Consider the following 128,049-nt stretch of genomic DNA (forward strand, 5'->3'; position numbering starts at 1 on the left):
GCCTGCTCCCGGTGTTAAAAATCTCAGACCCAAAAACGTTTTCCCTGCCATGGGCATAATCGTTTATGCAATATCCGTATGGCGATTATGACATAAGTGCATAGATTGTAGAGGTACCGTAGCTTTGAACTATTAGTCAATAACCCTAATTTTCACCCATTTTTGGAAAAAAAATCACAAGACACTTAAATAAGCCGATATAATTGATTGGTGTGTAAAATTATAATTCTGATGATTATAAAAGAACAGTAAAGCCACATTAATTTCTGTTTCGCCAGTTTGCAACTACTTGAAAAAAGTCCTATTTTATTAATTCTATTGCCATAGATTTATTTATTTATTAGATAGATAGATAGATAGATAGATAGATAGATAGATAGATAGATAGATAGATAGATAGTTAGTTAGTTAGTTAGTTAGTTAGTTAGTTAGATAGTAGATTTATAGGCTGCCCAATCCCGGAGGACTCTGCGTGGCTTACAAAGCAAAAAGAAGAGTAATTAATAAAAAAGAAAAGAAAACAATTTAAAACATCACATAAGCACTCAATCTGATGGGGGCTGGACCTCAACAATGAGGTCAACAGCCCCAGGCCTGCCGGAATAGCCAGGTTTTAACAGCTTTTCTGAAGGCTATGAGAGTGGGTGAGGTCCGGATCTCTGGGGGTAGTTCATTCCAAAGGGTCGGGGCAGCCACAGAGAAGGCCCTCCTCCGGGGAGCCGCCAGCCGACATTGTCTGGCTGACGGCATCTGAAGGAGGTCCACCCTGTGGGATCTCACCGGCCGTCGGAAGGTATATGGCAGTAGGCGGTCTCGCAGGTATGCTGGCCCTAAGCCATGTAGGGTTTTAAAGGTAATGACCAACACCTTGAATTGCGTCCGGAGACCAATAGGAAGCCAGTGCAGCTCGCGGAGGATAGGTGTAACATGGGTGTATCTTGGTACACCTAATATCACTCGCGCGGCTGATCTCCCAAAAGCATAAAAATAATATAAATCTCGCTGCCGTTTGTGTGCCTGTAAGCATTTCTTTTTTCTATGGGGGTGCTTGTGTTCAAGAACAATTTCATTCTTCTCTCCTTCAACCCTCCCTTTGCCAGCCTTGGTTATAAACCTGATTTAGCAGTATTCAGATTCATTCTGTAACTCCATTTTACAAATTTTACAGCATTGGGGGAAGACAGTTTAAATATCCTGTTAGCTTTTGGGAAGATCTCATGCACGCGTGTATTTTTTTTAAAAAAACTCTTAAATCCAGTTAGGCAAATAATTCATCTCCAAACTGGTGGTGTCAGAACTAGTCTGGACAAATGGTAACTTTCCATTTACATGGGGCTGCCCCTAAAAAGTGTTTGGAGACTACAATTAGTCCAGAATGTAGCCGCGCGAGCGATACTGGGTGTACCAAGGTACACCCACATTACACCTATCCTCCGCGAGCTGCACTGGCTCCCTATTGGTCTCCGAGCACGATTCAAGGTGTTGGTTATTACCTTTAAAGCCCTACATGGCTTAGGACCTGGATATCTGTGAGACCGTCTTCTGCCGCATACCTCCCAATGGCCGATAAGATCACACAGGATGGGCCTTCTCCAGGTGCCGTCAGCCAGACAATGTCGGCTGGCGGCTCCCCAGGGGAGGGCCTTCTCTGTAGCCGCTCCGACCCTATGGAATGAACTACCCCTACAGATCCGGACCCTCCCCACTCTCTCGGCCTTCCGAAAGGCTATCAAAACCTGGCTATTCCGGCAGGCCTGGGGCTGTTGACCTCTTGACCGAGGTCCAGCCCCGATTAGACTGGGTGCATGATGTGCTTTCTTTTAATCTGTTTTTCTCCGTTTGTTTTTAACTTTTCACTTTTAAATTTTTCTTTGGGATTGGGCGGCCTATAAATTTATTAAATCAAATCAAATCAAATTTCTGAAGTATACCAGGATGGGGTTACAAATCTTATACAACGTGCAGAGTCCTCCACAGGATGCGATGCTTTTCAAAATGATACAAACCTTCATCCCTTTTCTACGTGTTTTCATCATCTTTCTTCTCTGGGCCAATTCCCTGCAGATGAATCTGCTTTTAGGTGCTCCTAAATATCGTTGTGGAAACTCTACCGGAACCTCGCTCCTGATTTGTCAGAAGTCCCAATTTGAGAACCATAATCGATCAAGTTGGAGACTAAGATTGTTTCAATTCCAAGCATGGCAGCAATGAAGTTTAAACCTTGCATCCTTAGCAGAGAAGTTTTTTTTTCCCCCCTGTGAATAGTTTGTACGGCCCAAGAGACAGACAGACAAAGAGCATCTTTGAGTTAGTATTGAATCCTGGTGATTGTCCTGTAGTTTTCACCGTAAGGTTTCAAAAGGCTTTTTCCCCCTTGCCTCCTTCCTGGGGGCTTGAGAGAGTCTCTCCCCAAGGTCACCAGCTGATCTAAAATATACTTTTTTTCTTTTCCATTTTCACAACATATAATCACATGTATACTATTACATAGCCAATATCCTCTTGTATTAAGTAGTAATTACATCAGTTCCTCTTGCCCTCAACGCCCAGAAAGATAAAAACCCATTATTGGCTCTTCTGCTCTCCATACACCTCTTTCTTCTACCTCTCTCCTACCTCCTTTCTTCCCTCCATCATCCTTTCCTACACTACTTCCCCTTCCTTTCTCATTCTCCTCTCTACATTCCACTCCTCCTTATCCTCCTCATCTTCCCCCCTTACCCTCTCTCCTATCCCTCTCTTCCCATCTTTCTTCTCTCCTCTGCTTCCCACTCTTCTACCTCCTTTCTTCCCTCCATCATCCTTTTCTACTCTACTTCCCCTTCCTTTCTCCTTCTCCTTCTCTCTCTACATTCCACTCCTCCTTATCCTCCTCATCTTCCCCCCTTACCCTCTCTCCTATCCCTCCCTTCCTATCTTTCTTCTCCCCTCTGTTTCCCACTCTTCCTCTCTCCTATCCCTCTCTTCCCATCTTTCTTCTCTCCTCTGTTTCCCACTCTTCCTCTCATTCACTTGGTGTATTTCAGCTTCTGAGCAAACTCCATTCTATGTTGATGGTATTTATGCTTCCATATCAATATACTTAACATATCTTAGTTTTAAAGAAAAAAATAAGAGAAGACAGTATACATGTGCAATCATATTACATTAAAATCTAACACCCCTCGTCAAGCCTAATATACATCCCTCCCTCCCCCCCCAACCCCCCTCCCCAGCCTTCCCTCCCCCCCGACTTCCCAGAACCCCTACACGGTATAAATCTTTAACAAAAACCGTCTAAAATACATTTGAAAAAAGAATAGAAAATTGATAACATCTTTAAATTGAGCTTAGCTCCTCCTTGCTGTCTCCTCACCAGCTGATCTAGAACTCATGGTCGAGACTAAAAGGACTAGAACCTATTACTAGGGACACAGAAAAACAATCCCTCAACACTGTCAAACTATTCGCTAAGTATTCACTGCTATTGCTATTAGTCTTCTCATTGTTCCTATCACCCATCTCCTCCCACTTATGACTGTAACATGTTGCTTGTATCCTTATGATTTATATTGATATTGTTTCCTGATTGCTTATTTGTACTCTATGACTATCATTAAGTGTTGTACCTTATGATTCCTGACAAATGTATCTCTTCTTTTTATGTCCACTGAGAGCATCTGCACCAAAGACAAATTCCTTGTGTGTCCAATCACACTTGGCCAATACAGAATTTTATTCTGTTCTGTTCTGTTCTATCTTGAGAATATGCTGAAGCTGATGGAATAGTTTCGTAATACATTTTGATGACTTTAGATAATACTGATAACTGAAGTGGCTCCCTGACTTACTTTTAAATAGCACATAAAAATAAGGGACATGTAAGAAATAAATCCAAGCTGGCAGGAATAGCCAACACTCCAGAAGACATAAGGCTTAAGATACAGAAGGATCTTGACAAACTTGAACATTGGGCACTATCTAATAAAACGAAATTCAATGGTGAAAAGACTAAGGTTCTACATTTAGGCAAGAAAAACGAAATACAGTATAGGTGGTACCTTGCTCAATAGCAGTAACTGGGAGAGGGATCTTGGAGTCCTAGTGGACAACCATTTAAATAGGAGCCAGCCGTGTGCAGCAGCTGCCAAAAAAGCCAACACAGTTCTAGGTTGCATAAACAGAGGGATTGAATCAAGATCACGTGAAGTGTTAATACCACTTTATAATGCCTTGGTAAGGCCACACTTGGAATACTGTGTTCAGTTTTGGTCGCCACAATGTGGAAAAGATGTGAAGACTCTGGAACGAGTGCAGAGAAGAGCAACAAAGAGGATTAGGGGCCTGGAGGCTAAAACATATGAAGAACGGTTGCAGGAACTGGGTATGTCTAGTTTAATGAAAAGAAGGACTAGGGGAGACATGATAGCAGTCTTCCAATATCTCAGAGGCTGCCCCAAAGAAGAGGGAGCCAAGCTATTCTCCAAGGCACCTGAGGGTAGAACAAGAAGCAATGGGTGGAAACTAATCAAGGAGAGAAGCAACTTAGAACTGAGGAGGAATTCTCTGACAGTTAGAACAATTAATCAGTGGAACAGCTTGCCTCCAGAAGTTGTGAATGCCCCAACACTGGAAGTCTTTAAGACAAGAAGGCAGGGGGTTGGACTAGAAGACCTCCAAGGTCCCTTCCAACTCTGCTATTGTATTGTATTAAATCTGAAATACCCCCACTCAGTAGCATATTAACCCAAAGACCTAAATTATGTACTATAAATGTCCCTATTAAGTAGTGTTGGAAGAAATGTCCTTCTGAGTTCGGCTCCAAGTGGGGGAAAAGACACTGGAGACATGGAGGCTGCTTGGAAAGATGATTTAATGATGGACAGGAGCACATGGCTTGAGCCCTGAACAGAAAAGGTGATCACATGCTTCAATGTTGGTGGAGAAGAAGAGAAGGGCTGAAGGAGGGGCTTGCTAGGCTTTTTATACCCTGTTCAGTCCCACCTCTCTGTTTCCTGTTCCTGTGTAAGAAATGCATTCTGACTAGTTGTCAGACTCCCATGGGGCCATGCAGGGGGCTACTCTCTAGGCTGTGTTTTGAATCCAGGTATAGATGAGTTCTCAGATGCCATGTGGAGAGTTGAGTAATATCCCTTCTCCCTGCAGCTGCAGTGGAGAAGTCTTTATTATGTAAAGTGGGCTAGCCTGGCTTTCTCAATGGCCTATTGACAAAGTGTGGATGGGCAGGAAGCTACAGGCAACTATTCTGCCTTTTAAAACACGTTTCTTTCTTTTCACATCCAGAGAAATATTCTGCCTTTTCAATATTTCCTAGGATATTTCATTTTTTTCTGGGAGAGGGCTGGGTGGTAACTTCCCACAGTAGAAAGCCAGCTGAGTGTCTTGGGGCAGTCACTTTCAGTCCTAGGAAGGAGGCAGTGGCAAAACCACTTGGGAAAAACCTTGCCAAGAAAACTTCAGGGAATTGTCCAGGCCAGGCCTGGCAATAGCAATAGCAGTTAAGACTTATATACCGCTTCATAGGGCTTTGAGCCCTCTCTAAGCGGTTTACAGAGTCAGCATATCGCCCCCAACAACAATCCGGGTCCTCATTTTACCCACCTCGGAAGGATGGAAGGCTGAGTCAACCTTTGAGCTGGTGAGATTTGAATAGCCGAACTGCAGAACTGCAGTCAGCTGAAGTAGCCTGCAATGCTGCATTTAACCACTGCCACACCTCGGCGGCCCGCGGGCCAGACGCATGATGTGTAGGCCACACCCATCCTGGCTCCGCAAAGGAGAAATGTCCTGATACCTCACGTGACACCATTGAGTTTGGCAATCTCCAAGAATTGGAGAGGGGTAAAAAATCCATGTGAAAGTTCTATGCCCCCAAAATTATAATAAAAGGGTATTTTGAAAGATACGGGGAATTACAATCAATTTCAGTGATTCTACTTGTGAATTTGTCATAAGTAGTTTAAGAACTAGAACAACTAGCACTCTTGCAATTAATTTCCACTCATTTGCACTAAATTGAAACTCTTAGCATATCCACACAGGAGAGAGACATGTTTTTGCCCCAAATAATTCAGTTAATGAATAGAGGCAATAGGCTAATATTTTCTTTCAGCATCCATATTCTTCAGCCCTCCAGCCACAAGAGAGCTGATTGTAAGCCATTATTATTATTATCAATGTCATATTCTTCCACTTCCTTACCCTTCACTTGATTCAAGTAACCCATTAAGGCAGGATTTGCATTGCATATTAAGTCAAAATGTTTGCTTCCTTGTAACTTAACGTGTTGCCTGATTTTAACCTCCAGAGTTTATAAATCATGGTTTATAGTTTAATACGAACTCAGCCACTATGATTTATTCCTGTAAACGATTGTTAAATGCTGTATAATACATGATGGCTTAAGATATGCTATAATCGGTGGTTCCACCACAAAACCGCGGACGACAAAATCGCGGTCGACGAAAGCGCGTATGTGACGTCATCACAGCGCGACGGAAAAGATCGAAAAATGTAAAAATAAAGCGAAAACCTTACCGTAACCCCCCCAAACCTAACCCTAAACCTAACCCTAAACCTAACCCTTAACCTAACCCTAAACCTAACCCTAAACCTAACCCTAAACCTAACCCTAAACCTAACCCTTAACCTAACCCTAAACCTAACCCTAAACCTAACCCTTAACCTAACCCTAAACCTAACCCTAAACGTAACCCTTAACCTAACGAAAAATCTAACGCTAACCCTTAACCTAACGCTAAACGTAACCCTAACGCTCTAAACCTAACCCTAACCCTCAACCTAACCCTAACCCTAACCCTAACCCTTAACCTAATGTGAATCGGCTTGCTGTAATTTAATTTTTATTTCAATTTTTCTATCTTTTTCGTCGATTTCGTCGACCGCGCTTTTGTGGAACGCGGTTTTGACGGGTCACATAATCGGTAAAGGAAACAGTATTTTCTTATTTATTTCATGCATGTGAACAGAGATATTTTGCCTTCATGCATGCATTTATTTTTCCTTCCCCACAACAAACTTCCTCTTAGAACCTGCCAAAAACAGAATTTAAGGGAGCTAAACAATCTCGGCTGTGTTTGCGTGCTTAATTTTTAAGTCTTTCGTCATTGTTCTGGGGAATACAGGAAGTATTTTGCTGCCCAACAAAATTGCTAATGAAACTTTAACAAAGCCGAGTGACTTTTCCAAAGCCGGCCAAGCTATTTAATCATTGATCCTGGTGGTCCCTCTAGAGGTAGGGAAAGGTTTCAGCTTTTCAATATGAATGTATGTATGTATGTATGTTGCCTTTTGCTACATTTGAGTTGCATTTGTGCTGCTAAATAAATAAAGGGAGACTAGTATAGATCTATTTCAAGCTATTTAGCTCTCATCAGCTAGCCGTACCCTGGGTTCAAATCCCAGTAAGGGTACGGCTAGCTGATGAGAGCTAAATAGCTTGAAATAGATCTATACTAGTCTCCCTTTATTTATTTAGCAGCACAAATGCAACACACACACACACACACACACACACACACACACACATGTAGGCGAGGTGGCGCAGTGGTTAAATGCAGCACTGCAGGCTACTTCAGCTGACTGCAGTTCAGCGGTTCTAATCTCACCGGCTCAGGGTTGACTCAGCCTTCCATCCTTAGAATTTCCATTAGCCATTTTGCTACGAAATTTAATAGTACAATTTCAGGATGTTTTTTCTAGCCTTATTGAAAGAATGAGAAATAAGCTGCAAGCATTGAAATGAAATACCCCACTTCTGCAAATTCTCTGCACCCACAGAAGGGCATGCATTTTTAAGCTTTTTTTTAATGTGCCAGAGTAAATGGTTGTCCAGAAACAAATTAATGTGACAAGCTGAATGTCTACAAAAATCTAAAAAACAGGTTTGGGGATAATGCCGCCGTGCTAAGTGTGCATTTGTAGTATTCATCACTACATATCTGTTCATTTTTCTTAATTGCTTTTAAGTCGTAATTCATGACAGAAACATGTCAAGGATCAGGGAAATCAGGAGATTCGGGCAGTTCAAATCAGCATAAAGATTTATTTACAAGCTTAAGCTGTCTACAAAACCTGAGCTACTAACAGTCAAGAGAAATGGACGGGAATAAGAGGTGGGTGGACTTTTGCGGTTCCACCACAAAACCGCGGTAGAATAAAGCGCGCTCGACGAAAGCGCGTACGTGACGTCATCACAGCGCGACGAAAACATCGCGCTGTGAGCGGTAAATTTAAAATTAAAGCGAAAACCTTACCCTAACCCCCCCCAAACCCAAACCTAAACCTAACCCTTAACCTAACCCTAAACCTAACCCTAAACCTAACCCTTAACGTAACGCTAAACCTAACCCTAACCCTTAACCTAACCCTAAACCTAACCCTAACGCTTAACGTAACCCTAAACCTAACGCTAACCCTTAACCTAACCCTAACCCTTACCTTTATGTGAATCGGCTTGCTTTAATTTTATTTTAATTTTAATTTCATTTATTTTTAATTTTTTTCGTCGCGCTGCTGATGACGTCACGTACGCGCTTTAATCGGGCGCGCTTTAGTCTACCGCGGTTTTGACGGGTCACGGACTTTTGCAGGCGCACGGGAATTTGTGACTTATGACTCATTTGACACACACACATGTTATAATAATTTTCACATCGGGTTTTGGGAGGACAAAATTGTCTTATTTCTTTTGAAACGTCACCATTGGAAAGAGTCTCATGTTTAGAATCAGAAGTCTCCATCTGAAAATTTTAAGGTGGCAGCGGGAAGAATATAAAGCTGCGGGAGAGAGGTTCCTAGTACTTAAGAATAATTTGATTCTACGGCAAGTTTGTCTTTGTTTTTCAGATGGGCGCCAGCTGCTAAAAATGTTGTGATGCTCTTCCAATGCCCCTGGGTACTTTTCTTAAAGTTCATGGGCCTCTGCCAGTGTTCAAGTGTGGTTAACAGTGCTCATATTCTTATGGCAACAATGAGAAGATTACCTCAGATGATGCTTTTGATAGCTCTGTAGCTAGCAGCAATTTTCACCAAGATCTCCAACTTCTTCACCATGGAGCAGCTCCGCTGGGTTCTTGTGGAAGATCTGGAGTCAGGAGATCCATGAAGTCATGGGGGGGAAAAAGAGATATTACAGATAGATTCCAATCTACACATTGGGGGTTTAGTGAAGAGAAGTCTACTTCTGCAAAACAAGTTGAATAGAAAAGGCGATTGCTACTGCCTTGTTAGGCTTAATCTCCACCCTTCTCTTCCGATGTAGGTCAAAAACTGTTCAACTAGACAGAGACACAGCAGAATCTTCTTACCCAGATCATTTAAATAAACTTGCAGAACCAGACTGAGTTGTACTGAAAGGGGGAGCTCAGAAGGACCTTGATAGCATGTATACTCAAAGAACTGTTAAGAAGAGTTCATTTCATCCAAAATCTGCCTTGCACCAATCTCTAGCTCAGTTTTGAACCATTCCACATTGCACAGCAATTCATCATCGGCTAGGTTCATATGACACATGGAGCAACACATTAGCCAATTATCTTAAGAGTAATATGTGATGCGCTCCAAACAAACATGGTTAGATTATGGCTCCGCGTGTCATAAAAAATTGAGAAAACTGGATCAGTAAGTTGCGTCTTGCTCCTGTTGTGTTTAAATGGGACAAATAGACACACCCATCATTTTGGATGTGATGACTTGTACATATATCCAGAGGAATATCACAACCTCAAGATACGATAGGCTGGGAAAGAAATCATTTCTGCAATAACGATTTACTGAAAACTAAATTGTCTGAGGTTGCCAGTCATTAATAAATAGGAGTTTGTGCATTCAAAATAGCAATATAGATGTTAACAAAAACATGTTTGGCAATATTAATATTAAGGTACAATCAAATGTTCAGTTTTTGCTTTTGCAAGCTCTAAGAATCTGTTGAAATGGTCCTTTCAGGATCAAAACTTTGAATTTATAGTCTCTGATACGGCAAACTGTTCTCTCCCCACTTCTCCGCTCGTTAAACAGACGGCAGGCAAACAACTTAAAAGGAACTCTCTTTATCAGTTCTCGGCTCAGACTGGCTGCGAGCCTAAAAATAACATAAATAAAGTCTCTGACGAGATAACAGAATACTAAACAAAAACTCTTACAACGCAATGCACTTCTCCAAGTGTAGCCTTGAATCAGGGTTACAGAAAACAAAGCACTTCTCCAAGTGTATCTTACATAAACCACGACTGATGATCAATGTTGAACGAACCAAGGAACGTTGACTCCTGCAACTAGGGCGTGGCACCATCCATGCTTTTATCCCCAGAATATGCCCCTAATGAGCTGCATAATTAATCTTGCATCCGGAAAAGACTCACAGAAGACTGCTGCTGAGTCACAACAGCAAACCTATACAAGAAAAGATGAAATTCTCAAGAACAAAGCATCATACCACTAATATTTTTGGTACTCAAGGAGAATCCCAACAGATATAGTACAACCTAACCAATAAAGAAATTTCTTTGGCACGGGGAACATTGTTATGACATAAGACCAAAAAACTGTTACTATCCTGTATTCATATATTTGGATCATAATTAAAGCTACTATATTTCTGGACTGCACAGTAATTGCCATTCTTTTCCCTAGGTGAAAATCAAACCGAAGATGTGAAAAATAACATATTTTGGATGTGTCTTGTATTTTTCTGTCGTTTTATATAAATTCATCAGCAATAATTGCAATACATAAATTTCACAAAAATCAGGAAATGTTTAGAAACACTGAAATATATTTTAAATGCCTATTTCTACTTTTCAGGTCTATATTGGGTCTATAAGAGCCGAGGTGGCGCAGTGGTTAGGGTGCAGTACTGCAGGCCACTTCAGCTGACTGTTATCTGCAGCTCAGCGGTTCTAATCTCACCGGCTCAGGGTTGACTCAGCCTTCCATCCTTCCGAGGTGGGTGAAATGAGGACCCAGACTGTGGGGGCGATATGCTGACTCTGTAAACTGCTTAGAGAGGGCTGAAAGCCATATGAAGCGGTATATAAGTCTAACTGCTATTGCTATGATAGGCGTTCCTTCCCATTCCTTAGACCAGGGGTGTCCAAACTTGGGAACTTTAAGACTTGTGGACTTCATTCATTGGAATTCCATGCTGGCTGGGGAATTCTGGGAGTTGAAGTCCACAAGTCTTAAAGTTCCCAACTTTGAACACCCCTGCCTTAGACCATTTGCTAAGGACAGCTTAGCAAACCTCCCCTGTTTCTGTAATTCAGAGTTTCTCAACCTTGGCAACCATAAGACATGTGGGTTTCAGCTCCAAAAATTCCCCAGCCAGCATGTAAGCAACTGCTGTAAGCAGACATCACTTTAAAAGAAAATATGTTCCACCCATTCACACCCATAGATGTTTTTATATCCTCTGCGAATACACAAACTTTTGAGATGGCATGCTGACAAGATCTCTCTTTTTCTGTAATGTGAGAATATGCGGAGATTCTTAAAAACTGTAGCACAGATAGTATTGCAGCTACTCAAATCTCTCATCCCCGGTCCAATTTAGCTTTAAGAACTTTATTAGCCGTCCCTCTTCTTAAAGTGCATCGTATTAATTTGGAGGGTGGTAAAATAAGCCGGGTTTGACCACATTTTTAAAGATAGCTTAAGTAAGTGGGCTCAGCTGCCTTTAGTTTCAAACTTCTAGCGTTAAAAGAAAATTATTCTGAAGCAGTTTGGCCCTGTTGAAAGACGAAGGCAGAATCAATGCAAGTTACGTGGCTCAGTTGATTTGCAAAATGAAGACTGACCTGCAAGAAACTCCAGAGAAATTGGATCATACTCTTGTCAAAATAATTGCTGGCAGGAAGATTAATTTCAGGGCCAAAAGCAGGATGAATCATTTTGATAAGTGCTGGAGTATATTCCTTTCCTAGGCACCACCATTCCAGTGAAAAATCAGCCCCTCCCAACCACAGCTGTTGGCTGTTTTAAACAAATACAAAACCTTCAATGACGTGCTTAAAATAACACGACTTTATTTCTTAATTTTGTTTTTTGCAACCCGAAAGATACGAGCTACCACATATGAACTACATCACTCTACATAAGCACTTATTCTGGTAGTAAAGAGATAGGATTTAATATATCTGAATGCTGCCATTTGTTGGTTAGGTAGATTTTTGAAGCCCAGATAATAGCAATATAGCAATAGCAGTAGACTTATATACCGCTTCATAGGCCTTTCAGGCCTCTCTAAGCGGTTTACAGAGAGTCAGCATATTGCCCCCAACAATCTGGGTCCTCATTTTACCCACCTCGGAAGGATGGAAGAGGCTGAGTCAACCCTGAGCCGGTGAGATTTGAACCGCTGACCTGCTGATCTAGCAGTAGCCTGCAGTGCTGCATTTAACCACTGCGCCACCTTGGCTCTAGAACTTTCTAAAGTGGCCCTAGAACTTTCCAATGATGTGATACGTTGCTGAAGATTCTTGGACCTATCTTTCATAGCACGGAAAAACATCAGGAAAGGCTGATCCTGCATACACAGATCTTATTCATTGGAATTTATATATACTGTATATGAAAATACGTATATCCAAAACTTCCAACTTTACAAAACTGAATGAACGGATCAGAATACCACACAGGTGTATTTGAACAGGCCAGGATGGGAAGAATCACGACCTACTAACCTATGCTAAAAAATCTCCTCGACCATCCCTATGAGCAAAGCATGAAAGATCCATCTGTTTGCATCATCTGGGGGAAAAAAACGTGCAAACCAATTATTTCCACCCCAATTCCCGTTTTATTCATAGTTTGCTTATGGCCTGAATTGCCAAAGACAGTCACATTTAATTGAGAAACCCCACTTTAGTAAAGAAGGCTTATCCAAGTAGCATGGACAGTTATCTTTTAGAGTAAAAGCCCATTAAGGCAGATTTTGCAATCTTCAGAAAACTCTTGCTATATATACAGGCCCGGCGTTATGTTATAGCAGAGACAGATAGATGCTTATCTCCAGGAGAAAGTCCCATTCCATTCCACCGGATTCACTCTCAATAGATACGCATCAAATTGAATCCCAATTATCCTTATTGCACGGCGCGGTCTTTAAAAAAAAACTGTTTTTATTGGGCAATGCACCCTGCTTTCCGACTGTAATTAAATACCGCAAAATAAATACGTCTTGCATAGGTTATGTCTGGTCTAGAGGGAAGCTCTTGTCGAAGATTAAAGGCTCCACAATGAAGCCCATCTTGGGGTGTGTGTGTGTGTGAGAGAGAGAGAGAGAGAGAGGTGTGTGTGTGTGTGTGAGAGAGGGAGGGAGGGAGGGAGGGAGGGAGGGAGAGAGAGAGAGAGAGAGAGAGAGAGAGAGAGAGAGACAGAGAGAGAGAGAGAGAGATAGATAGATAGATAGATAGATAGATAGATAGATAGATAGATAGATAGATAGATAGATAGATAGATAGATAGATCCGGTTACTTTAACTATCCCCGCGTCTCTCGGACTCCCGATCCCTGCCTCTTACACGGGCAAGGCTCAAAAGAGAAGTACTTTGGAAACTTTCCCAAAACTTTTAAGGCGAGGGAGAAGTGAATGGGTGGAACATATTTTCTTTCAAAGTGATGTCTGTGGAAGCATTGCTTATAGCAGTTGCTTACAATGCTGGCTGGGGAAATTTTTGGAGTTGAAACCCACATCTCTTATGGTTGCCAAGGTTGAGAAATTCTCTGACTTACAGAAACAGGGGGAGGTTTGCTAAGCTGCCCTTAGCAAATGGTTCAGTGTTTCTCAACCTTGGCCACTTGAAGACGTCCGGACTTCAACTCCCAGAATTCCCCAGCCAGCGAATGCTGGCTGGGGAATTCTGGGAGTTGAAGTCTGGACGTCTTCAAGTGGCCAAGGTTGAGAAACACTGCTCTTAAGGCAAAGGGTGTTCGAAGTTGGGAACTTTTAAGACTTGTGGACTTCAACTCCCAGAATTCCCCAGCCAGCATTGTAAGCAACTGCTGTAAGCAATGCTTCCACAGGCATTCGCTGGCTGGGGAATTCTGGGAGTTGAAGTCCGGACATCTTCAAGTTGCCAAGGTTGAGAAACACTGCTCTTAAGGCAAAGGGTGTTCAAAGTTGGGAACTTTTAAGACTTGTGGACTTCAACTCCCAGAATTCCCCAGCCAGCATTGTAAGCAACTGCTGTAAGCAATGCTTCCAGCATTCGCTGGCTGGGGAATTCTGGGAGTTGAAGTCCGGACGTCTTCAAGTGGCCAAGGTTGAGAAACACTGCTCTTAAGGCAAGGGTGTTCGAAGTTGGGAACTTTTAAGACTTGTGGACTTCAACTCCCAGAATTCCCCAGCCAGCATTGTAAGCAACTGCTGTAAGCCATGCTTCCAGCATTCGCTGGCTGGGGAATCCTGGGAGTTGAAGTCCGGACGTCTTCAAGTGGCCAAGGTTGAGAAACACTGCTCTTAAGGCAAGGGTGTTCGAAGTTGGGAACTTTTAAGACTTGTGGACTTCAACTCCCAGAATTCCCCAGCCAGCATTGTAAGCAACTGCTGTAAGCCATGCTTCCAGCATTCGCTGGCTGGGGAATCCTGGGAGTTGAAGTCCGGACGTCTTCAAGTGGCCAAGGTTGAGAAACACTGCTCTTAAGGCAAGGGTGTTCAAAGTTGGGAACTTTTAAGACTTGTGGACTTCAACTCCCAGAATTCCCCAGCCAGCATTGTAAGCAACTGCTGTCAGCAATGCTTCCAGCATTCGCTGGCTGGGGAATTCTGGGAGTTGAAGTCTGGACCTCTTCAAGTTGCCAAAGTTGAGAATCACTGCTCTAAGGCAAAGGGTGTTCAAAGTTGGGAACTTTTAAGACTTGTGGACTTCAACTCCCAGAATTCCCCAGCCAGCATTGTAAGCAACTGCTGTAAGCAATGCTTCCAGCATTCGCTGGCTGGGGAATCCTGGGATTTGAAGTCCGGACGTCTTCAAGTTGCCAAGGTTGAGAAACACTGCTCTTAAGGCAAAGGGTGTTCAAAGTTGGGAACTTTTAAGACTTGTGGACTTCAACTCCCAGAATTCCCCAACTGCTGTAAGCAATGCTTCCAGCATTCGCTGGCTGGGGAATCCTGGGATTTGAAGTCCGGACGTCTTCAAGTTGCCCAAGGTTGAGAAACACTGCTCTTAAGGCAAAGGGTGTTCAAAGTTGGGAACTTTAAGACTTGTGGACTTCAACTCCCAGAATTCCCCAGCCAATGAATGAAATATCCACAAGTCTTAAAAAGTTCCCAAAGTTTGTCCATTCAAAGCTACACCGTGTCCTGGTCCCTTTTTTTTTAGCCTCCTTTCGCAACACACACACACACACAATCCACAAAGCCCCCTTGCACAAAACCCGACCACGTGGCGCCACCCCGCCCGCTCTCTCTCTCTCTCTTTTTCCCGGAGCGGCTACGGCAACTCAACGGGTCCAAAACTAGGGAGAAAAAAAAAAAAGGTGGCGGGGGTGGCAAGACGAAGCGGTGGGCGGGGGATGGGGGGGTGGTGGGAGGGCCCTCCGCGGACGCCGCGCGCCGATTGGAAGGGGCGGCCGGGGCGGAGCTTCCCGGCGGGAGGGGATTGGCGGAGGCGCGGCCGCGTGCGCCTGGCTCCCCGTCTTTTGTATATACGGGCTCGGCTCGCCTCTTGTTTTAACAATGGGCCGGCGGGGCCGCGGCTGCAGCGGCGGACGGGGCTGGTAAGGCGGACGCTTCCTCGGGACGATGCCGCGCTTAAGCCAGCCGTCCGGGGAGAGGCTGGAAGAAGCGGGTCTCCCGTCCGGGCGGCTGTGAAGCTCCGAAACTCCTGCAGGTGAGCCTCGACGACGCAGCGGGGGGAAGAGGGGAGAAGTTGCCCGTCCGGGGTAGCCGAGGGAGGGGAGGAAGGGAAGCGTGCCCGGCCCCTTTGTTCGTCGGGGGAGAAGTTGGAAGTTGTTGGCGGGACAGGCTGGACGGGGCGGAGGAGGCAGAGAGCCGCCCCTTCTTCCCCCTCTCTCCCTCCTCCGTTGGCTGGGCGAGATCCGGAGTCTGCTGTCCCCGGAGAGACCCTGGGGTGGGTGCGGGGGAGGATCGGGCTCCTGCTCCCCGACGCCGCCTCTTGCAAAGAAGGAGCACGGAGCGGGGATCAGCTGGGGCGCAACCCCGGCCAGCCACCCCCTCCTCCTCCCTGGAGGGGAAGGTCTGGGGCTTCCTGGACTGAGCGAGGCTGCTTTGCCCGTCGATGAGTTCAGAACCGCTTTTTTGCCCCCCCCCCCAGGCTCTCCGGCTCTGATCCCCCCCCCCCCCGTCGCCCGGCCGCCCCACCCCGTCCCATGGAGCTGGAGGGGCAGTGGTGGAAAGGACAGCTGGCTGCAGACATCCACCAAGCTCTTCGCTACAAGGTAAGTCGGAGGGGGCTTCAACGCCCCGATCTTTGGAAGAGGCAGATACGGGGGGGGGGAAAGGGGAGGGGGCTCCGGGTTCAGGTTTTTGCTTTGGGGGATGTTCTCTCTGCCCTCCTCCTCCTCCCTTGGAAGCCAAGAAGGTCTGGGGGTCTTGGTCAGCTGTGGGAAGGAAGGAAGGAAGGAAGGAAGGAAGGAAGGAAGGAAGGAAGGAAGGAAGGAAGGAAAGAGAAGGAAGGAGAGAGAGAGAGACAGAGAGAAAGAAGAAAGAAAGAAGGAAGGAAAGAGAGAGAGAAAGAAGGAAGAAAGAGAGAAGGAAGGAAGAAAGAAAGGGAAGGAAGGAAGGAAACAGAGAGAGAGAAGGAAGGAAGGGAAAGAAAGAAAGAAGAGAGAGAAAGAAAGGGAGGGAGAAGGAAAGAAGGAAAGAAAGGAAGGAAGAAAGAGGGAGGGAGGGAGGAGGAAAGAAGGAAGGAAGGAAAGAAAAGGAAAGGAAAGAGGGAAAGGAAGGAGGAAGGAAGAAAGACAGACAGAAAGAAAGAAAGAAAGAAGAAAGACACACCCCCAAACTCTCTGGCTACTCACCCAGCTTTTGAATTTGTTCAGTCCCCCCCCCCCCCCTTCTGAATCTTTTAATTCAGTGTTTCTCAACCTTGGCCAGCTTGAAGTCCCATGGACTTCAACTCCCAGAATTCCCCAGCCAGCTAAGCTGGCTGGGGGATTCTGGGAGTTGAAGTCCACGGGACTTCAAGTTGGCCAAGGTTGAGAAACACTGTTTTAATTAGTCTTTGCACTCACAATTGGGGAAACTGAGGCCGGAGGAGTGGTGAGATTCAAAGAATTGAACCACCGCTTCTCTGCCCTAATGATTTCTTCCAACAAACCAGCTCGCCAAACCGCTCAGAAAGTGAACAGCCGGTTCTCCCCCCCAAAGTGGTGAGAACTGGCTGAATCTCACCACTGGAGAAGCTTCTGGGTTCCAGTCTCCATTCTCCAGTAGGTTTGGCTTCTGGAGATCCATCCAGGCCCTGGAATTGATGCCGCTGAAACTCCCCGGGACTTGAGGGCATTGAGAGATTGCTTGTAGGTTTCAGTCAAGGAGAAGAAAACTGGCTGTGATCCCGTAAGCGTTTTTTGTGTAGGATCCGGCCAGGCAATGCCCTGAAGTTAATAGATCTTCTCCGTCAGCAGCCAAACCCACTGATTTCAACCGTGGAAATGTGTAGTTTTGTGGGTGCCAAATTTCCTTTCTCTCCTCTCATCCAGTCCTCTCTGCTCCTTGCCCTAAAGTGGAGATACGGAGATTGGGGTTTGGGAGCATAAGAACAGTTAGCCGATTCTGCTTTGGGGCCTCCTGAAGTTTTGATTTTCAGTGAGAACCAAACTAAAAAGATCCCCTTTATTGCTCCAAGGTTCAGGGGGGCATAATAAAATGAAATGGTTCTCCCAAGTTCCAGGATGTTTGTGGCTGAGAATCAAATGGCATTGTAAATTTAATAAATTATTACTGAAACACCTTTTCCAAAACCTGTAGGAGAAAAGTTAAAAGCCCTGTTATCGTATGTGAATTGTAATTTAGTTTTTTTATACATCCCATAAGAATGTTCTTAATTATTTATCAACCTCCTTAAAATACATTAAAGCTATTAACATAGAAACCTAATTACATATATCAGTCTTTTTCAATTTCACAAAAATTGTCTTTCCCATAAACTCTTCCTGATTTTTAACCCTCAGTTTATATCGACATTAATTTGAAATAATATAAATTTGGAATATTTACGTTTTCAATATTTAGATTTTGTTTCCTTTGAAGGAATTATTCTGAAATAGTTAAAGGAAGTCCAATCCCAGGGAACCCTAAACATTTCCATAGATTTCTATAGACTGTATTATATGGGACTAATTGTCCTTATTAGAAGTGGAAAGATGCTGACTGGGATCCAAACAACCACACAATGAATTGTGAAAACCTTTGTGGAATAGAATAGAATCATTATTTTAGCCAATGACCAGTCCATAAAACACTTGGATACTTAAATGTCATGTTCCGGCATTCAAGTTCATTCAGATCCTTCTGCTCTCATCTGATTATTATTTTGTTTTCTAATCTAAAGCCAGTCAACAAGTAATCTTAATCACCAAGTAACCCATCTAGGTGTTGGAGAGGGAAGGTAGCTTATTTCCAAATCCTGCTGTGTCTCCCATCTGTCTATTGCAAATGCTTCTCTGCCACTTCCAAGTGGCTTAACAGCATAATGCAGAATGAATTACAATAAATCAACATTTATCAGCCGCTGTCATCATACTGCCAGTGCAAGTTTGAGATACTTATAATAATACCAAACGCCATAAAAATCACAACCTAAACAACCTTCTTTATTTGAAACATTTTGGTCAGGCAGGAAAAATATTTCTGGTCAGTATCCCTGAAGTTTTCTAGGTTGAGTGACAGTCCCAGATTGGGTTTCCTGGACATAGTTTCCGGAGGCCACGGCTTAGCAACCTTAAAAAAAAAATGATGGCAATGCCATAGATGTTGGGTTACAGGAACAACTGTCGGAGAACAGTTGAAGGGACCTCAGCAGCTGATTTCTGCTCTGCATCTTAGTTGGAAATTTCTGGTTTTATTTAGGCAGTGAACATGCAGAGTTAGATTCAAAAGATCAGCTGAAATAACATTCATTGCTCTGCGGATGTCTCTAAAAAATGCTCAGCCCTGAAGAATCTATGGAAGTTTGACATAGTTTTTATTTCCCCCCTTTAGGAAATACTAGGCTCAGGAGCAAACACTGCATCAAATTATCATAGCTTGTCTCTTCCTGCGTTGCATTGATCCAGTTAATTAGGGTTTATTCGATGAACCACAATCAAGTGATTTACAGCAATGTGTTTTACCAGGCAGCCATTTTTGTCTTGTCTTATAAATCAGTGCCCTCCCCCCCAATCTTTTGGGCATCAGGGACCGGTTCCACGAAGAGAGGTTTTTCTGCAGACCAGAGTGGGGATGTGGTTTCCCCCCCACGGATGGGCCCAGAGTCCCTAGGGAGTGGGCGGCATACAAATCTTATTAAAGTTAAATTTAAAGTTTAAAAGTTTGCTTTTTTACGTGGCCCAGTTTCTGGCGGGCTGTGGGTCATTAGGGGCCCCCTGTTATAAATGTTTGATTATCAGTTTCTGGAGAGACTTCGGGGTTTTTTTTAAAGGCTCCTAGTGGATATTCACCAGGTGCAGCTTCTTGTCACTATACTGTAATAATAAAGAAAGGTGCATTGGTTAGGTTCTTTCTTTGAACATAATTTAGAGCACGCATGATAGAATCGCTGAGTATAATGTACTGATTCAGCTCTGTTACTCGTGTAAAATGCTTGAGACTTTGATAATTCTTTGAAATGTGGTGTTGTCTGATCATTAACATGCTGCAGTAATTATCTCTCTAGTATAAAAAGGCTTTTCATCCATGTGGATTTTAGTTCCCATCGAGGAAGGGAACATATTCAGGTTTTGCCTTGATTATAAGCTTGTGTAACTCAGAATGAAATCTTCCCAAACTCAGTGGAAGAAAATTGTCCAGTAAACTTAAACCTGTAACTTTTTACCTCTTTATAATCTTTTTATTTATGATCATATTTTCGGAATCTGTGAGCTGGTGCTTAGCTGTAACATGGTTATAATTTGGTGATGTTTAATATGTTAGCTTGGAGATTGTGTGGTTTGTAAATCATGATTTGTGGCTTAACAGGCAGAGACATTACTTAGCGTCAAAAGCCAGGACTTAACAAATCATGATTTAATTTACTGTATGGAGGCAGTTAATTAAAAAAAACCACAAGCTTTTGCTATTCGACCACTCCACCTCCTCGGCTGTGTTTGTATCACAAACTTAATTACCCCCCCAATGTGCAGATATGTAGTGGCTTTAAAGTTCAGTAGGTTATTGAAAAACAAGTTAATTCCCTTTACGAATTAAATCGTGGTACAGAAATGGACAATATAAATGTCAGTCCTTTTTAAATTAAACCAATGTATATTCCTGAAATTTTTAGCAAAAGTTGTTTGTGACCTGTCCATAAGTATTTACTTTTCTGCTATCCCATTAAGTTGGAAGGTTTGGTTGATCTCCTCATACCTCAAACAATATTCCTCTTAAGTAACTTAATGTGCAACTCTGACCTGAGAAATTTAGTTCCACCCTTCTGTATTGTGGTTTGTTAAATTGATAGGATTATTTGAACAGGTAGAATGTCCTGATTTCTTTATTTGTAGAGTTGTCTTTTCTTCGTTTTCTTATCTCTTATTTATTATTTTCCTACAGGTAGAATGTTCTGATTTTTTTTATTTGTAGAGTTATCTTTTCTTCGTTTTCTTATCTCTTATTTATTATTTTCCTACAGGTAGAAGGTTCTGGTTTTTTTTTATTTGTAGAGTTATCTTTTGTTCGTTTTCTTATCTCTTATCATTATTATTATTTTTCCTTCAGATCCATGACACTGGTTTGAGCAGTTATTTATTTCAGTTGGTTGAATAAGCTGTGGCTGTTGCTGAGGTTCATATATAAAATATTAAGCCATATGATTTGCAAACTATATTGGATGGGTTTTGGTCCAAGGATGCTTAACAGATCCAAAAGCTGGGTTTGCTTCTCAAATGCGTGTTGTCTGAACCATGAATGCTTTCAGCTTGATGTCTGCATATCTGGTGATTCCCAAGTGAAGTTACAAGGGGTTTTCATTAAGCTGCTTTCATGGAATTGTACCAGGAGTCCAGAAAATGTTAGAAGAGAATATTTCTCTACCTCAGGATTGAACTGTGGGGTCCTTGGTACATTTGATGATGTTATGAGTTTGGTAATAAAATATTTGCAAAAAATTTTTTTGCAATTTTTGATTGCAAAAATATTTGCAATCAAAATCAGAAAGCACCGAGGACACCACAGTGTTATTCTCCTTTTCCAACTCTATCTTGTTTGCTCGATATTTTTTGGGGTCTATCATAGAAGAACAACAAATTAAGACCCCAAATTGCCCAAAATATCTTATTATTAATGACATCGGCAGCTAATATGCTGCATCACTCAGAATCTTCCTTTGGCTTATGGCAGTGGTTCCCAAACTTGGCAACTTTAAGACTTGTGGACTTCAACTCCCAGAATTCTCCAGCCAGCTCTGAGACATAAAAACAGTGAGAACTAGAATCTTGACAGCTTTTTAAAAGATACTTCTTAGGATTTGGCAGACGTGTTACTTTCATTGTTCTGTACGTAACATATTCTGCTGTAGGGTAGTGTATTTCAAACTTTAAAATGTGTAGACTTTAAATCTCAGAATTCCCCCCCATGCAGTTGAGGAATTCTGGGAGTTGAGTTTCAGGGATCTTAATGTTGCCAAGTTTGAAAAATATTGCTCTAGGGCAGTGTTTTTCAACCTTTTTTGTGCAAAGGCACACTTTTTTCATGAAAAAAATTACGAGGCACACCACCATTAGAAAATGTTAAAAAATTTTAACTCTGTGCCTATATTGACTATATATAAAGTAATTTTCCCACGGCACACCTTACACTATGTCACGGCACACTAGTGTGCTGCGGCACAGTGGTTGAAAAACACTGCTCTAGGGCAGTGGTTCCCAAAGTTGGCAACTTTAAGACTTGTGGACTTCAACTCCCAGAATTCTCCAGCCAGCTGCTGGCTGGAGAATTCTGGGAGTTGAAGTCCACAAGTCTTAAAGTTGCCAACTTTGGGAACCACTGGCTTATTGTGATTGTAGCAATACCCAGTGTTCATCTTGGGCCTTTTCTGGATTAATGACCCACTGATATGTGATACCTGATGGCATTGATTATTGGTAGTTCCAATATACTTCCCGTCTAACAGATATGCCTCTGAAGTATGAATTGCCTTCAAGTCAAGCAACACTCAGAGAAGGTTCACGGTTTCAATTACTGCTACTGTATGATTCACGTTAAACTGCTCCATCCTGTTTTACCAACTGTTAAGTGGAACTTAAAGTATGTGACTTTTTTCATTGCAGGGAAATAGTGTGAATAAATATAAGAGCAGAAAGGCCCTTGGTAGACTGTCTGACAAGGTAGAATAGATAGAAGCGTCTATCCCTTTCTATGCCTAATAAATTGCTTATGTTCTGGAATCATTAACAGAGGATGTAAGTTGTCTTATACCCAGTTTTATACCCATAAAACTGAACTTCAAGGTATTGAATTGAACTAAATTTATTGCATTTATATGCCGCCCTTTTCCCCCCCCGAAGGGGACTCAGGGCAGCTCACAATCCAAGTCAGGGAAGGGGGTACAGACAAGGGATTAAAAAAGACGAACAGAACAATACACAACTTAAAAACACACAACAACCATACCATTCGAGAAGGGGGGGGCAAAAGCTCTTTAGCCCCAGGCCTGTCGGAACAGCCAGGTTTTAAGGGCTTTGCGGAAGGTCTGGAGGGGGGTGAGGGTTCGAATCTCCACGGGGAGGTAGTTTGAGATGGTCGTGATGGAGAAAGCAGAAAATGTTTACTATCACCAATTTCACTAATATTAGATGTAGACTTAGAATAACTTTATATAAATAACACGGTGGCTCAGCGGCTAAGACGCTGAGCTTGTCGATCAGAAAGGACAGCAGTTCGGCGGTTCGAATCCCTAGTGCCACGTAACGGAATGAGGTCCTGTTATTTGTCCAGCTTCTGCCAACCTAGCATTTCGAAAGCACGTAAAAAAATGCAAGTAGAAAAATAGGAACCACCTTTGGTGGGAGGTAACAGCAATGTGTGCGCCTTTGACGTTTAATCATGCCGGCCACATGACCACAGATAGAATAGTCCATTCCCCACCCCTTGGCATCACAGTTCCAGTCCAATCATAATTCTCCCAAGTGTCAGGTGTGAGATAACTTCAAAAGGCATCACGAAGATGGAATGTCGGTGCCGTTAGTCCTGGCGGGAACACCCACGCATTCGTAGTCCCATCAGTCGGTGAACTCCAGAACCTTCCTCCAGCACAATGAGTAACCCCTCCCAAATACCATGCCCTCCCTCCCCGTTTCATGGCAGCCGAAGCAATAACGAAGCAGAGGCTGACAGACGTCTTCGGACAGTGCTAGCTCTTCGGCTTAGCAACGGAGATGAGCACCGCCCATTAGTGTCGGGAACGACTAGCACATATGTCCAAGGGGAACCTTTACCTCTAATGTTTTTGTCACATTGGAATGTACACTAATCAGCATACATTAAAATGATTAAATTAAAATTGATGTGATGTATTAAGCTGCGGTGTGATTTCTTTGGTGTTGAGATCATGAGATAGGTGAGTTCAGCTACTGTGATTTTTCAATAGATTTCTTGCTAGCATTCTTTGTGAATCAGGCCAGACTTGGTGCAAGGGGTGAATTTAGGATTTATGGGGTGGAAAATCAGGCATCAGAAGATTAATCTGCCTTCTGTCTTTTTCTTCTGTAGCAATGTTTCCCAACTGTGGCACCTTTTAAGATGTGCGGACTTCAACTCCCATAATTCCCCAGCCAGCCATGCCACACATTTTAAAGTCCACACATCTTAAAAGTTGTCATAGCAGAGCCGAGGTGGCGCAGTGGTTAAATGCAGCACTGCAGGCTACTTCAGCTGACTGCAGTTCTGCAGTTCGGCTGTTCAAATCCCACCAGGCTCAGGGTTGACTCAGCCTTCCATCCTTCCGAGGTGGGTAAAATGAGGACCCGGATTGTTGGGGGCAATATGCTGACTCTCTGTAAACCGCTTAGAGAGGGCTGAAAGCCCTATGAAGCGGTATATAAGTCTAACTGCTATTGCTATTCTTTTGTTTCCGGTTAGCTCTGATTGGCCTTTGGAAGGGGAAAGGCTGGTATTGATATTATCTTCCCAGGTTGGACTAATAACCGGGCAGAGGGAGACATTTTAAAGAATTTGCTTGTGTTTTTTTCTTTCGAGATCTTTTTTAAAGTTGAAAAATGTGCTTCTCAGTATATTCAGTTCTATCGCAAATTCAGTTCTATCGTAAATGAAAACAGATTATTAGCAATGAGGTTGTATTATCCAAGCTCACGGGTTTAGCATTGATAGAAAAAGAAATGAATGTGCTTTATGCAAGCAAAGAAAAAATAATGTATACAGCAAACGAGAGACATCAAAGACAACTAGGTAGACCAAACCAGAATATCAACTCCACAACAAGACTGAAACTATAGTTTATTGAGATACACTATAATAATGACATCTTGCAAAAACTGATTGTCCTTCAACTCCCTCCTTCCTTGTATCCCAGTTAATCAGCGTTGTTTGTTTAGCTCTCTTTGAATATTATCTTGCTTCCCGGGACTCAACGAATGTTTTAGTCCTCATTCCCAGGATAATAATATTTTTGTAAAAAAATCCCCCCCCCCCAAGGACTAGAACTTCCGAAACTTTAATAAATTTCAGAAAAAATATAAAAATACCAAAAAAGCAAAATCAAAAGTGAAGATCACTTCACTTATCCTCAATACAACTATTGGGCATTTATTTCTCAGACAATATTTCAAATTTAGTAACAGCTAGCAATGTCTTCTAGTTAATTGTATGCTTTCTTCAAGGAATTTTCTCCTTGGGGTGTCAAACTGAATTTCATTGAGGGCCACATCAGGCTTGTGTTTGACCGGGGGGGGGGCGAGTGGGCATGGCTGGGGGGGGGCATGGGCAGCTTGGCATCCTGCAGCCCTCTCTGCCAGTGAAAATGGAGCCCGGGATGGCCCAAGCTCTGACTTCACTGGCAGAGACACCGCCGGAAGGTCCTCCACTGTTTCCAGGCCAGCCCCGTGGGCAGGGCCGGATTTCCCTATGGGCTAACTAGGCTTCCGCCTAGGGCCTCAAGATCAAGAGGGGCCTACATTCAAATTGTTAGCAAAATTAAAATTACACTATTCTAAAAACAGTGAACACTAAAACACTGAACCGAAAATAAGGAGAAATTCTACGCAGATGACTAAGAAACAAACATAAAAATGTATTGGTTAAGATCGTTCCAGCGCCGCGGCAGTTGGGGAGCCCGCCCACGTTCCCGGCACCGGCGGTCGGGCGAGAGGCGCGGCCGCTCCCAGTAGCCGCCCCGTCGATGCGGAGCCCACCAGCGGCCAGGCAGGTGAGGGCGAGGGGGCCGAGCCAGGCAGCTGAGCGCAGCAGGGGAGGCGGCTGGCCTCGCTGCCTTTGCCGCAGAGCAGAGCCGCCCTCCGTCGGGAGGCCAGCTCTATATATTGATATATATTGATATATATCACAGTAATGATGTATTTTATTGTCTCTTGTGTAATTTACAAACTTAAAAATGGGAGGTGAAAGGGCCTCATAAGTGGAACAGCCTAGGGCCTCTTTTCATCTAAATCCGGCCCTGACTGTGGGCCAGATCTAAGCACCCCGTAGGATGGATGCGGCTCGCGAGCCTTGAGTTTGATACCCCTGGGTTAGAGTGTCTTGGTTTAGATCGTATAGATCTGAATCTATATCTGATCAGATCAATGCCATTCTACATTTCACCATTTTGCTGTAGCTCAGTGGGGGACTGAGATATGTAGATATGATTACCCTGTACTTAATGTCTCCATCCCCTTCTCTGCCCCACGATGGAAGTGCCACAACGATTTCAGTTGCCTACCCCACGTGGTTATTGCTTGTGTGGTAAAAACAATAGTTTAAGGGAAACTCGACGCTGAGCAACTATGCCCAAAGATGAATGCCAAAATCCTTATCTTCCTGCAATTTTTTTTTCAACTGTTTTGTGGATTTAATGCACCTGTTGTTCATAAGATTGAAGGAGGGATTGCAGTGCAAATTCTGGGAATGAGAGCTATACAATTCTTTGTGTCCTTTTTTAAAAATATAAGGGAGGACGATTCTTAGGAACCCGAATTCCAACATGATCTTAAAACTGCTCGGGGATCTGTTGTGGTGTAGAAGAGCCAAGGTGGCGCAGTGGTTAGGGGTGCAGTACTGCAGGCCACTTCAGCTGACTGCTATCCGCAGTTCAGCGGTTCTAATCTCACCGGCTCAAGGTTGACTCAGCCTTCCATCCTTCCGAGGTGGGTGAAATGAGGAACCAGACTGTGGGGGCGATAGGCTGACTCTGTACACCGCTTAGAGAGGGCTGAAAGCCCTATGAAGCGGTATATAAGTCTAACTGCTATTGCTATTGCTATGTGGCTCAGGGTTGACTCAGCCTTCTGTCCTTCCGAGGTGGGTGAAATGAGGAACCAGACTGTGGGGGCGATAGGCTGACTCTGTACACCGCTTAGAGAGGGCTGAAAGCCCTATGAAGCGGTATATAAGTCTAACTGCTATTGCTATTGCTATGTGGCTCAGGGTTGACTCAGCCTTCTGTCCTTCCGAGGTGGGTGAAATGAGGAACCAGACTGTGGGGGCGATAGGCTGACTCTGTACACCGCTTAGAGAGGGCTGAAAGCCCTATGAAGCGGTATATAAGTCTAACTGCTATTGCTATTGCTATGTGGCTCAGGGTTGACTCAGCCTTCTGTCCTTCCGAGGTGGGTGAAATGAGGACCCAGACTGTGGGGGCGATAGGCTGACTCTGTACACCGCTTAGAGAGGGCTGAAAGCCCTATGAAGTGGTATATAAGTCTAACTGCTATTGCTATTGCTAGAGCCTGTTCGTCAGTTGTCCTGAATGCTTTTGACAGGCTAGTTGCGGAATATATTTGAAGGTTTTCGACACGGTTTGTGTGTGTTTTGTTTCTCTGTTTTTGTATTGCGCTGTCTCTTTTGAAGTTTGCAATGGATGTGAGACGCCCAGTGTCACTTATGTAAGACGGGCAGCTATGCAGACTGAGTGAAGGATAGACGTGTAATTTGGATGTCATTGTTCTCGATGCCAATTTCTCCACAGCAGTTTTTAAAATATCTCAATTGGGCAGGGGATTGATTAGAAGACTTCCAAGGTTTCTTCTAGCCTTATATTAAATGCTCCATTTATGTGAACTGAGCTTCTTGGTGCTACATGCTACTAGATGGCCATATCTGAGTTCGTTACACTTTTTTTTCTTTTTATGAATTACAGTTCATTACAATAATTGCAATTATGGCTGCTTAGCAGTGCCAAGATGCCCTTTACCCAAAAAAAGGCAATTTTTTTTTGCAGTGGCCAGGCACATATGTAGAATTAGATCTCAGAGAATTTTCTGGATCAGACAGAAAAATTCTCGATTATAACAGCAAAATCAATCCTGACACATTGAACACTAAGAAATAAACCATGCTTTGAATGGATGGTCCAAGCAGCATCACGAAGCATTCTTAAGAAACCGTAATCAAAATATTGTTGGTTGATGCAAAAAGTTATAGTGATTTGTAAATTTTATATCATTTATAAACGCTTTGGGAAGGATTCAGAAATGTAGATTACTGAATCCTATTGAAAATTATTGCTAGCTGCTTTTTCCTACAATGAAAAATGAATAATGATTAGTTAACTAATTTTTATATTTCAAAATTCCTTGGCATTAAATATAACACTGCAGTAGTATTATAAAAACATACGTGCAGACGTCTAAACAGAAATGCCTTTCTAATTTGTAAATCACGTATCTCAAGCAAGTGGCTCTTGCCTCTATCAGTAATGTTCAGCATTCAGGGTATTACCTAGTTTGAATATATTGTGTGTAAATTCTGAGTGTTCACTTCCTTAGTGCTACTCAGAGGAAGTGTTCAAAAACTTTGTTTACATTTTTAGTTCAAAGGTTTTAACGTTACATCTTGGACCTTAACTGTATAATATTATAATTTGGGGAAACGAATCAAATTGCATTATAAAACTAAACTCAGATTACCCATAGTTTGCCCATGGTGTGACTGTATCCAATAAATTGACTTTAAATTTAAACATAAACTCCATTTCAATATGAGGTGGGCAGCAATTAAATTTAATAAATAGATTAAAAATAAATAAGGAAAAGGAAGGCTCATGAACTTAGTGATCATTTACAATTTAATTTGTTATTTATTAAACATGAAACTCGCTTAGCACTGCATTTGAATAAGATTATGGTGCTGAAATTACTGATAGATACAATGCTAGGGGGAAATATTTAATGAAAATACAACCAGATACCAACTCCTTCCATTTGCAACTGGCTCTTGCCTGTATCACTAATGTTCAGAATTCAGGGTATTATCTAGTTCAGTGTTTCTCAACCTTGGTGACTTTAAGTCTTGTGGACTTCAACTCCCAGAATTCCCCAGCCAGCGTGCTGGGGAATTCTGGGAGTTGAAGTCCACAAGACTTAAAGTCGCCAAGGTTGAGAAACACTGACCTAGTTTGCATATATTGTGTGTAAATTCTGAGAATTGACTTCACTGTTACTCTCTCCGTAGGAGCTGAAGCTGCCCTCTTACAAAGGCCAGTCTCCCCAGCTCAATCTGAGAAGGTATTTTGCAGACTTGATTGCCATTGTGAGCAACCGGTTCCGACTCTGTCCCGCTGCCCGACACCTGGCCGTTTACCTGTTGGACCTCTTCATGGATCGTTACGACATCTCCATTCAACAGCTGCACGTGGTGGCGCTATCCTGCCTGCTTTTAGCAAGTAAGTTCAAAGCAAGAAGCTCAGCAGGTAGAAAGAGCCGAGGTGGCGCAGTGGTTAGGGTGCGGTACTGCAGGCCGCTTCAGCTGACTGCTATCTGCGGTTCGGCGGTTCAAATCTCACCGGCTCAAGGTTGAACTCAGCCTTCCATCCTTCCGAGGTGGGTAAAATGAGGACCCAGACTGTGGGGGCGATATGCTGACTCTGTAAACCGCTTAGAGAGGGGTGTAAAACATTGTGAAGCGGTATATAAGTCGTAACTGCTAACTAGCTAGCTAACTGCTAACTAAAAGCCGCCTGCACCAAGCTGGAAGCAAAACGGGGGCCAGGGGAGGGGCTCATGTGCGTGGATGGGGGCGCATGCGTGCATTCATGTGCATTTTGGGCATTCGTCACTGATCTATAGTAACTGAACCTTCTTCAGGGAGGGAAATCTCCTTTCACAACATACAGGTTTTTTTTAATAAAATTCTTCCTTGTGTTCTTAATGGTCTGTCGCCCCTTTTTATGCCCGCCAGGTAAATTTGAAGACAAGGAAGACAGTGTGCCTAAACTTGAACAGCTGAACAGCTTGGGGTGCATGACCAACATGAGCCTGGTCCTAACCAAGCAGAATTTGCTGCACATGGAGCTGCTCCTGCTAGAAACTTTCCAGTGGAACCTCTGCCTGCCCACAGCGGCTCATTTCATAGACTACTATCTCTCGATCGCCGTTCACGAATCCGACCTGCATGACGGATGGCCGATGGTCTGCTTGGAAAAGACCAAATTGTACATGGCCAAATACGCCGACTACTTCCTGGAAGTATCCCTGCAAGGTGCATTGTTTCTTTTTTTATGGTTTTATTCAAACTCCCCGTGGTTACTTCGTGACCCGTCAAAACCGCGGTAGACTAAAGTGCACCCGATTAAAGCGCATACGTGACGTCATCAGCAGCGCGACAAATACGACCGCGGAGAAAAAAGGGCGCTTTTAAAAGCGCTTTTAAAGCAAGCTGATTCACATAAAGGTAAGGGTTAGGGTTAGGTTAAGGGTTAGCGTTAGGTTTAGGGTTAGGTTAAGGGTTAGGTTTAGGGTTAGGTTAAGGCTTAGGTTTAGGGTTAGGTTTGGGGGGGTTAGGTTTAGATTTACGCGTTAATTTTAAGTTTACCGCTCACAGCGTGCTGTTTTCATCGTGCTGTGATGACGTCACGTACGCGCTTTCGTCGAGCGCGCTTTAGTCTACCGCAGTTTTGTGGTGGAACCGGTTACTTAGCTGCGAGAGGAGGAGGAGGAGGAGGAGGAGGGAGTGGGGTGGCCTCTGTGTAACTTAATCCTAATCCTCTGTCTCTCCAGATCATGCCTTCTTAAATTATGCCCCTTCGCTAGTGGCGGCTGCGTGCGTTGCTTCCTCAAGGATTATCTTGCGTCTTTCCCCAACGTGGCCAGTGCGTCTCCATCGCCTGACGGCATACTCCTGGGATTTTTTGTTGCCATGCATTGAACGACTATTGGTGTAAGTATTCGGAACCGGTTTTCCTCCCTTAATAGGGTAATACAGACAGTCCACAGTTTTACAGCTACGGTTAATGACCATTAATGAGCTGTGGTGGCGCAGTGGTTGGAATGCAGTACTGCGGGATACGCCTGCTGCCTGCCAGCAATTCGGCAGTTCGAATCTCACCAGGCTCAGGGCTGACTCAGCCTTCCATCCTTCCGAGGTGGGTAAAATGAGGAGCCAGATTGTTGGGGGCAATAGGCTGACTAATGCATTCACTGGCTGGGGAATTCTGGGAGTTGAAGTCCAGACATCTTCAAGTTGCCAAGGTTGAGAAACACTGCCTTAGTTGTTCTTCTCTGCACTTCTTCCAAAGTTTCAGCATAGTTTTTGTAATGTGGTGACCAAAACTGGATGCAGTATTCTAGGCGTGGCCTTACTAAGATTTTATTACTTTGGATGGATGAGGTTTTATTTCTTGTAGCAGAAATGCTTACATCGAATCAAGAAGAACTATTGGCCCATTCCCATCAAGCATGAATGAAAAAAATGTTCCTTGTTGTAGCATAATTCTTTGTGTAGGTGTGGGTCACCCATGGCCCAGTTCATAACAGGGCATGCAGAGCCACGCTGAACCACACAGGAGAAAACAAACTCCTAAAACTCCATAACATCCTGATAGTTCATAACATAACATCCTGAGATGTGCCCTACCAATGACGCCCAGGATTTGACCATATATAGACAGAACTTCCCTGAGCAGTAGATTAGAAATTGTACTTTTACAGGCTGTTTTTAACCACATGCTGATTGCTCCTCCTGCCTTTGTCCTATCTCAATAAAAGGGGCTCTCAGACCCCCAATCTGGGTCGCTCCATCCCGAGAAAGATCGTGTCCTGTCTTTTCTCCACATTGGCCTCATGGACGACCCACGGGAACATTACAGTTCCTCTCCTTGTACATGGTTTTGGATGAACTATAGATTTCACCCAGTGTGGTCAAACAGAAAATAATCTTTTTTTTTTCTTCATTTTAATATTCTAGGGCCCATGATAATGATGTCAAAGAAGCCAACAAACAAAAGGGACAGCATAGCTCTCAACCACCCCGTAACGCTTTATTCCAAACAACCGGCCAACCCACACCGCAGCACATACCCCATTATATTCAAGCGCATCAGACGTCTCTGCCCTACCTTCAACCAGCAACGCAACAAAACTGCCAGCCAATTATGCCAAGCGGTCGTACCTCAGCCTACCCAATGCAGACTTGCCCAGCTGGTTTACAAGGTGGCGCTCAGGCTCAAAGCCACATGCAGGTTTCGGAAATGCCGCTAGCCGTCCCGATAGAGGTGAAGCCGTGTTTAAACGTCTCCTACAATCGGACCTATCAGATTGCGGGATGTTACCCTTGTATTACTCCATGCTTTGAGAGGTGACATCGGTGCGGCCAGTGTTAAATCAATAATAAAGAGGAGAATTTGGGGTCCTCCTAAAACCTGGGAAGTGGCTGGAAGAGAAACACCATATTTTTCTCCCAAAGGTAGCTCGGTTGCAGAAGCTGCAAGTACAAGAATGTGCCTGCTTGCAGAATAATGGAGGAAGATGGAAAAAAATATATATTTCTGCCACACTGTAGTTCTACAGGCTGAACTTAAAACATGTTGAGAGACACCTGTCCTGTCTGCAGGTTTTGTCTTCCTGAAAAGATGAAAGATTATACGTGATCTTGATGACGCTTAGCCCTGTGCAGTATTGAGTAAGAGACCGAACCGTGAAAATCCACTAAGTGCCGTTGCTTTCCAGAAGATGGAGAGGCCTTCTTCGTCTTAATGAGCAGCTCAATTCTTTCGAGATGACCCACGGATGAGAACTTGTATTTCGGTGGCCTTGGATTAATGTTCTTCAATCTTCTGCTTCAAGTATTCTTGCCTTCGCTGAAGCTAGGTAGAGATAAATTATCATTACCAACTCAGGGAATAATCAAAAATGACTGTGATACAGGATATATATATCATTTAAATGGTTACCTCGGGTTCTGTTCTCAGGGTAATTGTATTAGCAGATACCAAAGGGAGTCGAGATGTGGATCCAAGTACTCCCTTCACCTAAATGTGCTTTGCAATGAGACGGGGGGGGAAATAGGCAGGTTGTATTTAAATGAAGCCAGTACTATACCATAAAAAAATGGAGTTTTATTTGCAGTTTATTATGCAGCCAACTATTTGTGTCCAAAAGGTTTTGGTGTTTTGTTTTTTTTCCCTTCATTGTATTGATTTCTGGCTTCCAGGTACAATTGAAATGCTTACAAGAAATAAAGCCTTATTTATGTTGGCCAGAGAGCAGAATGAGAAATGGAAGTTCTCGGACTCTTACAGCACAACTGTATTTCCATATTTCTATTTCTTTGGCCACATCAGCTGCAATTCAGGTATTTTTATAATGTGAGCTAAGCAGTCGTAATAAGGGTGCTACATAATGATTATCAGAAGTGTCTTTAAGTCCTTAAGATTCTATCCTTACCCAAACTAGAATTATTTGAATTAATAGGCAGTAAAGAATTTTTGAGTTTCTTCTTGCCCAGCATTTAAGATTGAGGAGTGACTAATTTGATATACTTTTCTCCAGTGGTCTGCCATCCAAGTATTTAGAGATGACTGAGAATGGAGGTGATAAATGGATGGAGAACCTGAAGATAGACAGACCTTCCCCTAATGAAAAAGAGATCATCCTAAATAGTTTTCATTTAAAGAAAAATGGCCTTAAAATGGCTCTCTTTGAGCTGATCGTGCTATGAGAAGATATTCTTTAATTTGGAGGAGAAGCTATCCTCCGTAGTAATTATTTTATGCCATAATGTGTTTTGTGTGTGTGTGTGTCTCCTTATAAAAATGAGGAATTTTGAGGGAAAGAAGAAAAGCTTTCTGAAAACATTTTATATACTGGGGAAATGCTACTTCCTTCCTAAGCATATTTTATTATTACTGTATTTGCATGTCTGAGGGGGGGGGGAATGGATTAGGTAACAGAATTGAGTGTCTGAGGTATCTTCTTACATGATGTCATTTCTCACAATTTCACTTTATGTGGGGATGAAGGACTGCAAAATACATCAGAAAAGGAATGATACTGATCTCAAATTGCAATACTGCTCATACAACTCTCCATACTTTTAAACTACCTCAATACTATGTTGAATGTACAATTTTGTGGAGACCCATGACTTGAAATAACAAGCACATTGTTCCTAAAATTCTTATGCGTCCTTCAATGTCAGTCCTCCATAAATGAGACAGCAGAGCAGACATCTGAAAATTATCTTTCAGGCCCTTTACACTCAAAACATCAGTTAATAATTAACACTGGAATTGCGGTGGGAGAGTTAATTTGTCTAGTCAAACCAGCAAAACTCACCTAAAACAAATGATCTTATTTAAGATATTTAAGTAATTAGACTTCTTGCTAAAAAAAAAAAATTGATCCTCTATAAGTTTTCTAGATTTGTGGCTCACTACTTTTTTAATTTATTATTTAGCCTTTTGAGTTTGTTGTTATAGATTAATATTGGCAATAGAATATGCACTGTGCGACATTTCCTATTTTCTTATACGTATTTGACTCACCTCCACTTAATCGACACACGGCTGAAAATTGCTACTGCAGGAATTAAAATGTGTGTCGTCAAGAAAGAACTACACATTGGGGAAAAAACGAGTGCCATGCACTCTTTTAAAGAATAAAGTTAGTTTTGCGTAACTTGTGTGTGTGCTTTGAATAAAGTTACATTCATAATGAGAGTGATACTGTAACGCATTCCAAGTTTATTTTTGACTAATACAACAGGCATGAAAGAAAACAGGAAAAGTATTTTTTTTAAGTATTTATTAAAAATCTGAACTTTCTTACTTCATTACTAACCTTGTCTGGGAAAGACAACAGAAAGAAAGAATGGAAAATGATTACTACTGTGAACAATGCTGAATCCATGTATACATTCTGCTGGAATATGGAAAAATGGTTTATTTTAATTATGTCAGGCAATACTATTTGCACAGTTACATGCAAGAAGTCACAGAAAACCCATCCCTCTTTTTGAGCAAAGTCCATATCGCGTTGTGCACAGATAACATTACACAACAGAAAGCAATATGACGCCTCATCTTCAAAAATCAGTTCCGTAGTTGGTGCATTCTACCTTAGAATTTAATTTAATTCTAATTAAATCTATAGATAAATTTCAGATAGTACATATCTGAAAAGAAATCATTCGGGTATGAAAATTATGTGCTTCATCTATGCTCCAGCACTGTTCAAGGCACCACTTTCAAAGGATTTGTTTAGCTCTGAGAAGTAGGTTCAGTAATGTTGGCATTGGATCATTTGGGATTAAAAATCTAGATACAAGGAAGATATTTTAACCATCAGCTATTATTGGCCAGCCAATCAAAGGAGAGTGCTAACATTTTACAGTTAATACACTCTATTTAGCAGCCTACATTTAGGTATACTGGTTTAAAAACTACATAAATCCCATAATCCCTTGCAGGGTGGAGTCTGGGCAACTGAATGTAGCTAGCAGAGTGTTTAATGGCTGGATGCCCTTCCTGTTGCCAATGCAGAGTTTTTTTCCAGCAGATATATTCTCATTGTGCCCAGAAAGAAAAAAAATCTGCCTCCACATAGGATCAAACTCACAACCTCCTGATTGTGAGGCAAGAGCTCCACCTCTAGGGCACTGTACCACCCTGTTTAAAAACTACATAAATTGTATTTTTAAAATATCTCAATTGGGCCGGGGATTGATTAGAAGACTTCCAAGGTTTCTTCTAGCCTTATATTAAATGCTCCATTTATGTGAATTGAACTTCTTGGTACTACATGCTACTAGATGGCCATATCTGAGTTCGTTACACTATTTTTTCCTTTTTATGAATTACAGTTCATTACAATAATTGCAATTATGCTGCTTAGCAGTGCCAAGATGCCCTTTACCAAAAAAAAAGGCAATTTTTCTGCAGTGGCCAGGCACAGATGTAGAATTAGATCTAAGATTATTCAATTATTAGATTATTGAATCCTATTGAAAATGATTGTTAGTTGCTTTTTTCTACAATGAAAAATGAATAATGATTAGTTAACTAATTTTTATATTTCAAAATTCCTTGGCATTAAATATAACACTGCAATAGTATTATAAAAATATACGTGCAGACGTCTAAACAGAAATTCAATTCAATACCTTTCTAATTTCTAAATCACGTATCTCAAGCAAGTGGCTCTTGCCTCTATCAGTAATGTTCAGCATTCAGGGTATTACCTAGTTTGAATATATTGTGTGTAAATTCTGAGCGTTCACTTCCTTAGTGCTACTCAGAGGAAGTGTTCAAAAACTTTGTTTACATTTTTAGTTCAAAGGTTTTAACATTACATCTTGGACCTTAACTGTATAATATTATAATTTGGGAAAACAAATCAAATTGCATTATAAAACTAAACTCAGATTACCCATAGTTTGCCCATGGTGTGACTGTATCCAATAAATTGACTTTAAATTTAAACATAAACTCCATTTCAATATGAGATGGGCACCAAATAAATTTAATAAATAGATTAAAAATAAATGAGGAAAAGGAATGCTCATGAACTTAGTGATCATTTACAATTTAATTTGTTATTTATTAAACATGAAACTCGCTTAGCACTGCATTTGAATAAGATTATGGTGCTGAAATTACTGATAGATACAATGCTAGGGGAATATTTAATGAAAATACAACTAGTTACCAACTCCTTCCATTTACGCTCTGATCTCCACTAATATAATAAGAACACCATGACATACACTATCAATTGTCTGTGTTATACATACTTCATGAATGTGATACCCCTTTTATACGATGTATCTATTTTAATATTATAAAGCTTAAGCTGAAAAACCTGTTATCAAGCATTTTACAGAGCCAATATAGTATACCTCTGTAATCAAACTATGACTTACTGTGTCCATCAAACCTAAAATCGCATTCCTGAAACTGGGACTTGTAAAGAAATTTTTGTCATTGATTTAAAATGTTTGGCTTTCAGAAATCTAAAATTGCCATTTAGCATCAAATGGTGATTAAACAGTCACAAACAAAAGAGAATATCAAATGTTGGGACATTTGATGCAACAGATTTCATTGTATTCTTACAAAGATAAACCTTAGGTTACATCCTATTTCCATAGCCAAACCTGATGAACTTTCATAAGACATTTTTCTTAAACGGCTGGCTGAGCCCATATATAGGAGATTATCTACGTGGATACGTGTGACGCCACAGATGTGATGTTTTTCAGGTTTTATAGTTTGTGTGTTATTATTTTTGAACTTGTTCTTTGTTGCCCAGAATTGTATAACAAGGGAGCAGCCGGAAGACTGAAAGTTTGTGAAGGCATTTGTACTCTCCTATAATGAAATGGGTCCCAAGTTTGTTTGGATCCAGACGTTAAGCAGAGTTGGGCCCAGTGAATAGTTGGGTGAAGGCCAGGGGGAAATACAAGGCTATAGGATGGGAATTGAAGAATTATTCTAGAATACAGTAATGGCAAATTTTTATACACTGTTCCCCAAATCACTACACGAATGTTTTACAAAAAGAATTTACAAAAAGACATAAAACTTTTAGATGTTTAAACTCCAGATAAATTTTAGTAGATTTTGTTTCCACAGAAGCAAAAATAAAATAAATCTATTACTTTAGAAGAATGAAAGAATCAAACAGCAAATAGGGTTTTCTTTTTTTTAAAAAAAAATGTTTTTGACTAGTTTCTTATCTACAACAAAACAATTCAAAAACCACAAATACCAATTTCACAGATGCACTGAGTAATTCCTGAAGAGGTTTGTCAGTTACTGCTACTTACTGATGACAAACCAAAGATACTAAGTAAATCCAAACAGATAAAATCTTATTTGGATAAGGATGAACATACACAGCAAGAGCGAATTCTGTACAGGGAATTTCTGAAGAATGAATTCCTGTCTGATAAACCGCCTCAGTTATTGATGGGATATCTAGGTATGGCATCTGTAAAGGAAATCCTGTAACCTACCAAAAAGAAAAAGAATTTTAAATACATGTTTAAACAGCATCAAATCTAAATAGTTACGTAAAAAAGCTCAAACAACACGCGATGAATGCAGGGTGAAGAGGAAAAAAGAGGGCTCACAGAACCTGTCACCAGCTGTCTGGGATCCTTTTTAACTCCATATTTGAAAGAAATCAAAGAACTGGTGAAAGCATCTTGTCTCTTTGATGAGGCCTGGTAATGTCAGAACCCTCCAATAATGCTTGAAAGTAAGCTTATAGAAGCTGGGAATCATATCTATCCTGGATATTAGAGGGTTATAAGAATGAGATCTGAAAGGACTTAATGAACTTTGGCTATAAATCATGTAAGAATTAGAAAGGGATGAAAGATGTAGCAGACTGGTCCAAAAATTACAGGAAAGTATAAAGTCATCAAAGTTCTAGAGATTGAGGACAGGACATCATTCACTGTCTTTCTTTGGTTCCATGAAATAACACGAGTGTTTAACTTGCATATCTTGTTTAAAATATTTTAATTTGTCTGTCTTCTTGCTCAAAAGTTGTAAAAGAACAGTGTTTTTAAAAAAATACATTATATCTAATATTATATATCTTATATATAAGATATATTACTACACACAAAAGATTGTTTGAAGGATTCAGCTGGAAATACATCTGGAGTAAGTAGACTGTTTGGCTTTGCAGGAGTTGCCAAGTCGATTGTTTTTCTGCTGGTTTCAGGATATCTTTTAATCCCTGATTCCAAAAGTAGGAATCAGTCAATGAAACAGAAGATGATGATGATGGGACAAGGATGTGTCCTGGCACAAGAGTTGGGAACCCAAACAATGGCCAAGAACCAAAGTTATCTGCATTATGGGATGATTAGAAGGCATGGAAAAAATATTCAGGGCAAATACGCTGAATCACCCAGGTGAGCAGAAAATTCCTGAGAAGCGAGTGATCCAGAGTAGAAGAAACTGATCCTCTTAGGCTTCCCAAATTCAACTTCATTTGCAATGTTTATATTTTTTTCATCAAGTAGGTTGATAAGTGTTATTCCGTTTTGGGAAGATTATGAGCAACTATGGGGTTTACGTTCATGATTGAATTGCCGGGAGCAATCACCACACCTGGGTCTGAGAAACAGATGCCCATAGGCATTGAGAGATAGTGGAATGCAAGCATTAATTCTAGGACTAGATAATAAGGTGTGTGTGATGTGCTATCATTTGATCAATATATTAAAAAAAAACTCAGAAGCTATTTGCAAATATCTGTGGAGATTCTCAGTCATCCAGGTCACTGTGGTCTCAGAGGTATTTTTTTCAAAAGGCAATGAGACTGTTTTTTTTCCTTGAGGAAGAAAAAACATTAGGCTTCTCATCCAAGAATTTTCATCAATTCTGATACCCCCTCCCCATCAGAATTGATGAAGCTTCTTGGATGAGAAGCAAAACATTTTATTCTTCCTCAAGGGGAAAAAAAAACAGTCCAGTTGCCTTTTGAAAAAGCAGCTTTAAGACGGCTATTTGCAAATAGCACTTTGTGCTGAACAGAGTAATTGAGGGGACTCACAATGTTTAACATTGCAAATGGTTCTAAATAGCTGATATGATGGATAGGAATAGGAAAAGACTAAATGCATCTATGCTGAAATGACTGGTCTAAACAGCTCTCTATTATAGCCAAAGAAGTATTGACGGTGAGTAAAACATACGGAAAATCCTTTCATTAAAATCCCTAATGCCTTAAAATGCAATATTGGCCTTAACCCTCTGTTTTCTCACAAGGAAATACTCAGAATATAATTTATGTAGAACAGACTTGGTTTGAGTACATGCTTATTCAGAGGTTTGGAGACTTCAGAATGCAGGGTAGATAAGGCTGGAGGTTGGCAAAGAAGATACCGGGAGGAACATTGAACTCTTTATTGAATGACCAATTTGACATTAGTGGTGTTGGAACCGGCATTAATGAAACAAACGGACACATTGCTACTAGAACTAAATAATAGCATTTATTGTACAACTCACACTCTGAAACTGCAGATGAATCTGAAATTCTTGATATCATGGCAGAGACTAGTGTCACAGAAGATATATGAAAGTAGAATGTTTGTAGTTGAACCTCATGGAAAAAATGCTATAAGCTACGATACTGATCATATATGTACGTAATGTTATTTCACAGTGTAATACTTTTTTGCAAGGAGTAATAAAATTTTATATCCATGGAGCAAGAAGGCCTCTGAGACTAATCATCATAGCACCTGTCTCCCCCAATAAGATAGTTGGATGCAATAGGACAGTGGTTCCCAAACTTGGCAACTTTAAGACTTGTGGACTTCAACTCCCAGAATTCTCCAGCCAGCAGAGTTCTGGGAACCACCGCAATAGGAGGCTGGCAATGATATCAATGTCCTAACAAGGCAGTGGGATGACTCCTAAAGAGAACAGGGCTGAGAAAAGATTGGAGAAATTACTGGCTAATCGTTCGATAAACTGACTATCTCAGAAACATAATTGCGTTAACTTTTGTTTGTATAGTATAACTAATTGGATGAAGGAGATATCAGTTTATTAGACCCAAGAGCTGATTATGATGTAAATAGAATGAAAAGGGATCCTACTTCCTATGGAGCAAGAGGAATCTAGTTATTAATACAAAATGATACTGTTCCCCCTCTTTTGGGGAAATGTCTTCCTTTACAAGTGTTTCAAGGAACAAAGAAATGATAATTGGTTTCCCTTTATGTTACTGGGATAGTGAGATGGTTTAATAAGGATTCTGCCATATCAACCTTTTATGATTGAAAGACTGTGGAAAGTAACAGTTGTTTTCAAGCAGCTGAACTTGAGACAACTGGCATCACCTGAAATAATATTAAATAACTAAGACATAGTTGAAAAGAGAGTAGCTTCTTATAAAACTAGAGTGGAACAAATTATTTTTTTCATGACTCTTTTATCAAACACTAGCAGCCTAGACAAATTTCCAGCTAAGTGTTCCTCTTTCATATATGAAACCATTGGATAAGAATAATTTTATGCCATGTTTTTCTAAAAGGGTTGCTATCATACCCAGGGCAAATTCACCAGGGACAAAGAAAATAGTGAAGGGAGTTGATGATAGAAGAAAAGAACTGATAGTGACAATCATCTACATTAAATTATTATTCTAATGGCCTGGAAGGGGGGGTAAATTCGAAAATTGCTTAGAATTAAACCAGCATATCTATTGTAAGTCTGTAAGTTCATGCTTTCTACCACTACTATTCATACAGGGATAGATAGAGAATACTGTCAAACACAGGAACCATACTTTTGTGTTAAGTTGTGCCATGCCTTGAAGTGATTAACCAGTGTTCATATTGCTACTCTTTGGGTAACAAAATACTCTAAGGAATAGCCTGAAGCTTATCCTTCCTCAAGCTTTCTCAATAAAAAAAGTTATGAAGGCACCTACCCAAGGACTTCATATGGATAATTATATATTTTTATGGCTCTGTCTTATTCTTGTCTCACTGTTCTGGTTTATCTTATATAGTAATTTGGTATCTGGTTTTACCTCTCACATCTTCTGTTTCTTTGGCCTCATTATCCCAACTAAGAATCTCGGAGCTCAGTTAGTAATCAATTTTTGTTAATGACTGACCACTAACAACCAGGATCCAAATTCTACTTATATTGTGCAAGCAAAATGTGCTTCCATGTGTATAAAGCAAACAATATTTTTTTTCCAAGGGTAGCCCTTCATATCTTATGAAACGTTGTTCGGCAGATGCCCTCTCCCCAAATGAGTGGTTCAGTAACAGTAACAAAACACTAACCCAGTAATGCTCTTGAAAAGCCTCCAAATAACTTTCTTCTTTTTCTTTGGTTATATGTCCGTTTCTAAGCTCAAGCTTAGGAAGAATTTGTCTTAAAACACTAGTACACTGTCGATGCCATCGAGTTGGAAGATGAGATCGCCATTCCATTATTTTATTTTTTAATGTTTTTTCAATTCTGTTTTTCAAAAAAAACAAACCAAGAGGATGTTTATCATCATTATAGTTACTATACTGTTAATTTACCCACTAGTTTAAAAAAAACTCAAATACTGTTTTGTGTGAAGAGTCTTTATGATCATGAAACTTTTAAATTACTTTGTGTCCATTTCCTGATGTAATCATGTTTTGAACACAGTATACAATTTGGGAAGGATGTTAATTTTGTTAAGAAAAATTATAGAGCTAGAACAGCTACAGAACAAACTGGGATAGTGAAACACACTGAATGGTGAAAAAAAAAATACTGAAAAGGAAATGTTGCTAATACTGTATGCATCGTTTCTCAAATAGCACTGTTAACTGCTGCAATTAATAAAAACAAAAGGGTGAAAATTAAACTTATTCTAAGTTTTTTTATGACCAGCAGATAGAAAGCAGAAAGAAACCAGTATTGGGAGATGGTAAGCAACTGTAATGCAATAAAACATGGATGTACAATAGTTCTGCTTGGTGAGACATAGACTTCACAATTTCAGAGAAGTAGACTTAATGCTAAGTGCCTTTAAACACTGATTATTACTTTTAAGTGCCTTCACTTTTTTGTTAACCATCTTGTCCATGAAGCTTGAGGAATGTTGGGGATAGAAAGTGCAATCTAAAAAGAGTATGGATTCCTTTTGGAATTTGCAATGGGAGGAAGATCATCTTACTTTAGTAGTATATATCTTTATTATGGTCAAAGATCAGCGATAGACATTACTTTATACAGTTGATCATCTTACTTAAAAAAAAAAAACTTTTGTAGCAGCATGATGGCTGTCCATCTTCCTCTAACTCTGTAACAAGCATAAATGTTCGCCACATGATAAACAGAATCAGAAAACCCTGCAGGAATGTCCAATCTTGGCAACTTTAAGACTGTGGACTTCAATTCCCAGAGTTCTTTAGCCAGGTATGCTGGCTGGAAAATCCTGGGAGTTGATGTCCTCAGGTTTTAAAGTTGCCAGGGTTAGAGCCACCTGAGCAGTATTGGCAAATGAATTGAAAACATGAGATGCAGAGTGTAATGGATTTTAAAATATCTATCATCTATGAACTCTAATGGACTCAAACATATACGATACAATAGCAGAGTTGGAAGGGACCTTGGAGGTCTTCTAGTCCAGCCCCCTGCCTAGGCAGGAAACCCTACACCGTTTCAGACAGATGGCTATCCAACATCTTCTTAAAGACTTCCAGTGTTGGGGCATTCACAACTTCTGGAGGCAATTTCTGTTCCACTGATTAATTGTTCTAACTGTCAGGAAATTCCTCCTCAGTTCTAAGTTGCTTCTCTTCTTGATTAATTTCCACCCATTGCTTCTTGTTCTGCCCTCAGGTGCCTTGGAGAATATTTTGACTCCCTCTTCTTTGTGGCAACCCCTGAGATATTGGAAGACTGCTATCATGTTACCCTTAGTTCTTCTTTTCATTAAATTAGAGATATTCAGTTCCTGCAACCGTTCTTCCTATGTTTTAATCATGTTTTTACATTTTTAAATTTGATTATTTTTAACATTTTTGAGATTGCCTAAAATTGCAAAATGGTTGCGTATTCGATTAAAACATCCATTACATAATTTGGTGCATTAGCAGCATAAAAATCTCCCAGATCATTATTATATTAGAGGCTGTTTTGGATGATTCTAAGATTATTTTTTTTATATAAATAATGAAAGAGTGTCACTATGGTTGACACTATTTGCAAGAATAAATACATAATTTGACACTTTTCCTAAAGAATAATAACGGATATCCAACCCAATAGCAATTGGTTCCAAAACATTTTTTTTAAATGATAAAAAATAATATATAGTTTGACAGAGTCCCTCAACTTTATAAATGTTATTAATTAAAGTAATTACCTATTTTGTAATTCATCTACCAAACTTCCATCCGTTGCAACATAAAATATTTTTTCTGGCTGAAACAGAACAAAAAGGCAATTGCACAAACACAAGATAACCAGGATTTTGACAGAAATTCTAAGGAAAGGATTTTTTAATTCTGAAAAATGTATGTTTGGAAGATGCCATTCTTGTATTTGGTAACATCACAGATACACACTTGTCCCATTACCTAAAACTCTCACAACTTCTGCTTTACTCTGAATGCTGCTAAGTCTTCATATTCCTTTTACCTTACTATCTCTTCCCTCACATATAGAAAGGAAATTAGAATTTTATTCAGTTCTTCACTGCCAAGGTTTAGGTTCCTGACAGGCTGATTTATTTATTATTTATTCATTAAATTTAAATGTTGCCCATTTCACAGTCAAGTGACTCTGGGCTGATTACAACATCAAAGTAATATAAAGTATTTAAGCATTAAAATATTTAAAATATGACTATTAAATGACTATGTTCTGATGCTGTGATTTAGGCACAAACATGCCATATCCTAACATTCCATTCATTCTCCCAGTAGGTGGAGATATCATCCAGCCCCACCCTGTGAGTGTTGTTTAGACCAGTGTTTTTCAACCACTGTGCCGTGGCACACTAGTGTGCCGTGACATAGTGTAAGGTGTGCCGTGGGAAAAACACTTTATATATAGTCAATATAGGCACAGAGTTAAATTTTTTTAACATTTTCTAATGGTGGTGTGCCTCGTGATTTTTTTCATGAAAAAAGTGTGCCTTTGCACAAAAAAGGTTGAAAAACACTGGTTTAGACTAATTTTGTGTTTTGCATTGACAAGGAGAGATCACATAAATTATCAGAGATTTGACACTGCTATATTTATTTAGTATATTTACTATACTATATTTAGTATATTTTTTTTATACTAAAATGTTTCTTACCTGCACAGTTTGTGTTTTTGAATTCTGGAAATTGTATGGAAGTAATTGTTTCCAAAAGCTTTCCTTTGAAATGTCAAAACTGGTGCACATTGGTGAATTGTTTTGTTGAATGTTAAACCAGACCTATAAAATGTTATTTTAAAAATGACTTACAAAATATATTTATATATTTTATATTTTTATAAAACTAACTGTATCTAAAAACATAAGTTTAATATGTTAAATCATTATTTTAAAATAATAGAACATTTTTTATTTGCCACATTTTTAATTTGTAAGAAATTACCAAGAAAGTTGTAATTTGAGTTGAATTTTTATCAGAGGTCTAAAATATAAATGTCTTATTCCTCCTACATTAATTTATATTCATTATACTGTGTTTCACTTATACAGTAAATTTATTCCTTCACAAGGTACAAACCACTTGGTGTTATATCATTCAATCGTTTTCCTTGCACATAAATGTAGTTGTAATGTATAATTTAAACATATACATTTTACTAATATCAGCAAAATATGTAGAAATAAAATAGGAAAAAAATATTTCAGTTTAACGGCATCATATTCAGAGTCACTTACTTGTTTTTTTAAAAAGAATACTAACGTTCAAATTTTAGCTATATTCAAAAATAGTTTTTATTTGCTCAAGAATATTACTAATTCTTCCCATGTACACAAGTATTGTTTATTTTTGAGTCCTCTATGAGTTTCCTATGCTAAGACATTAAAACAAATGTCATATAAAATAGATAATTAAAATGTGTGCTTCTTGTTCAATCTCTTTCTTCTGAATAAAAGTAACTATAATTTTCGATGACATACAACAAAATGATTAATCCTTTCCTCCCCATTTCCTCATGTAAAATTTGTTTGAGAAATTTTTGTTTGTAGTAATATCAGTTCAGGAGGTTTGGCATTAGAGAACAGTGCTGGGGAAATTTCTTAATTCACTTCTAATTGGGACCTTCTAAAAGAAAATGTACACGTTTGCCATGTTTTAGAAGAATTTACTTTATAATATTTGTTCAATGTAACCAAGTTTGACTTCTAACAATAGAAGGCTGGATCTCTAGCCAATGATGTGATGGAAAAATGGTTTTCTGATTCTCAGATTTTCATTACATGTACTGTTCATTCCATGTTGTACTTTATATATACATTTCATCATAGAGCGATAACAAAGCTTTTAAGATTGCAAAATACAGAAAGCTTTTAACTTTTATCTTTTTCTAAATTTAATTATTTTTTGTGACAACCAAAAAAAAACCAATTACTTCAGCTACAAATCTTCACACTTGCTAAAAGCTTAGATAAATGAAACTCTTCCAGCTAAAGCAAGAGAGCATAGAAACAACTGAACGTGTTTGGAGGTTGAATGGAGAGAGCTGTCCAAGAAATTTTTAATTAGAAACAATGGGATAGCAGTCTGTTTGCTTACATTTTTTAAAATTACAGAGATATCAGAAATGTTCAATATAACTCATCTCTCCCCCCCCCCCGTCACATTAATTATAATACTATAATCATGGAATGTCCAACTACTTGGATAAATTAGGATTGTATATACATTATCAACCCATTTTGTTATAAATACTTACATTTTCCCAGCTGATTAAGCAATCAACACTCTGTAGGGGGCAAAATGCATCAAACTGCTTATAGCAGTGGCCGCTCAGGGGATTCCACAGAAAATATTCTCCATTTTCTTGTGTTGCAACATAAGCTACTTTCCCCTGTTAGCAAAATGTTTGTTCATTCCAAATACAAAATAAATAATTTTATACTTAATTATATTTTCTAATTAATGAATCATTCATGTAGCATAGTTTTGGGGGAAAAAACCATCCTTATGTACATTAATATAAATATCTGATTTAAGTTTTAGAATGAGAACACTGACATATGTAAGGCAGAAATAGGAACACCCATAGCTCTCCAAATATTAATTTCAACACACAACAAACTAACTATCATAGTGCAGTTTCATTTCCTGTTTCCCATCTTTAGCCATTCTAGTTCAAGATTATTGTATGTAATTATTTCTCTTTGCTATTGAAATAGGAAGTATAAGAAATAATTTGTTCTGAAATAAATCCTTAATATTTATGATAGAGTTGTCTTAAATATGAAATTAAATAAAAAAAAATCAACTGAACATGCAAATCAGTGTAAATTGAAATTGTGTTGGTACAATACGCATGCAAGTAATTGTTCCATCAACTATTTTGGACAAATTATTTTTTAAAACTGCAGCAAATATGTAATTGCTATTCAACTTCCCAAATGCATTCTTTTTTTTCTATGCAACTGTTTCCAGTACAACATTTCTGTGCACTGTTTCTTTTTATTATAGTGTGATATTATTACATATTAGAATATAAAATACAAATGATAACAGTGGGGAAATGGGAAGGGCGAAAAGGAGGAATAAAGAGGTGTAGGATAAATAGATAAAAAGAAGAAAAGTTAACTTTTCAGCACAGTAATATCATTATAGCCTCATAATATCAATAATTATGAACATAATATCATTATAGTCTCAACTTTTTACTTTGCCTACTCAGTATATATTACTAGCCATTTCTATAACAAAGAAAATTTGTCTGATCAGTAAATCCCAATCATGCTAGTGACAGAAAATGATGTTGACATGGCCCAATACTGCGAGACTGTCATTTAATTTTAATTCTATTCATTCTACATACTTTTTACAGGTGCTATATTTCTTTGAGTTATTTTATACCCATTTTACTTGCGTAGTGTCGAATGTTAAAGAAAGGTAGAGGTTCCCCTGTACAGCCATGTCCAACTCTAAGAGGTGGTGCTCACTTCCATTTCTTAGCTAATGGAGACAGTATTGTCCGAGGGCATTTCCATGGATATATGGCCAACATGACTAAATGCCGAGGCATACAGAACACTGTTACCTTCCCACCAAAGTGTTACCTATTAATCTATTTGCATTTGCCTGCTTTCGAACTGCTAGGTAGGCAGGAGCTGGGGCAAGTCACGGAGGCTCACCCCATCGTGCAGCACTGTATCTATAATTTGAAGATACTTCTGACATGAATAAAGTAAGAGTAAATCCCAAAGTCAAAATTTCATTTTCCTGCACCTCAAGCATAAAATCCTTTAATGGTTTCCAGATGGAAACAAAGTCGAATGTATTCTTCTCTTTGATTAAAGTGGTTAATTTGGTGATCTCCACAAGTTCCATCAGTTTCTCTAATCATTCTTCCATTGTGGAAGTTAATTAATTAATTAGGTTTAGGTTTAGGTTAAGTTTATTTATAGGCCGCCCTTTTCCCTGAGGGGACTCAGGGCGGCTTACAACTTATATAGGAAGGGGAAACATACAAAGACATATAGGACAATACATAATTAAAAGAGTAGAGCAACATTCATTCAGCATTCGGGCGGGGATGGAATATAATCTTTAACCCCAGGCCTGACGGGATAGCCAGGTCTTGAGGGCTGTGCGGAAGGTCTGGAGGGTGGTGAGGGTACGAATCTCCACGGAGATCCAAAGGGTCGGAGCTGCTACTGAAAAGGCTCTCCTCCGCGTAGTTGCCAGTCGACACTGACTGGCAGATGGAACTCGGAGGAGGCCCAATCTATGCGATCTAATGGGTCGTGAGGAGGTAATTGGCAGGAGGCGGTCTCTCAAGTACCTAGATCCACTACCATGAATTAATTTCCATTTTGGCTTTGTGCACTATCCCTGAGCAAGAAGCACTGCATATTCACATACGCTAGTGAATACTAATGAACACTGTGACATCAAGACCAATTCAGTTTGAAAAGAAACTCATCAAAGCATTTTTAAAAGCACCCATGGCTTAAGTTGCTTGATTTAATATATGGGCTAATGCTTTTCTTCATATAAGAATCTCAATCTGCTTTACAATTTCACTCATTGTGTAGTTTAGAGTATCCGAGAAGCATAGTTTTAATTATTTTGCTAATTCCAAAGTTATTTTGCTCTTACTTCTAACACAGATGTTCCTAATAATACCCAGGCTTTTTTCCCAATGTACAGAAGATAATTACACAGAAGCACTGCGTGTTCTTCTTTATTACCAACACCCAATTCGATGCAATGCTAGAAACAAAAAGGAAAAAAAAGTAAGTTCATCTTCATACATAATAACAGTATAATGTCACTGTGAATAGCAGAGTGTTATTATCATGAAGTTTAGAAGCAGCAAGATATTTCAGGTAGTCATACATTATTCAAAAAGTAAAAAAAAAAAATTATACCCCTACAGCCCCGTTCCATGTTAATTGTTTCTTCCATATTTCAAGATTCAGAAGCTGAAAGGAGTTTAAAATAGGTATATAATAAGCATTTGCTGAGATCATATCAGGAGGAGCTGAAGTTGTTTAATTAATTATCAGCAACGAATGAATCTTCCCCCCCCATTAATTATTCTAACACCTACTTAGCAACCTGGTAAAGAAGACGCTATAAAATATGGTCAAGCAATGATATCATACAGGTATCGACCATAGTGTTAAAACAGTGTGAAAATAATGATTTATAACTGATCTTCACAGTTATGACCATGATTATAACAACCAATGTTCTTGTGCCCATGTCATCAAAGTTCAGGCGTTTAGCAGGTGACAGGAATTTACAATTGTTACAGCTTCCCAGGGTAACATGGCCACCATTTATATGTACTTAAATAGAAAGCAATCTCCCAGTCTATTAATGAACTGACGAGCAGCATTTGAAAAAGTTCCCTAAATAAAGTGCAGATAAGTATCATATGGGTAACGTCTGCTCAGCTTCATTAGAGAGAGGATGAGTTCTTGATATCCTCAATACATTATGGAAGGGAGGGGGGAAGGTGAAGGCATGTCAGACTCACAACAAGTATAGCAATAAAACCCTGCATCCCAGGCATTTAATCCCATCACTTGGAAGTTACTAAAACAGAATTTACAAAATCAGTAAATTGTTATTATTATTATTTGTTACATTTACGCCTTTTATGCAGTTCATGAAGTGAGAGACTCTGAGCAGCTTGCCTCTGTTGATTGCTTGCAGACAAACAATAAATAATATATGCACAAACATCAGGATTACTGCAAAATACTGATATAGAATATCAATATATGTGAATACTTCATGTTTAAATTCTAGGCTTTTTCTAGAATTGGATCTGACTTCCTCTTGTTGTTCAACATATTGCATATTGAGTGCTTTCCCCAATCTGGTGTTAGATGGAGATTACTCTTTCCAATATTTACCCAAATTCATTATTTATGAACATTACTAAAACGCTGGTGAATAATTTAAGCGTGGAGAAAAGAACTCAAGGGAGAAGGCTTTGAATTGCATCTAATATGCAAAAAAAATATGATAATAAAGCAGTTAGATTGGCATGTGAATTCATCTGGAGGACTGTCAAAAGTAAGGAAATCTTTGGTCTGTAGGCTACCAGGAAGACATGGAGTCCTTAATCCTAAACTATCTTTATCTGATAAATTGATTCCCCACCCCCCACCCCCAAATTCACTACTGATCTCCAATCTCTATTCTTAGGAATAATGAAGAATATTGAACAGGATATTACATATACTTGATATGAAATAACTCCTGCAACAAATATGTGATGTCTGTGCTATTTAAAGATAGCATTCTTTCCAGAAATACCTTGAAGAAAAGTTGGAAACACTTTGAAGACACCAAATTTAAACTATCCTTTTGGTTGCTAAGCACCCCTTGATCTATTCCTGAACACCCTCACTGATGCATCGATTATTTATAAATCTATACTGGGAGGTGGCTGGCATTATGCCTGTTATTTTTCATATTATACAATATTTTCAGTGAGGAAGACACTGTGCCTTTATTGGAAAATTCCATTTTGCTGCTGCTTAAATTGTGTCCTTTGCAAGATTGTAAGTGCATAAGTGCTTTATTTTTGAAAGAATCTATATCCTGGTCATTTACAAAGGATGTCTTTAAAAAATCTAACAAAGAAAGAAATTAAGATTTTGAACTAAAAGCCATATCCAGAACAAACTGGATATATTTGAACTAGCATCAGCCACCAAAGCAGAATAATGACTCATTTATTATCCATTGTCAAAACTAAGTGTGATCAAAGGCCTTTCTTTGCATAGATCTCCGGTCAAGATTAACAAAGTTCTTCCTATTATGGAAGAAATAGCACTATTGAGAAAACCTTGGATGAGAAGTGAAAAATCTTCAAGGAAAAACAAAGTCCAGTTGCCTTTTGAAAAAGCACTTTTGAGATATTGAGAAAATCCTAATAACCACAACAGAAACCTCATATTCCTTTCTAACAATAGCCTCTCTTTCATTTGAATTCTTCAAATTCTTTTATGACAACCTTATTTTTGAATACAATATTGAAAATGGTATAATACTGATATAATTGTTTCCCAACAATTATGGGAAAGAGCTTCCCAACTGAATTTTGTATAAGAAGAAATAATATTCCCTTTTGGTTAAATTAAAACAGAAAAAAAAACTCACTTACAACGGAATAAATTGTAATTTTTACTTTCAAAGAGCAAAGAATCAGATTTGACTATTCAAAAGGCAAGGGATGTTTTTAGAAAGATATAAAGAAGAATTGGAGGAAACAGAAACAAATCATAGAAAGAATTTCACTGCAGTCATAACAGATGCAATGGGTATTGGAAAAAGATGATACTGAAATAGGTACTACAGAGAGAGAGATACCATATTAACAGGTAAGGTTTCCATTCAAATATTTTGATAATAATATTATTATAAATATTTGTATTTATGCAGATATTATATAATAATATTATTCTAATTTTTATTCGGGGCATAGTCCAATGGAGAAAATATATGAATATCTTTGAAAATAACAATTACCCTGGATTACAGAAGAACAAAGGCAAATGATGAATGGACCTATAATGCTAATTAATTTTTCAAAAGCAATTAAAAAGAGTAAACCTGGAAAGCTGCTTGGATCAGATGATCTGTCAAGTTTGTGTTATAAGTACTTTGAGGATGAATTTTTACAACATTTGCAAAAGGAAGGAAAGGGTGAAAAGAGGGGAAAGATGCCAGAGACTTGGAAAGAGCTAATATAACAGTTAAACCTAAAAAGGGACAAGATCGGTTTTTTACGATGATTTAAGTTGAAGATTGAAAATGATTTTGCAAGATTTTATTCATGAGGATCAATTTGAGTTTTTACCAGTTGCAAGATAATGTTAAAACCAGGTTGGACATTTTGAAATATTTGAATGTACTTAACTGAAAAACAAGAAAAAACAGGAATAGATGGATGGAAGAATTACTTCAAGCAATTGATTAAAATTCCATCTCTGTTCTAAAATGAATACTTGATAAGAATTTTGTGCTGGGAAGAAAACTATTCAGAGAATGACAAAGCAATTGCTAGAAATATAGTACCGGTATTTTGTAATCTATGAGGAAGTAATTTGAAGCCTTGTTTTTAATTATAATTTTTCTAATCTAATAAGGTTTGGCGTAGAAGAACTTTAATATGCTCCCTATAATGATGTGTGAAGTCCAGATGATTATCTTTGCTATATTTCCAGAAACTTCTACCCTCTCTGGGGAGGGATGTCGGCTCTCTGCTATTAAGACTTAGCAGCAGAGAAAAGAAAGAAATAATATTTTGATGTCAGATGGGAAAAATGCCCTGGCATTGGGAGGACTTGGTTCCATAGCCAATTATTTTTTTTCCACTCTTCTGAGTTTGGATGGATTCTTCCTCATCTGAGAACCTTCTGGGCTTTCTTGCTCCTCAGCACTAGATACAGTGCACACAAAGCTTTAAAGAACTTGTTCTGCATCAAAAGAGAAGAATGGTTTTAAGGATAAAAAGCATGCTAACAAGATAGAGGTAAGTGGTAACTGTATGAAACATGAGAAGAAAAGCTAGTGAGCTATGGGTGATATATCCTATCTCAGAGTAAGACAGAAACAAATCTGGAAACAGAGTGGTCTTTATTAGGGTGTCAGATTCTACTTCTTTTTGTATTATTGCATATCAGAGTAAGTGAGAACAATTTCTAAGAATATCTTCCCCTCTGCAAAAAACACATTCCTGGATTTTATCATTCAAGTTAACTATTTTTTGTAAACTGATAAAGCAGCATGACATTTACATCTTTCACTAGATCCCAAGTACCACATCAGTCTTTTTTCTTTCTTTTCCTAGGTCCACTCTTGGATCAAACTGATTTTTTGATAATTCAACTCTATAACTTAGAGTTAAATTCAGAATAGAACAGACAATATTACAATTAACAAAATAGCAACAAAATCAAAAATTATTTGCCAGTCTATATGAAAAATAACATATTATTAAAATCTCATTAAACAATTATGAGACATAGTGGCAGCAAATTAATCAGTTTTAATTTTTAATATGGTAAATATTCATAAATATAATATATATAAACAAAAAGTCTTTTGGGGTCCTCCATAATTTTTAAAAGTGTGAAGAGGTCCTAAGTGAAAAAAGTACAAGAACAACACATTTATATCTCACCTCCATATAAATACTTCAGAGACTATCATTGCAAATTACATAAAAATAAAACCATTTTTAAAAAGTCAGCAGAGCAGTATTACTATGAAATTTGGCATTACCTCTGATGTCATCCACACATCAACATCATTATTTTCATCCACTGTATCTGCTATACAAGGAATTAAAGATACGAATCTTGATATAAGGTCCTAGAAAATAAATAAGGTGAAATCCAGTCAGCAGGAAATCAAATCAGTAAATCTGTCTGATTTGTTTTATTTGGAATTACAGTATCCATTAATTATTTAGTCATTGTATTATACTTTTTATATTTATTAAGAAATGTAAAGAAAAAGTTCTAATTGGAATTCCAGAAAAATCTAGAGAGAAATGATAATTTGAAATGCCTCAAAGCCATATTTAATTAAATCAGAAAGTTTTTATTTAATAATAAATCATACTCACAGAAGTTGAATTGGGATCTTTTGGATACATATCTAGCAATAATTGTGGTGGATTCAAAGGGCTAATGTATTTAGTTACTAAAATATTCCTTCCCTGATTGTTAAAAACTGAGGTCATTATTCTTCTCTTTGGAAACACTGCTTTCCATGTTTGCTTAAAAATATATGCTCTTTGCAATGGTGTTTCTGCTTCATGATCTGCAAACTAAAGACATATTCAGAATTGTCTCAACTTACAACCACTTAACCATATGAAGTTATGATGAACCTTCCTTCATTTCAAAGTTACAACGGCCATACACACCCTCATGGCCACATGGTTAAATTTTGTGTGCTTGGCGTGGCTCACTTTACAGCCGTTTGCAGCATCTCAATATTTTTCGTCAGTTTTCTGGCATTCCAGCCAAAAAAATGCCCATTGGGTAAAATAAATCTGCTTAACAACCAGTGTTTGCTAAATGACTGCCATAAAAATGTAAAAAAAATCAGGCCCTGTCACGTATGCTTCAACATACAACCAACATGCCATATGACCATAATTTGGGGTTTAATTATGGTCATAAGTTGAGGAGTATTTATAATTGGAAAAAATATTTTGAAAATATCTTGTATATCAAACGAGATAATTACAAATGCCTACCGTATCCAGATCTAAATTATTTTCAGCAGAGGATAACTGAGGTTCAATAGTGGCAAAGATGGTTAAAAAGCTATATTCTTTCAGGTTCTGCCCAAAACATTCTTCTTTAGGGGGTACATATGTCTTACTCCAAGTATATCCAAGTACAACAGGTGGCATATCTATCTGAAATGTTCCACAGATCTGAGAACACATACATTTTAAAAATACATATAATAAAGTCATAGTAAACATCTGATGGGATGGCTGTGTTACAGGGATTATACTGACATGTTTAAAACCATATTTCTTGTTTTTCATTACCTTAGATTGTTCAAGCAGAGCAGAGAAAGGAAACACAATTGATCCAAGCCAGTTTTTTCTTATGTAAGAATGACCACTGCAACTATTTGGGCAGGCATCCTAGTTAAATATATAACTTGGATTAATATTTTGTATTTAGATGAATGCATGTATCTATGTGCAAGAGAGAGAATGCAAGATAGCATATGTGCATTTTAAAAATACAGTATCCCCAATTGCAACTTTCGAATTGTTTTCAAAAGTAGTCCCATATATAATATTAAAATAATCTAACTGGAAGTGACAAGAGTGAATCATATTGGCCAAGTCAGTATGCTCCATTAATAGTTAGTTGGTTAACTAATCGAAGTGGAAGAAATACATCAAGAACATAATGAAGTGGAGCATTCTGAACAGTGTTTATGCATAACATCCTCTTTTCTTAAACAATATAATAAGAAATATAACAATTATATTCGGGACTTAATGATAACTTTCAATTTGTTAATCAAAATAAAAAAAACCTATTGATTCTGATTTCTTACACTTATTTACAAATCAGTATGATTCCTTATTTAAAAGTTTATTCTTTTTTCAAATACACAATTTACCTCATGCTTTTCAATCACAAATTCATCAAAAATGCTAATATTTATGTTGTCTTTTATTTTAGATAGACCTAAAAAGGTATAATCATGTGCTGGAGAGCTGAAACAAAAAACAAATATTTGAAATGAGACCCAAAAAAGTTCTATTTTTTCTACTTTAAACATATACAAATCAAAAATATTGTTAAAATATTCACGATTAAACAGTAATACTATTTAAACTATATACTGCGCTGTACAAACTCTAAATCTTCTGTACAATCGCTTACATATGTTTCCATTTGAAACTCTGAAATCACTTCTAGATTTAGAAAATATTAAGTCTCATACATAAACATTTAATGGACTATTCATATCTGTTAATTTCGAGTCTATCATTTGTGTGAATTTCCATAATTTGCATAATTATAAAATTGACTAAATGGCATTATTTGCAATCAAATTTCAGTTTAATAAAGATAATCTTGAATCAATGATCTACTGTTTTAATTGACTCTCAGTTTAAGCATATAGCGGAATTACATAATGAGGAAAATGGTAAACTGATGCCAATAATACAAGTTTAGATTTAGATTACATCAAATATAATGGACATACTGTTCCCTGAATAATCTGTTAAAGTGAATTTTTTCTGTTTTCCTGTTTTCTTTATACAGCAAACCCCCTCAAAACATTCAGGTAATAAATAAGAAATCATTGTTTTGGGTCATGTTTCACTATATGCAGATAATGTACAACTAAAGTCCAATGCAATGTCTAAGACAGTGTTTCTCAACCTTGGCAACTTGAAGATGTCTGGACTTCAACTCCCAGAATTCCCCATTCGCTGGTTGGGGAATTCTGGGAGTTGAAGTCCAGACATCTTCAAGTTGCCAAGGTTGAGAAACACTGGTCTAAGAAAATGGAACCAATTGCAGTGGGAGAAGTATTTGGACACAGAGGAGACATGGAATTTTTACTGAGTAAATGCCACATTCATCTTACTAAAACAAGTTTTATTAAAGTTGAAATGTTAACTCACTTAAAATCAACTTGAATTTCTTCGTTCCAGCATGGATGAGAGCCATCTGCAGTGCTAGTCTGATAAACTGTTTTCTGAAATGTAACTTCTACAAAAGGATGAACGGTCACCTAAAACGGAGCAAATGTTTTACCTTATTAAAATGGAAAGGAAGAGCAGTTAGCAAAGTTACATAACCTCTTTCTCTTCTCACTGTGGACAGTACAAAAAGCAGTTATTACTTAAACACAGTACTATTCTGTTTCTACTTATGCTAAAACAATTTGCAAAATACGGTAAGGTATAGAAATAATGGAAAGTGCTGCTTCCAGTGTTCTTTCCAATCTCTTAAACAGAGTCACTCACAGTGTAACTGGGAGGGAGAATGAAGCAGTTAACCAACATTTCAAGTCACTGCCTCTTATATCAGAGAATGCACTGGGCGGGAGGGGGTGTTCTTCATAACCCTGGATCTGATCTGCCCATTTTCAAACTCAAGATTTCTTTTGCTTTCTCTCCCCACCATACACACACACACACACACTTCAATCCAGTTCTGTTTTCAGATAAATATTGTCCTAATGGAGAGACAAGTTGTAAAAATTCTTGAGCCCCTTTCCCTAACTTTAATAATGCAATGGGTTAGTCTAGATGACAAGCTAATACTGTTCATATTCTTCTCATAAGAATAACTCCTTGAGGGGAGGGCGAAACTCAAAGAGTGCCTGGCCCAAAGTCACCCATTTGGTCTTGATGCCTAAGGGAGGGTGTGTTAGATATTCCCTCCCGCTGACAGACTGCAAGAGGTTTCCACCAAGGTCCTCTGTTCCGGCAGGAACAGAGGTTGAATCTCATTGGCTGAGAGGTCTGACAGATCCCTTTAAAAGGGGATGCTGTCCGACCATACCCCAGCCGGATGTTTATTTGACTTGCAATAAGGAGCTGTTGTTGCTTAGCCTTTTGTGCCTCTTTTACCCGATGTAACACTGGCGACAAAGATGGGATCGGAAGACGATTAGGCAAACAAAGAGAGCAAAGCCTTGCAAGTACATCCAGCCCGGAGCATTCCGTGAGGCATTGAGCTAGACATCGCTGAACACCCAGAGAGAACCAGAATGGCCATGCACGCCCCACCAACTCCGTACAATCCAGCTACTGTACACTGGGAATCGTACATGCTACGATTCGAGTGTTTCCTGGAAGCGAACGACCTCACGGGCATCCCAGGAGCCCGGAAAAAGAACTTATTCTTAGGGTACTGCGGCTGCGAAGTATTCGAGATGGCGAAAAATCTTTCAGAACCGACCCCTCTGCAAGCCGTATCCTGGTCTGCGCTACAACAAACGCTGAAGACCCACTACGCGCCGCAGCCATCTAAATACGTTCGCAGGTACCAGTTCAATATATGGAACCAGAAAGAGATAAAATAGAAAAGTTTAAGCGTAAAAACTCCATACAAGTGATTCTGACACCCAAACCTGAGTAAATATTATAGCCACATGTTTTTATATAGAAAATAAAATAAGAATAAAAGTTCACCCTGGTCTTGCTGTAAAAACACTGTTACATTATCCATGTTAAAATACATCTTTAAAAGTTCCCTAAAGCTTTCATTAAAATCTTAATATTTAATCCAGGTCCAAACTTCACATTTTATAACCACAAATTTTATTTTCTTCTACAGTCTTTTACATTTTGCATTTCCTTAAGACACGTAAAGGAATTAACGTCACATCTTCTGGTGAGATGGCATTAATAAAAACTATCCAGTTAAGGATATTGCTTTATGTTCCTTGATGTTATATTTTTGCTGGCTGTTTCCAAAACCCACACCTCCATAATGAAAACATTAAAATCCATCTATTGAATTACATGCACATTAGCAAACTAATCCAAGAGTCTGAAAACAGAAAAGGGTTAGGATAAAATAAAGGGTCTTTATTTATTCAAAGTAATATTTTAAATCAACTGGCTGTTTTGCCAAGTGTCAAAGTTTATTCAAAGTAATATTTTAAATCAACTGGCTGTTTTGCCAAGTGTCAAAGTGTCAAAGTGTCCAGGAAATTGGTTCTTTTAGAAGAAAAAAATCATAATTACCTCAGAAAGAAGATCACCAGCATAGGCTGAATTACCTAATGCAATATGTCTGCCTCGGGATATACAATTTGGTAAGTATGATGGTGAATAAGTAACTGCAACCCTAACAATATTAAAAGAAAATATTATTTATATTTCAGCCAGTTTTTCTCATTAAAATGCATCATGACCCCCATTTATTGATGCATAATAATACGTTAACTGTTAATTTAAAGAAAATCTGAGTAAAAGTTGTAACTCAAATTTGCTGATACAAGGCAATGCGGTTGGTGGGCATGATAAAATATAAAATATAAGTTGGCATGACATTACTTTTAGAAAAGTCTAATCAGAAGAGTCATCTCAGCAAACTTTTCATTTTCATTTTGTTGTTAAACATGGATATTGCTAATAGACTGCTTCTCTTGCTATCAATCACTTGCTATTTTCTACTATAACTTGTTTTTCTCTTAATGAATTGTACCAATAAATCATATAGAAATTTCAGGAAATATAGGAGTTATATAAATGCAAATTATTACCTAGATATTCTCCCCTGTAAACAAAGCTACGAGAAATACATCACATATTCATTCCGAAGAAATTTTCATTGTAACATGATTTATATTCTTATGCTTCCATTTCATATATTTTCTTATGATTAGAGATTGCATAAGAATCATTTATTTAGGGATAATAAATGCATTAATGTCCAAATTATCTGATACAAGTTTTCTTTCTAATCTAGAAAAAAAAGTAGTAGTATTCTCTTTGAGTGTGCAAATAGGGTTCCTGCCCAAATTATAGAGGTTTTCTGAATGAAGTTTGGTTCTAGCGCAGAACCTGCATGTGGGACAACACAATAAATTTGTGTAGAGGAGGTTGCTGGGTGCAGTCAGACATATCCGCCAAAATAATATAGACAATACGGAAAAGAGGAGTGAGCATAAATAGGTTTGCTCATTCATTCATTCCTCTCTCAGTGCAAAGGAGCTGGTAATTGGACAGTAGTGTAGTAAGTGCTATTTTTCTGCTTATATGTGTTTCCTATTTCAGAATAACAGGAAACTTCTAAAATTAATTTTAATACTCAGAAAATGTTATGGAAATTGCAAAAAAAAAAAAAGGATGTGAAGACCATGTTAGTTCTGAGATGACAATTTGAATACTACAGCTGTAGAGAAATTGCATGATAATGAGTAATTCGTGGGAAGGTAAATGAGGAATCAGTTGAAAAATGTGGGGGATAAGTAAAATATGGGGTAGTAGCACTGGAGGAAATGAAATGAAAAGTTTATTCAAGCCAAGGTTCTCAACATTGATAATTATTTGTGTTTGACTGCTTGGAAGGCAGGACAACAAGGACAAATAGGCTGAAAAAACAGCTTCTATCCCAGGGCAGTATGAGAGAACAAGGCTAGGACCCTGAATTATTTGGGTAAATTAGATGAGGTTATTTGAGGAACCTGATAGACTCCATCTTGAATATCTGACCAGCAAGTAAGCTTCCCTGGACAATCACTGGTTGGAGCATAATCAGAAAGTTATAGTGATCTGATCAAAAATAACCTGATCCCTCCCTTTGTAACAGGGAGTAACAGGAAGCCGGTAATGATCATTGTTTAGTTCTGGGAAAGCGAGGTCCTTTGGGGCTTCCGAACACGTATGCTTTCGGAGCATTTGGGGAATTTAATTGCACTTGTATTTTTTGCACGCACTTGTATTTTTTTGTATCCAAGTTATGACACATATGATACATCATTTTGTGTATTTAAGGTGCGCCTATGCACCTTGTAGGGATTCTCATTTGCTTGGGAATCCACCTGCGCAGGTGTAATAAAATGGTTGTTTTCTGTTGACCATAGCCTCCTTGACCATTTTTTGGTATGAAGAAATTATATCTGGAATATTTTTCTATTGAATTCTATTGTATAGTGCAATACTAATGCAATATCGGGTTTTCAATTCAATTGTATATAATGTGAAGGATGTGTATTTGTGTTTTATTTTTATAGTTATAATGTAGACTGAAGATGGCATTTAATTTCATTGTACGAGGTGCAATGACAATAAAATTAACTTAACTTAACTTAAAAGCACTACAATTGCTAATTACCTTGCAGTGTGCATGACCACCCTGTTTCCCTGAAAATAAGATCTCCCCAGATAATAAGCCCAATCGGGCATTTGAGTGCATGCGCTAAAATAAGCCCTCTCCCGAAAATAAGCCCTCCCTGAAAATATTGCAACACAGCAGCAACCGTGAAGTGACCACACTCGCCGCCTCCTGCACCTCAAAAATATTAAGACCTTCCCGAAAATAAGGCCAAGCGCTTATTTCGGGGTCCAAAGAAAATAAGACCCTGTCTTATTTTCAGGGAAACACGGTATCTAGATAATCTGTAGCTATAGTAGATTACTGTATTATTGTTTTACTATAGCATCAATGAACAGTCTGTATTTTACTATATTACTAAAAACAACTTGTTTGCATTAATTGAACGTTGCACCTACTTGGATGTTGGTGCCTTTCTTGCAGGAATATTGTATGCTCTCAATATTCTGATAAGAAGTTTAACATCTCCATCTGTGACTCCCTGGGCTGCAACCTTTCGTCTCTCTTTCCTTTGTGGTTTCAAATGTCTTCTGCGTTCACTTAGCTTGAAAATGGCATTACTCAATTGGCTAGAACAAATGAAGAAATTAAAAAAGTTATTTTGATCAGACCGAAAAAGTCAAGCTGATGGCGTCAGCACTGTAATCAAAGCTCTTTGGTATTTATGTTGACTTCACATGTACATACAAAGGATGGGGATGACAATCACACTGCTGCAACTGTCTCCTTGACCCTCTCCCAATGGATGCTGCTGGATCCAATTCATGTGGAAACCCTTGTGTGCACCCAAAGGATTTTGATTATCGCAGTTTACCTGCTAATAACAGGCTGTTCATTGATGTCATCGTGCAAATGATACTATAGCAGGGGATGGCATTTACCACTTCTCAGAGCTTGAAATATATGCACAATTGGTTTTATAAAACAATTTCACTTCATATATTTTATACTGTTTACCAGATGCCACAAAGCATATCGTGTTGTAAAACTGTATTTGTTCTAGTGTTTCAATAATAAACGAGATCTTTCAGACTATTTTTTTTAACCTTTCAGTTTCATGTAGTAAGAAGTTTTTTTGGAATTTTACATTAGGCATTTGTACCCACCTTGGGCCGTTTTAAAATAAGTTGTTTAAAATTAACTACCTCATTGATATAATTTCTTCATAATCACTCACAAGGTCTGATAAATTAAATTTGTGCCTAATGGTCAAAATTTGTTTTGCAACTTGATTTCGCATCTAAAAAAAAACATAGTAAAAAAAAAGCATAAGTTCTCTCTAAAATTTAATCAACATGAGTTTAAGTCAGAAACAAAATTTATTTAGCTGTTGAAGGCTCCTTGGTGTTCTCTCAGCTTGGTTGTTTTCTTGCAGATGTTTCATTACCCAAACTAAGTAACATCATTAGTGCCATTACACTAGCACTGATGATGTTGCCAAGTTTGAGTAATGAAACGTCTGCAAGAAAACAAGCAAGCTCAGAGACCCTGAATTACAAATGTTCTCCTTTATTAGTATTTAGATGTTGTTCAGTGGTGGGATTCAAATAATTTAATAACCGGTTCTCTGTCCTAATTACCAGCTGAGTGGGAGGGGCTCCGTGGTCATGTGACTGAGTGGGCGTGGCCAACTCAACATAACTCACATCGATGAGTGCTTCGCCTTAGCTGTTACAATGTAATAAGGGTTAACCGGAGAGGCAGTTTCTGTAAGCAGGGCAATAAAGATGAGGCTAGAAACAACACCAGAATTTTTCCTTCCTGCCTTCCTTACAGGATTAATCCTGTAAAGTGGGGGGAAAAGAAAGGAGATTTCTTCCAACAACTTATTCTCTGAACTGCTTAGAAAGTTAACAACCGGTTCTCCCGAATAGGTGCAAACTGGTTGAATCCCGCTACTGATGTTCTTAATGCTTTGGAAGTGCCAGCAGAAATAAATACATTTAGAGTGAATTATCTAGTACAGGCATTGCTTGAAGCAGATAGCTATCAGCTTGGATCCAATACTGCTTTAAATATAATTTAATAATTAACTATAAGAAGAGTAAAATTTAATGTTTGGACCTTAGTTGGTTTATTTTTGTCAGCTTCAGTGAAATGGCTTATCCATTAGAAAAGGCATAAAGAAAAGACTGATCAGATATTTAATTTTTTAAAAATTGACATACTAATTTCATCTACATCTCGCTTCTTTAAAATTAGTTATGGAGTGGGAGGTTACTGACTTATGTGGATTATTAGAATTTTAAATAATTGGTTTATTTAATAGAGTTTCCCTCTTTTCTATAATTTAAACTTTTTTAAAGAAAGAAACATACTACTTGTTCTCCTTTTGGTTATCTAAATTTGTTAAATATTTAGCTTTATCATATATCTGCAGATTATTTTCAGTTACTGAATAATTTGACTCATGATTTTTAAAATCTAGCATTTATGTCATATCTCCACCAGTGGATCTCAGTACATTTGCCTATTTAAAAAATTGGCCCCTCTCATATTTAACATGGGGGAAAAAACACATTTGGAAAAATAATTAAACCTATTCTTCAAGCTGGTTTGGCTGTATTAAGAATGCAGTGAATGACCTCTGCTGTTCTAGATGGGTAATTTTTGAAAATAGCATATAACTTTGTTGCAATACATTTCCCTTAACCTTGACTGTTTGGGACTTATTAATGCTTTGCTTTCACTTGCAGATTATAGTGACAAAGTTTACAGAGGTCTAATTAAAAAGCATATTAACTTTAAACAAAAATATAATAGTATGTATTTTGATTATTCTGTTATTTTAAGGTAAAAACTAAATGTACCATTTTAAACCTAATTATTAAATACAGTGTTTGTAGAAAATTATTTTCTGTTATGGGTTTATGTAATCTGTCGTCTATTATCAATGGCTGACATAATAAAGTTATAGTACTAAATTAAAGTGAAAAATGTGAGTCGTTATATGAATAGAAATTAATTCTTACTTGCTACACAAGATTTAAATGAATGTATTTCATACTGATCAATATTCAGCTTTTGTATTAACAATATAACTGCAATGCATTACTTTAAGCAGTTTTTATGTTGATATAGCAATGTTACTTATTTTATTTTTGTTCCACGTGAATTATATATGGATTTAAACCATGGCTCTCTTGAGAAACCATCTGTATTTTGTTGCTGATGATTTAAACCATGGCTCTCTTGAGAAACCATCTGTATTTTGTTGCTGATGTTATTACAGCAATTATATCCTAAGCAGCATATACTTCAGAAAAATATACATATGTAACATTAGGAGACTCTTTCTATAGATGGACAATTGAAAGCACCCTGTCATATTGTATTACTCTGTGGTTTGGAAGTATTACTCTTTCGGATAGGAAGGCTGTGCAGAGATGGGCGAGGAGGCGGAAAATATTATTCAATGTCCACTTCCTTCTATGCAGGACATGGCATATAAGACTTGCTTAACCAGGGTCTGCAATATTGTCAGGGACGCTACACAACCTATCCATGACCAGTTTTCTTTGTTACCTTCTGAGAGGAGGCTTCGTGCTATCAGAAGCAGAACAACTAGATTCTGTAATAGCTTTGAACCATATAGTATCAACCTTGCCAACTCTCAAGAATCTTTTTTCTGCTATGTATTCAGAACGGACTGATGTGTGTGTGTGTGTGGGTGTGTTTTTGTGTGTGTGTGTGCGCGCGCGTGGGTGTGCATGTGTAGCATATGTATATGTGTGTGCATGTATGTGTATGGTTATAGAATTAGAATTTAATTTTTTAATGTGTGCCAGTATGTTCAAGAAAAAAGTGACAATAAAGGTTAACTTATTTTAAGACAACTGTCCTTAGGTTTGATAGAAATGGAATACTACATTATTTTTATTTTCAATGCAGTAGTTTCCAACCATTCATTTTCTAATCTATTAAAAACTGTCATACCATCCTAACAAAGTTGGCAGAACTATTTCTTTGTGCAGAAATAGGATCCATATCTGTCATAAACATGTCCTTTTCCAATTGGCCTCCATGTTCCTGAAAGAAGAAATGGATTGTTTTTATTAATTAAAAGGAACACTAGGCTGTTCAGCCAAGTAAAATACAGCATCTAGGTCACTATATTTATATTCTACCTTCTTGAAAGATATAGATTGTTGTGGTCTTAAGTAACAATTATTTAGCATTTAGAGTAGTACTTTCTATTCATTTCATACAGTGATATCTACTATAGAAATCTAATATTTTAGTACCTCAATTTATGCTGGTATATAATTTAAGTATTAGAAAATGTTCCACTAGTTAATCATATAACTCTTATCACACTTTTTAATGGGAGGACTGAATATAGAATGAATAAATAGTGTAACTAATGCATGCAAGGTGTAGGGAAAAAAAACAAGCAAAAGGAACCTCTGTTGATCCATGAGAAAAACTGAATTTGTAAAAAGCTAAGCCTTAGGTCTATCGATTACAGAGTCACTTCATAGAATTTTGTTGCCATTAAATTGTGTTGCCATTAAATTGTTGGAATACATTCCGGGTGTTTGTGTGCAGGGCAGTTTCTGCTGTCTGAAACACACATACACAGGGATGCAAAAACATCGCACCAGAAACATCTTTCTGGCCTAACGGTCATAACTCACTATGCAGCCTCATGTAACTATGTGAGCCAGTTACTCCCACACCTGCCCTTTCTCCCCCCTATGCTGTGCTGTAACTTTCTATTCCCCCTCTCCCCCTCCCAATGCCATGCAGCTTGTAACTTTCTGTTCCCCCTTTGCCCACCCTTTGCCATGATGTGATTTTCTATTGGTTTATTTGTAGAATGCTGTGAACTTTTCATTAGTTTACTTGTACCATGTGTGATTATATATGCCTTTTGATACGCTCCTTTTTGATGACGCTGTAACTAATTTTTTCTAATAAAAGAGCCCTTCAATGATCATTCGAAGCTTTTGCTCATCCCAAGGAATTTTGTCTGGTGTTTTCCTTTTGATTAGGCAAGGACACATGAGCAGCCCACCAGTGTGGCAACAACGCCGCATTAAATGGAGTTGCTTTCCATTACCTTCTTCTGTTTTCTCCCCCAACACCCCAATCTAGTTGCTTACTTATCACTGTGATTCTTTTAAATGCTCAGTTGATGTGTTATTGCATCTGTACAAAGCCATTATCAGAAACCCTCCAAAGAAGCTTAGGTGTGGGCTCACTGCTTTAGCCATCACTGGGAACCAGGCCAACATCGACTGGCATAGGCATTGGAAGAGGTGAAAGTAGAACATGGTGTGAATGCACAGTGTAAAATTAAACTTCAATATTTGTTCTTAAAGTAAAATACCTGAAAAATTGTGTCTGGGATTTCTTTGTCAAAGAGAGGAATTTGCTGAAAACAGTAGAAGCCCAACTGTCCTAAATTCCTAAGCTGTAACAGCCGGAAACGTTTGCAATTTTCAATATGTTCTTCAATAGCAAGGTTAAATTCTTGCAGTAGCTTAAGGCGAAAGTGTTTTGAATCACTTTTCTCCTGAGATTGCGCATACTGTTAGAAAATAATAAATATAAGTTGGGATAATTTTGATAAATACAACCAATAAATACAAAAACTTTACTGCTATGAACATTGTTCACATGCTGAAGAGGAGAAAATATAATGAAATCTGCAAAGATTTTGCCACTAAAGAAGCATAAGGAGAGCTAAATGTTTTGGAAAAACAAACTTATTCAGAAAATAATTGACTTTTTTCTTTATGTATGTATATGTATGTATAGAAACAGTAGAACTATTACTAAATGCTATGAAAACTTTTGTTTAGTCAGCATCTAAACAGAGCATCCAACATCTGTTACATTTTAAGATTATAATGTTTCTATTTAAAGAACCATGTACTGTAACTATTATAGTGAATAGATATCTATAATTCAAATACGTATTTATCCTTCCGTTTAATTAATTTTATAGTCACCTAATCAATGAACTAATAACTACAAGCATTTTGAGTATCAATTCCATAAGTCACATTATATGTACAAATGTTTCCACACCAGTCCTGTGTCTATTGCCATTCAATTTCAATTGTTAACTAAAATGTCCTGTATTATGAGAGAAAGAAAAACTCTCCTTTTGCATCTGCTCACACTGTAAACTGTACTTGTACTCTCATGTTTGTTAAAGAGGAATCAAAGCTACAATGAAACAAGTTGGATAAAAGGATAAAAGACGGTTCTAAACTTGGTTCTTGTAAAATTAATAAATAAGCGATATGATCATGTAGGGTTAAAAAGGAACAACATATACACACTTTTTACTTATCAAAAATTATTACAACATCCTATTTTAGTTTCTTGATCAGTGTTTCTAAGTCTTTAAATTTATTATTTAGAATAAAAAAATTATATTGTTTAACATTTATTACAGTTTCTTTCAGAGAACTCAGAACTTCATTACAGAAATTCCATCATTACCATAATTAACTCAAACAAATCTGAGTAGTAAGGATCATTTGGGTCAATATTTATATCTTTTGCCCAGTCAATTAATTTTTGGATATCAGAATGCCACCAAATTCCTGTCCCTTTTCCTGAACTGATGTTCCTTGGTACACTAAAACAAAAACAAACGAAAAAAACCTTAATGTGAAATAACAGTCTCATTATGATGCCACAATAGGAAAAAAGAAACCTGAAAGAATATAGACTTATTTTAACAGTTTAAAATAGTCAACGCATATGAACCTCAAGATGTATTCCAGCACTTTAAATCATACACTCAGAGCTACTAATTTAAGGGTGTAGAAACAGGCTGTAAATTATAAGAGTGTGGAAAAGACCCTTAAAAGAAGTCAGTAGGGTTATATACCTGAAATGTAGGCTACTGGGAGCAAAATTGTGCTGCATCTAAAAGAATGTAAGAAAGTAACCATTTCTGAGAATAAAAGTATGTATGTTCCTCTTAATTTTGGGCAAGATCTAAATTTATGGTTAGTTTAGGAAAACTTTGTAGCAATAATAGCTAGGACGATAAGCTGAACATGTACATTGCATTAGGAATATTGGTCTGTTCTCATTCACTGAGCTGAGGTGGCGCAGTGGTTAGGGTGCAGTACTGCAGGCCACTTCAGCTGACTGTTACCTGCAGTTCAGCGGTTCTAATCTCACCGTCTCAGGGTTGACTCAGCCTTCCATCCTTCCGAGGTGGGTGAAATGAGGACCCGGATTGTGGGGGCGATGTGCTGACTCTGTAAACCGCTTAGAGAGGGCTGAAAGCTCTATGAAGTGGTATATAAGTCTAACTGCTATTGCTATTGCTATCAGAGAAGCTCTGATCTAGACTCTGGTATAGATCCAAAATGGGAAAATTTCATGTCAGGCCCAGTTTAAGGCCCAAGGACCACTGGCCCTCCAATGATGGCTATTAAGTATAGAGCAAATTAACATATGACATGCTTACAATTAGCCATCCATGATAAATTTCTAGTTAATTATCTGGAGACAAGTTACGCCATCACAAGATTAGTAACACATGTCATTTATGACCAGTATCTATGCAATACAGAAACTTAATGCTAACATTTTCTCACTTTTCGAGCAAAATCTGAAGTGCATTAAGTCCTCACTTTCCAACCACTCATTCAGTGATGCTTTGAATTTACAATGGCACTGAAAATAGAGACTTACAACCAATGTTCCCTCTAATTTTTTTTCAGTGTGTGCGGAAAAGTATAGTGTTTGAGCAGCACATTTTCATGCCTGAGCACCTGGATTTTTTTAGCCATAATTGCCATCAGAGCAGATGTTGGGGAGGGGGGCAAGGAGGAAAAGGGTCCCCTCCCTCTCCCTCAGACCCTCAGGAAGGAAGGAAGGGAAGGGAGGGGGAGGGAAAGGAAATGGGAAAGAAGAAAAGGAAAGGATGAAGAAGGGAGGGAAGGGAAGGGAAAAGAAAAAAAGGGAAAAGGAAATAAGGAAAGGAAAGGAAAAGAGAAAGGAAAGGGAAAGAGAAAGGAAAGGAAAAAGGAAAGGAAAAGGAAAGGAAGGTAGAAGAAGGACAGAAAGGGAAAGGAAAGAGTGGAATGGATTGGTACTGCTCAAAAATCAAGTCTCAAGATCCCGTGGACCCCTTTGGATCAGGCAGTCCAACTCCACGCTGCTTCCCTCTCTCCGCAAAGCGAAGGGATCGCAGAAGGGCTGCTGAGCCCAGAACGTGCCTTCAGATGACACAATGCCTGAGAAACGCGGGATGTGCAGAGAAATGCAGGCCACAACTAGCAAATTGCGTTTTCCCAGGAACTGACTAAGCCCCAGAGGACCAATGGGAATTCTCCCTTCTGCAGCATCATCGTTCTCCTGGCAGAGTCTTCCTTGACTTCACCCGCTGGAGGAGAGAATTTGGTGCAGAGAGAGGAGGGGGAGGGAGGGGGAATATTTTAAGTCATATTTTAAGACATTAAAAAACACTGCGCGGAAGTTGGAAACTGCTGTGCGGCATTTTCTTGTTACGTACGCGGCCGCGCAGCCACACAGCTTAGAGGGAACATTGCTTACAACTAGTTCTTGAAGTCACATGATTGCGATTCAAGTGCTTGTCAAACCATGCACATTCACAATGATTGCAATGGCCCATGGAAACTTGTAGAAATAGGCTGTGCTAAGCCAAAGCCTGCAATTTTTAACTACTTCAAACTGGAGTGCAGAGGTAACACAGATATATGCAATTAGATTAGCATCATTCTATCAGCGTAGTTTCAAGATTATAATTCACATGATTACTGAGGCAAAAGCAAAAATAGGTATTTCCTCAATTTATGAAATACACAATCTATTTCTAGGAAGACTTAGAACTCATAGATTCCTTGCAAGACAAGGAAAAGAGATGCATGGCATGGTAGTTTGTGCATTGCAGGGAAAAATAGATTGTATAGATATTTTTTTACAAAAGCAAACAGTGAAAGTAATACATAAATATCATCACCTGTTGGAGGAAATAAATGCATGTTGAATAGTAGGAGCCAAATGAATTTCCTTATCATTAACTGCCCAAGATAAAGAATATATTAATTTTCCTGATGTCATAATACATAATTCTTCTGTTTGATTTTCACCAAAGAAAAAAGAAACATCTACAGTATAAACATAACCAAAACAAACATCATTGAAACACCAGACTTTTATTTCACTTTAAATGCCACATATTCATTGATGTAAGTTTTAGATGCTAACTTCTGAAACTAACCAATAGACTGTTCACTTGCTAATGACAAATCTTTGGCACTTAAAATTAGGGTCAAATTAGTCACAATAAAATGGATCTGGCTGATAAAAATGGGTATATGAGCATCTGCTTTTAAATTGTTTAGAAAAACAAAGACCTTTCATCTCACCAATCATAGCCTTATAGTCTGTTCCCATGTGTATTTTGAAATATACTTCAGGTAGCAATGAAAACATGAGGGCCACTAATTTACTAAGGTTTCTTCCTGGCACAAATAATTGAGATATATTACTAAAAATAATGGTAATACAAAACCCCGAATCATTTCAAAAGAAGGGCTTTGAAAATAATTTTAAATAATTTAGAAAAAATGTGCTACATTTGGAAAGAGTTACAAGCGTTTTTTTAAAAAATGTATCTGAACCCAAATATATTATGCTTGTCTCCAGCCTTAGTATGTGTCCAGCAATCCCAGCCTTTCAAGGAAACTCCTTCTTCTTTACAGTTCTCCATTGCATGAAATGGTCATTCTAGGAAACAGTGCAAAGCATTGTAAGAAGCCCAGAGTCGCTGTGAATGAACAAGTTATTTTTACCAGTAAAAGAAAGAAAAGGGAAACCTCAGAGGCATCTTTTTCAAAATTACACTTAATCCTTCTCTGCCTCTAAGTTTAACACCAAATACTTCTTTCGTTTTGTATTTAAAATTTGGAGAGAGAAAAACCACAGTGAAACTGAAAACCTGCCTCGTAAAAACACACAGTGAAACAGAGTAAGTAATTTGAAGAAGTATTGCTGTAAGTAACTTACTGCTTCCCACTGCTCCATCTGAAGGTTTAACTTGTTGTTCACAGCTAAACTCTACTTCATCCAAAACATCCTTGCTTTTCAAAATAGAGTTATTAGGAAGAGGTAAGTAGACTTTGGCCAGCAACATGTTTTTATTTGACTCCATAATCTACAAAATAATAAATTATATAATATAAAACCATCTGTGTCAAATAAGAATTGATATTAATTAACCAAAGTATAAGGAAGAAAAAGCCACAATAAAAATATTTTATATAGATAGAAATGCAAGGTTAATATTATAAATATATGTATCTAGATCTAAAAGGATTTTTCCCCATGGGTTGCTTCTACATAAGCAGAACTAATTCAGTATAATGAGTGAGTTTTTGGAAAGATCAAGGTACCCATCTTCCCACTGCTGAATAGCTTTGGGTCATTTGTTCTCCCTCATTACAACCTTTGTCATGGAGTGGTTGTTGTTGTGAAGAATAAAATTAGACAAGATTGCCATGTATATTGACTTCAGTTCTAAAAAAAATAGAACAGAGAAAAAACCCAAAATAGAATGCAATTAATAATAAATAAATAATATCTAGGGGCCAGTCAGTTTTTCAGGATTGCACAATCTTACACTATAGTGAAGGCACAATGTTGTTATAAATATCAAAAAAATTAAAATGTAAACAAAATCAATGTTTTGAAATCAAGTCTTAACAAAAAATGCACAGGACATAGCTACATCATGAAATTCTTCCCTTTTGTGGGGGTGTTATATTTAATTTTGTAAATTGGTGGATACCATACAACGAGACCACAAATATTGTAATGTCAATCTACAATGCACATTTGCAAAAGAACCGGTGTAATCTCCTGGAATATATAAATTACTGATCGCAGCACATTATAGGCAGTCCTCAACTTATGACCACAATTGAACCCAACATTTATACTGTTAAGTGAGAAATTTGTTAAGTGCCCCATTTTATGACTTTTCTTGCTTGTTAAGTGAATCACTGCAGTTGTTAAATTAGTAACATGGATGTTAAGTGAATCTGGTTTCCCCAATGATTTTGCTTATCAAAAGATGACTCCAGGACACTGCAACAGTCATAAATGTGAATCAGTTGTCAAGCATCCAAATGTAAATCATGTGACCATGAGGATGCTGCAACGGTCATAAGTGTGAAAAATTGTCATAAGTAATTTTTTTCTGTGCCATTGTAACTTTGAACAGCCACTAAGCAAACTGTTGTAAGTTGAGGACCACCTACAGTATTTCAAACATTATGGAGGACATAGTAAGTTCATTCAACAAGCATGTCAACTACATGCTTATCCTGAGATAAAATAGTTAAATATAAAAATTCCCCTCGAAATAATAGGAACAGAACAACGTTCAATTAGATGAAGGTTTTGTAAAGAGAAGATTATTAGATTTCAGATGCAACATTCACATCTGCATAGATACCTCTAGCTGAAGGGATTCAGACCAGTTTAAAATCTGAATTATAAAATGTTGTTGGAATATAACTTTAAAATCATCACAAAGAGAAAACTCTGGAGTGCAAGAGACCAATTTATTATTGTAATATATTTTAATAAAATATTTCTCCATTTTGACCTTTTCTCTTCTGTTCTGTTCTTCACTAAAAATGAACAAATTAAAGTTAATATTTTATTTAACCATACTGTCACACAAAAGAAACTACACATAATTTTTTGCAGGAAAAAAAAAATGAAGAATGCATTTATAGGTAGTCCTTTACTTAGGACCACAATTGAGCCCAAAATTTATGTTGCTAATGAGAATGACTGTGAAGTGGTTTATAAATCTAATTGCTATTGCTATATCCATGTTTTTCAATGTTGTTGTCACTTTGAACAGTCACTGAAGAAATGGACATAAGCCAAGGCCTAGCTGAACTATTAACCACAGTATTCTTCTGGAGAGCTTGAACGAACTTCAGTTCAGTTGGACCGCTCTGAGTTCTACGAGAAGGCGATAGAAAGACCTATTCTACAGAAGATTGCAATGTAAGGTGGGGTACAGGGAGGAAAATTTAAAGATACCAAAGGATATATCTGCATTTAAAAAAAAAAAATTAGCCATTGAAAAGTGAAACAAATATGAATGATACTCAGAATCAATGTTGCCTATATGCAATAGATAAATATTTAGATTGAACAAGAAATAGATGTAGAGATAAATGAGAAGTTAGGCATTTTTTGTTTATGTATGTTTAAACAATAGAATGAGGATTACTTAAATATGATAAATGTGATAGAGATTACCAATACTGTTACTCTGTACATACACAATATGGATGTATATTTTTTTAAAAATTAAATAAAAATATAATTTACAAAAAGTGAAACAAAGTGGGGAAAAATGTGGAACTCACAGTGGACATAATTTTGCTGGTGTTATTTCCGATATAAAGGTCATATGAGGGACGAAAAATGTTTTCTTTCCTTCTCTAAGGTCTGTTAAAGATTGAGAGGTACAAACAGAATCCAAAGAATCCTAGAATTCAATATTAATATTTTGATTATAATCAATACTCTCTCAAAAGATAATATCTGCATTTTTTAAAATGCATTTTATAAAAATTTCTACACAGGTTTACTGATTTCACAACATTTTATTTTTCCTTTTTTTTACCTCTTTTTCATCATCTTCTGATATTTTGGCTAGATATTCATCCAATTCAGAATTATGCATTTGCCTTGAATATGAAAAATATATGAAAAATAAACAATAGACATTCAGGAGTACAGAGTTAACAAAAATGTCCAAGTTATACATTACTTTCTTCCCCTCATTTTTAGTAGGAAGGAGAATACAATTAACAATGGAAAAGTGGGGATAGTCTTTTCACTGTCCTTGATACCCATTGTAAAAAACTGCAGTTTCTACTGATGATTTTGCATTGAAAAATGCCAGCTATTAAGAGAAAGACACGCCGAACATAGTCCAAGGTGAAATATAAGCTTCATTAATTATTATTATACCAGCACTAAATTATAGTCTCGGAAGCAGCAGTGTATGATTAACATATTGCTGCAGTCACCCCAGCCTATTAATGATTTTAAGGCCACAAGGTTATGGCATTTGGTGATAGCATACAGCCTATCCACCGATTCTGTGTGCCATATCATATTCTAGCAATAAACAATTGCATTTCCCAGTAATGTTTCAGAACCCCCAAATTCAACTCTCTGTGTCCTGTTCATAAGTATAATTTAATGCAAAAATTAAGTATTTATCATTTAGTGGTAGTTTTAATTTTTAGAATTTTACTTGACCTTTTACCTCCCCTGTGAGTTCGAGTAGCCCAAAGCAACCCAATTAGTTGGACAGTTAGTTGGACTCTCCCTAATCCTTGTCCATCATCTTAAATAGCACCACTTTGGCTCTATCAGTTCTCTCAATCTTTCTACTGTGTATCTGGGAAGGGCACTTAAAACAAGAATATTTGGTTAAAAGTGGATCTAAAACAACATACTACAATTAACATTAATTATGGCTTATAAAATTTAATTAGTAAATAAGCCATAAATTTAGATTAAACCATAATATTCAGAAACACTTTCAATATTCAAATATTATAGGAATAAAAATTAGCAGCCATTTATATTCCGTTTCTATTGAGCTTTCCAGAAATTTCTCTTCGTATCAGGCCAAATGCAGATTTTATGTCTTCTAGGCTTCTTCTTTGTTAAAGTTAAAGATACATATTTTTCCAAGATTGCCATGATATTACTTTTTATAGAGAATTAATACACAAATTCTAATCGCATTATGATTGCCTTATACATCTACCTTTGAAATTGAATCTTTACAGTTGTACTGGTAAAGCTTTGCTGTCTGCGTAAAGCCTTCATCTGTTTCCACCCTTTCAGCATATTTTGTATTAAAGAATAATCGCGCTGTTGTTCCTTGTCATATAATATTTTAGTATTTCTTTTTTAGAATGAACATAGGGAAGAAAATTACAGTGGGAATTCTACTTTTTAAAGGCACAATAAAAGCTAAACATTAATTTCTCCTGTTGGGAATGCACATACACCGAAAACCTTTTCTTATATACTTATGCAAAGAACAGGTGGCCCTCAGCTTATGATCACAATTGAGTCCAAAATTTATGTTGTTAAGTAAGAATTTGTTAAGTGAGTTTTGCCCCATTTTACGACATTTGTTGCCATAGTTGTTAAGTGAATCACTGCAGTTGATGTTAGTAACCTGCTTGTTAAGTGAATCTGGCTTCCCCATTGAATTTGCTTGTCAGAAAGTTGCAAAAGGTCGTGGTCCCGGGACCCCGCAATGATCACAAATATGAATCAGTTGCCACGCTTCTGAATTTTGAACATATGATCCTGGGAATGCTGGAAAGCTTGTAACTGTGAAAAATGGTCCTAAGTCACTTTTTTCAGTGCCGTTGTAACTTTGAATAGTCACTAAATAACTGTTGTAAGTCGAGGACTACCTGTATAAGTGTCTTCTTGTGAAAACAGAGATACACCACAAAAAATAAAAGATTACCTGAGACATTTTTAAAAAATCACTATTGTTTAATGAAGATCTTGAATTTCCATCACACTTAACATTTTCAACATTCGAATAGAGATCATGAGGTTTATTTAATATTAAAATTAATATTAGAATGGAATAGAATAACTAGTGAGACTTCCAGGAAAATAACGGTGGACTGAAAGTGATGGCAATGGAATGAGGGCAAAAGGATCAGCACCTCAAAAGTCCCCTTTGGATAGAAAAAAAATAGAATAGAAAAATAGAATAACAGAGTTGGAAGGGACCTTGGAGGTCTTGGAGGGGAACTTAATGTGGACATGAAAGGAGCCCCCAACTGGCTGTCCCCCCAGGCAGTCGGGATGTCACTGGTTGATCCTTTCACCAGATAAGTGTTTTGGTGCTTCTGATATGGGAAAAATGCTTTATGTTGATTTTTATGTCATAAAAAGTTTTATAAAATATGTAAACTTCCCGATTCCACAAGAGTCATAGGCTGTGAATTTTAGCCCATTCGAGGTGCCTTCGTTGAAAATGTTTTACCCTATTGTTTTGCCTATTAAAGATTACAGACATAAGAGTTTTTAATAGTATATAAATTTCAGGGACTGTAGAAATAACAATAAAGCAAATAAAATAAATAATACCATTAATAACAACAATAATAACAAAATAACGTATCTGCAGCATGTTTGAAATATTCCAGGATAACAACATACCTGATTTGTGATTTGTAATCCTTTATAGTATTTGTACTCAACCGGCCTGTTTTTAAATTTGTTTCTGCTAGTTTTGTTGCACTTATTAAGGCTTTTAGCTATAACAAAAATAATTTATAATTAGTTAATTGTTATTAGTGAATTAGCATTAACAAGTAGAAAAAGCAGTCTGTAAAACCGATGCGTATATTTATAGTGGAAAATGTCTACATTTTGCAGTCATGATGTAATAACAGAAAATAAAAAGAATAGTCATAGACATTCTGCATAATTCCAGCAGAAATATTTGTTTCACAAAAAATGAATAATCCTCAAACTTCAGTGTAAAAGAACTAAGTAATTTGGCTTCATTCAGCCGGATATTATTATTAAAAGAACTTTGCAGTAGAGGATAATTGGTCTCTCTAGAATCTTTTTTTATGTTCTGGAGATTTAATTTTAGGAAACCAAACAAATTATGGCCATAAATAGCTCTCTATATGGTAAATGGAATTTTTCATCACAATGTTTTAAAAGAGATGTAAATATTTCCATTATCATAAATTGACTACAGTTTTATATGTCCTATTACAGGTAATCCTTGACTTACAATTGTAATTGAGCATCCAATTTCAGTTGTAAGCTGTAACAGACATAAAGCAAATCACTACATGATTTCACCTGATTTTAGCTTTTTTGTGGCAGTTGTTAAGTGAATGTGGCAGTCATAAATCAAATGCAGTGGTTGTTAAATGAATGTTGCAGTTGTTAAGTGAATCCATTGTTCGCTATGGGGTGCTTTGCCAGAAACCAGAAGTAAATGTTTCCAGTGAAACATTGTGACTGCAGAATGTTACAAAAGGCTGTAAATGTGGGCTGGTTCCCAAGTGCCCTAAATAAATATGTAGCATGAATGCAATTCATGCATTCAATTCAATTTATGTTTAAACAAAAACAGTTCAAAGGCTGGCAGGGAGTGGGGGGGAAACAACAATTCACCATATATTTCTAGGAAATATATTTTAGACTCTTTTGAATGTTAATTTGACATGTTAATAATAAATTTATTGTCTCATCTATGTTGGAATATTGTAAGCAATATAGAAATAGAGCTCTAATCAAGTCAAAGTTTCAAAATCAATATGTACGGATATTATGACAATATATATTGAAGTTAGGGATATTTCTAGTTTTCAAATTGAGACAATCTGGTCATTTAAACAACATCCTTTCAAACAACATTATAACTAAAATATAACTAAAGTATTCTCTTACTTTTTCAGAAAGCAAGTTAGTAACATTTTGCTCTTGTCTTTTCTGAAAACATTCATAAATATCAATCAATTTAACAGCCAACACTTGCTCATAGTTAAAAAGAGGATGATGACTGAAGACAATACTTGATATGTTAAGATCTAGTTGATACATTTTACAGTCATCAAACTTGGTACAATTTTCCAACTCTGGTTGCGTTGCCTATTTTGTGGGGTAAAAAACACAAAATTTTCTTTTAAAGAAATAAATTTTGAACAACAATACAGACAGTACTTCTATGTATGCACATTTTTAGAGCAGGCTCTGTAAATGAATCCAAAGTGAGAAAAACCTGTTTGGCCTGATAGATAAAACTTTTTATGAATCAACATAGAAAATTATGTTTTTCTGACACCATTTCAATTTTATGAAATATTTCAGACTTAACTATTAGATATGAGATTGGGTCAAATACTAGGGTTTTTTGTACGAATAAACAGCAATGTGTGACAAAGCCATGGATGTGATTGGGTACATTTGTATCCCCTAAAAGATTTGATACAAAAACCAAAGCTGAAAGGCCTGAATAGGCAGCTAGGCTTTAAAAACTAATTCAAAATGAGCAGAGATCTCTGAGATGTTTGCCGCATGCTCGTTCATGTATCCTTCAAAGCAAATTATATCATAGCATCTGCACCTATCTTATGTAATTCCAAATGCTAGTACAGCCCTTGCATGAGTAACACCCCCTCCACAAATTGTTATTTAATTACCGTGAGGGGAAAAAATACTGTCAGTGTTCCTGAATGTATGTAACACTTCTAGCAATACAAACTGAATGCTATCCAATGAAATATATCCCTTTGTGAAGTAGTGTGAAAGAATAAAAACAAACCTTTTTGTATATTGTCTTTAATTCTGTGACAGTCTTAACAGGGAAAGACACTACGCCATGGCTTGATTGCTTGACCGGAGAAGGTAATGATATTATTTCCCCACTTTCTTCAAACCAGCCTTTTGCCTTGATAAGGATGATTCAAAAGCATAAAGAAAATCAAGCAAACTAACAAACATAATTTTTTTAACAAACAAATTGTTTAGAAAGTAGTTCTTTAAAAAAAACGCAAAATCATTTTACCCCTTCTCGCTGAAGGCGATTCTCCATTTTGTGGTACATATTCCTAGGAATATAAGGCTTTCTTGGAATGTAAAATCCTTCCTCTTCTAGGAGTCGTGGTGACATATTGATTGGTAGCTTACAGCTATGTGTAACTGAGAATAATTAAGATGACTTCAAGAATGATGTATACTTAGAGATTGCAATGCTCATTTTCTTCCTTTTACTAGTTACATACTGAGAAAAGAGGTATACATGAAGACATTTTACACAAGCAGAGTATATAGTTTTATTATGGAGGGGGAGCACCTCTTTGACATAGTGCCATTATGCCGTTTTTTGCAGCATAGAAATCTTCCCTAGCATTTACAAACAGTTTTATGGTGAATTGTACATCAGTATAGATAGGTTTAGTGAAAATGCAAACTACATTAAATTTTGCACATGATAACAGTTCTATAAAATCAGTATCAAAGTTATACTATCTTTGGAAAGTTACATCACCTGGTGATGTGCTTGGAATAAAGAGTTGGTTCCACCCCTTTTCCTTGTCTACTTTATTGAAATTACAGGCAGGAGATTTTACTTCAAGTAATTCTGTCAACATTTCTTTCTCATGGACAAGCAGTGGAGTTTGCTCATTTAAGTTTTGAAGGCAGCCATCTGTTGATTTCTATTGTTCATCATGAAGAAAAACAATGTTAAATAATACATTCGGGAATAATTGAATACAAACTAAAATGAAACATATTTCAACTTAATTCTTTGAAGTGATAAAGGTAATACCTAGAAAATAATCAATATGTTCATAAATGAAATCCAGTCTGAATGAAAAGCAATGATATCTACTGTTTTCAATTTCCATGTATCTTCAAAGTTTGGCTGGAAATTTTTTTAATCATTTGGAGTAGATGTTGAAAACAAACAGAATTCCAGTGGCACAATAGTAGATTCTACTTATGTAGACAGTAAATAGAGGGATATCTTTATTAGAAACACAAAAAGGTGTCAAAAGAGACACATTGTTACCCTCAAAAGATGGGTAGTAGAAAGGCTATAAATATAAATATTTTAAATATACAAATTTGATAATTTGGTTTTTGATTTGTCAATAGTATTAACAAAAAATTGTCCTATTTGAAATAATTTAAGATAATTATTTGATCATTTCTGTTGAATTTTATTATATCATTTAACTTGACAAATTTCATCAAATATGCATCAATGACCTACAGAAATAAACAATTCCTCAGTGTTCATATTTCTGTTTTTTAAATGTAATTCTTCAATACTTATAATTTTCTAACTCATTTAAAATAACTTCTTTAACAATTCAATAACTTATTAAACTAATGATGCAATCCAATATACATTGAACAGGGAGCACACTAAGGATATAAAAAAGTTTTGGACTGAAACAATCTGGCTCTGGAACATTCTATTTTTTGCTTTGAACAGGCTAATGTGTACAATGTGGAATTCCTTTATGAACTTCTAGAAGTTGATTATTTGCAATCAGAAGTGGTCCAGGTATTTGACACAGAAACACACTTCTAGTAGTATATAGCATTCTTCTTTTACAACAGCTTCCCACTTCTGCAAGGGGCTATTTAGATCCTATCTAAAAAAGAATACTCATAGTTCAATGTAATTTATTAGTTCTCATTTGGAGCCAGTAAGAGGATGAAAATGATACAAACTTTCTGCACTGAACAATTAAAACCAATGGTTGTTGCTTCTTCCATTTTTAAAAATTATTTTGAAAAAAAAACAATGCAGCAATTTTTAAAAAGACTGAAAAAAGGCAGGATATTAAAAAAAATCATATTACTTCTAATCCAGTTGCAAATGCACTGTTTTTATACATTAAAAACATAATATAATGTAATTACATATAAGTACATATTACTTCCATGATTATAGTGAAAGATTTCCAAGAAACTATTGAAGACTTACCATATGAGCAAAAAGAAAAAAATAATAAAATAATATTTACTTGATGTGTGTATACATTCTGAGACATTAAAATAACATTTGAATATTGTTTATTTCATTAAAAACAGTAATGAAGTATACAGCACTATATCTAACCTATTTATTAGAAAGAACTACAAGCCACTCAAATAAAAGAAAAGGACAATTCATATGTAAAGAATAATAATACCTGTCCAACATTTGTATCAGGTTCTTTCATATTGGAGTGCTCTTCAAAAGTTGATGTAAAAAATTCAAAACCCACATCTAAGGGTACTTCATTCTAAGAGTGATAATAGAACAGATATCTGAACAACTGTTGATAGATTGGACCAGTCATAGAGCAACCTTTTATCACATGGCAAAAAAATAATAATCTGTATTTATAATCTGAGAAGATATCTAAGTATGTATAGACTGCTACATTCACACTGATTCAAAAAAAGGAAATTATTATTTAAATTGCATAAAATACTATTTAAAACTAAAAATCCATTTTAAATTAATACATACAATATTTCATTAACCACTCAGTTATCATTTGAAACATTAAGAATTCATGACAAAAGGATTCCAGTTTAATACTAAGAATAATTGATGTTAACTTTCTGGCAAATTCCATTAGTGATCAGGTCAACACAAAATTGTTCAAAAAAATAATTGTGCCCATTTTCTGATATTCCTGACATATGTAGCTATAGAAACTAACTATTTATTTCACAGTATTCATTTCCGTGCTTGTTGGTAAGGTTGATGGAAAATACAGTGGTTACTAATTACCTATTTTCTATGGCATCATCAGTTCTAGGAATGATTCATATTATTTATTGTTTCAAGTCTGGCAATTAAAATTTAGATACGGTATGTTCGTACTTATTGAAACAAAAGAATGGGGATATGTCAGCAAGTTAGTTCTGTTGCTATCAATTTTTTGCTATTTAACCTTTCATTGTTATATTTGACAGACTGAAATCCATATTTAGCTTTCTGCTGACATAATTTCAAAGGGCGTTTCCTGTTTTTTTATTGTTGACCTTTCAGATATAGATCATTTTTATTTTATTAAGCTTTCTGGATCCTCCCTGATGCTTGTACCACTAATTTTAAAATAAATATAAATATGAAAAATTGAAACATAAAACTGAATAGAATTTTGCTAGAAAACATTTTTTCAAAAACTAGATCAGATTTTAAAAGGAAGGAAAACAATTGAAAAGATTATGTTTTTTAAAGTTAAAAGGAATAGACCCATTAGGATCAATTAGAAGTTCTCCTAGATTCAAGCTTCCTGTTGTCTGGGGAAAAAAAAAATCCTCCAATGTGCAACTTTTCTTTTTCTTCACACCAACAATCGAATAAAGAAGTACACGATCTGCAGCTATTTTCTAACCAAGATGCAATCTTAAAACTCAAGTACAGGTAAATATGTGCAATTCATTTGCTTTCATTTTTTCTTTATGTCCCATAGTTGCAACTTTGTTATTATTTTCTTTGGCCATTGAAAGCTCTGAAAAAAGATAAACAAATCTCTTGTGTATGCTCTATTTCTAATCCTTTTACAAGATTACAGATATGTTTGCACAGTTTATATAGAACATCAACTTTAACTTTTAATAATATTAAGTAAAATATTAAAAATTAAGAAGGAATCATTTTTTTTAATTTATGTTAGGCAGTACCACATAACTACAGTTCTACAAAATTGTGCCTTTCTCTTTATTAATATCCTGAAACTGAATCAAACTATAGTTCATTACTCTCGGGAATCTTTTTCACAAAAGTTTTGTTACCTCAGCATTTATTTCTTGATTGTTTTGAAAACCTGCAGCAGAATTTTGTTTGTGAGAAAAATCTTTTTCCTGCGCAGCCTAAAATAAATATTATGCTCTATTTAGTATATCACTTTTAACATACACATTAACAACTAAAATCACATACAAATTACACATCACATAACCACTTTTTTTCTGGGACACTTCAAGTGATGTTGAAGGTGAATATTTTACATTAGATTATCTTTTATTCCTTTCATAGAAACTTAAATCAATATTCTGTATTTTTTTTTCCATTTAGTTACAAACCAATTAAAACTATCACCTTGACAGTTTTCAGCTTTTCTTTTACTCTGTCCCGTAATGCTTCAGTTAATGTATCTTGTTCTTCTACTTCAGCCACATCTAGAATCAAGAAAACATGCATTTTTAGAATGCAGTTTGTGCCAGAATTATTTCACTGTCCCTGTAGTATATACTGTAGATCCAACAGTAAAATACGTTACTATATTTTTTTAGTTTTTCAAGCTGCTAAATGGTTGCGTTCTGCATATGAACCACATACAGAGACACACATTTAGCAAAATTCCAAATGAATGCATATTTAATAGGATTGTGCTCTGATTCAGCTTTCAACCTGACATGAGAGTCTCTGATAGCCTTATCTCTGATTCAAAATCGTCACGGAATTCTACTTCTAATATTTTGAGATCATGAGTTTGTGAGATCAGCCTGCTGGAAAAGAGAGGATGCTGTGTTTTGCACCCAAAAATAGGGGAAGGTTTTTAAATAGTAATTTCTGACACTTACCCATATTGGTGGGGAGGAAAGGGAATATTGGACTCAGGGATCAACCAGCATATCTACAAATCAAATTGAGCTCTATAACATAAGAACCCAATTCAGTTTTTGGGACAAGTAATACTTTGAGGTGGATACAAATTTCCATAATTGCCCATAACTGATTCTGCTCCAATTACACTTCATTAGTGTTGGCATTATTGAAGGAAGTTAAATCCCACAGCTCTCCTAGAAAAAATGAAATATCCTGGGAAATGTTGAAAAGGCAGAATATTATATTTACCTGGATAAGAAAGGGAGAGAAACATGTCTTTAGGCACGAAACAGACTCACTCTTAATAGCCCCCACTTTCTCAATGGGCCATTAGGGGCCCTGAACTGGTCTTCTCTACATAACAAAGATAGGATTTGCCTTCTACAGAAACTCACCACATGCATCTGGCAAGAAGCAATGCTCAACCAAACGACGGCCTAGAGGGTTGCCCCTGAAGGGCTCCATGGGAGCCTGACAACTAATCAGAATATATTTCTTACACAGGAACAGGAAACAGAGAGGTGGACCACTGTACTGTGATATTTGAACGTTCTTGTTTTTCACAGTGCATCTTTTTTCATTCTGATTTTCTCTAATAAGGTATTATATTGAGAAGTCAAGACAAGATATCTTCCCAGGATTTTTTTTTAATAGTGAAAAGTATGCATAAAAGCATAAAATGAAATAAAGATCCTGCTAAATAAGGATAAAGTGAAATAATAAAACTCAATTTAAGGCACACTAAATGTTTCTAAATTTCATATCCACTCAAATAAAACATTGAATTACCTTTCTGTGGAGTTTGTTCTTGTGCTTCAATTTGTATTCTTTCATCATATAGGTTATCCTCAGTTTGCTAAATTGAATAAGAAAAATTGCTAATAAACTATAACAACTACATTCCCGTATGGCTGATTGATTGATTTAATAAATTTATATCCCATCTTTCCTCCAAGACAGATATTTGCAAAACATTTTATTTTCCAGGTGTTTCCATTTAAATCTTCTTATTTCCCACAATAAGAAGCTGATCAGATTCAAAAAGTATCAATGTAAAACAATTATTTTTGTCCATTTTCATTATACACTATGGTTACTTGTTTTATAGATCTCTGTCATGTCTATTTTAATTTATGTATCTCATATTACAACTTTTCCTCAGCTTGAACATTTTGGTTGCTCTTTTTTGCCTCTTTTTTATAATACAGTTATCAAAGTTCAGCAACCCAAATTGTGCATTGTGTGGGTTTACACTGTGTATTTAAAAAAAGGCATTATAGTATTGGCAGTTTTATTTTCCATTCCTTTAGTTACTAACATTTTTTCAACAATTGCCACAACAGGTCACTGACCTCAATTTCCATTCATTTATATCTGAATTACATTTTTCCTTGAATTATATTTGCCATTTTAACAAGTAGCATTTAGTATTTTTATTTGATATACTCTTAAACCTGTGCAATACATGCAGAAAACAATAGAAATCAACAAGGTAGCATAACAAATATTTATCTCCTCAAATGTTATATTACTTTGTAATTATTTACCTATGCTTTTTTGTTTTTATCTTTCAGGATAAGTTACAGTCTCCTGAAAATTGGCTACCTGCTAATTCCTAAATTAAGATGTACTAGTCCCAATATGTACCATATCTTATGGGAAATCTATACAGTTTCTCTAGAACACAAGTGTCAAACTCATGGTGACACTTTGCCATCACATGATGTTCTGTGACATTTTCCCCTCCAAGGAGCTGGGTTGGCATGGTCTACGCATGAGAGCCGAGGAGAGAACTATAAGAGCCGAGGTGGCGCAGTGGTTAAATGCAGCACTGCAGGCTACTTCAGCTGACTGCAGTTCTGCAGTTCGGCTGTTCAAATCTCACTGGCTCAGGGTTGACTCAGCCTTCCATCCTTCCAAGGTGGGCGAAATGAGGACCTAGACTGTGGGGGTGATATGCTGACTCTGTAAACCGCTTAGAGAGGGCTGAAAGCCCTATGAAGCGGTATATAAGTCTAACTGCTATTGCTATTGCTATGACACATTTGGCCCATGGGCTGCCAGTTTGACACCCCTGCTCTAGCATAAAAGTTATCCATTGTTGTTCCTCCCTGCTTCCTGTTTTTAACTATTCTACACCTGGAAGAAACCTAAATATAACCTGTACTGTTTTTGTTGTTTTGTGATTAACTTCAGGGTACAAATTGGTGTATATTTAATTTAATATTTTTCAAATAATCTTTTCTTTAGTTCAAAGCAAGTTTGTCAACATAGAGGCATTTTTAAAAAAGCAATTTCTGAAGACTATCCAAAATTCTAAAGAATATACTATATTCTATTTCAATATGGACAAAAGTACCTGATTTCTAATACTTTCTTTAGGTAAAGAATTTTTTTTCTTTGCAAGTCTTTCCTGAACTTTCTCTTTCTGAAAAAAAAAAAAAGGAAATTGTTATAAAAGTTTATCTGTAAGGATACAAAGCCCAAACAATGAATATAATCACATGCTTATTTCTCAATATTTAATATAACAAATTATCTAAAGGACAATTTTATGTAATCATTAATAAATCAGTTAGAAAATAATGTATTTTAAAATATTTTTCATAACTTGCCTCACTCTTTTTATCTACTAATGCCTCCAAATCTTCATCAGAATCCATTTCTGTTAATTCACTGAAAAAATAAAAACTATAAACATTTATAAAATATATGTATCAACATAATTTCCGCTTGACAATCAGTAAAAAATAATATACAATTACTTTAATCAAAATAAATTTGTTGGGACTATGTCCATGGCTTTTTAATATTCTTATGTTTTAGCATATTTCTCTGATTGCACATAAAGTTATTGAAGCGTTCATTGAAGATAGCTTGTACTTATGTGGAACTGTGCTATGATATGTCTCATGTTACATCATTGCTGTCCAACATTCAATCTTGTTTTAAAACTTGAAAGCTGTAAATTTTGCAACTGTTTTTGCATTTCCTCTATATGGAATAATCTAAAGATAAATTTATCTGACTTAGCTTTTGCTGAAAAAGGTATAGATTTAAGTTCCATGTTTGTAATGAACCAGATAAATCAGAGACAGTGGCAGCAGGCTAGTGTCTTGTGGTGGAATCATGCACAGCTGCACCAACAAAGGTAAACCCCCAAAATGCTAGCGTTCCCTGTGCATGCAATCCCCCACGCATGCACCCCATTCCCCGTGCATGCGCCCTATCCCCTGTGCATGCGTCCTGCCCCACGCATACATGGCAGAGACTCAAGACCAGCTGGCTGGCGGGAGGCACGCGCACATGCATGGTGCAGCTGGGCTGGAGCAACCGCTGGCGTGCCCAGAGAGCAAGCTCTACATGTCACCTGGAGCACGTGTACCCTAGCTTCGCCATTACAGATCTAGCCCCTGTAACGTTTTTGCCTGTTGCTGCTGTTATATATGTTTCGTGACCCGTCAAAACCGCGGACAAAATTGCGCTCGACGAAAGCGCGCATGTGACGTCATCACAGCGCAACAAAAAAAATTAAAAATTGAAATAAAATTAAAATTAAAGCAAGCCGATTCACATAAAGGTAAGGGTTAGGTTTAGGGTTAGGGTTAGGTTAAGGGTTAGGGTTAGATTTAGAGCGTTAGGGTTACGTTTAGCGTTAGGTTAAGGGTTAGCGTTAGGTTTAGCGTTACGTTAACGGTTAGGTTTAGGGTTAGATTTAGGGTTAGGTTAAGGGTTAGGTTTAGGGTTAGGTTTGGGGGGGTTAGGGTAAGGTTTTAGCTTTATTTTTACATTTTTCGATCACAGCGCGATGTTTTCGTCGCGCTGTGATGACGTCAAATGCGCGCTTTCGTCGAGCGCGATTTTGTCCTCCGCGATTTTGTGGTGGAACCATATGTTTCTCTCTTCTGGATGTCTGCGATCTGTTTCTTAATTTTTAAGTCATTTGAAGTTGACTGACCTCTAAAATAATGAATAAACCAATCAACCAATCAATAACATATGGAAGGGTCTCTTCAAGACAGACTCTATTGTTCTTCTCTCAAGATAGCCAGTCTAACTCTTGTTATAACAGAGGATTCACCATTGTCTGCCTCCGTCCAAATCAATCTACTTCAACTGGGTCATCAGCTCAATTGGGCATTGCCTATTTGCATCCAATTCATGTTAAAGATGCAAGGTATTACGAATTAGTTCATCGATATTTAAGATCCCTTTCTCTTGTTGGAAGAAATGTCCATCTCGGTTCAGTTCCAAGTGGGGAGAAAGACACTGGGAACATGGAGACTGCTTGGAAAGATGGTTTAATGGATAGGACCATTGGGGGGGGGGAGGGAGAGGGAGAGGGAGAGGGAGAGGGAGAGAGGGAGAGAGAGGGAGAGGGAGAGAGAGAGAGAGAGAGAGAGAGAGAGAAAGAAAGAGAGAAAGAAAGAAAGAAAGAAAGAAAGAAAGAAAGAAAGAAAGAAAGAAAGAAAGAAAGAGCCCAACCCACCTACCCTGGCACTATCCCATCCTATATAATCGCCTTGTTTGAAGCTGTGTGCATTTGGATTTGGATTTTTGGATTTTATTAGTATTTATAGGCCGCCCTTTTCCCTGAGGGGACTCAGGGCGGCTTACATAAAATAAGGAAGGGAGGGTACAGACAATAGACACAAACAATACATAGAAGTAAAATAGTAAGCAACATTCATTCATCATTCAGGTGGGGACAAATTAGCTTTATCCCCAGGCCTGACGGGATAGCCAGGTCTTAAGGGCTGTGCGGAAGGCCTGGACGGTGGTGAGGGTACGAATCTCCACGGGGAGATCTTCCAAAGGGTCGGAGCTACTACTGAAAAGGCTCTCCTCCGTGTAGTTGCCAGTCGGCACTGACTGGCAGATGGAACTCGGAGGAGGCCTAATCTATGCGATCTAATTGGTCGCAGGGAGGTAATTAGCAGGAGGCGGTCTCTCAAGTGCGGTAGGCGCATGAGCAAGGAAAGCAAGCGTGTGTGCATGCTCTCTCACATTTGCGCTTCTGGGCGAACCAGTTGTTACAGTGACCCCCCACTTCTGCTTGGGCCCTGCCTCAAGAGCTTCCTGTTCCTATGTAAGAGCAGGTATCCTGATTGGTTATCAGACTCCCAAGGGGCAATGCAGGAGTAACTTTGTATATGGTTTTGAGTCCCAGGCTTGGTTGAATCTTGCTGGGTGACGATGTAATGGAAGAGGGTTTTGGGCAATTCCTATTATGGCTGAAGGCTAATCCTACCTTTCTTGGGTGAGGCTATTTACTTATGAATAGACATAGCCATCTCTTTATATCTTAAGTACTGGTATCTGCTGTGGGCTATTGAGGAGGGTGGGAGCTATTAAGAGTGAGTCTGCTTCTTGTCTAAAAACAAGCCTCCGGGATTGGGCGGCATATAAATTCATTAAATTTACAAGTTTCTCCATTTCTCATCCAGGGAAATATAATATTCTGCCTTTTTAATAATATTTCCTAGAATATTTCATTCTAGGAGGAGAGGGAAAGAGGGGTGGGTGCTAAGTTCCTACACTCATTCCTGCCCCAATCCCCAAGGATTGGCATATATTTAATAAATAAATAAATGAAAGGGCGGCATATATTTAATAAATAAATAAATGAAATAAATGGCACAGTTCTCCTGATAAAACATTTTGAGAAGAGCTTTAAACTGGGTGCATGATGTGTTTCTTTTAATCTGCTTTTCTCTTGTTTGTTTTTAACCCTTCTTTTAAATTTATTTCCTGTAAGACGCCCGGAGTCCTTCGGGATTGGGCGGCCTATAAATTTAATAAATCCAAATCCAAATCCAATCCTTTGCAGCTCTTTTCCCCCCAAAGATTATTATTATTTTAAAAACACTCCTTTTAAAGGCGAACTTGTTTATTTATTTTTTGTTTATCTTGTCTGGCCCCCAGTTTATTATCTTTTCTGGGTTTTCTCAAAACGCTTAAATGTGTACAAGAAACAGTTATTTCCTCAAATGCGCGCAATTATTTTCTGTCGAAATAACCGCATGTGGAAAGGTGAAGAGATGAAAAAGTTACAATTTCCCCTCAGAAAACAGGGACGATTTCTTGTCTTGCTGGCCCTGTATCCCAACAGCTAGCGTCGCTAGCTGCCTGCCTCTTCGCCGAGCTTAAGCGAAACTTAAAATTGAGTCGGTTTCTAGTCCTTTTTTTCTCTCCTCACATCACCTTCGCCTACATTTTTTTAAAGCTTCTTCCCCATAAAGCTAAAAATCCCCTTCTGAGGTAGCTCCCGCCATCTTTGACGTTGGCGCATGCGCACGAGGCTCTCCTTTTCCCCCCTGAAGGGGGCGATGCCCGCCCTGACTCGAACGTCGTCCCGCGCCGACTCGAGAGCCGCGCGTGCGCAAAGGACCCGCGGTCGCTTTTTTAAAAAAAAAAAACGCCAATGCGCGCGCGGTTATCTCGGGCTGGCGCCTGCGCAGTTCCAAAAACCATCGTGTGAGGGGATTTCGGTTTGCCGGCCCCGGCTTGCAAAACAAACTCCCGCCTGAGGGTACGAGATGCCGGGTTTCCCTTAACCGGCCGCGGCCTTCGCTCCGCTTCTGGTTCTTCGCAGAAGCTGCGGCTCGGTAGCTTCCCAAATTTCGGGTCGTCGAAAGCTGCCCGCCGCCTTCACCGCGGTGGGCCCAAAAGCCATCCTCTCTGTGGAGAAGCTGAGGGGACATGAGGGTGTCCCCCTGGCGCCGCCGCCGCCGCAACGGGCAGGGCTGCTGTAAGGCCTCGCCGTCTCTTTGGAAGTCGGCTGCCCGGCGAGCAGTTTTGCTGCGCCGGCGGCGGGAGACGGGCCCTTGATGCTCTCCCAATGGTACTTCTCAAGCCGTAGGACAGCTGCCCCCCCTCTCCCCTCATGGCTTGACCCCCCCATTGCTCTTGTCTCCCCGTCCCGTCAGCTGCTTGGCCCATGAGGGCAAATCAAAGAGGTAGTAGAAGGCCCCTCTTGGTTGCTGCGCCTGGTTTGCCGAAGTGGTCTCTTTCCCCCACCCCACCCCAAAAAAAGTAAAATAAAATAAAATTGGCTGCTTTAAGATGGCGGACCACCTCTCTGAATTCTCCAGCTGGCTGGCTTGGGAATTCTGGCGGTTAACAGACTAACTGGGGTTGGGAAGGGACCTTGGAGGTCTTGAAGGGATCTAGTCCAACTTCCCCTCCCTGCTCAAGCAGGAAACCAACTCATAGCGATAGCAATAGCAGTTAGACTTATCTACCGCTTCATAGGGCTTTCAGCCCTCTCTAAGCGGTTTACAGAGTCAGCAAATTGCCCCCAACAATCCAGGTCCTCATTTCACCCACCTCGGAAGGATGGAAGGCTGAGTCAACCCTGAGCCGGTGAGATTTGAACAGCCGAACTGCAGAGCTGCAGTCAATAGCAATAGCAGTGAGACTTATATACCGCTTCATAGGGCTTTCAGCCCTCTCTAAGCGGTTTGCAGAGTCAGCATATTGCCCCCCAACAATCCAGGTCTTAACTGGCCAAGTTTGGGAGGAAAAAAAACACTGCTTTAAAACAAAAAAGGGCTGGTTTGTTGAAAGGAATTTTAAAGCACCCTTGCTGCTGTGCTACTTTTCTCTCACTTTTGCGCCTCTCCAACAATGCCAACCATGAAAGGAAGGACCTTGCAGATGCTAAGCAGCAATGGTGAGAAAAGGCTTGGCCTTTGCCTTTGTTTCAAAAGCTTGAGTGTTTCTAAACGAGACTTGGGTTTCTCCAAACAAAGCCGCCTGAAACCCCATCTAATGTGGGTCCTTCAGGGCGATCCTGTAAGACTTCAAGAAAGAGATTGGCACCGTGTTAACTGCGCGGTTCTCTCTCATTTGCTGCAGTGCTGCCCATTTTCTCTGCTGGCTCCTGCTCTCTTGTCCGTTCCAGCATTGAGCATGGTAAAGAAGAATACTATCCCTAATGGGTAAGTATTGTATAAGTACTGTCTAGCCTATAGAGAGATAAAAGGGGGAGAGGGCTCTGACAGCCCCGCCTGCTTCTCTCTTGTCTCAAAATCATCTTTGTAATCTCTACTGCAAGACAAGGTGAGTATGATAACAGGGGCATGCAGGTTACCATCCCCCCAGGTAAGTATTTTATCCCACATTTTATAATGCTCCATCAGCCTTCAGTATCTCCTATTCCTCCTGTATCCTCAACTTTGGACTTGGAATAAATTAACTCTATAATCGCAGTGATGTCAATGGCGTGGCATAGAAGGCTGATATCAAGGTAACTTCAGTAGCAATAGCAATAGCAGTTAGACTTATATACCGCTTCATAGGGCTTTCAGCCCTCTCTAAGCGGTTTACAGAGCCAGCATATCGCCCCCAACAACAATCCGGGTCCTCATTTTACCCACCTCGGAAGGATGGAAGGCTGAGTCAACCTTGAGCTGGTGAGATTAGAACCGCTGAACTGCAGATAACAGTCAGCTGAAGTGGCCTGCAGTACTGTACCCTGACCACTGCGCCACCTCGGCTCTATACTGCGCCACCTCGGCTCTATATCTAGAATAACATCTAGAATAACATGATACCATGGGATGGCTCAGGTTTATTACATGCTGTTCAGTTTACCTTGGATTAAACAAGAGCGCTTTCTGTAATTTCATAGAACTGGTCTTCACTTGGACATGTGGTTTAGTTTTCTTTTTGCAAGATTTTTGTCCCAGTGGCAATTTATTTTATTAATGTCTGATAGTGTTAACTTAGCCTGCAAATATATTACATTATTTCTGTTCTTCTGACATGCAAAATACCTGAATACATTTTAAGCTTAATAAACTGAAAAAGATGTTTAATGAACTTGCTAGTGTGACTATCTTCAATCTTCACTGAAGTTTTGCCGGAAATGACATTATACGACAAAACATAAGTGATATTATCAAGCAGTATTACTTGAAATTAGTTTTATTACTTCCTGAAGCAAAAACGTGTTAAGTTTTATTGCTTAATTATTTCCTGCTTCTCCTCTATTGCCTTCTTACCTTGTCCATTATTATCAATGTTGCTAGTGTTATTTAATTGATTTTTAATAATAATGCAGATTTTTAGAAAATCTCAGTAGGGTAATATTGAACATTGAAAGCCGCATTGCTTATTTTCTGAATCAGTTTGAATAGTCAATTAACTGCTGAAAAGATACTTAGTAATTAAAATGGATATAAACTGATCATCTTAATAGTCCCAACATTTAGTAAAATGTTGAATTGGGAATAATAGCTTAACATTAAAAGAAATATTGCAAAAACTATTAGCCAAAAATATAAATAAGAAAAAAGTGTAAGATTAGTATTTGTTATGCTATTTATTAAATTTCAAGGTGACCAGATTCTAGAAAGATTCTGAGCAGTTTATAACTTTAAAAGAACACATGATATTTAAAAAGTGGTCTGTAAAACCACCTAAATAAAAACCAAAACATTGCCATGAGTTTCACAAACACTATCGCCCTGGGAACAGATCCAGGTTTTCAGAGACTTACAGAACTTTTGAAGAATAGGAGCTAGATGTATCATTGTGCAGATTCTACTCCAGTGGGCAGGAACTGTGACAAAGAAGGTCTGGTTCCTTGTTCCCACAAGTTGGCAATGACAATAGCAACATCTTACTTAAGAGAGCCATATTACAGCCAGTCTGCCTGATTGCATTGAATTGGCAGGAACAGAGAAAGGCACCCCCCCCCAAATAACCAGGCCCTATTCCATGAACGGTTTTATAAATGACAACCAGCACTTTGAATTGCACCTGGAAGCCAGCTGGTAATCAATGAAGTTTGTGAACATTTTGTCAGACCACCCTTCAGACCTGGAATTTAACTAGCTTCAAGGCTTTGTCTTATTTGTATTTCTGACTTGAGTGTCCAATAAAATTTTTTTGATTGTTCTATGTGTTTCTTTATTTCACCAATCAGCTATAGTTAATCAGTTTTGAACACCGGGGCAAATGTTTATAAGCACATATGAAAAATAAGAGTATTAAAATATTTTAAATAATAACTTTTTGTCAGATAATACAGTAGAACCTCTGGTCACGAACACTTCTGACCACTGCCAAATCGGGTTCCGACCAAAAAAATCACATTTTTTTCCCCAGTCTATTCCCTTCCACACCATTGTTTTTGAAAGCACCAAATTTCCAAAATTAGTTTCAGGTCATGACCAAATCAGTTTGCGATCAAATTTATGGAACAAATTATGGTTGTGACCAGAGGTTCTACTGTGGGGAAAAAATGAGGGGAAAATAAATTATATAGTACCTGGTTTCATAGCTGTGAAGTAATTGCTCATTTGCTCCCTCTTTCTGAGAGAATGGCACAAATTTTTTAAAAGAATTAAACATTAATTGAAAGTATTTCATTAAACATTGGATGCATGTGAAACAGTAGTTTTGCCCCCCCTCTCTCTAAAGTTACATCAGTACATCTTTGATAGCATCCCAAGCAGAAGAATGACTTACTTTAAACTTGAAAGTAATCTTTCTGTTTAAAATCCGAATAAAATTATTGTTTTTTTAAATAGAATTCCATCCTTGCTGTATTTTATCAACTGCTACCTGGGTCTTTTTTCCCTTGTTCTCTTTAATTTGCTAGGTTTACTGGGAAGCATATAGATATATAAATATAGCATATAAATATCCTCATAATTAATCAAAACAAGCACTATAGAGATTTTTGTGGGTTTTGAAAACAAACAATCTGTAAACTAGAGGAACTAGTTACTTTTGTTAAAAGCAACATTTATAAAGGCTGAAAACCTGCTTGGATGGGTTGGTCCATCACCTCAACTGCTTTCCCATAGGGCATTGTTTCCCAAACTTGGCAACTTGAAGATGTCCGGACTTCAACTCCCAGAATTCCCCAGCCAGCATTCGCTGGCTGGGGAATTCTGGGAGTTGAAGTCCGGACATCTTCAAGTTGCCAAGTTTGGGAAACAATGCCATAGGGGTTAGTGGAAGGATCTCTGAAGAAGAGGAAAGGGAACAAACAGGTACCACTACTGGAAATTGGTTCAGGTGTTTCCCAGGGAATTAGCATCAAGATCCCTAAGGGAAAGTTCCCTGAAACTTTTTTTAAAAAAAAGAATTCTTAGACCCACAAAAACATTCCAGAAACTTGTTCAGCTGAAATCTTTTTTGCTTCACCTCTTACAACTTCAAATGTCCTAGAAATATATTAATTACAAAAGAATGGACAAAAATTCACGGAAACTTTCATATATACAGGTAGTCCTCACAACAGCAGTTTGTTTAGTGACTTCAAAGTTACACCGGTACTGAAAAAAGTGACATCACCATTTTTCACATTTACGACCAATGCGGCATCCTCATGATCATATGATCAAAATTCAGAGACTTGGCAAGTGACTCATATCTATGATGGTTGCAATGTCCCAGGGTCATGTGATCCCCTTTTGCGACCACCTGACAAGAAAAGCCAATAGGGAAGGCAGAATCACTTAACCACGTTACTAATTTAACAACTGCAGTGTTCCACTTAACAATTGTGGCAAAGAGCTTAATAAAGTGGGGCAAAATTTACTTAAATGTTTCGCTTAGCAACAGAAATTGGTGCTCATTTGTGGTTGTAAGTTGAAAACTACCTGTACATGCTGAGATGACTAGCTCATAATCTCGATCAATCCACAGTCATTTATTCCAGCCATAACCAGTAGAGTTTCTAATTCCAAATTATTTCCAGATATTAGTTTCCAGGCAGATTGGTGCTTTTATTTAAAAATTCAATATTTGTGTTATGCGTATGTGATATTGCAGGATTTCAATATATCTTGATAAAAAAACATTTTGCATTATTATGTTAGTTTATGGCTGCTGCATAAGATATCAGTTTGCAATAAATATGCTAGAACAGAATGACTCTTCATTTGACAATGCATGTTTTAATAGGTTTCTAAATTGACCAGCTTCTTGCAGTTTCAAATTTTATAAATGTTTTATGTAATAATAGTTTAGACTTATCAAAAGATAATCTTTTTCAGGAAAGAAGTTGTTATATAGTATGTTAAATAATTTCTGCAAATCATTCTGTATTTCCTCAACTTTAATTTAAAGAATGAAATGTACAATATACATATACGTTTCTTAAAATGTATTTAAAATAAGGAGCATCTCCATTCTGTTGAATCCAATGCTAACAAATGTTATACTAGATTCCACTCCTGGAACATATTTCCTTTCATTGCCTTTGTCCCCATAAAACCCAAAAGAAATGAAATATATGGGCCAGGTGTAGAAGTGGATGAGACCAGGCACAAATCCCTTGTCTTCATTTAAATTGAATGTAATTTTTGTGTATTTAATCTTTTCCCTGATTTGTCTCATTAAAAATTTGAAGTTGGCAGAATTCTTGGTGGGGCTCTGAAAACATTAGCCAAGATTTAGCTGCTTGTAGGCCCTGGCTCTCAGATTGTGTATTTCTGTTGTATATCAAGCAAAACGTTAAGGACAAATCTTCCTACAGTACTCTTAAGTGGGGCTGAAGTTGGTGGAGTTCACAAGTGGTTGGATCATGGATTAAGATTTCATTAGATCCAGTGCATTTTTCTATTTACAAAGATAAATAAACCATACAGCTTTGCTTCCGAAGGCTAATATACGAACCTCACTAGTTTATACCATGGTCAAACTACTGTTTCCCCCCCGAAAATATGATCTACCCCCAAAAGAAGCCCTAGCCTGATTTTCATCCATGCGCCTAATATAAGCCATATCCCCAAAAACAAGCCTAGTTAAGTCCCACTCGACGTCTGGTTGTATGAGGTGGAATGAGGCACATGTGTAAAAATCAAGCTGGGGTGGAGGGGGGGTGGAGCTACCCCATTGGCCCCTCTCCTGCTTAACTTAGGACCACCACAGCCAGGCCTCCCATACCCCGACACCTGTTGCACTGCTGCCTGACTTCTGCGACCACTCGTGGCCAGACGCCACATGGCTTGTTGCGCAGCCCATGCTAGCTGTCTCTGAACTGTAAAGCTATCTCCAAACTGTTTTTCAGCTGATTAAAACAGTTTCGATCTCTGGATTATTATTATTATTTTTTTTGAATAAATGTTTTAAAAAGTTACCATCAGCTATCCTTTTCTTTTTGGCTAAACTCTGCTAAGTTCACTCCAACCATTTCCACTTGACTGCGCTTTCTCTCACTCCTGCTTCCCGTCTGAGAAGGCAGAAAAGAATGCGAGCCAAGTATACATATGGTACGCTGCTGCTTGCACACACATGACACACGTCAGGCCTGGCTGCAGTGATCCCAAGGTAAACGGGTAAGACATCCCCCAAAAATAAGACCTGATTCTTATTCTGAGGCCTAAAAGAAAATAAGATTGGGTCTTATTTTCAGGGAAACATGGTACTTTTGCTTAAGAAGTGAATGAAAGAAGAAGTGAATGAAACAGTGGTGGGTTTCAAAACTTTTTCGAATCTACCCTGTGGGTGTGGCCTCCTTTGGCGGCCTCCTTTGGTGGCCTTTGGGGGAGTGGCTTGCAAGCCATGTGACCTGGTGGGAGTGGCTTGCCGGCCATGTGTTCTCTCTCTCTCTCTCTCTCTCTCTCTCTCTCTCTCTCTCTCTCTCTCTCTCTCCTTCCTTTTGTCTCTGTCCTTTTTTTTTCCTTTTTTTCTTTCATCTCTCACTTTCTTTTTTCTTTTTTTTATTTCTTTCTTCCTTTCTCTTTGTGTGTATGTGTGTGTGTGTGTATGTGTGAATGATGGGTTTCAAAAATCTTTGGAACCTCTTCTGTAGGTGTGGCCTGCTTTCCGGGTCCACTGATGGAACCTCTTCTAACTGGTTCGGTAGATTTGACAAACCGGTTCTACCGAATAGGTGCGAACTGGTAGGAACCTACCTCTGGAATGAAACCATGTCTAGTTGGGGTGGGAATGTTTGTTTCTTTCATTACTGTCATTTCCTGAAAACTTAAAAAAGACCGTAGTATGTTGAGAATTGTTATTTGGAGTGAAACTCCTTTTGCCCAGCATAATAGCAGTGAGGAGGGGAAGAGAATTGATTAAAGATTTTTGCATACTTGCAAAGAGCTTGGCAACATTAAGAAATGTATGTAAATGATTTTTTTTAAATTACCAATTTTAGCAGAAACTGTCATTTTGATTGGAGACTTAAGAGGTGGATGAACTTAAGAGGTGGATGAATCCAGTTCAATGTAGCTTCTATAGATTCAGACTCCCAAGTTCTTTTCCCATGAGTGATTATTTCAGTAATTTGAATTGCTGTATCAGAGCAGAACTGTTTTCTACAAAGCATTGCAGTCATAATTTTTTTTAACATTTCTATATGTAAAGATATATTTTCTTTTTATTAGATGGAGGAATGTATCACCAGTTGGAAAACCTATACCAGGAACTCGATTCATTGCTTTTAAAGTACCCTTAAAAGGGGTATGTATAAACACTATTTCTATGAAGTTATATTAACTAAAAAAGAAAATCAGTAAAGTGAGATTCATTTTATATAATCAGTGTTTGACTATGAGTAGAATCTATGCAATAATACAGATTTAGTTTTAAAGAGATGTTTCAGAGTACATTGGCCAAAAATATAGCACCCTTGTAGTTAAGTTTGAATTTTTGGACAGCTGACTATTAACCTTCCCTTCAAAGGATAAGAGCCTTTGGTGTACTATTAAATAAGACCAATTATATGGTTTTCACACAGTGATAGTATGGTCGGCGTTTACTTTAATGAAGGAATTATATCTTCCCTCAGTTTTTAAAAATCTAATAAACTTACAAGTACTTGTACACTGTACTTGTACTTTTGATACTAAACAGCTAATCTTCAATTCCATAATTGCACATTTTTCTGTGATCAAATTCATTCAAAATATTGCACAAAATTTCCCCTAATTCACCTCCTGCTTCTTCCATTATTGTCTTACACTGAAACATAACATGCAACTGTCACCACGCTGTCATCACACAATGGATTTCTACTTTCAAATACACCCACAACAACCTCAGTGACATCAATTCATTTTTTTCACATGCATTATAAACCTTTCCATTAATAATTAAACCTGTACTTTCATGCACATATTCATCAACTTCACTTCAACACTTCAACAACAGGCTATTTTTATTTAGATCTTACTGTATTCTTCCCGATTTTACTTTTACAAACATATATTTATTTTTCTTTTTTCTTTCATTTAGTTTGTATATATGTGTGTGTGCGCTCTCGCATATACACACATACACACACACACACACACAGACACACACACACATGCTGTATATTTGCTCCTCTTATATTTTTATTCATGTAACTTAGCTTTTGCTTGCTCATTAAACCTAATGAAAAGGTTCACATATGAATTAATTTGAAAACATAATAGGTGGAACAGACTTTTTTTTCCAATTTGGACAGCACTGTTCCTAGTTCTACTATGGATGGTGTTCGTCAAAAATGGAAGAAAGGGTATTTCTGTTTGCCATATATTTATATGCCTCCCATCTTACTGTTGAAGCAACTCTGTATCTGATAAATAGTAATATTATCTAAGAATATAGAGTTCTAAATTGTGAAATATACTTCAAAAAGATGGAAATGCAAAGATAAAAGATGTTTACTTCACAATTAGCTACTCCACCCAGACACTGCTTCCTTACTCCTCTGTAGAACAGCAAGTAACTTCACTTATTCATGGTTAATTCAGAATCATGGCTTTGGACAAATGCTTTCAGAGTTCTGCATTTGTTCAGTCTGGAGATGTAAAATATGAAATATTTATTTCATGAAAATATTCAAATATAAAATATGAAATATTTATACAGTATCACCCTGTAGTAAAAGAATACATACAAGTAGAGCAAAAAGAAAAACAACTTCAGTCCTTAAAGGACGGTTAGCTGTACTATTTATTTTTAAATAAAATATTTATTTACTTAGCAACTACCTAATTGTTCTGAATGCTTGTCTTTGTTTTGAGTTTTATTTTTATTTTTTTAAATCAATGAGTCTAGATTTTTCTATATGCATAAGAATATCTTTCCATTCTGTACTTACTTTCTTTTTTTCCCTCCATCCTAGGCAATCAATCATCGACTTACACCGACACAAAAATTTACACCTAAAGATCTCATTGCTGCAGTGAAAGTTTTCAATACGGAGCTTGGTTTAATCATTGATTTAACATATACAACAAGATACTATGATATCAAGGTAATAGTAAATTAGTATTTGCTGGGGATAATAGAAGCATTTTTTTTCCCAATACTGACTTAGAAATAGGTTGAATTTTCAGTCTTCAGCGTGAGAAGAACTGTTCTATAATAATGGCAAAGCTTCACCGGGAATGAACCTCCCCCCTGGCCTGTTCATCAAGAGAAAGTTAATAGGCATAAGAGAGAGAGCAGGTATTCTTTATAGCAGGGGTCCCCAACCCCCGGGCTGGTCTGCGACCCACTGGGAACTGAGGTGGCGCAGTGGTTAAATGCAGCACTGCAGGCTACTTCAGCTGATTGCAGTTCTGCAGTTCGGCTGTTCAAATCTCACCGGCTCAGGGTTGACTCAGCCTTCCATCCTTCCGAGGTGGGTAAAATGAGGACCCGGATTGTTGTTGGGGGCAATATGCTGACTCTGTAAACCGCTTAGAGAGGGCTGAAAGCCCTATGAAGCGGTATATAAGTCTAACTGCTAACTGGGCTACACAAGCGGGCGAGCTCACGAAGCTCCATTTGTGCAAGTGGCGGGCACGTGCAGGAAACTATCCCTTTCCCCCTCGCCATTGCTGTTGTCGCCGCTGCCAATCCGCAGAGCCAGAAACGTTAGGGAACATTGCTCTATATAGCATCCTCGATTTTATGGAATGGTCTTCTCCAAGAAGCAGCCCCCACCCTGTTGCAGCTCTTTAGAACAGAGCAATGTGCTCTACATGGGGCTGCCCTTGAAGAGTATTCGGCGACTTCAGCTAGTCCAGAATGCGGCCGCGCGAGCGATTGTGGGTGCACCTCGCTTCACCCACATAACACCTATCCTCCGCGAGCTGCACCGGCTACCTGTCGATCTCCGGGTGCGCTTCAAGGTGCTACTTGTCACCCATAAAGCCCTACATGGTAGTGGATCTGGGTACTTGAGAGACCGCCTGCTGCCAATTACCTCCACCCGACCAATTAGATCCCATAGATTAGGCCTCCTCCGAGTTCCATCTGCCGGTCAATGCCGACTGGCAACTACGCGGAGGAGAGCCTTCTCAGTGGCAGCTCCGACCCTGTGGAACGATCTCCCCGTGGAGATTCGTACCCTCACCACCCTCCAGACCTTCCGCAGAGCCCTCAGAATCTGGCTATCCCGTCAGGCCTGGGGCTAAGACTGTAACCCGCCCGAATGGTATGAATGTTGTGTTTTTAATTATGTATTGTCTTATATGTTAAAAGTTTGTCTCCCCCTCCCCTTTGGGTTGTGAGCCGCCCTGAGTCCCTCCAGGGAAAAGGGCGGCATATAAATAAACTTTTACAATTACAATTACAATTACAATACGGTTATTTGATTTCCAAGTTACTTTTGAGTCCATGTGGCTGACTCTGGATGCTTATCTTGGCTTATGACTTAGCCTTTCTTTTGTAGTTATTTTTTATTTCTATATTAATTTAGTTATTTCTTATGTTTTTCTATTTACTTGATGTGAATGACTCAAAAGTTATTTCAATTTGGGGTAGGCTATAAGTAGCATAGGAAAAAAAAGGAAGGGAAGGAGGGAGTCCATTATGCTAGTTAATGGTGTCATGACATTCTTGTTGAACATGTTTTGCAAAGTGCAATAAGGTACATCCTTGGGAACGTAGAGTTCAGTATATGATATAAATTGAAGAGAAAGAAAGATTCACCAGGATTCCAGAATTTAAAAAAATGTAATGTTAGATTTGCATGTGCAGAACTGGAAGTACGGTAGAGAGAGATGCATATCATTCCACTTTGTGTGTCCTGTGACTTTCCTAGAAGCTGGAAGAAACACAAATTGAAGCACAAATCATGGAGAAGGAAATGGCCAATACTTCACAAACAACAAAGGCAATGCTATATTGTAGTCCTTCACTTAACGACCACAATTGAGCACCAAACCTACAAAACTAAGTTGTTAAGTGAGTTTTGCCCCATTTTCTTGCAAGGTTAAGTGAATCACTGCAATTGTTAACAGAACACAGTCATTAAGTGAATCTAACTTCTCACTTTGTTAGAAGGTCGCAAAAGGTGATCACCTGACCTTGGGACACTACAACAGTCATAAATATGAGCCAGTTGCCAAGCATCCAAATTTTGATTATGTGACCATGGGGATGGTGCAATGGTCATAAGTGTGAAAAATGGACATAAATCACTTTTTTTCATTGCTGTTGTAACTTTGAACTAAATGAGTTGTAAGTCAAGGACTTTGTATAGGCTTCTATTGTGAATATGGAAGTATCTGCTGAGTGCATAAATTTGTATTTACAGTAAGGAATTATACTCAAATGCTAGCTCATCTAGTATATCAATATATTACTATGCATTTTGAAGAACTAAAAATCTTTAAATGTATTCTACTCTTTTTAAATGAAAGTGTTTCTCATAGTTCTTTTGCAATGGAACATTAGAGTTATATGTTTGGTTACTTTAGTGGAATATTAGTTGACAGGGAGATTGGCAGCACAATCCTACATGTGACTCCTCTGAAATTAATCCCATTATTCAGTAGAATCTGGTAAACAGTATAGAAGTCTTTATAGTATAGAAGATTTATCAAAAATATTCATTGATTTTAAATCAAACTTAGCTGCTTGATTCCAGATATAATTCAAAATGCTGGTTATTACCTTTAAAGCCTACATGGTTTGAGATTGGATAACCTGAAGGACCATCTTTCCCCAAGGGTTTCCACCTGTCCAATCCAATCCAACAGATTGGACATGTCGCAGATCCCACCAGCCAAAGAGTGTTGACTAGTGGGAACTGGAAGACGGCCTTTTTCTGCTGTAGCCCCTGACTTATGGAATACTCTCCCCTTGGAGATTAGAATGGTCCCAACACTTTTTTGGCTTTTCACAAAACTTTAAAATCTTGGCTGTGTAACTGGGTCTGGGGCTTGGAAAGGGTTAAGGGCCCTATTACTCACGCCCTCGTCACCTCAAGACTGGATTACTGTAACACGCTCTACATGGGGCTGCCCCTGAAGAGTGTTTGAAGACTGCAGTTGGTCCAAAATGCGGCCGCGCGAGCAATAATGGGTGTACCCAGATACATCCATGTTGCACCTATCCTCCGTGAGCTGCACTGGCTTCCCATTGGTCTCCGGACCCGCTTTAAGGTGTTAGTCGTTACTTTTAAAGCCCTACATGGTACTGGACCTGGCTACCTGAGAGACCGCCTCCTGCCATTTACCTTTCAACGACCAATAAGATCACACAGGTTGGGCCTCCTCCGGGTGCCGTCGACTGGACAATGCCGGCTGGCGGCCCCCTGAGGGAGGGCCTTCTCTGTAGCTGCGCCGGCCTTATGGAACAACCTGCGCGCGGAGATCCGGACCCTTACCACTCTCCCGGCCTTCCGTAAAGCGACCAAGACTTGGCTGTTCCGGCAGGCCTGGGGCTGTTGAGAAATAATCCAGCCCCACGTGATTGAATGGTGATTTTATTTTAAATAATTGTACTTTTATTATTCTATGTCTTTGCTTTTGTTGTGAGCCGCCCAGAGTCCCTAGGGAGTGGGCGGCATACAAATTTTATTAAAGTTACAAAGTTACAAAGTTTACTATGAGTTGATTAAACATCACAGCTGCTATTTGTACTTATTTATTTTACAGATGTTTTCATTATAGTGTTTTTGAATCATTAAAATTATTTTATAGTTTTAGAATTGTAAGCCATCCCAGAGTCACTTAGCTGAGTTGGGCCAAGAAACGTAATAAACAAACAAACAGGGATAATTTGAAGATTGCAGACATCCCTTCCAATGGTCATGGAGGCACTTACGCAATGAAATATCTTAACCTCATAAAATGTTACTACTAAAAAAAATGTTAAAAGTATTTTCAAGTGACATCAGAGTGTGATCATGATAACACTTTTAAAACCAATAAACTAGTCATGCTGTTACATGCCACAATACAACAGTTTGGCTTTATTCACAGGTGTTCTCACTACCAGAATTTCTATTAAATATTTTAATGTAGCGAGGAAGGAAAAATTGTAAAGATCTTCATCACAGAAGTTACATTCAGTTTTGTGTCTGGAGGTCAACTTGTACCAAAACAAGCTGAAATTGCGGCAACATACAAAAATAGGATTGTTCACTTAATGCCATTATGTACTTAATTTCTTTTATTAAAATACTCGCTAAAAAAATATTTGGTAATCAGTAACTATATTAACTACAGTATTGTTCATCTTTTCATTGCTAGGATTTGCCCAAAAGTATGGAGTATAAGAAACTTTTTACTGTAGGACTTGAAGTCCCAGATGATCCTACTATTCTACAGTTTAAAAAATGGGTCAGAAAATTCCTATGGGAAAATGCAGACAATGGTAAATAATAGCCTTTATCATTTCATACTAGAGATCCGGAACAATTGGAAGTTGTGTATTTCTTTAGATTCCAACCATCATATAGGAATAATTATCCTTCTATACACATACTAGCTGTTGCCTGTTGCCCAGGTATTAATTTATCCTAATCCTGTATTAGACAGGAAAAGGAATGAATTATATCTGTAGTGTCGCTTGGCTCCCCCCCTGCCCTCGGCACATACGTGCACGACATTTTGGGCCTAGTACGCCTCCCTGCAGCCTCCTGGGAACAAAAATGGGGCATGGGGGGCTCGTGCCGCTCCCCCGCACCCTGCGCTTGTGGGGCAGAGACTCAAAAATCAGCTGGCCAGGGGGATGCGTGCGCACATGTGCAGTGGAACTGAGCAGAGCTCTGCATGCCACACACACACACACACCAAGGGGTGTTAGGGGTATCTTACCCCACAGTATTTTTCTGCAGAGAGTAAGTCATCTGTATACCAAGTTTGGTTGAAATTGCTCAAGGCATTCCAGAGTTATGCTGGAAAACACACAAATTTATATAGAGAGATTATTCTAATTAAAAAACATCAACCATAGCCTGAGATAGATTTCTACATTCTACACAGAAGATGGAATGGTATGTCTTGCACCCACACTTGGTTATGAAAGGCTGCTACTTTCTACATAATATACAGGTAGTCATCAACTTACGACCTGACAATTACAGTTGTAAATCATAAAGTGGGTCAATCACATGACCAACCTGAATGTATGGCTCTTTTTTTTTCCAGTGGTCTTTAAGCAAACATGGCAGTTGTAAAGCTAACCTTGTGGACGTTAAGCAAACCCATTGTACTCTAGGGCAGTGTTTCTCAACCTTGGCAACTTGAAGATGTCCGGACTTCAACTCCCAGAATTCCCCAGCCAGCGAATGCTGGCTGGGGAATTCTGGGAGTTGAAGTCCGGACATCTTCAAGTTGCCAAGGTTGAGAAACACTGCTCTAGGGGATGATTTTTGCCAGTAACCAAGAGTAACACCAGTTTATGGCAAAATGGTCATAAACATGGAGTGGTTCAAATGGCCGTAAATGCAGGCCAGTTGCCAAATGCCCAAAATGTGATCACATGATTGCAAGTTGTAAGTAACTTTTGTGGCATCCATTGTAATTTTGAATAGTCGTTAAGTCAAAGGCTACCCAAACTGCATGGGGATCAACAAAGCTGTCATCTCTGGTGTCAAATTTAATAGCATAAAACACCTGTAAACGAAACAAAAAGCTGGCTTAAAACTTAAGGCCACTCCTCTCATAATCCAAGAAGTGTTTAGTTCTATCAGTTTTGCCTCTTCTTGATCACACTTAGCAGGAGAGGTCATATTACCTCCTCCCGATCCCCATTTTTTCCAGTTCTGAATCAACGTTTCAGAGAAATGTAATTTCACGAACCCACTAAAGAGCAATATTCTTTTTTTTTTTTAAGCCCTATTTTTCATCATGCATTAACATTATACATTTGCGTTGTTTAATTTTCGTTTTGCTTTTCCAATAGAGAAACTCATTGGAGTACACTGCACTAATGGAATCAATAGAACAGGTTACCTTATATGCAGGCAAGTGTCACAACAAACATTAAATTAATCATTATTTTCACTGCAATGAAAAGTTGGGTAAGCCATAACTGCATTTGTGTTCCTTTAGATATCTTATTGATGTTGAAGGTTGGGATCCAGAAACAGCAATCCAAGGTATTTGCGTGCCTTTTTAACAGAATCCCAGGTTATGGAATTTGAATTTGGTTGAATTAGCTGTTGTAACCGAGATTCAAAAAAACCACTTCCCAAAGTATCACGTGTGAACTGAAGAGTTTTCCCCCCCTGCTTTTGCTCTCAGGTTCATATCACAAAAATGAACTTGATGGAATTCCAGCAGGAAATTGAAAAATGGAAATGCCCTCCCTTCCTATATGTACAAAAGCACATCTATAACAAAAGGATAAATGTTTCATATAATTTCTTTAGGTAGTTGGTTATGTTTAGTGACTTAATCAATATTAAGTACAATCTTAGCTTGTGCTTAAGTAGAAAAAATACTTTTTGGGAGGATGAGCTGCACAGTGTTTCTCAACCTTGGTGACTTTAAGTCCCGTGGACTTCAACTCCCAGAATCCCCCAGCCAGCTGGCTGGGGGATTCTGGGAGTTGAAGTCCACAGGACTTAAAGTCACCAAGGTTGAGAAACACTGGCCTAGGTCCTGATTTGCTAACCTCAGCTGACAGGAACATTTATATGAGAAGCATCCTTTTGCTGTTGTGGTTCTGAAAGAGTGATTTCTATATCAGGATATTATCAAAATTTAAAGAAAACCAAGTCAGATTCTTGAATTACGTGCTATTATTGAACTTTTCCTCAATAGCTTGTCCATTTTTCATCAAGAGCCCTGTTTCACATAACTCATGTTCTTGCCATCTGTTTAGCTTTTGGAGAAGCGCGTGGTCACCATATGGATGGTCATATATATCTGACAGATCTTAAAACTCACCCAATGAGAAGGTGAGTCTAGTCCTATTCTCGTAGAATATGTTCCTTTTTCTGTTCTAACACATTTTAAATAAGCTTCGGTGTTTATTTTTTTCTGAAATTGATCACAAAAGGTAGAATAATCATTGCCTTTTTAAATATTCTATAAGTAGACCCCAAATTGAGAAGGTGGAAAACAAACGGTGAATCCTAAAAGATTTAGGAAGTTGATATGCTGATAGAAAATACAAGAGTACAGCCATTTCGGGGAGAGACTAGAAAAGTATCCTATAATCATTAGATTTATGCTTTACATCCTCCTGAGAACTTCTCCCTTCTTTCACTAGATAAAGTGTAATCACGCAATTTTTGTCTTTTTTCATTGTATCCTCAGCAGAAAATGTGTTATATTCTCTTTTGAAATTCCTTAGCAACCTGGGGATGAATATGTGGGATGCTGATGGAGATGTTGTGCCACCGCCAGATGATATAGACAGACATATGGATCGATTTCCAAATGAAGAATATGCTAGGTAACTGCCAAAAATGTATTTGTCTTCATGTGGTGGTAGAATTGTATAAATCTAACTTGTATAACTTCACATACTTTATTCAACCCTGAGGGGACAATTATTTTTGAACACGTTAAAAGTACTAATGCACTCATTGTCAAGCTTTTATTTCGTATTTTCACACTGCTATTAGTAGTGCAGAAAACTGTAAGTAGGCAGTCAAAAGTAAACTTCATTCCTACATTTTTTTGCAGTTTTCTTTTGGTTAGCTGGAATCCTTACTGACAACTCACCAGCCTTCTTGCTGTCTCAACCTCAGCCGGAAAGCGAGGTTTTCATAGCCAAGTTCAAAGTGCTTTGCAGGGGAATGAGAATTAGGCCCTACGCATAAGTGTATTTACATGTACCATACGGGTCAGAGAAGATGTTCATTAAGGGCAAACTAAATTCTAAACGATTTTGATAAATTTACATTTGTCCCTTTAGAATTAAGTTTTTGTTAGTGTATATTATCGCTTGATTTTCTTACAAAATAATACTCTTTTTCCCTAGCAGGCCTGGTAAAAGACTAAGAGTTTATGATGATGGCCCCAATGACTTACCGGAACAGATTCGATTGAGAGAGTTTGATTTTATTAATAAGGGTCCTGGGCAACGTCGGAAACCATATCATGCCCACCAGTTTCATGATGACATGCAGTCACCCCAGCCACAAATAAGACAAAGGCATTTCCACGACCACCAGTTTCATGATGACTGCCAAGAAGAAATGGAGATTAAAGATTTAAAATTTAGTACAAGAGAGCCAGGGCACAGATTCCAACCTTTTGAAGACCACCAGCTTGATGATGACTTTCCAGGAAATGTATCAGGTGGAGACATTAATATGAACCGTAGTCAAATTCATAGACATTTTGCTGACATTCCTGGTTATAATCATAGACCGACAGAGAGCCAGCTCAATGGAGGCCGAGGGGAAAGACAAAGACCATTTTACAATCGACGGCCTATTGGTTTTCCGCCACCCGCGCAGGACAAAAACCAGTTGTTCCTGAACAAGAGACCTGTGGAAAGACTAAGGCTGTTTCAGAACTGTCCTGTTCGTGATTATATCCACTCACCAGTGGGAGATTTTGAGTACGTGACTAGGGGATGTGGACAAAGAAGGATACCTTTCCTTGACCAGCAGCCTCACAGTGAATTACGAAGAAAATTGTCATTAGAAGATTTTGATGATGAAGATTCCAATAGAAGAAGTAGACCATTCCTTGATAATCAGTCATACTGCGATTTTAGTGAGAAGTCACAGCTGAAAGATTTACAAAACGGGGGACCTGAACAAAGGCTGAATTTTTTTAATGATCACTCAACTCACATTAATGAGCCATATGAGGACCATTCTGAAAGGTGAGAAGAATTATTGATTAGCTTCAATAATATTATAGTATTTGTTCATTTTTTCTTTTAACTAACAAAACTGAAGATCATATAAATCAATAAAACAGGCTTTTAATTGGTTACTAATAGTTTGAATTACGTGTTACACAAAACCAGATGCAATTTTTAAAACGCATTTCTGTAAATCCATTCATACTAGCCAGTTTACATTTTTGATATATGATTATATTAATGGAACTGGAAACCATCAGTTGCCAAGTGTTTGAATTTGATCACTTGACCATAGGGATGCTGCAACGGTCATAACTATGGGAAACGGCCACGTCACTTTTTTCTGTGCCATTGTAACTTTGAACAAGTCACTAAATGAACTATTGTAAGTCAAGGACTACCTGTACACTGTAGATCAGGGGTGTCAAACTCACATCACGGCAGCATCTCCTGACGTATCAGGACTTTTCCCTTCCGCTAAATTGGGTGCGGGTGTGTGATGCATCCGGTCCGCGACTTTGATACAATTTTTTCCATCTTCTGATCTGTTTGTTCTGTTTTTGTTTCGATGTTCTGTGTTTTTTCTGTTCGTTGATTGCTAAGGCATTCTGTATCCTTTCAATTTTGTCCTCCACGTTTTTGATATTTCCTTTCTCCCATTTCATTTTTCATTTCTTCATGGTTCTTCCATGTCTCTTCATGATTTGTAGCCGTCACTTCTTGGCTTTTCGTCAATGTCTCTTGTATCGTGGCACGACAAAACCGCGCTCCACTAAAGCGCGCCCGATTAAACCGCATCGCTGACGTCATCAGCAGGGCGACAACAGTGACCGCGGAGAAAAAAGGGCGCTTTAAATAGCGCTTTGAAAGCAAGCCAATTCAAGTTAAGGTAAGGGTTAGGGTTAGGGTTAGGGTTAGGGTTAGGTTTAGCGTTAGGTTAAGGGTTAGGTTTAGGGTTAGGTTTAGGTTAAGGATTAGGTTTAGGGTTAGGTTTAGGGTTAGGTTTAGGGTTAGGTTTAGGATTAGGTTTAGGGGGGTTAGGCTTAGGTTTAGGGGTTAATTTTAGCTTTAGCGTTCACAGCGTGCTTTTTTCGTCGTGCTGTGATGACGTCAGCTATGCGGTTTCGTCGAGCGCGCTTTAGTCGAACGTGGTTTTGTGGTGGAACCCTCTTGTATCATCTGGAGCATCAATTGCATACTCTGCATTGTTGGTGCTGGTCCCGTTGTTCCTGCCATCGTTCCGCCTTTCTCCCGCCCCAATGCACTCTCAATTGGTCTTTTATTCGAGGAGGGAGTCAAGTTACAAGTACCCTATCAATTAATAGATTAGATTGTAATCAATCAGATTACAAGTACAATTCCTATCAATTAATAATTGCAATGTGTTAAAAATCCATTGTTGAGAATTTCTGAGCCCAGAATCATTGGCTGCGTGTTCAACAAGTTCTCACTTGATGGTGCTGTTTTAATTCTTTTTTTTTTCCTTAATCACTTTGAGGTCTGCTACGGAAGGTCCTGGGAAGTTAAAATAGATATTACTTTAGCTTTGCTTTGAGTTCTGATGTCAAATTAATTATTTTATGTAAAGATTGTTCTAATAGAATCCAGAGGAACATTTCTGGAAGATGATGGCATATGGGTATGGATAGGATAGATACAGATGGCATAACCGAAGAAATCTTTAAATATGAATGTGCTTTGCTTACAAAACCAACTGTGCCTGGAAATTGGTTTCATTCTAATATCCTGCCAGAGGTTTGAACCCTGCTGTCCTTTAAACGAGCCCGAATGTCTTGGCTCTTTTCCCAGACTTTGGGCAAAGGTGGGATATGGCTTCCCTGTGTGAAGAGTTTTGTGTCTGATCTATGTTCATCTTCCTTTTTTGTTATCTGGGGTTATTCTGTTTCTTTGTGCACCACCAGAATCACTGGAGTGCAAATTACAAAATCTAAATGATTTATAAACAAATAACGAAATGAATGTAAGAATAAATTCAATACTTAGCACAAACTTCAGCATCAAGCAGAGAATGTCTCTTTGGTTGTGTCACATATTCATGGATTTATAAGGAATGCTTGTGATGATGCAGAGATGTGCTAATTGGGGACATGAATTACGTGAATTTTTATATGAAGAAAATGCCTTGTTGAGATCCTGTATAATTTGTAGCTAATGATAGGTAAATAGTATGATTGCAACAAGATGTATCCAAAAATTAAGGTATTAAATACCAAGTAAGTTTTGGAATGAATGACTGCAAACTATATCTAAATGTGGAAAAAATTCAGGTAGATGAATTTGTAACCTTTACTAGAATGTTTTGTAAATATAGGGAAATTTTAAGACATGCAATTACTAGTAGAAAAGTGATAAGCACTGTGTTCTCTGTTATGAAAATATTTACTGAAAACTGTCTAAAACACGAAATGTAAAGGTTGAATGCAATGAGAATAAGTTACTAAAGTTACATGACAAAACGTGAACAGGAATGAATGGGTACTGAATGAATGTGGATTGACTACTAAATTAAATTACCAGTATGGGGAAAAAAAACATATTGAGGAAGTTTGATCTTATGGAAGGAAGGAAGGAATTGTGAGCAAAATATATGAAAGAAGACTGAACAAGCCACAGAATAAGTTATGTTGGATGAAATTAATGATATTTTTTTTAAAAGGTGGGAAGTTTATTAATTTGACTTTTCTCCCAGGTGTAGTACTTTATAAGTAACTTGGCTACATACATACATACATACATACATACATACATACATACATACATACATACATCTTCCTATTTTCCCCACAACCACTGAAAGACTGACTGGCTCAAAGTCAGCCACACAGCTTTCACGTTTAAAGTGGGACTATTGTTTTTCATTACTTCTAGCCAATGCCTTAACCACTACACCAAACTGGCTTTCTGGATCAAAGTTTAAAGAATAAATGACAGTGTATAAAGCTGTATATAAATATTATGGAAGCAAATAAGTCTAGAGACCTAAGATGATATCGGCATAAATTAGAGGTACTAACTTTCCTTTTCATTTCTTATCTCATTTCTTTGCCTTGTATTTTCTTACTTCCCAACCACAACTGCAGTGATTCACTTAACAACTGTGGCAAGAAAGGTCATAAAACGGGGCAAAACTGTCTCATTTAGCAACAGAAATTTTGGACTCAATTGTGGTTGTAAATTGTGGATTACCTGTATAGTATCACACCTATTTTTTCTTCATTACATACATTCTTTTAAGAATTTATTCTTTTGGGTCCTTGGATTTCTCTAAGCTTGATGGTCTGCTTGTAGAAATGTCATTACCCAAATAGGTAACATAATCAAAGCTAGTGAATGTGGGATATGCTCCCTTTTTATAGAGTAGCTTCTCAGCCAGTGTGGTGGAGATGTGATTTTTTTCCCCTTGGTAGTTTATTGATTAGAGTATTATATTCTGCTGAAAAGGTTTATTCTTTTCCTTTCAGAAGCTATCGTTTTCCTTCTCATGAGGAGTACTACACAGAATCTCCCTTACTTCGGAAAGATTATGGCTCCGATAAAGATAATTATATTAGAACTTGCAGGTAAAATTGTGATTGTCAAAATTTATTATTATTTTGGTTCACTAACTAATTAAAATTGGTTCCAGGTACGCTATTTAAAGGCCTAATGTAGCCCAGTCCTGAAAAATGACATACATTGTATGATCATAAAACTGTATATAGTTTTTCGAATTTAACAAGAAGACAGTCTTTTAAGAAGACAGTCTTTTAAGAAGACAATACATCATTTGAAAGGTTTATTTCTGGTTATATGAAAGCCTTAGCTAACATTCAACTCTTGAGTTCCGTTTTGATGTATTCTTAATTTAATCCGAGAGGGCAATATTTATTCCTAAAAGAGGTGTGATCACAAAAAATGCATATAACCCCATAACTTAAGTTCTAGCAACGCAGTCATATTCATATCGGCATTTCATAATTAGCACTTCCCATTCCATTTTTTGCAGAGGTCACTAAGCAAATCATCATGTGAGTCTAGGGTCATTAAGTCAATCCATTGTTCACTATGGGCCAGTTTTGCCGAAAGTAGGAATTAAACAGGGGTTTTTTTTTAGCAAAAAGTTGTAAATTGCAGCCATGTGACATTGAGATGCTGCAAAAGGCCATAAATGCAGGCTGGTTGCCAAACATCCAAAGTTTTGTGATTGGGGGGTGGGGGTGGGGAGCAGTTGTCAGAATTTAAGAACCGGATCATAATTAACTAACTCTTGGAACAGTCACTAAACAACTGGTTGAAAATTGTGAAATACTTGTAAATTGACAGTTCCGTGTGAGTAGATTTAAGGAATGTTTTCCAATACTGTACATGAAGCATGTCCCATGTTATTAAAAAGATTAAGAATCCTTCTAGAGAGGATACTGGGCAAATTGGAATCTTTCCATACTTGAGCATCTGTCCCATCACATATTTCAGTAAAACAGCTTGAAATTAGAAAGCCAATGACAAAGGATTATCACACAGAACCTGTAATTAGTATAATTTGAAAAAAAAGGCATTTTCTACATTTATTCTGAAAGACTCTTTCTCTAAAGAATATCCCGTAAAATCATGTACATTCTGATATGTTTCTTTGAATTAGCTATTTGTTGTTTCACTAAAGTAAAAGCAATGTTTGTATGTCTCCTTGCTACAAATTACTTTGCTCACAACATTTGATTAATAATTGTTTTCATATTATAGATCTGATTGCCCTGACGATTACAGGAAAATCCATCCTTCGGAGGTAATTAACAGAGGAGGAAAAGCTAGATTTGTTCCATATTCTTCTCACCCAACCCTTCACTCTTCATCTTCACATCAGGAACCGAGTTCAATCTCATTGTGCAGTGGAAGGGAATATGAGTGTGAAATTAAGAGAGAGGTGAGCCAGGGGAAAAGATTACCGGTTGTAACAATTGATTATAATTATGGCTTGCCTTTAGACTATGCTTCTGAAGAGGAACACAGAGCTCATTATTATTCACATGCAACAGAGCACTACATTTTGAAATAAATTGGATGTGTACTTGCATGCATTATTTTATAAACAACTTCCTATATATTGACAAAATTACTTCTGAAGTTTAAAAAAAAAGCTTCATTATCATTCAACATTACAAAAAGTACCTGTAACAAGTCTAGTTCTGTTTTTTTCATATTTAAATGATAAATAATTGGCGAAAACAAGGCCTTTTATGTAAAATCAAAGTAGGTTCTCACTCATGAGATTGAAGAACCGTAACCATGAATAACTGCAAATTGTTCTCCCTGCTTTCCTCAACATGACATGTATGAAACGTTTCAGCTAAAATGTAAGAAAACAATTGAATTACTGATTTTAATAGAACGTTGCTCTAAAATAAAGTAGGCTTTGAAAGGAATGGAAAATATATAAAGATTTAAAAAATCAGTTCTAGTTAATGTGGTTTATTCTTTTGATAATCTAGTTTTTTCAATATTTCTTTTGGAAAATGTGCATGTAAATATTGTTTCGGGGGGAAAAAACTGTCACACTAGAAAAGACAATAAACTTGAGATTTGTGTTCAGTTATTATATCTATATTATATCAAGAAGATTTCACTTTTAAGTTGAGGGACCAGATCATTAGAAATCAGTTCCTTCCTTCCTTCCTTCACTCCACTCCATTCCATACACCCCTGGCCCATGCATGCTTTTACAACATTCTGAATTGCTGAATTCAGAGTTTACTTTTCAGTTTTTAAGCACAGTAAAAATAACATATTATCATTCTAATTTCTCAGGAGGTGATAAATTAGTTTCTTGGATATTAGGAAAAAATATATCTCAATATCGTATCCCAGCCACAAGTAGGGTGCATATGGAATATGTTATTTGAAATGTCTGCTCTGCAAATATTATTCTACAGGGGCACTGTTTATTCCCCCTGCACCACAAGGGAATTCAACTCAAGGGTGGGCACAATTATTATTTAGCTCTTATTTGCATCCATATTCTTATTTTGCCCCTTTGGAAAGAATTCAAATTTAGGACCGCAATTCAAGTCCCATAATGCATCTCAAATGTGATCCTTCGTCACAATGCTGGAATCACCATGTAAATTCAGGGCCTTGGTACACATTTTCACATATCAGGTTTAAACTGTTCTTTTCCTTAGCAGGTCTAACTTCCTAGGTTCTTTCTGATAATTCTACCTCCTCATGAAACAAGACAATGCGTGAAAAAACTGAACACTTAAGTTTTTTAATTCAAATGCTTACGGTAGGAACAGGTAGTCCTAGACCTATGATTCAATTGAGCCCAGAATTTATATTGCTAAGTGAGAAATTTGTTAAGTGAGTTTTGCTTCATTTTATGACTTTTCTTGCCACCTTTCTCCGGTTCTACCGAATAGGTGCGAACTGGCAGGAACCTACCTCTGGTGCTGATAAATAAACAAACAAATAAATAAATAAAGGGAAGCAATATGCTCCTTCCCATATTTGAGCATACCAGGTGCTTTGACATCACACACACACACACAAAATACATATGCTTCTCTTTGGCTCACACACTTAAAAGCCACGCTCACAGACTTAGTAAGCAAGGCACAATTTAAAGTGCGCGTATGTTTTATGTAAGTCCTATTCATGCATGAAAAGCTGGGGCAGCTTTTCCATGAAGCCCGGATCCGCCCCACGTGAACAAAAGATAAAAAAAAAAAGTGAACATGCCTTTGTCATCAGGCAGATAAGAAACTCGACTGCTGAATAAACAGGACCAGAGATTACGCATCGAATTCAGCTCTTTCCCCAAAGCCCTTGTTTTCAAAAAGAGAGAAAATAAATCGACAGACGTGAGCTTTGCAGCATAGATTAAACAAACATTCTAGATTAATATAGTTCACCGAGGCGACATCAAGCTACAGGGTTGGGTTGATTCTGTTTGAATAATTACAATTAGCCGCTCTTGTTTTTTTTTTTTTGTTATAACATCCTCTCTGTGCCATGTGTTCAAGTCACAGATGTCAACTTCCTTGTGAACACTTCTGTATGAGGGATCACTTTCCATTCTATAACCGATTTTTATTTTTTATTTAGAAACTTCTATATTAAAAGGGAAATTAGAGCACTGGAAAAACCTTTGTGAGTAATCCATTTTCCACGAATGTTTCTGGTCCTCATCTATAGAATCCAGGAATTCCTACGTAGGAAATATAACGGGGTAGGAGGAGAAATATGCTTTTTTTTTCTATTTTCCTACTTAGGAAAAAAAACCTGAACAGTAGAAAATATTTTGGGCAATCCTAACGGGTAAAACTGAACAATCTCATTTTCTTTTGCAAGCAAAAGGGGTGGGGTTTTTTTTTTTTGCCTAATCATATCCAATGCAGAAAATGCATAATGCAGTATGTGATTTCGATCCAAAAAGGAAGTGGATAAAACTTTGTCTTTGTGGAGAGGGAAGGTGAGATCAAAAGACACGCGTCATGACATTGCCATGTGATCTTGGGTGACTAATTCGACATCAGGACTCGGGAATTAAAAGGACAGAGTTTGAGCGAATGGCATCAATGCAGGCACGGCGTTGTTTCTTCATCCCTGTGGCTGTCTGAGAACGTCTATTGGCAAAGTTTAAAAAGTGCCAAAAAGAAAAAGGCCACAATTTCACCAGAGTTATTTGATGGTGTAGGAAGTTAGCACCTATCCCTCCCTCTTCTAGAAAAAATGAAATATTTTAGGAAATATTAAAAAGGCAGAACCTTATATTTCCCCGGATGAGAAAAGGAGAAACATGTTTTTTAAAGACAAAGCAGCTCACTGCAGCTTCCTGCCCCCCCCCCCTCTACCTTTGTCAATGGGCCATTAAGGCCTGAGCCAGTCTATTCTACATAACAAAGGTAGGGTTAACCCTCCACCCATCTCACCACACGGCACATGGGAAGATTACATCAGCCAGCAAGGCAAACTAACTTGGGTCTCAGGACAGCCTATGAAGTTAGCTAAGACGCTCTGCTCCTGGGAGTCTGACAACCAAGAGTACATTTCTTAACACAGGAACAGGAACGGGAAGTGGGGCCCCGTAGGTCCGTTTTTCACCCTCTGGAGCCTTCAGGGAAGCTCCTGAGGCCTCCGGAGGGCGTCGGGGGGGGGGGAGGCTGTTTTCGCCCTCCTCAGGCTCCTAGAAAGCCTCGATTGACCCTTGTGGAAAAAATCATATATAATCTCTAGCTAGAAATAACCAACAGTGTAATGAGTGAATTGTGCAGTCTGTGTTATTGTTGTGTATGTGTTTAATGTTTGCAACAATAGTGAATCGGTGTAGTTCAAACTAGAGGTAAGGATGGTAACGTTTTGAAGAAAAGGTTAATTTATCAATTTTAGTTAGAAAGTGGAAGATGACACAGATTTTCTTCAATACTATTTTTCTTGTGGTGAATTGAACTATTAAAGATAGGTTTCTAATTAATAATGGTTTTTTTTGCCAGCTTCTATACTAGTTTAAGTTTTTGCATATGGCGGTTTAAATATAAGAGCCGAGGTGGCGCAGTGGTTAGAGTGCAGCACTGCAGGCTACTTCAGCTGACTGCAGTTCTGCAGTTTGGCTGTTCAAATCTCACCGGCTCAAAGGTTGACTCAGCCTTCCATCCTTCCGAGGTGGGTGAAATGAGGACCCGGATTGTTGTTGGGGGCGATATGCTGACTCTGTAAACCGCTTAGAGAGGGCTGAAAGCCCTATGAAGCGGTATATAAGTCTAACTGCTATTGCTATTGCTAATATTACATGCATTAAAATGATAAATTGATAGTACGCCATGGCATTCCCCACTTCACAAAGGATAATATTTAATGGTTCAGGCAATGAGAATGCAAATGCATTAGTCACTCTCTACAGAAACTGCTTAACGATTAACCATTAAACTTGAGGTTCTATCACTTAAAAATTTGGCCAGACATTTTAATGATGCACATCTGGACTACCTGATAAAGTTCTGTCTGCTTTCTATTTCTGAAACTCCTGCGTACAGTATTAGTGTGCCTACAGTAGTGAATTGACCAGAAAAATAGAGATGTGTATGAAAAGTGAGCTTCAGGCGTGGGAACAGAATATTAAAGGAGCACAAGAAAAAGAAGCAAGGCAAATTCCCAATAGAATCAATTGCCAATTTAACAGTAGGATTCATACATTCCAGAGAAATGTACTGCACTGTGTACATGGAATTAGCAACAAAATCCGTGTTTTTGCCTAGCAGAGCTGTCAAAGACTACCAGATGGCAGCAAATGGATGTGACTGCAATGTACCGGTTGCAATTCAGATTTAGCTAGCTGCTTTTGCTCAGTTGCAAAATCCAATTCGTGGGATTTAAACATAATTCAGCATAACGGGCAACCCAAGGAGCCCTATCTGGTGTAAACTCCCATTCAATTAACCATGGATCGGCTGTGCAAATGCAGACAATGATCTGGTGCGTGGGTGGTCCTTGTCAAATGCAGCTTTTTTCGAGTCCCTCTTGGAAGGCATCCTTTGCATCATTCAGATTTGGGTAAAGTAGCCCAGAAGTGTTTCTAAATTGCACGGTTTGTCTGCACAGTCCTTTAAAAAATATATGTTAGCTTGCTATATAAAATTGCAGGCGAATATGTTATTCTATATAGAAACGCGCCACCCTTATTTCTTTCGAAAACAAGGTACGTCAATTTCTTGAGAAGTTGGCCTCAAAAGACTTCGAATTACCGCAAAGAGTTTTTTACTCCGCTTCCCTTTATGGATGGGCAGAAGAAGAACCATGCACACTTAAGTCAGTGTTTCTCAACCTTGGCCACTTGAAGATGTCCGGACTTCAACTCCCAGAATTCCCCAGCCAGCATTCGCTGGCTGGGGAATTCTGGGAGTTGAAGTCCGGACATCTTCAAGTGGCCAAGGTTGAGAAACACTGACTTAAGTGCCGATGCTGCAATGGACGCTGGGAGATGTAGTTCTCCAACTCCCCCATCCAGGCAAATGCGTTTGATCATCCCAACCTACGAAGAAGGGTCTTTCCTATTACACAGGCTCGTAGGGGGGGGTAAGGTATTATTTTCCTCTTGGTTTAAGGCGTGTATCACTTCACTGTGTAAATTAAGCGCACTGTGCGGCCGGAAAAATGATTCCTTTTCTCCTTTCCTGAGGCTGAAGAACCCGACAAACCCGTGTGACTTCATCTTTCCATTCAACCTGGTGCACTTGGTACGGCCCGTAATGGCGGCAAAGCGCCTCCTCCTCCTCCTCTTCTTCCAACTCCTCAACGGACTTTTGTGAACTCTTAATGGTAGATTCCTATTCAGCCCCTCTAATGCGCCCGCCCCCGCTCTTTCCTTCAAACGGCGCCTCCTATTGGCTGCCGCCCGGCGCCCATGCCAATCAGGAAGCGGCTTCCATGGAGGAAGGGAATAAATACAAGATGGCTGCTCATATAAAACCAGGCGTCGGGCTTCTCCCTGGTGATGGAGGGATAGAGGCTTTAATCCGCGCGGCCCGTCTTTGTAGGTCGCTGCCGCTGCTGCTCGGAAGGGCGGCCGAAGAGGGGAGGCCGACCGCTGGGTACAGCCGGCTCTGGTCGTCCCCTCGGCTTGCGGGGGCCGCGGCGTGCTTTCCTCAGGATAGGCCGGGTCTCCTCAGACTCTCCCTTGCTGGGCCGGGCTGTAGCTCCATCTCCTCCCGGCTATGGCGGTCTCCAGGTTGGTGTCAGAGGATAATGAACTTGAGGGGAATTGGGGAGCCGCCTAAGGGGGGCCTCAGGACCGTCTGCGAGTGGGGCAGGCCTCGTGGGGGCTCCTCATGCGGGTGGCAGCCCGGCTTTCCTCACGCCTTGAGTAGCCGGGAAATGGGTTTTTTTTTTTAAATTTATTTCAACTCATCCCTTTGAAGGACCTCCTAACTTTGGGGAAAAGGGTCTTCTAGGGGGGAAAAAGGACTGAAAATAGGATGATCGAACCCCTGGTTGGGGGGGGGGTTCATTGTCATCGTCGTTGCCCCTATCTCGAATGGTATGATTGTTGCGTGCTTTTAAATTATGTATTGTTTTGTGTTTGAATGTGAATTTGTGTTTTTTTTTAGTATTTTATTGGAATTTATAGGCCGCCCTTTTCCCTGAGGGGACTCAGGGCGGCTTACAATAAAAAAAAGGGGGGGGGTGCGCAAATACAAAAACAAAAAAACAGTAGGTGAATAAAATAAAGACAATAAAAACACAACTTGCATTCAACATTCAACATTCAACACTTGAATTTGTGTTTATTTGTATGCCGCCCTTTTCCCTGAGGGGACTCAGGGCGGCTTACAATCAAAAAAAGGGGGGGGGTTGCAAATACAAAAACAGTAGGTGAATAAAATAAAGACAATAAAAACACAACTTGCATTCAACATTCAACACTTGAATTTGTGTTTATTTGTACGCCGCCCTTTTCCCTGGGGGGGGGACTCAGGGCGGCTCACAATCAAAAGGAAGGGGGGGGAAAACAGACTTTTACATATAAGACAGTACATAATTAAATGTTGTTGTCAAATTGTCTGTATCCCCCCCTTCCCTTGTTTTGAGTTGTGAGCCGTCCTGAGTCCCCTTTGGGGGGAAAAAGGGTGGCATACAAATTAAATAAACAAATTTAAAGCTGGTGGTGGTCTGTGTGTATGTCCCATCCTGGTTTGGTGAGAATCCGGTGGGAAACGACGGTGGTCCGGATCTTAAGGGAGCAAGTGGTCCGGACCTTAAGCAATCTGTACTAAAATGTTTTTATTTTCAATTTTCATACAGTCACATATAATACTGTGCATAGCCCGGGGTGATACAACATTAAACAATAATCACAGCAATTCCTCTTGTCAACAGTACCCCCCAAAAATAGAAACCCAATATACCTCTTCCACTCTCCATACACCTCTTTCTTTAAGGGTGGCAATCTATTTCCCCCCATACACACACATATAGGTGAGAATTATCTTTTTTTCGGTCTCATCGAGTTGTGTTGAACTGAACTGGATTCCCTTGGGATCTTATTTTTCTTTTTAAAAAAATTATTTTCAAAACAAACATATATTGTAGAAAGTGTATATCAGCTGGTTACAAAAAGCTTTTGTGCATCTCTTCCACCGTCATCAAATGTAATTCATATTAATTCAAATAATAACTCGGATATTTACTATATTAACTTCATCATACCTCCGCTTTTATTTGACTACAGTTATTTAAACATCCTTAATCCTTAAGTATACCAAGATTCAATACATAGCCACATGCTGGCATTTCATTTACTTATCTGCAAAATACTCCATTAACATTAAGTCCTGGTATCCTGTTTCAGCTAAACATCCATAATATTTAATACCAAAATTTTCTAATCCTCCATGTATATAATTTATTATCATTATCCTTTCTTTATTTAACTATGTCCTATATCATAACATTTTCCCCCTATTAGTTAAAACTTAACTGTATCTAGTTTTGTTTTTTTATTATAATGATTATTGTTATTAATAATCTTTATATATAAGTCCAAAAATATTTCTAACCTTCCCTTCTCATATCCAGTCATTACTTATAACAGCTCAACATTGTATACATTACTATCATTATCAATTTTTATTTGACTATACCTATTACCAATGGATTTAACTATGTCCTATATCATAACATTTTCCCCCTATTAAAACTTAACTGTATATAGTTTTGTTTTTTAATTATAATTATTGTTATTAATAATCTTTATATATAGTCCAAAAATATTTCTAACCTTCCCTTCTCATATCCAATTATTACTTATCATTATTTGGAATCTTTTTCCTGCTGCAGAATGTGGTGGTTCATCTCCCTCTCTCTCTCAGCTGCTGAAGTTTCAGTTTCATTCGGTTTGCTTATGCCTCTTTTTGAGATTCCCAAGCCAACAGTGTGTTTTTACAAATGAAGATTATTATTATTATTATTATTTTGCCACTTGTGTTACACTCCTGCTGCTTTTCCTATATTTTCACATAATACCATTTCGTTTGCTGGTTGTAACTGTCCATACCATAAGTTCAGAGGGGAATCTGAACTGCTTTCTGCTTTGACCCATCCCTTAATGTGAGTTGACTTAGCTGGCAAATAAGGATACCGTGAAGCTGATCACGGAGGAAGGATAATTGTGTTCATTTATGAAAGACAAAAATTGGGAGTCTTGCAGTGCGTACATCAGTTAAGCATCTGATTAAAAGAGAGCTGTAGCTCAGACATGCTCGCGCCTTCTAATGAAGCATGTCAGTTGGAAAATAGTCTTGCCAGACTCCTTTTGATATATAAATCTGGTAAATATGCCTGGATCCAAGCAGCAGGCAGCAATGTCAGCTCCAGGGCAGCTTCAGTGTTGCAATTTAGGTTCTAATATAAAACCAATATTTTGTTCTGTCACATGAGCATCTGAGCATCATATCTCAGGTAGAATCTTTGTCCTCGGTCCTCATTTACTTACAGTCTGCTCTGAACATTGGTGTGCTCCTGCTTGATTACATATGCTTTAAAAAAATATGCTCTAGCATATATTTTTTTCCTGATTAGTTATGTTGAACCATAAGGCTGTTTTCATAGCTTTCCTTCATAGAGTTAATTAATGAAGTTTGTTTCTGGTCATTTAAATTTTTCTTATGCTATATTTTTGTACGATCATTAGCTGATAGTTATGAGTTCCCGTTTTTTACATTCATTATTATGCAGTTATTGTAGCTTACAACAGAGACATAACTTCAGAAAATTCATAGCTGAGTGGCATTAAAAGTTGTTAAATTCAATCTCCTAGTTTCTTCACTTATTCATAAAAAGAGGGAAGATGATTTTGAAGCCTGTAGTGTCCTTAATTGCTAATATAGACAGGAAAATGGGCTGCACTGTGTGGGTTGCACTATCAATTTCCCCTTGTCTGTTTCAATAACCAAAAGTGAAAATAGTGATGACTTGAGATAGGCTAAGGCAGTGGTTCCCAAACTTGGCAACTTTAAGACTTGTGGACTTCAACTCCCAGAATTCTCCAGCCAGCAGAGCTGAAGTCCACAAGTCTTAAAGTTGCCAAGTTTGGGAACCACTGGGTTAAGGGTACAACATGCAGGTTTGAGTATTCAAAAGAAAACATTCTTAGCATTTTAATATTATTATGGATACAGAGACTATATTTCATTAAAGGTTTGTGTTGACTAAACCAGAGCAGGTTCTGTTGAAGATAATTTTCAAGGTAGAATGACTGCAATTACACATTTTTGTCTTAAGCCTTTTCACTTGTGTAATATTTCATAATGAATAATAGGTTGGCTGAAGTTCTTTTACTTGCTTACAAAGTAACAGCTTGTGTTGAATACTGTGTTTGGTGTAATAAAGCAGAATATTTCATTATAAATTTTAACGCGAGAATCCATAGTGCAAAATTCTGAACACCTTTACAAACACTTCATGTGTTATTGTATTCAAACTTATAAAAAGCAAGATTTAAAACTAATACAAATGAATGTAGCAAAAAGGAATTAAAGAGCTAAAATGTAAGAAAAGCAAAGAAATAGAAAAGGAAAAGTGACCTTTGATTTTTCACAGTATTACGATTGTATTTCAACCTCTCTCAAGTCATATCATGATTCTCTTCTTCCTGTAAAACCATTAATCACCAATTCATTGTTTTTTGTTTTTATGCAAAAAGTTCGTAACAGGTTTCCAGTCACCAATAAATGTCAACAATGCTTTTTCTCTAAACAAGTCAGTTTATTTTAGCAAGCTTTGCCAATTTTTTCATAGTAGGTAGTGTGTGGAATCTCAGTTTTTGTGTATAGGATAATCTTGCCAAAGTAATGCTGAAATAATCTTCCATGATTTCTAACTATCAATCCTAAAAGGAAAAGATCTAGCAGCAATTGAAGATTTATCTTTAAAATCCTCTGTATTAGTATATGTATTTGAATTTTAGTTCAAATTAGTTGAATTTTTAAATTTAAGATCTTTATTGGTTTTTTTATTTTTTTGACTATTATTTTTTTTATTTTTTTACTTTACTGATACAGACATTACCGTATTTTCACCCATATAACCCGCCCACGCAAATAACCCGCACACGCATATAACCCGCGGGTTTTCCGGATCGTGTAAAATATTTCCCGTATACCCCGCCCACGCATATAACCCGCCCACGCATATAACCCGCGACGAGTAAAAGAGAAGGGAAACAGCTGAGATGGGGGGGGAAGAAACGGAGAAAGAAGCCTGCGCACGCTGGGGAAGAGGAAAGGAACGGAGGAGAAGGAAACAGCTGAGATCGGGGTGGGGGAAGAAACGGAGAAAGAAGCCTGCGCACGCTGGGGAAGAGGAAAGGAACGGAGGAGAAGGAAACAGCTGAGATCGGGGTGGGGGAAGAAACGGAGAAAGAAGCCTGCGCACGCTGGGGAAGAGGAAAGGAACGGAGGAGAAGGAAACAGCTGAGATCGGGGTGGGGGAAGAAACGGAGAAAGAAGCCTGCGCACGCTGGGAAGAGGAAAGGAACGGAGGAGAAGGAAACAGCTGAGATCGGGGTGGGGGAAGAAACGGAGAAAGAAGCCTGCGCACGCTGGGGAAGAGGAAAGGAACGGAGGAGAAGGAAACAGCTGAGATCGGGGTGGGGGAAGAAACGGAGAAAGAAGCCTGCGCACGCTGGGAAAGAGGAAAGGAACGGAGGAGAAGGAAACAGCTGAGATCGGGGTGGGGGAAGAAACGGAGAAAGAAGCCTGCGCACGCTGGGGAAGAGGAAAGGAACGGAGGAGAAGGAAACAGCTGAGATCGGGGTGGGGGAAGAAACGGAGAAAGAAGCCTGCGCACGCTGGGGAAGAGGAAAGGAACGGAGGAGAAGGAAACAGCTGAGATCGGGGTGGGGGAAGAAACGGAGAAAGAAGCCTGCGCACGCTGGGGAAGAGGAAAGGAACGGAGGAGAAGGAAACAGCTGAGATCGGGGTGGGGGAAGAAACGGAGAAAGAAGCCTGCGCAAGCTGGGGAAGAGGAAAGGAACGGAGGAGAAGGAAACAGCTGAGAACAAACGGCAGGAAGGGAGAATCTGGCTCCTTTATCGTAGGGAGAAGAAAAACCAACCCAACCCCCCAACTTCTCCCTTCGTTTTCATTCCTGGCCCTTTCCAATTGTCAAGCTTTTTGCCTCTTTCCCCTTCCCCAGCACGCGCGCACACACACACACAAAACACAGAGGCGGGGACGCGGGTCGAGTGCCTCAAGATATCCCCACCTAGCAGCCTTTTCAGGGGAGGGAGTGGGGGGGATCGGGACTTCTACGTATCTCTAATTAGGCTGGCTTTGAAGACCTATTCAGCCCGTCTGAAAGGCTCTGAAGATAACCGGGGTAGGCTTTTAAGGCACCTCCACCCTCTTCAACTCCTCCCCCCCTCCCTCATACACACATAAAGTGTCCCGCTTTGCCTTCCTTCCCCCCCCTCCCCCCCCCCGCCCCAAACGTGTCTGCTGCTTCAGCTTCACATGCCTCAACTCTGTTCCAGCTGCATAATTTTGGTTTAGGACCCAGGGCTGCTGCTTCTTTTTTTTTTTTAAGGAGAGGTGATATGTGTGTGCGTGTGTGTCTCCTTTATCGTAGGAAACGTTTCTGAGGTTTATGGAGCTTAAAGGTTCAAGTGCTTTTTGCCTCATTCTTCCTACTTCCCAAGGAGAAGTAAAACTCCTTAACCGGGGTAGGCTTTTAAGGCACCTCCACCCTCTTCAACTCCTCCCCCCTCCCTCATACACACATAAAGTGTCCCGCTTTGCCTTCCTTCCCCCCCCCCCGCCCCCAAACGTGTCTGCTGCTTCAGCTTCACATGCCTCAACTCTGTTCCAGCTGCATAATTTTTGGTTTAGGACCCAGGGCTTTTTCTTCTTCTTCTTCTTTTTTTTTTAAGGAGAGGTGATATGTGTGTGCGTGTGTGTCTCCTTTATCGTAGGAAACGTTTCTGAGGTTTATGGAGCTTAAAGGTTCAAGTGCTTTTTGCCTCATTCTTCCTACTTCCCACGGAGAAGTAGGAAGAATGACTTGACTTCCACAGGACTTCTTCTCGTTCAAACACACACAAACACACAAGCACGCGCGCACACACACACACAAAACACAGAGGCGGGGACGCGGGCCGAGTGCCTCAAGATATCCCCACCTAGCAGCCTTTTCAGGGGAGGGAGTGGGGGGGATCGGGACTTCTACGTATCTCTAATTAGGCTGGCTTTGAAGACCTATTCAGCCCGTCTGAAAGGCTCTGAAGATTAACCGCGGAGGCGCGGTTCGGATCAAAGGGGCATCGCCTGCGGGCGGAACTGCACAGCCCGAACAGTCAGCTGAAGAGGTGATCAGAAGGAAGGAGAGTCCAACCGTGCCAATCTCCCCCCCCAAAAAGACCCCAAAAGACAATTGCTCACCCTTCTCCATACCAACCGGAGCCCAACGCCTCACCCTCTTCTTCACCTCTCGACCACCCCTCTCTCGCCCCGCAGGAAGGAAATATCCCTTGAAAAGTCATTTCCGTCTGGATTTCCGTTCTTTCCTCCTTTCTTCCGCTCGCCTCTCCACATTATAACCAATTGGCAAACGGACCCCCCCCATTATAACCAATTGGCAAACATTACGTTAGCTCTATTCCATCGACCTCCCAAATTAAAACCAATCGGCAAACATTACATTAGCCATCGGACCTCCCCATTATAACCAATCCTCAAACATTACCTACATTGGCGCCATTTCATTATATTACCTCAAGCTACCTCAAGTACCGGTAACCATGCCTAAGCGAAAGTCCTACACCGCCGAATTCAAACTTAAAGTAGTAACACGTGCTGAAGCAACCAGCAACAGATCTGCTGCCCGAGAATTTGAAGTTGACGAAAAGTCAATAAGAGAATGGAGAAAAGATAAGCCTGCCTTGGAGAAAATGAATCCTAGGAAACGTGCCAGACGAGGTCCTGGAGCAAAATGGCCGGATTTAGAGGTAGAGCTTAAGAACTGGGTTTTAGACAGGCGGGCGAATAACCAAGGAGTTTCTACATTGGCCATCCAAATGAAAGCTAGGCTTATTGCCGTTGAACGAAAAATATCCAATTTCAAATGTGGCTTAACCTGGGTGGGCAAATTTATGAAACGGAACAATTTATCCGTGCGTATGCGCACAACAGTTGGACAACGTTTACCAAATGATTGGGAGCAACTAGTCGCTAACTTTAGAGATTTTACCATTGGGAACATTAGAGAACGTGGAATTTTGCATTCTGAGATAATTAATATGGATGAAGTTCCGATGGCCTTCGACATTCCTGCCACGAGGTCAGTCGCTGAAAAAGGAATTAAAACGGTGGCAATATCGACTACTGGTCATGAGCGGACCTGCTTTACTGTAGTTCTGGCATGTACAGCAAGCGGAATAAAACTTAAACCAATGGTTATATTTAAACGAATCACGATGCCCCGTGAAAAATTTCCACCTGGTGTCTTCGTACATTGCAACAAAAATGGTTGGATGGACAATGAAGTCATGCTGTTATGGATAGAGAAATGTTTCCGAACCCGACCAGGCGGATTTTTCTCGAAGAAATCTTTGGTAATATTTGACAGCATGGCTGCACATAAGTGCGAAAACGTTAAAAAGAAACTGAACAGCCTTGGGGCCCATCTTTCTGTTATCCCTGGTGGTTTAACTTCCAAACTTCAGCCACTTGATATTGCAGTAAATCATCCATTTAAAACTTATGTTCGCGCTGAATGGGATGAATGGATGCAGTCTGGGACTCATACTTTTACACCGTCTGGTCGTTTGCGTCGTGCAACCCATGGAGAAGCCTGCAATTGGGTGCTTAATGCATGGAAAAAAATCTCTCCTGATACTATCCTGAATGGATTTAAAAAGGCGGGCATCATTGCTGATGAAAAAGAAGGTGCTTCAGACCTAAGCGACAACTCAGACGCAGACGAAGATGACGATCTGCGACAAGAAGCTGTCACCTCAGAACACCTAGAGGCCCTTTTAGCGGCATTTAATGATGATTCGGGCGACGATGCCTTTGAGGGTTTTTCTTCATCGAGTGAAGAAGAGGACAATTAAAGTATTTTAATCAATTTATAGTAATAGGACAAATATGTTTTAAAGTTTAATTTGGGTTGTATAGGGCTCTTTTATATTGATGTGAAAATATGGTAACTTTGTTTTAATAAATAAAAAATTCAAATAACGCAACAGGTTAGTTTATTCAAGTTTTAATGGGTAGTTGGGATTTGTGGGCTGTACGCAGCCAACCAAAATTATGCAGCTGGAACAGAGTTGAGGCATGTGAAGCTGAAGCAGCAGACACGTTTGGGGGGGGGGAGAGAGAAGGAAGGCAAAGCGGGACACTTTATGTGTGTATGAGGGAGGGGGGGAGGAGTTGAAGAGGGTGGAGGTGCCTTAAAAGCCTACCCCGGTTATCTTCAGAGCCTTTCAGACAGGCTGAATAGGTCTTCAAAGCCAGCCTAATTAGAGATACGTAGAAGTCCCGATCCCCCCCACTCCCTCCCCTGAAAAGGCTGCTAGGTGGGGATATCTTGAGGCACTCGACCCGCGTCCCCGCCTCTGTGTTTTGTGTGTGTGTGTGCGCGCGTGCTTGTGTGTTTGTGTGTGTTTGAACGAGAAGAAGTCCTGTGGAAGTCAAGTCATTCTTCCTACTTCTCCGTGGGAAGTAGGAAGAATGAGGCAAAAAGCACTTGAACCTTTAAGCTCCATAAACCTCAGAAACGTTTCCTACGATAAAGGAGACACACACACACACACATATCACCTCTCCTTAAAAAAAAAAAAGAAGAAGAAGCAGCCCTGGGTCCTAAACCAAAATTATGCAGCTGGAACAGAATTGAGGCATGTGAAGCTGAAGCAGCAGACACGTTTGGGGGCGGGGGGGGGGAGAGAAGGAAGGCAAAGCGGGACACTTTATGTGTGTATGAGGGAGGGGGGGAGGAGTTGAAGAGGGTGGAGGTGCCTTAAAAGCCTACCCCGTTAAGGAGTTTTACTTCTCCGTGGGAAGTAGGAAGAATGAGGCAAAAAGCTTGACAATTGGAAAGGGCAAGGAATGAAAACGAAGGGAGAAGTTGGGGGGTTGGTTGGTTTTTCTTCTCCCTACGATAAAGGAGCCGGATTCTCCCTTCCTGCCATTTGTTCTTTGCCTGCAAGGATCGTGGGAGAAATGGGGGATTTTACGGGGAGAAGGACTCTGGTTCATCTCAATGGGCAGAAAGTAAGAGGGAGGGACCCTTCCTCCCTCCCTTCCATCTACCTTATTTTATTTTATTGAACTCCGTGGGAGGAAAAGCTCTCCTAGCCCCGCTCTGAAGTGAAGGAGTGCGGTATATTCTTCCACGCTACGGCAGCCCTGAAGGGCCGGGAGATATTTGGGCAGCTCTCGTTTCAGTTCTACGGGCGAGGAGATGGGAGAATCGGGAAGATATTCCCCTTCCTCCAACTCCCCCCCCCCCCCCGCTTGAGCAGGCTCACGAGAGGGAGAAATCCGTTTCTGGCTTCTTTTTTTGCTCCCTTCTGGCAGGCGAGAGAGCATCTACCGTTCCTCACGGGAGGCACTTCGAGCCCCGCCGTATCTGAGAGGCTCTTAGTCGCCGAGCGGAGAAAGCACCAGATCCCCCCCCCTTCACGAGAGGGAGAAAATATCCGTTTCTGGCTTCTTTTTTCGCTCCCTCCCTCCAGTTTTTCGCAAGTTGTCCCAAGAGAGGACGAGCTGCCGCTTCCTCGCTCTGAAGGGAGGGAAGGAAGGACGCGGGATTGGGTTGGCCCTGTTAACTGGAGAGAGAAA

The 128,049-nt window shown here is 38.6% G+C and overlaps 3 protein-coding genes across 5 annotated transcripts; 2 read left to right on the forward strand and 1 right to left on the reverse strand.

Annotated features, from left to right (window-relative positions):
• The first annotated feature begins 16,353 nt into the window (after window positions 1-16,353).
• Window positions 16,354-32,858, forward strand: CCNJ (cyclin J). Its single transcript, XM_087702381.1, has 5 exons — window positions 16,354-16,422; window positions 28,802-29,012; window positions 29,528-29,827; window positions 30,346-30,505; window positions 31,532-32,858. The coding sequence occupies exons 1-5, from the start codon at window positions 16,354-16,356 to the stop codon at window positions 31,923-31,925; spliced, it is 1,134 nt and encodes a 377-aa protein (XP_087558507.1). The 3' UTR covers window positions 31,926-32,858.
• Window positions 32,859-37,348: 4,490 nt separating this feature from the next.
• On the reverse strand, window positions 37,349-84,933 carry LOC106539441 (protein CC2D2B). Its single transcript, XM_087702382.1, has 35 exons — window positions 84,886-84,933; window positions 84,630-84,698; window positions 83,060-83,126; window positions 81,761-81,840; window positions 81,454-81,531; window positions 79,854-79,946; window positions 78,194-78,362; window positions 77,711-77,844; window positions 77,468-77,593; window positions 76,594-76,794; window positions 75,340-75,437; window positions 73,913-74,053; window positions 72,752-72,815; window positions 72,492-72,613; window positions 71,558-71,735; window positions 70,108-70,255; window positions 69,059-69,206; window positions 66,556-66,694; window positions 65,432-65,632; window positions 64,036-64,128; window positions 61,245-61,339; window positions 60,498-60,668; window positions 58,005-58,107; window positions 55,929-56,038; window positions 54,911-55,007; window positions 54,321-54,419; window positions 54,018-54,200; window positions 53,379-53,582; window positions 53,033-53,122; window positions 48,383-48,496; window positions 45,993-46,127; window positions 44,395-44,517; window positions 43,456-43,514; window positions 41,390-41,567; window positions 37,349-37,575 (listed from the first exon to the last, which is right to left on the reverse strand). The coding sequence occupies exons 1-35, from the start codon at window positions 84,931-84,933 to the stop codon at window positions 37,387-37,389; spliced, it is 4,347 nt and encodes a 1,448-aa protein (XP_087558508.1). The 3' UTR covers window positions 37,349-37,386.
• Window positions 84,934-88,741: 3,808 nt separating this feature from the next.
• LOC106539444 (uncharacterized) lies at window positions 88,742-112,750 on the forward strand. Of its 3 annotated transcripts, XM_087702154.1 has the most exons (12): window positions 88,742-88,802; window positions 90,131-90,213; window positions 96,625-96,700; window positions 98,352-98,483; window positions 102,697-102,820; window positions 104,354-104,414; window positions 104,503-104,549; window positions 105,278-105,353; window positions 105,752-105,853; window positions 106,385-107,239; window positions 110,704-110,802; window positions 111,962-112,750. In XM_087702154.1, the coding sequence occupies exons 2-12, from the start codon at window positions 90,185-90,187 to the stop codon at window positions 112,272-112,274; spliced, it is 1,914 nt and encodes a 637-aa protein (XP_087558280.1). In that variant the 5' UTR covers window positions 88,742-88,802; window positions 90,131-90,184; the 3' UTR covers window positions 112,275-112,750. The 3 variants fall into 3 exon arrangements, with proteins under 3 accessions (XP_087558280.1, XP_087558278.1, XP_087558279.1); XM_087702152.1 differs by lacking the exon at window positions 88,742-88,802 and having other exon boundaries at window positions 89,760-90,213; XM_087702153.1 differs by lacking the exon at window positions 88,742-88,802 and having other exon boundaries at window positions 89,760-90,213; window positions 106,388-107,239.
• Window positions 112,751-128,049: the final 15,299 nt, after the last annotated feature.

The sequence above is a fragment of the Thamnophis sirtalis genome, unplaced genomic scaffold, assembly GCF_051295495.1.
Source record: "Thamnophis sirtalis isolate CommonGarterSnake01/CBP01778 unplaced genomic scaffold, rThaSir2_p1.2 scaffold_15, whole genome shotgun sequence".
Taxonomy (NCBI): Eukaryota; Metazoa; Chordata; class Lepidosauria; order Squamata; family Natricidae; genus Thamnophis; species Thamnophis sirtalis.

What these genes read in the sequence shown, in the direction of transcription:
- CCNJ (XM_087702381.1), top strand. Translation starts at nt 16,354, where the DNA reads ATGGAGCTGGAGGGGCAGTGGTGGAAAGGACAGCTGGCTGCAGACATC. An exon ending in ATCCTGCCTGCTTTTAGCAA is followed by an intron (nt 29,013 to 29,527) that starts GTAAGTTCAAAG and finishes TATGCCCGCCAG; the next exon opens with GTAAATTTGAAGACAAGGAA. An exon ending in CCTGGAAGTATCCCTGCAAG is followed by an intron (nt 29,828 to 30,345) that starts GTGCATTGTTTC and finishes CTGTCTCTCCAG; the next exon opens with ATCATGCCTTCTTAAATTAT.
- LOC106539441 (XM_087702382.1), bottom strand. Translation starts at nt 84,933, where the DNA reads ATGGATTCTGATGAAGATTTGGAGGCATTAGTAGATAAAAAGAGTGAG. An exon ending in GAAGAAATTATATCAATGAG is followed by an intron (nt 60,669 to 61,244) that starts GTAGTTAATTTT and finishes CATTTGTTCTAG; the next exon opens with CCAATTGAGTAATGCCATTT. An exon ending in CTGGTGATCTTCTTTCTGAG is followed by an intron (nt 56,039 to 58,004) that starts GTAATTATGATT and finishes GCTCCGTTTTAG; the next exon opens with GTGACCGTTCATCCTTTTGT.
- LOC106539444 (XM_087702152.1), top strand. Translation starts at nt 89,900, where the DNA reads ATGCCAACCATGAAAGGAAGGACCTTGCAGATGCTAAGCAGCAATGGT. An exon ending in ATGGGAAAATGCAGACAATG is followed by an intron (nt 102,821 to 104,353) that starts GTAAATAATAGC and finishes CTTTTCCAATAG; the next exon opens with AGAAACTCATTGGAGTACAC. An exon ending in TCCAGAAACAGCAATCCAAG is followed by an intron (nt 104,550 to 105,277) that starts GTATTTGCGTGC and finishes CCATCTGTTTAG; the next exon opens with CTTTTGGAGAAGCGCGTGGT.